Source organism: Brassica napus, chromosome C4 (genome assembly GCF_020379485.1).
Source record: "Brassica napus cultivar Da-Ae chromosome C4, Da-Ae, whole genome shotgun sequence".
Taxonomy (NCBI): Eukaryota; Viridiplantae; Streptophyta; class Magnoliopsida; order Brassicales; family Brassicaceae; genus Brassica; species Brassica napus.
Genome location: NC_063447.1, coordinates 1,596,042 through 1,726,889, shown reverse-complemented (window position 1 = coordinate 1,726,889; position 130,848 = coordinate 1,596,042). Strand labels below are relative to the sequence as shown.

General features: G+C 35.4%; 28 protein-coding genes, 2 long non-coding RNA genes, 2 other non-coding genes and 2 pseudogenes across 44 annotated transcripts; 25 read left to right on the top strand and 9 right to left on the bottom strand.

Annotated features, from left to right (window-relative positions):
* Positions 1-22,739: 22,739 nt before the first annotated feature.
* Positions 22,740-24,622, top strand: LOC106454447 (desiccation-related protein At2g46140). The gene is made up of 2 exons (XM_013896566.3): positions 22,740-23,111; positions 23,700-24,622. Exons 1-2 carry the CDS (start codon positions 22,861-22,863, stop codon positions 23,947-23,949), a joined length of 501 nt encoding a protein of 166 aa, XP_013752020.2. The 5' UTR covers positions 22,740-22,860; the 3' UTR covers positions 23,950-24,622.
* Positions 24,623-25,061: 439 nt separating this feature from the next.
* Positions 25,062-26,031, top strand: LOC106454536 (late embryogenesis abundant protein At1g64065-like). Its single transcript, XM_013896653.3, has one exon. It carries the CDS (start codon positions 25,159-25,161, stop codon positions 25,819-25,821), a length of 663 nt encoding a protein of 220 aa, XP_013752107.2. The 5' UTR covers positions 25,062-25,158; the 3' UTR covers positions 25,822-26,031.
* A 774-nt stretch (positions 26,032-26,805) lies between these two features.
* On the top strand, positions 26,806-27,725 carry LOC106454538 (RING-H2 finger protein ATL67). The gene has a single exon (XM_013896654.3). The coding sequence runs from the start codon at positions 26,938-26,940 to the stop codon at positions 27,562-27,564; it is 627 nt and encodes a 208-aa protein (XP_013752108.2). The 5' UTR covers positions 26,806-26,937; the 3' UTR covers positions 27,565-27,725.
* Positions 27,726-29,524: 1,799 nt separating this feature from the next.
* On the top strand, positions 29,525-31,053 carry LOC106450701 (reticulon-like protein B5). Its single transcript, XM_013892420.3, has 4 exons — positions 29,525-29,775; positions 30,117-30,297; positions 30,391-30,532; positions 30,634-31,053. Exons 1-4 carry the CDS (start codon positions 29,580-29,582, stop codon positions 30,868-30,870), a joined length of 756 nt encoding a protein of 251 aa, XP_013747874.1. The 5' UTR covers positions 29,525-29,579; the 3' UTR covers positions 30,871-31,053.
* Positions 31,054-31,764: 711 nt separating this feature from the next.
* Positions 31,765-31,911, top strand: LOC125586817. The gene has a single exon (XR_007323345.1). It is a non-coding gene; the product is annotated as a small nucleolar RNA snoR145 (small nucleolar RNA).
* Positions 31,912-31,955: 44 nt separating this feature from the next.
* On the top strand, positions 31,956-32,099 carry LOC125586815. Its single transcript, XR_007323343.1, has one exon. It is a non-coding gene; the product is annotated as a small nucleolar RNA snoR135 (small nucleolar RNA).
* A 1,017-nt stretch (positions 32,100-33,116) lies between these two features.
* Positions 33,117-35,170, bottom strand: LOC106450706 (U11/U12 small nuclear ribonucleoprotein 59 kDa protein). Of its 2 annotated transcripts, none has more exons than XM_048754426.1 (8): positions 34,875-35,170; positions 34,459-34,792; positions 34,308-34,391; positions 34,173-34,238; positions 34,003-34,075; positions 33,597-33,922; positions 33,475-33,515; positions 33,117-33,397 (listed from the first exon to the last, which is right to left on the bottom strand). In XM_048754426.1, exons 1-8 carry the CDS (start codon positions 35,018-35,020, stop codon positions 33,295-33,297), a joined length of 1,173 nt encoding a protein of 390 aa, XP_048610383.1. In that variant the 5' UTR covers positions 35,021-35,170; the 3' UTR covers positions 33,117-33,294. The 2 variants fall into 2 exon arrangements, with proteins under 2 accessions (XP_048610383.1, XP_013747879.2); XM_013892425.3 differs by having other exon boundaries at positions 33,117-33,379; positions 34,875-35,167.
* A 637-nt stretch (positions 35,171-35,807) lies between these two features.
* On the top strand, positions 35,808-37,586 carry LOC125585413 (delta(8)-fatty-acid desaturase 2-like). The gene has a single exon (XM_048754425.1). It carries the CDS (start codon positions 36,038-36,040, stop codon positions 37,385-37,387), a length of 1,350 nt encoding a protein of 449 aa, XP_048610382.1. The 5' UTR covers positions 35,808-36,037; the 3' UTR covers positions 37,388-37,586.
* A 5,104-nt stretch (positions 37,587-42,690) lies between these two features.
* On the top strand, positions 42,691-43,916 carry LOC125585412. 2 transcript variants are annotated; one of them, XM_048754424.1, is made up of 3 exons: positions 42,691-42,898; positions 43,025-43,156; positions 43,256-43,916. In XM_048754424.1, exons 1-3 carry the CDS (start codon positions 42,755-42,757, stop codon positions 43,427-43,429), a joined length of 450 nt encoding a protein of 149 aa, XP_048610381.1. In that variant the 5' UTR covers positions 42,691-42,754; the 3' UTR covers positions 43,430-43,916. The 2 variants fall into 2 exon arrangements, with proteins under 2 accessions (XP_048610381.1, XP_048610380.1); XM_048754423.1 differs by having other exon boundaries at positions 42,694-42,940.
* Positions 43,917-44,403: 487 nt separating this feature from the next.
* On the top strand, positions 44,404-46,098 carry LOC125585283 (annotated as a pseudogene).
* Positions 46,099-46,293: 195 nt separating this feature from the next.
* LOC125585410 (U11/U12 small nuclear ribonucleoprotein 59 kDa protein-like) lies at positions 46,294-48,827 on the bottom strand. Of its 2 annotated transcripts, XM_048754421.1 has the most exons (9): positions 48,319-48,432; positions 48,097-48,255; positions 47,684-48,020; positions 47,533-47,616; positions 47,398-47,463; positions 47,228-47,300; positions 46,821-47,146; positions 46,639-46,739; positions 46,294-46,506 (listed from the first exon to the last, which is right to left on the bottom strand). In XM_048754421.1, exons 2-8 carry the CDS (start codon positions 48,240-48,242, stop codon positions 46,644-46,646), a joined length of 1,128 nt encoding a protein of 375 aa, XP_048610378.1. In that variant the 5' UTR covers positions 48,243-48,255; positions 48,319-48,432; the 3' UTR covers positions 46,294-46,506; positions 46,639-46,643. The 2 variants fall into 2 exon arrangements, with proteins under 2 accessions (XP_048610378.1, XP_048610377.1); XM_048754420.1 differs by having other exon boundaries at positions 48,097-48,827.
* A 50-nt stretch (positions 48,828-48,877) lies between these two features.
* LOC125585411 (cullin-1-like) lies at positions 48,878-50,145 on the top strand. Its single transcript, XM_048754422.1, has 3 exons — positions 48,878-49,075; positions 49,327-49,567; positions 49,664-50,145. The coding sequence occupies exons 2-3, from the start codon at positions 49,343-49,345 to the stop codon at positions 49,994-49,996; spliced, it is 558 nt and encodes a 185-aa protein (XP_048610379.1). The 5' UTR covers positions 48,878-49,075; positions 49,327-49,342; the 3' UTR covers positions 49,997-50,145.
* Positions 50,146-51,128: 983 nt separating this feature from the next.
* LOC125585405 lies at positions 51,129-54,350 on the top strand. 2 transcript variants are annotated; one of them, XM_048754414.1, is made up of 8 exons: positions 51,129-51,265; positions 51,457-51,544; positions 51,649-51,723; positions 51,800-53,070; positions 53,181-53,451; positions 53,537-53,707; positions 53,788-53,911; positions 54,004-54,350. In XM_048754414.1, exons 4-8 carry the CDS (start codon positions 52,022-52,024, stop codon positions 54,114-54,116), a joined length of 1,728 nt encoding a protein of 575 aa, XP_048610371.1. In that variant the 5' UTR covers positions 51,129-51,265; positions 51,457-51,544; positions 51,649-51,723; positions 51,800-52,021; the 3' UTR covers positions 54,117-54,350. The 2 variants fall into 2 exon arrangements, with proteins under 2 accessions (XP_048610371.1, XP_048610370.1); XM_048754413.1 differs by having other exon boundaries at positions 51,129-51,375.
* Positions 54,351-54,692: 342 nt separating this feature from the next.
* On the bottom strand, positions 54,693-56,764 carry LOC125585406 (U11/U12 small nuclear ribonucleoprotein 59 kDa protein-like). Of its 2 annotated transcripts, none has more exons than XM_048754415.1 (8): positions 56,450-56,764; positions 56,036-56,372; positions 55,885-55,968; positions 55,750-55,815; positions 55,580-55,652; positions 55,173-55,498; positions 55,051-55,091; positions 54,693-54,973 (listed from the first exon to the last, which is right to left on the bottom strand). In XM_048754415.1, the coding sequence occupies exons 1-8, from the start codon at positions 56,593-56,595 to the stop codon at positions 54,871-54,873; spliced, it is 1,176 nt and encodes a 391-aa protein (XP_048610372.1). In that variant the 5' UTR covers positions 56,596-56,764; the 3' UTR covers positions 54,693-54,870. The 2 variants fall into 2 exon arrangements, with proteins under 2 accessions (XP_048610372.1, XP_048610373.1); XM_048754416.1 differs by having other exon boundaries at positions 54,693-54,955; positions 56,450-56,763.
* Positions 56,765-57,287: 523 nt separating this feature from the next.
* Positions 57,288-59,680, top strand: LOC125585282 (delta(8)-fatty-acid desaturase 2-like). The gene is made up of 6 exons (XM_048754054.1): positions 57,288-57,317; positions 57,619-57,996; positions 58,074-58,671; positions 58,719-58,817; positions 58,905-58,970; positions 59,559-59,680. Exons 1-6 carry the CDS (start codon positions 57,288-57,290, stop codon positions 59,678-59,680), a joined length of 1,293 nt encoding a protein of 430 aa, XP_048610011.1.
* Positions 59,681-61,040: 1,360 nt separating this feature from the next.
* Positions 61,041-61,610, bottom strand: LOC125585409. Its single transcript, XR_007322323.1, has 2 exons — positions 61,446-61,610; positions 61,041-61,255 (listed from the first exon to the last, which is right to left on the bottom strand). It is a non-coding gene; the product is annotated as an uncharacterized LOC125585409 (long non-coding RNA).
* An 857-nt stretch (positions 61,611-62,467) lies between these two features.
* Positions 62,468-63,714, top strand: LOC125585408. Its single transcript, XM_048754419.1, has 4 exons — positions 62,468-62,815; positions 62,903-63,073; positions 63,151-63,274; positions 63,368-63,714. Exons 1-4 carry the CDS (start codon positions 62,672-62,674, stop codon positions 63,478-63,480), a joined length of 552 nt encoding a protein of 183 aa, XP_048610376.1. The 5' UTR covers positions 62,468-62,671; the 3' UTR covers positions 63,481-63,714.
* Positions 63,715-64,055: 341 nt separating this feature from the next.
* On the bottom strand, positions 64,056-66,141 carry LOC125585407 (U11/U12 small nuclear ribonucleoprotein 59 kDa protein-like). 2 transcript variants are annotated; one of them, XM_048754417.1, is made up of 8 exons: positions 65,830-66,141; positions 65,400-65,733; positions 65,249-65,332; positions 65,114-65,179; positions 64,944-65,016; positions 64,537-64,862; positions 64,415-64,455; positions 64,056-64,337 (listed from the first exon to the last, which is right to left on the bottom strand). In XM_048754417.1, exons 1-8 carry the CDS (start codon positions 65,973-65,975, stop codon positions 64,235-64,237), a joined length of 1,173 nt encoding a protein of 390 aa, XP_048610374.1. In that variant the 5' UTR covers positions 65,976-66,141; the 3' UTR covers positions 64,056-64,234. The 2 variants fall into 2 exon arrangements, with proteins under 2 accessions (XP_048610374.1, XP_048610375.1); XM_048754418.1 differs by having other exon boundaries at positions 64,056-64,319; positions 65,830-66,139.
* A 1,479-nt stretch (positions 66,142-67,620) lies between these two features.
* Positions 67,621-69,329, top strand: LOC106394992 (delta(8)-fatty-acid desaturase 2-like). The gene has a single exon (XM_013835531.3). It carries the CDS (start codon positions 67,822-67,824, stop codon positions 69,181-69,183), a length of 1,362 nt encoding a protein of 453 aa, XP_013690985.1. The 5' UTR covers positions 67,621-67,821; the 3' UTR covers positions 69,184-69,329.
* Positions 69,330-70,159: 830 nt separating this feature from the next.
* LOC106454540 (protein EFFECTOR OF TRANSCRIPTION 2-like) lies at positions 70,160-73,124 on the top strand. Its single transcript, XM_013896656.3, has 3 exons — positions 70,160-70,882; positions 70,968-71,318; positions 71,513-73,124. Exons 1-3 carry the CDS (start codon positions 70,772-70,774, stop codon positions 72,431-72,433), a joined length of 1,383 nt encoding a protein of 460 aa, XP_013752110.3. The 5' UTR covers positions 70,160-70,771; the 3' UTR covers positions 72,434-73,124.
* Positions 73,125-73,336: 212 nt separating this feature from the next.
* On the top strand, positions 73,337-74,573 carry BNAC04G00970D. The gene is made up of 2 exons (XM_013837046.3): positions 73,337-73,888; positions 74,006-74,573. Exons 1-2 carry the CDS (start codon positions 73,584-73,586, stop codon positions 74,412-74,414), a joined length of 714 nt encoding a protein of 237 aa, XP_013692500.2. The 5' UTR covers positions 73,337-73,583; the 3' UTR covers positions 74,415-74,573.
* Positions 74,574-76,725: 2,152 nt separating this feature from the next.
* Positions 76,726-78,976, top strand: LOC106396584 (protein ABIL1). 2 transcript variants are annotated; one of them, XM_013837014.3, is made up of 9 exons: positions 76,726-77,060; positions 77,399-77,481; positions 77,564-77,714; positions 77,787-77,886; positions 77,962-78,054; positions 78,146-78,233; positions 78,314-78,366; positions 78,468-78,568; positions 78,645-78,976. In XM_013837014.3, the coding sequence occupies exons 1-9, from the start codon at positions 76,968-76,970 to the stop codon at positions 78,792-78,794; spliced, it is 912 nt and encodes a 303-aa protein (XP_013692468.2). In that variant the 5' UTR covers positions 76,726-76,967; the 3' UTR covers positions 78,795-78,976. The 2 variants fall into 2 exon arrangements, with proteins under 2 accessions (XP_013692468.2, XP_048610369.1); XM_048754412.1 differs by lacking the exon at positions 76,726-77,060 and adding an exon at positions 77,134-77,283.
* On the bottom strand, positions 78,902-80,619 carry LOC106396585 (rRNA-processing protein FCF1 homolog). The gene is made up of 9 exons (XM_013837015.3): positions 80,440-80,619; positions 80,307-80,366; positions 80,085-80,190; positions 79,940-79,982; positions 79,767-79,839; positions 79,590-79,677; positions 79,423-79,479; positions 79,266-79,344; positions 78,902-79,159 (listed from the first exon to the last, which is right to left on the bottom strand). The coding sequence occupies exons 1-9, from the start codon at positions 80,508-80,510 to the stop codon at positions 79,146-79,148; spliced, it is 591 nt and encodes a 196-aa protein (XP_013692469.1). The 5' UTR covers positions 80,511-80,619; the 3' UTR covers positions 78,902-79,145.
* Positions 80,620-80,749: 130 nt separating this feature from the next.
* LOC106396164 (BAG family molecular chaperone regulator 6) lies at positions 80,750-84,564 on the top strand. Of its 2 annotated transcripts, none has more exons than XM_048754411.1 (3): positions 80,750-80,999; positions 81,104-82,869; positions 83,008-84,564. In XM_048754411.1, exons 2-3 carry the CDS (start codon positions 81,157-81,159, stop codon positions 84,484-84,486), a joined length of 3,192 nt encoding a protein of 1,063 aa, XP_048610368.1. In that variant the 5' UTR covers positions 80,750-80,999; positions 81,104-81,156; the 3' UTR covers positions 84,487-84,564. The 2 variants fall into 2 exon arrangements, with proteins under 2 accessions (XP_048610368.1, XP_013691941.2); XM_013836487.3 differs by having other exon boundaries at positions 80,751-80,999; positions 81,114-82,869.
* A 1,399-nt stretch (positions 84,565-85,963) lies between these two features.
* Positions 85,964-87,929, top strand: BNAC04G01010D (uncharacterized protein At5g41620). Its single transcript, XM_013830645.3, has 3 exons — positions 85,964-86,502; positions 86,724-86,840; positions 86,928-87,929. Exons 1-3 carry the CDS (start codon positions 86,209-86,211, stop codon positions 87,771-87,773), a joined length of 1,257 nt encoding a protein of 418 aa, XP_013686099.2. The 5' UTR covers positions 85,964-86,208; the 3' UTR covers positions 87,774-87,929.
* A 3,298-nt stretch (positions 87,930-91,227) lies between these two features.
* On the top strand, positions 91,228-93,930 carry LOC106391986 (annotated as a pseudogene).
* On the bottom strand, positions 93,922-95,132 carry LOC111205901. The gene is made up of 2 exons (XR_002658304.2): positions 94,293-95,132; positions 93,922-94,216 (listed from the first exon to the last, which is right to left on the bottom strand). It is a non-coding gene; the product is annotated as an uncharacterized LOC111205901 (long non-coding RNA).
* A 95-nt stretch (positions 95,133-95,227) lies between these two features.
* On the top strand, positions 95,228-101,681 carry LOC106396119 (DNA-directed RNA polymerase II subunit 2). Its single transcript, XM_022702150.2, has 25 exons — positions 95,228-95,578; positions 96,045-96,266; positions 96,359-96,649; positions 96,751-96,948; positions 97,027-97,091; positions 97,195-97,281; positions 97,352-97,472; positions 97,552-97,596; positions 97,673-97,810; positions 97,889-97,961; positions 98,131-98,207; positions 98,296-98,403; positions 98,492-98,608; positions 98,688-98,843; positions 98,923-99,027; positions 99,119-99,244; positions 99,356-99,433; positions 99,521-99,616; positions 99,705-99,820; positions 99,896-99,965; positions 100,051-100,104; positions 100,215-100,358; positions 100,475-100,774; positions 100,853-101,275; positions 101,396-101,681. Exons 1-25 carry the CDS (start codon positions 95,321-95,323, stop codon positions 101,501-101,503), a joined length of 3,576 nt encoding a protein of 1,191 aa, XP_022557871.2. The 5' UTR covers positions 95,228-95,320; the 3' UTR covers positions 101,504-101,681.
* Positions 101,682-103,264: 1,583 nt separating this feature from the next.
* On the top strand, positions 103,265-105,516 carry LOC106411482. Its single transcript, XM_048754410.1, has 2 exons — positions 103,265-104,972; positions 105,052-105,516. Exons 1-2 carry the CDS (start codon positions 103,935-103,937, stop codon positions 105,514-105,516), a joined length of 1,503 nt encoding a protein of 500 aa, XP_048610367.1. The 5' UTR covers positions 103,265-103,934.
* Positions 105,517-106,429: 913 nt separating this feature from the next.
* Positions 106,430-107,914, bottom strand: LOC106395454 (uncharacterized protein At4g04775-like). The gene is made up of 2 exons (XM_013835906.3): positions 106,942-107,914; positions 106,430-106,859 (listed from the first exon to the last, which is right to left on the bottom strand). The coding sequence occupies exons 1-2, from the start codon at positions 107,113-107,115 to the stop codon at positions 106,569-106,571; spliced, it is 465 nt and encodes a 154-aa protein (XP_013691360.1). The 5' UTR covers positions 107,116-107,914; the 3' UTR covers positions 106,430-106,568.
* A 647-nt stretch (positions 107,915-108,561) lies between these two features.
* Positions 108,562-109,666, bottom strand: LOC106405446 (adenylate kinase isoenzyme 6 homolog). The gene is given in 3 exon segments (XM_013845989.3): positions 108,562-109,081; positions 109,271-109,455; positions 109,458-109,666. Coding segments are annotated over 3 exon segments (546 nt in total). The 5' UTR covers positions 109,477-109,666; the 3' UTR covers positions 108,562-108,739.
* Positions 109,667-112,339: 2,673 nt separating this feature from the next.
* LOC106396495 (BTB/POZ domain-containing protein At2g46260) lies at positions 112,340-114,776 on the top strand. Its single transcript, XM_013836898.3, has 6 exons — positions 112,340-112,791; positions 112,895-113,020; positions 113,113-113,231; positions 113,308-113,371; positions 113,448-113,727; positions 113,801-114,776. Exons 1-6 carry the CDS (start codon positions 112,548-112,550, stop codon positions 114,624-114,626), a joined length of 1,659 nt encoding a protein of 552 aa, XP_013692352.1. The 5' UTR covers positions 112,340-112,547; the 3' UTR covers positions 114,627-114,776.
* Positions 114,777-120,387: 5,611 nt separating this feature from the next.
* On the top strand, positions 120,388-123,417 carry LOC106390279 (G-box-binding factor 3-like). 4 transcript variants are annotated; one of them, XM_013830705.3, is made up of 13 exons: positions 120,516-120,684; positions 120,900-120,916; positions 121,044-121,145; positions 121,248-121,292; positions 121,394-121,492; positions 121,587-121,670; positions 121,744-121,776; positions 121,870-122,067; positions 122,153-122,201; positions 122,309-122,499; positions 122,581-122,658; positions 122,742-122,867; positions 122,941-123,311. In XM_013830705.3, the coding sequence occupies exons 3-13, from the start codon at positions 121,083-121,085 to the stop codon at positions 123,097-123,099; spliced, it is 1,125 nt and encodes a 374-aa protein (XP_013686159.1). In that variant the 5' UTR covers positions 120,516-120,684; positions 120,900-120,916; positions 121,044-121,082; the 3' UTR covers positions 123,100-123,311. The 4 variants fall into 4 exon arrangements, with proteins under 4 accessions (XP_048609230.1, XP_013686159.1, XP_022556030.1 ...); XM_022700309.2 differs by having other exon boundaries at positions 120,900-120,980; XM_048753273.1 differs by lacking the exon at positions 120,900-120,916 and having other exon boundaries at positions 120,388-120,684; positions 122,309-122,427.
* A 3,777-nt stretch (positions 123,418-127,194) lies between these two features.
* Positions 127,195-128,744, top strand: LOC111213958 (NDR1/HIN1-like protein 6). Of its 2 annotated transcripts, none has more exons than XM_048754408.1 (3): positions 127,195-127,404; positions 127,486-128,276; positions 128,383-128,744. In XM_048754408.1, exons 2-3 carry the CDS (start codon positions 127,513-127,515, stop codon positions 128,414-128,416), a joined length of 798 nt encoding a protein of 265 aa, XP_048610365.1. In that variant the 5' UTR covers positions 127,195-127,404; positions 127,486-127,512; the 3' UTR covers positions 128,417-128,744. The 2 variants fall into 2 exon arrangements, with proteins under 2 accessions (XP_048610365.1, XP_048610366.1); XM_048754409.1 differs by having other exon boundaries at positions 127,250-127,404; positions 128,370-128,744.
* Positions 128,745-130,848: the final 2,104 nt, after the last annotated feature.

Genomic DNA, 130,848 nt, shown 5'->3' with positions numbered 1-130,848 from the left:
TACTCTCTAATTGGTGATTAACAACTATAAAATCGTTATCCCAGAAAAAACGGGAGACAAAAAAACTCAAAAAAAAAAACAACAAAAGGGGGGTTCCAAACTTTAACCTTCATTCATATGTAGTGAAGGATGAAACTATGCATTAAAACAGTATTTCATATTTTTTTAAATTTTTCTCAAAATTATGTGTTAACCTTTACTAAAATATTGAATTTTCGGTAAATGCTCTATATATGAAGCCTATGATCTTTAGTGTTGTTTTAAAATTTCTAAACACATTCTACATTATATAATGATATTAAACTCTCTTTCATGGTACATGGGCATCGTTTTAATTTTTGTCAATTAATTTAGTAAACTCATAATACTCCCTAAATTGGTGGACTAACCACTATAAATCGCTATTCTCTAGAAAAACGGAGACAAAAAAAGTTCCAAACCTCTTGACCTTCATCATATGTTAGTGAAGGATGCAACTATGCATTAAAACAGTATTTTCATATTTTTGAATTTTTTTCTCAAAATCTATGTGTAAACCCCTACGAAAATATATTGAATTTTTCGGTAAATGCTCTATATACTGAAGCCTATGATCTTTAGTGTTGTTTTAAAATTTCTAAACACATTCTACATTTTTAATTAATGTATATTAACTCCTTTCATGGTTCAGGGGCATCGTTTAATTTTTTGTCAATTCATTTAGTAAAACTTCATAATACTCTCTAAATTGGTGGATTAACCACTATAAAATCGTTATTCTCTAGAAAAACGGAGACAAAAAAAGTTTCCAAACCTCTTTGACCTTCATCATATGTTAGTGAAGGAGAAGCAATGAACCATTAATTCAACATATTTCATATTTTTGAATTTTTCTCAAAATCTATGTGTTAACCTTTACGAAAATATTGAGTTTTGGGTAAATGTTCTATATACTGAAGGCTATGATCTTTAGTGTTGTTTTAAAATTTCTAAACACATTCTACATTTGTGTTAATGTATATTAAACTCTCTTTCTTGGTTCATGGGGATCATTTTAATTTTTTGTCAATTAATTTTTAAAACTTCATAATACTCCTTAATTGGTGGACTAACCACTATAAAATCGCTATTCTCTAGAAAAACGGAGACAAAAAAGTTCCAAACCTCTTTGACCTTAATCATATGTTAGTGAAGGATGCAACTATGCATTAAAACAGTATTTTCCTATTTTTGAATTTTTCTCAAAATCTATGTGTTAACCCCTACGAAAATATTGAATTTTCGGTAAATGCTTATATACTGAAGCCTATGATCTTTAGTGTTGTTTAAAATTTCTAACCCATTCTACATTTTAATTAATGTATATTAAACTCCTTTCATGGTTCATGGGCATCGTTTTAATTTTTTGTCAATTAATTTAGTAAAACTTCATAATACTCCTTAAATTGGTGGACTAACCACTATAAAATCGTTATTCTCTAGAAAAACGGAGACAACAAAAGGTTCCAAACCTCTTTGACCTTCATCATATGTTAGTGAAGGATGCAACTATGCATTAAAACAGTATTTCATATTTTTGAATTTTTCTCAAATCTATGTGTCCCCTACGAAAATATTGAACTTTTCGGTAAAGCTCTATATACTGAAGCCTATGATCTTTAGTGTTGTTTTAAAATTTCTAAACACATTCTACATTTTATTAATGTATATTAAACTCTCTTTCATGGTTCATGGGCATCGTTTTAATTTTTGTCAATTAATTTAGTAAAACTTCATAATACTCCCTAAATTGGTGGATTAACCACTAAAAAATCGTTATTCTCTAGAAACGGAGACAACAAAAGTTCCAAATCTTTGACCTTCATCATATGTTAGTGAAGGATGCAACTATGCATTAAAACAGTATTTTATATTTTTGAAATTTTTCTCAAAATCTATGTGTTAACTTACGAAAATATTGATTTTGGTAATGTTCTATATACTGAAGCCTATGATCTTTAGTGTTGTTTAAATTTCTAAACACATTCTACATTTGTATTAATGTATATTAAACTCTCTTTCTTGGTTCATGGGGATCATTTTAATTTTTTGTCGATTAATTTAGTAAAACTTCATAATACTCCTTAAATTGGTGTACTAACCACTATAAAATCGTATTTCTAGAAAAACGGAGACAAAAAATTTCCAACCTCTTTGACCTTAATCATATGTTAGTGAAGGATGCAACTATGCATTAAAAAGTATTTTTCTATTTTTGAATTTTTCTCAAAATCTTTGTGTTAACCCTACGAAAATATTGAACTTTTCGGTAATGCTCTATATACTGAAGCCTATGATCTTTAGTGTTGTTTAAAATTTCTAAACACATTCTACATTTTATTAATGTATATTAAACTCTCTTTCATGGTTCATGGGCATCGTTTTAATTTTTTGTCAATAATTTAGTAGTAAAACTTCATAATACTCTCTAAATTGGTGGACTAACCACTATAAAATCGTATTTTCTAGAAAAACGGAGACAACAAAGGTTCCAAACCTCTTTGACTTCATCATATGTTAGTGAAGGATGCAACTATGCATTAAACAGTATTTTCATATTTTTAAATTTTTCTCAAAATCTATGGTTAACCCTACTAAAATATTGAATTTTTCGGTAAATGCTCTATATATGAAGCCTATGATCTTTAGTGTTGTTTTAAAATTTCTAAACACATTCTACATTTATTATTAATGTATATTAAACTCTCTTCATGGTTCATGGGATCGTTTTAATTTTTGTCAATTAATTTAGTAAAACTTCATAATACTCCTTAAATTGGTGGACTAACCACTATAAAATCGCTATTCTCTAGAAAAAGGAGACAAAAAAAGTTCCAAACCTCTTTGACTTTATCATATGTTAGTGAAGGAGATGCAACTATGCATTAAAACAGTATTTTTCATATTTTTGAATTTTTCTCAAAATCTATGTGTTAACCCCTACGAAAATATTGAATTTTCGGTAAATGCTCTATATACTGAAGCCTATGATCTTTAGTGTTGTTTTAAAATTTCTAAACACATTCTACATTTGTATTAATGTATATTAAACTCCCTTTCATGGTTCATGGGCATCGTTTTTAATTTTGTCAATTAATTTAGTAAAACTTCATAATACTCTCTAAATTGGTGGATTAACCACTATAAAATCGTTATTCTCTAGAAAAACGGAGACAAAAAAGTTCCAAACCTCTTTGACCTTCATCATATGTTAGTGAAGGATGCAACTATGCATTAAAACAGTATTTTCATATTTTTGAATTTTTCTCAAAATCTATGTGTTAACCCCTACGAAAATATTGAGTTTTCGGTAAATGTTCTCTATATACTGAAGGCTATGATCTTTAGTGTTGTTTTAAAATTTCTAAACACATTCTACATTTGTATTAATGTATATTAAACTCTCTTTCATGGTTCATGGGCATCGTTTTAATTTTTTGTCAATTAATTTAGTAAAACTTCATAATACTCCTTAAATTGGTGTACTAACCACTATAAAATCGCTATTCTCTAGAAAAACGGAGACAAAAAAGTTCCAAACCTCTTTGACCTTAATCATATGTTAGTGAAGGATGCAACTATGCATTAAAACAGTATTTTCATATTTTTGAATTTTTCTCAAAATCTATGTGTTAAACCCTACGAAAATATTGAACTTTTCGGTAAATGCTCTATATACTGAAGCCTATGATTTTGTGTTGTTTAAAATTTCTAAACACATTCTACATTTTATTAATGTATATTAAACTCTCTTTCAGGACATGGGCATCGTTTTAATTTTTTGTCAATTAATTTAGTAAACTTCATAATACTCCTAAATTGGTGGACTAACCACTATAAAATCGTTATTTCTAGAAAAACGGAGACAACAAAGGTTCCAAAACTCTTTGACCTTCATCATATGTTAGTGAAGGATTAAACTATGCATTAAAACAGTATTTTCATATTTTTGAATTTTTCTCAAAATCTATGTGTTAACCTACAAAAATATTGAATTTTCGGTAAATGTAATTCTATATACTGAAGCCTATGATCTTTAGTGTTGTTTAAAATTCTAAACACATTCTACATTTGTATTAATGTATATTAAACTCTCTTTCATGGTACATGGGCATCTTTTAATTTTTTGTCAATTAATTTAGTAAACTTCATAATACTCCCTAAATTGGTGGACTAACCACTATAAAATCGTTTCTCTAGAAAAACGGAGACAAAAAAAGTTCCAAACCTCTTTGACCTTCATCATATGTTAGTGAAGGATGCAACTATGCATTAAAACAGTATTTTATATTTTTAATTTTTCTCAAAATCTATGTTAACCCTACGAAAATATTGAATTTTTCGGTAAATGCTCTATATACTGAAGCCTATGATCTTTAGTGTTGTTTTAAAATTTCTAAACACATTCTACATTTGTATTCATGTATATTAAACTCCCTTTCATGGTTCAGGGGCATCGTTTTAATTTTTTGTCAATTAATTTAGTAAAACTTCATAATACTCCTTAAATTGGTGGACTAACCACTATAAATCGCTATTTTCTAGAAAAACGGAGACAAAAAAAGTTCCAACCTCTTTGACCTTCATCATATGTTAGTGAAGATGCAACTATGCATTAAAAAGTATTCATATTTTTGAATTTTCTCAAAATCTATGTGTTAACCCTACGAAAATATTGAACTTTTCGGTAAGTGCTCTATATACTGAAGCCTATGATCTTTACTGTTGTTTCAAAATTTTTAAACACATTCTACATTTTATTCATGTATATTAAATACTCTTTCATGGTTCAGGGCATCTTTTAATTTTTGTCAATTAATTTAGTAAAACTTCATAATACTCTCTAAATTGGTGGATTAACCACTATAAAATCGTTATGCTCTAGAAAAATGGAGACAACAAAAGTTTCAAACCTCTTTGACCTTCATCATATGTTAGTGAAGGATTAAACTATGCATTAAAACAGTATTTTCATATTTTTGAAATTTTCTCAAAATTTATGTGTTAACCTTTACTAAAATATTGAGTTTTTGGGTAAATATTCTATATACTGAAGCCTATGATCTTTAGTGTTGTTTTAAAATTTCTAAATACATTCTACATTTGTATTAATTTATATTAAACTCTCTTTCATGGTATATGGGGATCATTTTAATTTTTTCTCAATTACTTTAGTAAAACTTCATAATACTCCCTAAATTGGTGGACTAACCACTATAAAATCGTTATTCTCTAGAAAAACGGAGACAAAAAAGTTCCAACCTCTTTGACCATCATCATATGTTAGTGAAGATGCAACTATGCATTAAAACAGTATTTTCCTATTTTTGAATTTTCTCAAAATCTATGTGTTAACCCCTACGAAAATATTGAATTTTTCGGTAAATGCTCTATATACTGAGGCCTATGATCTTTGTGTTGTTTTTAAATTTCTAAACACATTCTACATTTTAATTCATGTATATTAAGCTTCCTTTCATGGTTCAGGGGCATCGTTTTAATTTTTTGTCAATTAATTTAGTAAAACTTCATAATACTCTCTAAATTGGTGGATTAACCACTATAAAATCGTTATTCTCTAGAAAAACGGAGACAAAAAAGTTTCCAAACCTCTTTGACCTTCATCATATGTTAGTGAAGGACGAAACTATGCATTCAAACAGTATTTTCATATTTTTGATTTTTTCTCAAAATCTATGTGTTAACCTTTACGAAAATATTGAATTTTTGGTTAAATGTTCTATATACTGGAGGCTATGATCTTTAGTGTTGTTTTAAAATTTCTAAACACATTCTACATTTGTATTAATGTATATTAAACTCTCTTTCATGGTTCATGGTGATCATTTTAATTTTTTGTCAATTAATTTAGTAAAACTTCATAATACTCCCTAAATTGGTGGACTAACCACTATAAAATCGCTATTCTCTAGAAAAACGGAGACAAAAAAAGTTCCAAACCTCTTTGACCTTCATCATATGTTAGTGAAGATGCAACTATGCATTAAAACAGTATTTTCCTATTTTTAAATTTTTCTCAAAATCTATGTGTTAACCCCTACGAAAATATTGAACTTTTCGGTAAATGCTCTATATACTGAAGCCTATGATCTTTAGTGTTTTTTAAAATTTCTAAACACATTCTACATTTTATTCATGTATATTAAACTCCTTTCATGGGTCATGGGCATCGTTTTTATTTTTTGTCAATTATTTAGTAAAACTTCATAATACTCTCTAAATTGGTGGATTAACCACTATAAAATCGTTATTCTCTAGAAAAACGGAGACAACAAAGGTTCCAAACCTCTTTGACCTTCATCATATGTTAGTGAAGGATGTAACTATGCATTAAAACAGTATTTTCTTATTTTTGAATTTTTCTCAAAATCTATGTGTCCCCTACGAAAATATTGTATTTTGGTTGTAAATGCTCTATATACTGAAGCCTATGATCTTTAGTGTTGTTTTAAAATTTCTAAACACATTCTACATTTTATTCATGTATATTAAACTCTCTTTCATGGTTCAGGGGCATCGTTTTAATTTTTTGTCAATTAATTTAGTAAAACTTCATAATACTCTCTAAATTGGTGGATTAACCACTATAAAATCGTTATTCTCTAGAAAAACGGAGACAAAAAGGTTCCAAACCTCTTTGACCTTCATCATATGTTAGTGAAGGATGAAACTGATTAAATTAAAACAGTTATTTCATATTTTTGAATTTTTCTCAAATTTATGTGTTATTTACTAAAATATTGAGTTTTGTGTAAATGTTCTATATACTGAAGCCTATGATCTTTAGTGTTGTTTTAAAATTTTCTAAACACATTCTACATTTGTATTAATTTATATTAAACTCTCTTTCATGGTTCATGGGGATCATTTTAATTTTTTGTCAATTAATTTAGTAAAACTTCATAATACTCCCTAAATTGGTGGACTAACCACTATAAAATCGCTATTCTCTAGAAAAACGGAGACAAAAAAAGTTCCAAACCTCTTTGACCTTCATCATATGTTAGTGAAGGATGCAACTATGCATTAAAACAGTATTTTCCTATTTTTGAATTTTTCCAAAAATCTATGTGTTAACCCCTACGAAAATATTGAACTTTTCGGTAAATGCTCTATATACTGAAGCCTATGATCTTTACTGTTGTTTTAAAATTTCTAAACACATTCTACATTTTAATTCATGTATATTAAAATCCCTTTCATGTTTCAGGGGCATCGTTTTAATTTTTTGTCAATTAATTTAGTAAAACTTCATAATACTCTCTAAATTGGTGGATTAACCACTATAAAATCGTTATTCCCTAGAAAACGGAGACAACAAAGGGTCCAAACCTCTTTGACCTTCATCATATGTTAGTGAATGATGCAACTATACATAAAAACAGTATTTTCATATTTTTGAATTTTTCTCAAAATCTATGTGTCCCCTACGAAAATATTGAACTTTTCGGTAAATGCTCTATATACTGAAGCCTATGATCTTTAGTGTTGTTTTAAAATTTCTAAACACATTCTACATATTTATTCATGTATATTAAATTCTCTTTCATGGTTCAGGTGCATCGTTTTAATTTTTTGTCAATTAATTTAGTAAAACTTCATAATACTCTCTAAATTGGTGGATTAACCACTATAAAATCGTTATTCTCTAGAAAAACGGAGACAACGAAGGTTCCAAATCTCTTTAACCTTCATCATATGTTAGTGAAGGATGAAACTATGATTAAAACAGTATTTTCATATTTTTGAATTTTTCTCAAATTTTATGTGTTAACCTTTACTAAAATATTGAGTTTTTGAGTAAATGTTCTATATACTGAAGCCTATGATCTTTAGTGTTGTTTTAAAATTTCTAAACACATTCTACATTTGTATTAATGTATATTAAACTCTCTTTCATGGTTCATGGGGATCATTTTAATTTTTTGTCAATTAATTTAGTAAAACTTCATAATACTCCCTAAATTGGTGGACTAACCACTATAAAATCGCTATTCTCTAGAAAAACGGAGACAAAAAAGTTCCAAACCTCTTTGACCTTAATCATATGTTAGTGAAGATGCAACTATGCATTAAAACAGTATTTCTATTTTTGAATTTTTCTCAAAATCTATGTGTAACCCCTACGAAAATATTGAACTTTTCGGTAAATGCTCTATATACTGAAGCCTATGATCTTTAGTGTTGTTTTAAAATTTCTAAACACATTCTACATTTTAGTTCATGTATATTAACTCCCTTTCATGCTTCAGGGGCATCGTTTTAATTTTTTGTCAATTAATTTAGTAAAACTTCATAATACTCTCTAAATTGGTGGATTAACCACTATAAAATCGTTATTCCCTAGAAAAACAGAGACAACAAAGGTTCCAAACCTCTTTGACCTTCATTATATGTTAGTGAATGATGCAACTATGCATAAAAACAGTATTTTCATATTTTTGAATTTTTCTCAAAATCTATGTGTCCCCTACGAAAATATTGAACTTTTCGGTAAATGCTCTATATACTGAAGCCTATGATCTTTAGTGTTGTTTTAAAATTTCTAAACACATTCTACATATTTATTCATGTATATTAAATTCTCTTTCATGGTTCAGGTGCATCGTTTTAATTTTTTGTCAATTAATTTAGTAAAACTTCATAATACTCTCTAAATTGGTGGATTAACCACTATAAAATCGTTATTCTCTAGAAAAACGGCGACAACGAAGGTTTCAGACCTCTTTAACCTTCATCATATGTTAGTGAAGGATGAAACTATGATTAAAACAGTATTTTTATATTTTTGAATTTTTCTCAAATTTTATGTGTTAACCTTTACTAAAATATTGAGTTTTTGAGTAAATGTTCTATATACTGAAGCCTATGATCTTTAGTGTTATTTTAAAATTTCTAAACACATTCTACATTTGTATTAATTTATATTAAACTCTCTTTCATGGTTCATGGTGATCATTTTAATTTTTTGTCAATTAATTTAGTAAAACTTCATAATACTCCCTAAATTGGTGGACTAACCACTATAAAATCGCTATTCTCTAGAAAAACGGAGACAAAAAAAGTTCCAAACCTCTTTGACCTTAATCATATGTTAGTGAAGGATGCAACTATGCATTAAAACAGTATTTTCCTATTTTTGAATTTTTCTCAAAATCTATGTGTTAAACCCTACGAAAATATTGAACTTTTCGGTAAATGCTCTATATACTGAAGCCTATGATCTTTAGTGTTGTTTTAAAATTTCTAAACACATTCTACATTTTAATTCATGTATATTAAACTCCCTTTCATGATTCAGGGGCATCTTTTTAATTTTTTGTCAATTAATTTAGTAAAACTTCATAATACTCTCTAAATTGGTGGATTAACCACTATAAAATCGTTATTCTCTAGAAAAACAGAGACAACAAAGGTTTCAAACCTCTTTGACCTTCATCATATGTTAGTGAAGGATTAAACTATGCATTAAAACAGTATTTTCATATTTTTGAATTACTAAAATATTGAGTTTTTGGGTAAATGTTCTATATACTGAAGCCTATGATCTTTAGTGTTGTTTTAAATTTCTAAACACATTCTACATTTGTATTAATTTATATTAAACTCTCTTTCATGGTTCATGGGATCATTTTAATTTTTTGTCAATTAATTTAGTAAAACTTCATAATACTCCCTAAATTGGTGGACTAACCACTATAAAATCGCTATTCTCTAGAAAAACGGAGACAAAAAAAGTTCCAAACCTCTTTGACCTTCATCATATGTTAGTGAAGGATGCAACTATGCATAAAAATAGTATTTTCATATTTTTGAATTTTTCTCAAAATCTATGTGTCCCCTATGAAAATATTGAACTTTTCGGTAAATGCTCTATCTACTGAAGCCTATGATCTTTAGTGTTATTTTAAAATTTCTAAACACATTCTACATATTCACTCATGTATATTAAATTCTCTTTCATGGTTCAGGGTTATCGTTTTAATTTTTTGTCAATTAATTTAGTAAAACTTCATAATACTCTCTAAATTGGTGGATTAACCAATATAAAATTGTTATTCTCTAGAAAAATGGAGACAACGAAGGTTCCAAACCTCTTTAACCTTCATCATATGTTAGTGACGGATGAAACTATGATTAAAACAGTATTTTCATATTTTTGAATTTTTCTCAAAATTTATGTGTTAACCTTTACTAAAATATTGAGTTTTTGGGTAAATGTTCTATATGCTGAAGCCTATGATCTTTAGTGTTATTTTAAAATTTCTAAACACATTCTACATTTGTATTAATTTATATTAAACTCCCTTTCATGGTTCATGGGGATCATTTTAATTTTTTGCCAATTAATTTAGTAAAACTTCATAATACTCCCTAAATTGGTGGACTAACCACTATAAAATCACTATTCTCTAGAAAAACGGAGACAAAAAAAGTTCCAAACCTCTTTGACCTTAATCATATTTTAGTGAAGGATGCAACTATGCATTAAAACAGTATTTTCCAATTTTTGAATTTTTCTCAAAATCTATGTGTTAACCCCTACGAAAATATTGAACTTTTCGGTAAATGCTCTATATACTGAAGCCTATGATCTTTAGTGTTGTTTTAAAATTTCTAAACACATTCTACATTTCAATTCATGTATATTAAAATCCCCTTCATGGTTCAGAGGCATCGTTTTAATTTTTTGTCAATTAATTTAGTAAAACTTCTTAATACTCTCTAAATTGGTGGATTAATCACTATAAAATCGTTATTCTCTAGAAAAACGGAGACAACAAAGGTTCCAAACCTCTTTGACCTTCATCATATGTTAGTGAAGGATGAAACTATGATTAAAACAGTATTTTCATATTTTTTGAATTTTCCTCAGAATCTATGTGTTAACCTTTACTAAAATATTGAGTTTTTTGGTAAATGTTCTATATATTGAAGCCTATGATCTTTAGTGTTGTTTTAAAATTTCTAAACACATTCAACATTTGTATTAATTTATATTAAACTCTCGTTCATGGTTCATGGGGATCATTTTAATGTTTTGTTAATTAATTTAGTATACCTTCATAATACTCCCTAAATTGGTGGACTAACCACTATAAAATCCCTATTCTCTAAACAAACGGAGACAAAAAAATTTTCAAACCTCTTTGACCTTAATCATATGTTAGTGAGGGATGCAACTATGCATTAAAACAGTATTTTCCTATTTTTGAATTTTTCTCAAAATCTATGTGTTAACCCCTACGAAAATATTGAACTTTTCGGTAAATGCTCTATATACTGAAGCCTATGATCTTTAGTGTTGTTTTAAAATTTCTAAACACATTCTACATTTTTATTCATGTATATTAAAATCCCTTTCATGATTCAGGGGCATCGTTTAAATTTTTTGTCAATTAATTTAGTAAAACTTCATAATACTCTCTAAATTGGTGGATTAACCACTATAAAATCGTTATTCTCTAGAAAAACAGAGACAAAAAAGTTTCCAAACCTCTTTGATCTTCATCATATGTTAGTGAAGGACGAAACTATGCATTCAAACAGTATTTTCATATTTTTTGATTTTTTCTCAAAATCTATGTGTTATCTTTACGAAAATATTGAGTTTTTTTGATAAAAAGTTTTGAACTAACATTGATAAATTTTTTAAAATTATAAATTACTAAAATTATTAATCTCACAATGAAAATTTTGTTATCAGTAATTTAAAGTTTTTGCTATTAAAGATACACATGATAAGAAAAACATATGAGTAGAAAGCATCATTTAATAGACATTAATATTTAAAATACACTATGTATGTTAATATCATTTAAATTTAATTACATATCCTATCAAATTTTTAAAAAAATTGTTTCGATTAATAAAATTGATTTATACGTTCGCATCAAGTTAATTATATATGTAATAGTTACTGACTTTTAATTATTCAATATATATTTATTATTTCATAATATATAAGAACATATAATACATAAAATAATTTATATATATATAATGTTTATCCCGCGCAAGGCGCGGATCTTAATCTAGTTAGTTTAGTAAAACTTTATAATACTCCCTAAATTAGTGGACTAACCACTATAAAATCGATATTTTCTACAGAAACGGAGACAACAAAAGTTCTAAACATCTTTGACCTTCATCATATGTTAGTGAATGATGCAAGTATGCATTATCCCCTATATATTATTTGTAAAACATTACAACTTCTTTTTGTAGCCACGTGTCATCACTAGAATGATTCTTAGAATTATTAGAGAAATATGTTGGTCCATCTAATTATATTATAAGCTTTTTATTAAACTAACCATAAATTCATTATTAATATCATTTATTATTTCCTTAAATAAAGATTACGGAATTGCCTAATGTGGCTAAAGTATATATGACAATTAATGATTTTGAATAATAAAGATCTGATAAAAAATAATGTATCTTCTATCAAATTAGTTTAATTTTAAACTATTAAAATAATTTAAAAAAATAACAATAACCATATTATAAAATTTAGATTTTTCTGTATATATTATATTTTGAATTTTAAAAAACGACTATAAATTACTAAAACTGTTAAAAGTCTCACATTCAAATTTTGCAATCCATGGTTTAAAATTTTTGTTATGACAAAATACAAATGATTACAAAATCATATAAATAAAAGTCTAATTTAATTAATCATTAAGATTTAAAATATATATGTATATATATCATTCTAAATTAAACTATAAACCATATTGAATAAATAAATATTTTAATTTCAAAATTTACGTTGAATAATTTTTTTTTATAAAAGTTTTGAACTAACATTGATAAATTTTTTAAAATTATAAATTACTAAAATTATTAATCCCACAATGAAAATTTTGTTATTAGTAATTTAAAGTTTTTGCTATTAAAGATATACATGATAAGAAAAACATATGAGTAGAAAGCATCATTTAATAGATATTAATATTAAAAATATACTATGTATGTTAATATCATTTAAATTTAATTACATATCCTATCAAATTTTTAAAAAAATTGTTTGGATTAATAAAATTGATTTATACGTTTGCATCAATTTAATTATATATGTAATATTTACTGACTTTTAATTATTCAATATATATTTATTATTTAATAATATGTAAGAATATATAATACATAAAATAATTTATATATATAATGTTTATCTCGCGCAAGGCGCGGATCTTAATCTAGTTAGTTTAGTAAAACTTTATAATACTCACTAAATTAGTGGACTAACCACTATAAAATCGATATTTTCTACAGAAACGGAGACAACAAAAGTTCTAAACATCTTTGACCTTCATCATATGTTAGTGAATGATGCAAGTATGCATTAAAATATTATTCTCATATTTTTAAAATTTTCTCAAAATCTATGTGTTAACCTACCCCTACGAAAATATTGAATTTTTCGGTAAATGCTCAATATACTGAAGCCTATGATCTTTAATGTTGATTTAAAATTTCTAACCACATTTAACATTTGTATTAATGTATATTAAACTCACTTTCATGGTACAGGAGCATCTTTCAATTTTTTTTAATTAATTTAGTAAAACTTCATAATACTCCCTAAATTGGTAGACTAACCACTATAAAATCTTTATTCTCTAGAAAAACGGAAACAACAAAAGTTCCAAAACTCTTTGACCTTCATCATATCACATGTTAGTGAAAGATGCAACTATGCATTAACACAGTATTTTCATATTTTTTGAATTTTTCTCAAAATCTATGTGTTAACTCCCTACGAATATATTGAGTTTTTCGGTAAATGTTCCATATACTGAAGTCTATGATCTTTTATGTTGTTATAAAATTTCTAAACACATTCCACATTTGAATTAATGTATATTAAACTCTCTTTCATGGTACATGAGCATCGTCTTAACTTTTTGTCAATTAATTTAGTAAAACTTCATAATACTCACTAAATTGGTGACTAACCACTATAAAATCGATATTTTTTAGAGAAACTGAGACAACAAAAGTTCCAAACATCTTTCACCTTCATCATATGTTAGTGAAGTATGCAACTATGAATTAAAACAGTATTTTTCATTTTTTAGATTTTTTCTCAAAATCTATGTGTTTACGAAAAATATTGAGTTTTTCGGTAAATGTTCTATATACCGAAGTCTATGATCTTTTGTATTGTTATAAAATTTCTAAACACATTTTACATTTGTATTAATGTATATTAAACTCTCTTTCATGGTACATGGGCATCGTTTTAACTATTTGTCAATTAATTTAGTAAAACTTCTTAATACTCCCTAAATTGGTGGACTAACCACTATAAAAAAATTATTTTCTTAAGAAACGGAGACAACAAAAGTTTCAAACATTTTTGACCTTCATCATATGTTAGTGAAAGATGCAACTATGCATTCAAAACGATATTTTCATATTTTTTGAATTTTTCTCAAAATAAATGTGTTAACCCCTACGAAAATATTGATTTTTTTGTAAATGCTCTATATACTGAAGCCTATGATCTTTAGTGTTGTTTTAAAATTTCTAAACACATTCCACATTTGTATTAATTTATATTAAACTCTCTTTCATGGTACATAGGCATTTTTTTAATTTTTTGTTAATTTATTTAGTAAAACTTCATAATACTCCCTAAATTGGTGAACTACCACTACAAAATCGATATTTTCTAGAGAAACGGAGACAACAAAAGTTCTAAACATATTTTACCTTCATAATATGTTAGCGAAGGATGCAACTATGCATTAAAACAGTATTTTCATATTTTTAAATTTTTCTTAAAATCTATGTGTAACCGCCCTACAAAAATATTGAATTTTGCGGTAAATGCTTTATATACTGAAGCCTATTATCTTTAGTTTTTTTTTTAATTTCTAAACACATTCTACATTTGTATTAATGTATATTAAACTCTCTTTCATAATAAGTGGGCATCTTTTTAATTTTTTGTCAATTAATTTAGTAAAACTTCATAATATTCTCTAAATTGGTGGAATAACCACTATAAAATCGGTATTTTCTAGAGACACAGAGACAACAAAAGTTCCAAACATCTTTCACCTTCATCATATGTTAGCGAAGGATGCAACTATGCATTAAAACAGTATTTTCATTTTTTTGAATTTTTTTCAAAATCTATGTGTTAAGCCCAACGAAAATATTGAATTTTTCGGTAAATGCTCTATATACTGAAGTCTATGATCTTTAGTGTTGTTTTAAAATTTCTACACACATTCTACATTTATATTAATGTATATTAAACTCTCTTTCATGGTACTTGGGCTTCTTTTTAATTTTTTGTCAATTAATTTAGTGAAACTTCATAATCTATACTATTAAAGCAAAATCCCTACTAGGATTCTGCCATTGGTTTTTCATCATATGTACAAGGAACTGTCATTACCTTTTCTTGCAATTTCTTTTTTGAAAAACACCAACATTAATTACAACCCATCGTTAGTCATATATTTTGCAACCAATAAAATTACAGCAATATGTAATATACTTCCATTTTTGTTACTTGGTTTTCCAAACCAATTACATTTAAGAATTCTAAACAGTTACATTAAAGATATAACTAAATTACAAAATATTATTAGGACCCACAGCCCAATTATTCACGTTCTTAATCATTAATTATCATTTTTTAAAACTTTGATCCAACTTAATCATTTACTATCTAAAAATATTATTCAGAATTAATCCACTTCCCCCAATTCATCAATTTTTTAGTATCATCCCAGATTGAAACTGAGATGTAGCTTATCCCAATTGTTTTGGGTTTAGGTAATTAAAATCGTGTATAGTTTAAGACCCGCTATAGGAGATCCAATATCAATTCAAATGTTAATATAAAAGCAGCCCAGTTTTAACATAAATTGTCATTTTATATTAAATGTGTTTAAATAAAAACATAAAATAATAATATAAAATAGTTTAGTAATAGTTTTAGAAAAAACAAAGTTCCAGGTATTATAATAAATACTGTTTATTTGTATTGGCCAAAAATATGCAATAACAAAATAGTGAATACATAGATAATATTTCTACTCAACAATATATATTTACTTTTAAAACTAACTATCGGATAGCAAAAAAAATTAAGCTCATTTTTAAAAATGCATGTAAATGAGAATAAAAATTAATATGAGACGTCAAAAATTCAAAAACGCTTAGTTACATAGTTCAAACCTCAAATGTTTAAGGATCAATTTTATTATATTGGACATTTGATAAAAAAAAAATTTATTCAAAAGTTATCGCGCACTTTGTCTTTTTTTTTTTTATGGTAGCAATTTGTGGAAGTTGTTGAATTTTGTTTCTTTACAATTACAATTTGGGGGGAGGGGGGAGGACGGGAGGGGGGGTGTTTAAAATATGATTTGAACAAATATATCAACTCTCTACACTTACAAGTTAATAAAAAAAAAATTGAATTAACAAAACGGGTTAAAAATTAGTTAGGTTTCTCCAATATCAAATTTAAAAGTAAAAACCTATACATATTAGTGTAAATAAATTAATAATTTTTTTTGTTAATTGAAAATTTAATTCCGTGCTTCTAAAGCGCGGGTCAAAATCTAGTAACCACTATAAAATCGCTATTCTCTAGAAAAATGGAGACAACAAAAGTTACAAAACTTTTTGCAATTCACCATATGTTATTGAAGGATACAACTATGCATTAAAACAATATTTTCGTATTTTTTGAATTTTTATCAAAATCTATGTGTTAACCCCTACGGAAATATTGATTTTTTTCGGTAAATGCTCTATATAATGAAGTCTATGATCTTAGTGTTGTTTTAAATTTTCTAAACATGTTCTACATCTGTACTAATGTATATTAAACTCTCTTTCATGGTACACAGGGGCATCATTTTATTTTTTTCTCAATTAGTTTAGTAAACCTTTATAATACTCCCTAAATTAGTGGACTAACCACTATAAAATCGATATTTTCTACAGAAACGGAGACAACAAAAGTTACAAACATCTTTGACCTTCATCATATGTTAGTGAAGGATGCAACTATACATTAAAACAATATTTTCATATTTTTTATTTTTTCTCAAAATCTATGTATTAACTAACCCTTACGAAAATATTGAGCTTTTCGGTAAATGTTCTATATATTGAAGCATATTATGATCTTTAGTGTTGTTTTAAAATTTCTAAAACCATTCTACTTTTGTATTAATGTATATTAAACTTTCTTTCATGGTACATGAGCATCGTTTTTATTTTTTGTCAATTAATTTAGTACATCTTCATAATTCTTCCTAAATTGGTGGACTAACCAGTATAAAATCGATATTTACTAGAGAAACGGAGACAACAAAAGTTCCAAAAATCTACATTTGAATTAATGTATATTAAACTCTCTTTCATGGTACATTGGCATCGTTTTAACTTTTTGTCAATTAATTTAGTAAAACTTCATAATACTCACTAAATTGGTGGACTAACCACTATAAAATCGATATTTTTTAGAGAAACGGAGACAATAAAAGTTCCAAACATCTTTCACCTTCATCATATGTTAGTGAAGTATGCAACTATGAATTAAAACAGTATTTTTCATTTTTTAGACTTTTTCTCAAAATCTATGTGTTAACCCCTACAAAAATATTGAGTTTTTCGGTAAATGTTCTACATACCGAAGTCTATGATCTTTTGTATTGTTATAAAATTTCTAAACACATTTTACGTTTGTATTAATGTATATTAAACTCTCTTTCATGATACATGGGCATCGTTTTAGCTATTTGTCAATTAATTTAGTAAAACTTCTTAATACTCCCTAAATTGGTGGACTAACCACTATAAAAAATTTATTTTCTAAAGAAACGGAGACAACAAAAGTTCCAAAAAATTTTGACCTTCATCATATGTTAGTGAAAGATACAACTATGCATTAAAAAGGTATTTTCATATTTTTTGAATTTTTCTCAAAATAAATGTGTTAAACCCTACGAAAATATTGAATTTTTTGGTAAATGCTCTATATACTGAAGGCTATGATCTTTAGTGTTGTTTTAAAATTTCTAAACACATTCTACATTTGTATTAATGTATATTAAACTCTCTTTCATGGTACATAGGCATTTTTTTAATTTTTTGTTAATTTATTTAGTAAAACTTCATAATACTCCTTAAATTGGTGAACTACCACTACAAAATCGATATTTTCTAGAGAAACAGAGACAACAAAAGTTCTAAACATATTTTACCTTCATCATATATTAGCGAAGGATGCAACTATGCATTAAAACAGTATTTTCATATTTTTAAATTTTTCTTAAAATCTATGTGTAACCCCCCTACAAAAATATTGAATTTTTCGGTAAATTCTTTATATACTGAAGCCTATGATCTTTAGTGTTTTTTTTGTAATTTCTAAACACATTCTACATTTGTATTAATGTATATTAAACTCTCTTTCATGGTAAATGGGCATCTTTTTAATTTTTTGTCAATTAATTTAGTAAAACTTCATAATATTCTCTAAATTGGTGGACTGACCACTATAAATCAGTATTTTCTAGAGACACAGAGACAACAAAAGTTCCAAACATCTTTCACCTTTATGATATGTTAGAGAAGGATACAACTATGCATTAAAACAGTATTTTCATTTTTGTGAATTTTTCTCAAAATGACGAAAATATTGAATTTTTCGGTAAATGCTCTATATACTGAAGTCTATGATCTTTAGTGTTGTTTTAAAATTTCTACACACATTCCACATTTATATTAATGTATATTAAACAATCTTTCATGGTACTTGGGCTTCTTTTTAATTTTTTGTCGATTAATTTAGTAAAACTTCATAATACTCCTTAAATTGGTGGACTAACCACTATAAAATCGCTATTCTCTAGAAAAATGGAGACAACAAAAGTTCCAAAACTTTTTACAATTCACCATATGTTATTGAAGGATGCAACTATGCATTAAAACAGTATTTTCGTATTTTTTGAATTTTTCTTCAAATCTATGTGTTAACCCCCTACGGAAATATTGATTTTTTCGGTAAATGCTCTATATAATGAAGCCTATGATCTTTAGTGTTGTTTTAAATTTTCTAAACATGTTCTACATTTGTACTAATGTATATTAAACTCTCTTTCATGGTACAGGGGCATCATTTTATTTTTTGTCAATTAGTTTAATAAACCTTTATAATACTCCCTAAATTAGTGGACTAACCACTATAAAATCGATATTTTCTACAGAAACGGAGACAACAAAAGTTCCAAACATCTTTGACCTTCATCATATGTTAGTGAAGGATGCAACTATACATTAAAACAATATTTTCATATTTTTTATTTTTTCTCAAAATCTATGTGTTAACTAACCCTTACGAAAATATTGAGTTTTTCGGTAAATGTTCTATATATTGAAGCGTATTATGATCTTTAGTGTTGTTTTAAAATTTCTAAAACCATTCTACTTTTGTATTAATGTATATTAAACTTTCTTTCATGGTACATGAGCATCGTTTTCATTTTTTGTCAATTAATTTAGTACATCTTCATAATTCTTCCTAAATTGGTGGACTAACCAGTATAAAATCGATATTTACTTGAGAAACGGAGACAACAAAAGTTCCAAAAATCTTTGACCTTCATCATATGTTTGTGAAGGATGCAACTATGCATAAAACAGTATATTCATATTTTTGAATATTTCTCAAAATCTATGTGTTAACTAACCCTTACCAAAATATTGAATTTTTCGGTAAATGCTCAATATACTGAAGCCTATTATCTTTAGTGTTGATTTAACATTTCTAACCAGATTTAACATTTGTATTAATGTATGTTAAACTCACTTTCATGGTACATGAGAATCTTTCAAAATTTTATTTATTAATTTAGTAAAACTTCATAATACTCTCCAAATGAATGGACTAACGACTATAAAATCGCCACTCTCTAGAAAAACGGAGACAACAAATGTTCCAAACCTCTTTGACCTTCATCATATGTTAGTGAAGGATGCAACTATGCATTAAAATAATATTTTCATATTGTTGAAATCTAGGTGTTAACCCCTACGAAAATATTGAATTTTTCGGTAAATGCTCTATATACTGAAGCCTATAATCTTTAGTGTTGTTTTAAAATTTCTAAACACATTCTACATTTCTTTTAATGTATATTAAACTCTCTTTCATAGTACATGGGGATCGTTTTAATTTTTTATCAATTAATTTAGTAAAACTTCATAATACTACCTAAATTGGTGGACAAACCACTACAAAATCACTATTTTCTAAAAAAACGAAGGCAACAAAAGTTCAAAACCTCTTTAATCTTCATCATATGTCAGTGAAAGATGCAACTATGCATTAAAACAGTATTTTCATATTTTTAATTTTTTTTCTCAAAATCTATGTGTAAGTATGTGTTTAATAAATCAAGTAAATTTTTTTTTGAATGGAAAAAGATGTTTTCACCTCTTTGTCGAGAACTTTTGCATTTGTTAAATAACCCCTTCTAAGGCAGATCGAACCCGAACAGCGGAAGACTACTAGTACTCCTTTTATCCTGGGCCAACTCGACGTTGGTATGAATCAAATAAATTACACATCCAACTATGTGATGATCGATTTACTCTTTTAAAATTGTTGCAACTATAGGTCGTTATATAGAGCTCTTGACAAGAAACTGTATCTTCTCATCTTCGGCAAGCCATTTGGAGCTACCAGCGACAAAACTGTCTGGCATTTCTTTGAAAAAAATGTATGATTCGTAGCCAAATCTTCGATAGGTGTGACGGTTGTCACTTCTATTTCAATCTATAACATCATCATCATTTCCGTTCTTCTAGTGCTTATTGTCCCTTTAGTAATTTGCAGTGCGTGGAATCTGCTTTGAAGTTCTTAGGAGACCTAACTCACACATACTTTGTTGGAAGTGCTCCAATGGCTCACATTGTTATACAAGCTACAGAAGAAATGTTAGTGCATATGAGGCGATGAAAAACAAGTGCAGAAAGTAAAAAGGCACAAAATTTGTTAATGGGGTTCGTTTCCTACATCCCTGGGACCTCGTCCAGATTTCATTGACTTAGAAAAATGAGCAATCTACAATTGCTATATGATACAACACATACACTAGTATTTACCACTCTTTTCTAAGTAGCAATCTACAAAGATTAGGAATCAAGCACGCATGCATAGATCACCATCCGGCTCACCGGAGCACATTGTCTTCTACAGCTGCAATCTTCACAGATCTCTTCAATGAAACCGCCTTTGCTAAACTCCCCCTGAATCTAGGCTTCAATCTTCCACTTCTCGGAAGTACTTCACCAAGTACGTCAGCACCCAACGCACACCAGTGACACAAAACGCTTGATCCCCCAAGCACACACACAGATCACCACGAGCTACACACGATGGCTAACTCCACCACACAAAGCGCCAACTCCAACGCCACCAAACTAAGTCCACATCGGACTCCATCAGATAATTCTTCAGAATGTCCTTCGACACCAAGCAGTAACACACACCAAGGAAACCTCTCTCTCTCTCTCTCTCTCTTCTCTGAGGTCTGCTTTCTCATAAGGCACGTCTCTCCTTATATAGTAGACCAGATCTTGCCATCCACGTCTTCAACTTTCTCTCCAAGTCTTCCAAATACACATATGACAACTTCCATTTCCGTTTAAGCAACTTTCATTTTCTTGTAAAGGTAAACCTCCCCTCCAAGCAAAACATTTTTGCTTAATGGAAAACGTCGATATATCTTCAAACATATATCATCTTTCATTTTTCAAACTTAGCAAGTTCACGCACATCACAAAACTTGAACTCCTATTCAGCTCCATCTTCATGACACACGCCTGTAATATCTCCTGTAGTACTTCACGAACTAATACATATCACCTCAGCAGACTGCATCTTCAAGAAACACCTGATTTGCCATCTTACAAGGTAAACAACATAGCTCTAATTGAAAGAAAGAAAGAAAAATGCTCCAATTACTCACATGGCTATACAATCTTCTTTATTTTTTGTAGAGGTTCTTCTTCAGATGTACTGTAGTAGCAGCAACGAAGTACAAGATAAGTAACTGCGAGGATTTTATGTGGGTAACCAAAGATGAGCTTTTGGCGTTCTTTCCTGAGCATGCTGAATTCTTCAACAACACGATCATTAGCTGAGTTTTCCTGTTCTCTTTCCTTCTGGAATAAGATAGCAACACAAAACATGAACCGTAAGACATACAACACGTGGTGTATGAAGGTCACTGTAGTAACCAGACCAAACCCATGTCTCTTGTATACACAACGTGAAGGAATTTTTTGTTGACGTTAAAGTGGCAATTGATATCGGATTATTTGCCCAAAAATAAATGTTTGGTAACGTAGTACACTACTATCCAGCACGTAGTTTTTAAAGACAACTGCTAATTACTTTTGTTAGGAATTAGGATATTAGTTAATATTTTTTAGAGTGAGATTTTTTTTTCTTAAAAAGAAAATAAATTTCGGACATACAAATGAAGCAAGAACGCAGTACGTGTTGACCATGAACATGATCAAACCAAAACAGACGGATCTTTCCTTCGAATATGCATAATGGTGTTTGTATTCTATTCCTTTTTTAATTAATAAAAAGATTACTCTGATCATTTTTACAACAAATTATAGGAATATAAATGTCACGCTCCGGCAATTAAGGTATTTAATTATCCTTTAAAAGAAACACAAATCTTATATAATCAATAGAGGCATTAGAGACAAGAGAGAGAGATATAGATCTGATCACTTGGAAGATTATTAAAAATGGCATCATCGGAGCAAAAGTTGGTAGAAGAAAACGGGTCGGTGATCTCAAACTTGTTGGATAAAGCCAAAGGTTTCATTGCGGAGAAGCTAGCCAATATTCCGACGCCGGAAGCCACCGTGGAAGACGTTGATTTCAAAGGCGTGTCACGTCAAGGTGTTGATTATCACGCCAAGGTCTCCGTCAAGAATCCTTACTCTCAGTCGATCCCTATTTGCCAGATCTCTTACATCCTCAAGAGTGCCACAAGGTTCTCTTCTATTTTTTTCGATTATTTATGTAACGTTTGAAATACACTAACCCTTCATCGGACGAATGAAAATTGAGTTTGTTCACTTGTTAATACACAAATCAATAATATAACTATCCATACGTGCATGCTATAACATTTGTGTCACATGCATATATGTATTGTCTTTTTACTTTTAAAAGAATGTATTATGTATTGTCTAAATTTTGAGATCTGTAAAACAAGAAATAATGGTCCGTTACTAATGTATATGTGTTATAGTTCAATAATTCATGTGCAATCCCTAATGATCTCTTGCAAGACTAGCATCTCTGAGTCCTTAACGTTTATCTTTTAGACATAAACATTACACGGCACTAGTAGTAACACATGTCTGCATGGGAACGAGACGATATATTTGTCTCTGCATGTAGTCCGGTTTGCTTAGGAATATAATACATTAGATTATATAACATTGTCAGCTGCATCTGCATATACGGAGATATATATACCAGTGCGTTTTATGTAACGTTAGTACGTTACGCATGCTTCAAGTGTTATGCAGGTTCACTGACCATATGCTAATTATTAATGTTTGTGGTTGCGTAGGACTATCGCGTCTGGCACAATACCGGACCCGGGTTCGTTGGTTGGGAAGGGCACGACGGTTCTGGACGTACCTGTTAAGGTGGCTTATGGCATAGCGGTTAGTCTAATGAAGGACATTGGCTCGGACTGGGACATTGACTATCAACTTGACATTGGTCTAACCATCGACATTCCTGTTGTTGGTGACATTACCATTCCTGTCTCTACTAAGGGGGAGATCAAGCTCCCTTCCCTTCGCGACTTCTTTTAGTTTCAACTATTATTTTCTTAATTATAATCTAATGTTCAATAAAACATAGACGATCGCAGCTTTCAGTTCTGGATTTCTCTTTTGTTGGATTTGTTATTGGGTTTTGTTAAGTTCTTTTATTATGCATGTTTCCGTGGAATGTGATTTATAATTTTAATTAGCTGCATGCGTACAGGAGCCTGGTTATATTCCCTTGTATGAATTTGACTATACTCTAAAGTTTATATCTCAAAAGAATGCTTGGACACATAGCCGGTTCTTACCATAATATGATGAAACATTTGCATTGATTTCTAATTTATTTTTAAAAAATAATATAGGTAGATTTGATGGAACTTAAATTATGAAGAGAGATTATCAAAAGTCATGAAAGCTCTGCTCGGACGTTTGTGCAAAAGTCCAACTTGTAATGTGTTGGTAAATTCTCTTTGGTGCGAACCGCATCCCCACCTATACGCAGCTTCTACCTTTCTTTTCCACCAAAATGACCGTTAAATCAAAGCCAATTTAATACTACTATTCTCATTTTTCCACTTCAATAATTGATCCCAACTTTGTAAGTGGTTAGAGCATGATTAACTACGGGTTTTTAGGATGAAGTTTTTAAACTGTTTCTTAACTTTTAACTAAAAAAGTTAAAAACCGGTTATTAAATAAGGACTTTAAGAACCGATTCTTAAATAAGGACTTTAAAAACCGGTTTTTAGCCTTTTTAGTTAAAAATTTAAAAAATATTTTTTTAACTTCCGCTAAGAACTCCACTCTAACAGCATAGTTATCGCCCAAAACGTTGTTGGGTTCTTAAAATCTTTTTCTTTTTTCTGTTTTTTTTTTTAATTTTTTTTTTTTAAATGAACCAATCACGGACCAGTCGTGGGACCTGCAAACAGTGCAAATGACGCAGTGCAAACGTTCCTTATTTTGGGACATTTTGGCACGGTAATTGAGAAAAATTGGTGGGGCCCACGCGTATGAACCATCTCCCACCACCGATAATGTTGCTCTAAGAACCCAGATTAATCATGGTCTTAGGCCCATTACATCAATGTTCTTATTTTTTCTCAAGTATTAATGACACATGAAATACAGATGTACATATAAAGTCAACATTCCCCATCACTAAGCTAGTTTATATAATTCACATAACTAGAAGTAATTAATCTGACTCCCCCACCTCCCACCCCACCACACACACACACACAAACCACCATGACCGAACCAGAACATGTTCGTCCGTTAGCTCCGGCGACCGTACTTCCGTTGAGCGATTATCCAGCCACCAACAAACAAGCTCTCCATCGTCGCAGAAACCGAATAAAGTGCTTAATCTGCGTCACAGTAACATCTATAATTCTCATCACGATCGTGTTGTCTTTAGTCTTCACGGTGTTCCGAGTCAAAGACCCCATCATAAAAATGAACGGCGTAACAGTCAACGGTCTTGACTCGACCACCGGGACTCAGATCCAACTGTTGGGAACAAACATCTCGATGATCGTCGACGTGTCGGTCAAGAACCCGAACTCTGCGTCGTTTAGGTATTCGAACACAACGACCGATATATATTACAAAGGAACGGTGGTGGGTGAAGCACGTGGGCCACCGGGAAAGGCGAGAGCGCATCGGACGGTGAGGATGAACATGACGGTTGATATTATGATAGGTCGGTTTCTGATGGATCCGGGTTTGGCTCGAGAAGTAAGTGGGTCGGGTCTTTTGAACGTGTGGAGTTACACTAGGGTTAGTGGTAAGGTGAAGATACTGGGGATTGTGAAGAAACACGTAACGGTTAAAATGAACTGCACGATGGCTGTGAACATCACTCGACAGGCTATTCAAGATACTGAGTGCAAGAAAGATATCGATCTTTGAGTTTTTCGGTTTCCAAAGGTATAAGTTATGAACTTATGATATGTATTCACGTTTTTAATCGTTTTATTTCTTTGATTGGATCACCATGGTGATACATTTGTATAAAGTATATATGTTTTGAACTATTACAGTTCTAATTTTCTCAGAGTTACTATAGTTTTGAATGGAGGGAGCATGAGGTTTCTGTTATATATATGAAACATTTTATTAGATTTTTAGAAAAACTAACCGACTGTTCTAGTACGCTAGTTAGCAGTAAACCGATTGGATTAATTGTGTATATCCGTTTTAGAAACCGAATAACAAGTCCATTTTTTCGATCAGTTGGTCATGTTACTCATTAACCACATGATTTATTGACTAATCTATCTTTTAATCGATATAAACAGTCTTTAAGCTTGTGACAAAAAAAAAAACAGTCTTTAAGCAATCACATGCACACACATGTTTGCTAGTTCACGATGTACTTGTATCCAACTGTTGTTAGCTAAGCTTCTATTTTGTCTGTAGTAAAACGATTCGTTTTATATCAACGATCGTTACATTTTCTAATGTTTGTTAAAATACTTATGTGATAAGTTTATACTATATGCTCATTAATCGTTTTTCCACCAAAGAGGCAAACGTCGAGTTTAATACGGACGCCAAAGAGGCAAGAACGTTTGACAATTTTGCATTGAGAAGCCTAGAATCACACAAATCGAACCAAAACAAATTTCAACGACACAAGACAGCGATTGAGTATGATATACATTTTCTAATTGGACGCATGTCACCCATCAAATACGGAACTGACAAATATGGTTAAACAGTCAATGATACAAGGCTCGAACACATAAAAATATATAATGAATAAAATTTAAAATAATACAGCAAAAGTTAAAAATAATATTCCTTGGTTGGCCACTTAATTAATAACACCAACATTATTAATAAATGCAAAATTTGCAGTTTCCAAACAATATTAAATGCATCTGCAATTTCCACCCACCTCTTCTCTCTTCCCTAACTAATTAATTAAAATAATATTCCAAAATTTTTAAATTAATTTTTTTCATCACTCTCTCCTTTCTTCTCTTTCTCACATATGGACCCATTTTTCTTCTTGACCATCAAATGTCAACCGCCGCCTCCTCCTCCCCCGTCTTCCTCTTCCACCCTCCTCTTCCACCGTCGCCTCCACACGACTCCAACCACTCTTACCTCACAACTCTAGGCTTTGGATACTCCATAGCCATAGCTCTCGGTTTCCTTGTCCTCCTCTCCACCGTCCTTTTATCCTCCTACATCTGTTGCCGCGACTCTCGCCGCCGCACAACCGCCGTTGAATCCACCAGCGCAAGCGTTATACTCCCTCGCGTAATCTTCGTCGCGGAAGAAGATCTTGAAGCGGGTGACGTCAACGTGGGACTTGACCAAGCCGTCATAAACTCTTACCCTAAGTTCCACTTCTCAAAAGAAACCTCCGCCGCGTCTTCCGATGGTTATGGCAGCGGTGGAGATACGACTTGTTCGATCTGTTTGTGTGAGTATAGAGAAGCAGAGATGTTGAGGATGATGCCGGAGTGTAAACACTACTTCCATTTATGTTGTCTTGATGCGTGGCTTAAACTAAACGGATCTTGTCCTGTTTGTCGGAACTCGCCGCTTCCGACTCCGACTTCTACACCTCAGTCAACACCTTTGTCGGAAGTTGTGCCGCTCTCACAATATGCCGCTGACCGGAGGAGAGCAAGAAGATGAGATATTTTTACTTAGATCTATATTCGCCTAATTACTAGGGTGTATTATTATTATTATTGGCTCCGTTTCATTACAACTTCACTGATTTGTAATTAAAAATTCCGTCAAAAGAGGAGTTTGCCATTAATATCATCGAAATGAAATTCATTTTGAAGTCTGAATGATTTGCTTTCACGTGTTTTACCCGTTGTTGACGTAGCGATTTAAAATCTAACACACGGTCGTAAAATGTGACATGAGTTTGAACAGTGTAACGTTAGTTAAATATTAGTACTAGACTACTAGTAGATATTTTTTTGGTTGTCGGAAAAGATGTTTCTAAAGCTAAGAACAAAAAGTGTTAAGGTTAGTAGTAGCATGGGAACAAAAGTATGGTTTATTCATGTAGACCAACTTAGTTTTATAAATGAAATAAATATTTTTAAGATATATTTCCCTAGACTTATTTAAATTTTCTTTATAAACTGTATGATAGGTAACATAGTTACGACTGGTGCGTTACAAACGCAGATTGCAACATGCTTAAATTCCGAGTACGTGTTGACTTCAAGTGAATCTGATATCTCTTACGTGCCTCGGACGTCCTTGTTCCATGGACTATGGTGACCGATAGCCGGAGATGTTTTTCTTCACAAGGCGCACGTTAGTCATCGAATGTGAGGGTTTGAGTAGTGTGAACATGTGTATTTGAAAATATTTGTTTTGTCGTAAAGAATGTGAATGCGTTAATTGTTGTTAATTGACTTAGACTAGTCCACGAATTCGCTTCTATACCTCCCCGCACTATCTGGTTGAAGCTTAGTGGTAAAATGCCTTTGTTAATTAGTAATTAACCACGCTTTGATATTGATTACATGGGTCCACGTATACACTTTACATTTCCCATAACATTCGACCTACATATTACAACGAGCGTGAATATTCGACCTACATATCACACTAAACCCTCCCTCATATCAGGTTTTCCCCAAGCAAAACGGCGTCGTTCGGAACCTGATTATACATATAAAACGAGCGTGAAAAAATCACGATCTGGTACCGATTACGTCCAGAAAACACTCGTGGTGTCGGTTAAATAATGAAAAAGGTATGACACGCATGTCGCACCATCAGCGATTCCTCCTTTGCGTTGCCTACACGTTCGTCTCTACTTCTCCGTCAACGAAACGTTGACTTTCTCTAAGGGTGTTTTTAAAACCAAACCAAAAGCCGAACCGGATAATTTTTTTGATCACACTTCGATGTGGTTTAACCAAATCAATTCTAATTCAATAATCTGGTTTAATATATTTTATTTTAAGATTTTAAAACAATATTAATAAATATGATATATAATTGAAGTATAAATAAATTTAAGAGAAATTCCCTAGGATGGCATAGCTTTTTTTAAATTTTTTGTCACAAAAATAGTTCTCAATGAACCAAAATAAGTTTTATTAAAGGGTAAAAATATATTTGAGTTTTAACTAATCTAGACTTAGAGTTTAGAGTTAAGGAGTGAAGTTTTAGGGATAGCGTTTCAAATTAAAAAAAAAACTAAAAAATAAATATTAAAATTTCAAAATAAAAAGAGGCTATTATAATCATTTTATTTTTTGAAGACTATTTTCGTGATAAAAACTTAAAAATGGCTATTTGAGAGAATTGCCATAAATTTAAAACATAAACTAGTTTTATGTTTATATGAATGGTTTATAGATTTTTAATAATTTAAATAATTTTTATCAGTTTAATAACTTTGAAATCCAATCCGATTATATGACTGGTTCATGTTCTAACCAAATATTAGACCCAAATCCGGTTTATAATCAAATCCGGTTCAACGATTGGATCGGTAACGCTGGTTTCTCTTTCCATTTAAAAAATACTAACACCGTTAAACGACGACATTCTCTCCCCGAACCAACACGCTCGGGTCCCGAACCTCACGCTCGTGAGACTATAAAACCTATTATTCACCCTTCCTACCTCTCCTCCTCTCCTCTGTTGAAATTCGAAATCGAGAAAAAAAAAAAATGGCGGAAGAAATTGAGAGATCGATGCCGGCGGAACAATCTCTGATGGACAAGATCTCCGAGAAGATCCACCACCACGACTCGTCGTCCGACTCCGAGTACGAGAAGCCTGATTCGCCGTCGGCTGTGAAGGCGAAGATCTATCGCTTGTTCGGCAGGGAGAAGCCTGTTCACAAGGTCCTCGGTGGTGGAAAGCGTATGAGTCCTTACCTTTCTATTGATCGTTTTGGTTTCTTATGCATTGATCTGCAATATCAGAATCTATTTACTCGTTTTCCAGATCCGATTGGTGAAAGTAGGTTTCAGAATCGAATTGCGTTTGGTTATTGGGCGGTTAACCGGTTTAATTTTCTTAGATCGGTTATTAGGATTCGTTCCCGGTTCAATTGATGTGTTAATGTCTTTGTTGAATTGAGAACATGAGCTTGGTTTTGATTAGATTGAGATATTTATTTTGTATTTTGAAGAAAACTTGCTACATAGTTTTGGATTTGAAAGAATTAATATTATGTTTGTATGCTTAATGAATCTTTGCAGCTGCTGATGTGTTCTTGTGGAGGGATAAGAAACTGTCAGCTGCTGTTCTCGGCGTTGCGACTGCTATTTGGGTTCTCTTTGAGCTGGTTGAGTATCATCTGTTGAGTCTTTTGTGTCACGTTTCGATTCTTGCTCTTGGAGGCTTGTTTCTCTGGTCCAATGCTCACACTTTCATCAAAAAGTAATCTGATTTCTCAGAGCTTTGATTAATATATGCCTTTATTGATGTTTTGTTTCCGTTTCTCAAATCCTTGATTTTTTTTTTTTGTGACAGGAGTCCACCTCAAATTCCAGAGATCCATGTTCCGGAGGAGCCTTTCCTTTTGATTGCCTCTTCCCTGATAAACGAACTAAACCAAGGTTTTGTTATCCTGCGAAGCATTGCCTTAGGCAGGGACCTTAAAAAGTTCCTCATGGTATGTTTCCTTCCTTGTTACTGACATTTGCAGCCTCGTGAAACATTCTAGAAAATGGTTTTAAGTTCGTAGCACATTTACATTGTTAATGTTGTATTCAGGTTGTGGTTGGTCTATGGATCATCTCGGTGGTGGGGAACTGGTGCAACTTCCTGACTCTGGTGTACATCTGCTTCGTGTTGTTACACACAGTGCCAATGATGTACGAGAAACACGAGGACAAGGTTGATCCGTTTGCAGAGAAAGCGTTCAAGGAGCTGCACAAACATTACCTTGTGTTCGATGAAAAGGTTGTTTCCAAGATTCCCATTGCTTCCCTCAAGGCTAAGTTGGGTTGAACAGAGACTTATATGTCTGTTTCCTTTTGCTTTTTGGTTTTATACATTGATCAATGTGGAATTTGGTGGCCGTTTTCAGAGTTTTGCACGCTAACGGCCTAAATGTCATGCATCACATTTTGATTGCAACTCAATTTTTTTTTTTGTATTTTTCTATAAAAAAAAAACTATTTGCCTTTTTTTATTATGGCTTCTTATGGAGAGAGAACACTTGAAATAATCAAAGGTGTTTACGTTTTGCACTTGTGAAATTGACCAAGCTAAACTGAAGAAAAAGTAAATAACCAAAGGTGGGGTTTCCGCAAACATCTTCATGATTTGCCGGGTCATCAACCACGGGTCGGGACCATTCTGTGATTTATAATTCAGGCCCAATAAGTTGCGTAAAGATGGGCTTCAATAAAAAGTCAAGATCGCAAATATGGGCCTAATCCAACGGCTATGATACGTCGCAGTAGCCCTAATACACGCCTCTATATAAACAGATCTAACGATACGAAAAATATCATCAGCTCTTCCTCGCCGTCTCTGTGATAGTATTTGTCTAGCATTCGAATTAGATCTCTTTTCTTTTTCTTCTTTCAACTTTTGGTTTTTGTTTTGAGTTTTCTTTTCTGAACCGAGAGATGCGATGAAGAGTTAATATCGGAAAGAAATAGTTGATCGTTCGCGAGATGAGATCCGATTATATTATGGTTCGTATTCGCTGAGCATTTCGAATTTTTAAGTTAGTGTAAACGAGGGACCTATGGGTGAAACGCTGTAAATTCAATGCGTATTCAAGCCAAGTTTACCTTCGTATAATTCATTTATCGGAGATTAACGGAATCTGTGGTTTTAATTCCTGATTTCTATTTAATTTTTCGATTACAAATTTCCTTTTTTTTCATTGAGAAGCGAAGGACCCAGCAGGGAAGCGAGTAATGCTCATGAAATGAGGCTTCTCTAACAAAATTATTTAACCTTCGTAGATTAAGTCTCTCCAAGAGATCGTTGATTATCTGTTGTTATAGGATTGTCGTGAGTTCTTGGTGTAAAGTTAGATATGAATATTTGAGTTTTTAGCATGCTTTTTTTTTTTTGAGAAAGCAGGGATTGTGTGTATCGGCTTAGTGCTAACAATGCACTTTGTACGAAAGATTTCCCAATGCAAAATCAATTTGGGGCAGATGGGCAGTTGTGATTCACTTTCTCTATTGAATAGCTCAACAATCATCTTCCCCACATTTTGTTTTCTTTTTTATCCAAATACCTTTCATTATAACCTTCTTGTGTGGATGGGGTGGGAGAAAGACATTTGATTTGTACACTTGGAGGAAGGTTCTACTTCTGTGTTGCCTATTTCACGATTTTTAATTAAATCTGCCACTTCCGGCAAGACCGTCATGCCAATTAAACAAGACTATTGACCTACTCATATGCACTATTTCAACTCATTTTATGTTCTTACCTAACAACTGAGTATTTCATCGGAAACTTAAACTGGGTTAATTAATGAATTTAATAGTTTGAAGATTGAGTTAAACTGTTTATTAGCTGAATAATACGATCTTAAAAAAAATATTGGGTCCATTGATGAACTATTTAAAACCTTATTTGTATTTTGGATAACAGAAGATCGAAAATCCTAAAATTACTTGAATACAAATTCATAAAGGTTTTTAATTTTTTCGAAAATTCAATGTTTATTATCGAAACTCTTTCTCTTAGATCTACATTTTCTAAACCTACCTTCGTTGATTTTCTTCGATAACAGAAAGAAAAAATCCAAAAAATTACTTGAATCAAACAAAAAAAATACACAAAATAGAAACATATCAGTATTAATCGTGGAGAGGAGTCAACATCTTTGAGGTTTTAATTGTTATTCTTGTAATCTCTTATCGCCGGCTGCGTGAGAGAGAGTGACGATGGTTTTTGGCGGAGACGATGACGAATCTCGACGGGGACGATAACGACGACGGAGACGAGGATCACGACCGGAAATCATTTATTCTTAACCAATTTATAAAGACTTATAAATAATTATAAACTCTTATTGATTGGTATATTTTTATAAGAGTTTATAAATGATACACAATTCCTTTTAAATTCTTACAAAGGAAATACCAGTTTATATACACATAACATTTTATAAATTGATTTATAAGAGTTTATAAACTGATTTATTATTGATAAAGGTTTATAAATTATTTCTAAATCTTCATAAATGATGTATAAACATTATCTATGAGCTAAGATCGGCATTGTCCTGTCTCAGAGAATCCATTCATCAAACTAACAATCGTTATCAATGAGTTTGTATGTTTTAAAACAGGATCGACACTAACTCAAGATTTCTCAAGCAACAATATTTATGGAACTCGTGTTAGCTAAGATTAACATTGTCCTGTCTCCTAGAATACGACCGGCTACTAACTAAGATCACTCTTTGGAGTTTTTAACAAGACAAGAAGCCCAAATCTCATCGGCTGGTGGTGATGGCTGTACCCAATGTCCAGGAATCCGGCTGTATAAGAAACAAGACCTTTTTCTCAAGAGATAAACATTTAAAGCTTGTCTAAAATTGCGAGGAAAAAAAAGAAAAAGAAATGATGAACTTACCTTCCTCCGGGACTCAGATATGCATCCCATTCTCTTCTGATCTGTATTTTTAATACCATAACTCAGCTACTAAACCTTTGAAGTAAGAAAATAAAAGAGATGTAGAGTTGAAGAAAACCCACCTCAATAAGTCTACCCATGTCCAAATTGCTTCCATAGTAATAATGATAGCACTCGACCGGTAAATTTGACACATTGTCGACACCTTTGTCAGGAGGAGGAGCTTCTACTGTCTTTTCACAAGACGCTGCTGCGACAGTATTGCTTTCTTTATCCGTGCCTTTGTTGATGATTTCGTTACCGGTGGTTTGAGTAGTGCCTTCCTCGGAGGGAATGACATTCTCTTCGATCTCCATGTTGATTACAGACTGAGCTTGATTCTCCTCTTGCTCCACCGCAGCTCGAACGCTCTCGAAAAACTTGTCATCTTCTTCCGGGAGAAAATGCCCTGCATATGTGAACATATAACTCACTTGAGTCCTATTCTGGTATCAGAACGCATTGTACAACTTCAGATTATTGACATACCTTGCTTCTTCAGTTTTTCGATTCTTAGCGAACGCAACTCTTGCATTTCCTCAACGATTAGAGCTAGTTCAAGCTGAAACATTGAAACTAATGAGACTGTTTAAGCTAACTAAACATAAACCTATCTCGAATTACAACTATAATGTCTAAGATAGCATTATAAGTCTCACCTCCGGTTCTAATCTCCTTCGCTCTCGTTTCGCCTTGACCTTCTCAATAGCCTTCATCTCATCAACCTGAAAACAGACAGAACCCGTTCAGATACCAACACGAGGAAACCATTTGATTGCTTCATCACTTATTACCTTTTTGTTAGCCATGTCCTTGGCCATTTCCTTTTCCCTCCATCCATCAGCCTCTCGATCAGCTTGTTCAAATCTTTCAGGCTCCTGTAATACAATCAACAACTCAAATACTGCAATATAACCTAAACAGAGCTTTCAATCAAACCCATACCTTAGCTCGCATCTCTGCAAGGCAACGTCTCTTCTTCTTCTTCCAAAGTTTATTCCTTTTAGACTTCTTCATCCTACAACTCAATCTCACCGCCGCAGACTTCTCCTCCCATGGAGAATTCTCGTCAACAGCAAACCTAAAAGGCTCAAGCTGTGCTCTCAAGGTAAACATCAAGGAGTTAGCAGCTTCCACTGAAAGCTTCTCCTGCTCTTCCAAATCAATCTTCACACTTTCTACATATCTCCTCAAACACTCTACCCCTGACTCTCCCTCCACAGTTTCCATCGAATCTTTACCATCTTTGATCATCCTCAATGCATCTAGTTCCTTCTCCCTTATGAAATTGCATACAACTCATGAGATTCTCCTAATTGCAACAACACTCAATCGATTGATAGTGTGTGGCCTTTGCTTACATTGATTTTGCGAGGCGGATTGTATCTTGGAGCTGTTTGAGCTGATCGGTTATGTTCTTGGTGTTCCAGAACGCACCGCAGCGAGGTGGATCCGGAGGTGGCATCGGAGCCCAGTGGAACGGAGGCTGGTAACTCGCCGGATTCATGCTCAGGCAACGAGGGAGAGATTAGATTAATGACGTGAAAGGAGCTAATGATAGTGGTGGAGACTTACTGATGAAGAGTTACAAGGAGGAGGTTTCGGCGAGATCCGACGCCGGTAAGAGCAAACGAAGAGACAGACTCTACCGAGAGAGATGCTTTTGGGCTTTCAGTATGGATATAGCTAGGCCCATTTTGAAACCATATATGGCTTTTTTTTAAGAAATTCATTAAATGATTTTATATCACAAATTTGGATTTCAAGTTTCAGAAAGCAATTTATTGATAATTTTATGCATGGATTATAAGAAATGAAAATATGACATTTGGTGTTTCAAAAAAAAAAGAAAAAATATGAGATTTGTCATGGAATCAAACAAAATGTCATGTTATAGCTTTAAAAAAAACTAATGCAAACAGAAACATTATCTATGAAGTTTTATAAAGTAGATACAAGTATTAATAAGCAATGAAATAAATCAGTAATATAATTTTTTATATACTAATTTTATACTATTACAATAATAATTGAGTGTTTAAAATTTGGTCAAAGTTAATTAACTTTATTCGGTTAATAATTGACTTTAGTGGATTTTATTCAGTTGTTGACGACTTGTCACTTTTGTGGATAGTAGGATACTAAACTTGTCTTTTGAGTCAACTATAAATAGAAAGTGAAAGAGCAACACCAACTAATAATGACAGAGATGATCTGTCAATGGAGTTTTGTACTTAATCACCATTCAATTAATAGAGAGTAGCGTAACGGATTAAAAAGGGAGTTTTACACGCTTAACCATGCAAATAGATCCTAAAAACAAAACACAGAACATGTGTCAAAGATTCGAATTATAGATTCCTAAACAATAAACAAACCAGATATATAAGGAAGCAGAAGGATCCGTCAAGAACAACTCTATTCAGAATCTGTGAATCACAAATCCATAGAGAGAAAGGTTCTCTTACCTTTCTCAACTTGGGTTCTGTTCATTTCAAGATTCTGATTAAACCTTTCAAGAAAAATGGTAGAACAAACAAAGAAGAGATTCATTGCAAGCGATGATCTAAAAAAACACAACCAACCTGGAGATCTATGGATCTCCATCCAAGGCAAAGTCTACGACGTCTCCCACTGGGTTAAATCCCACCCCGGAGGCGAAGCAGCGATCCTAAACCTCGCCGGTCAAGACGTCACCGACGCCTTCATCGCTTACCATCCCGGAACCGCATGGCGCCACCTCGAAAACCTCCACAACGGTTACCACGTGAAAGACCACCACGTGTCCGACGTGTCGCGTGACTACCGTCGTTTAGCCGCGGAGTTTTCAAAACGCGGACTCTTCGATAAAAAAGGTCACGTGACTCTTTACACGCTCACGTGCGTCGCTTTGATGCTCGCGGCGGTTGTATACGGCGTCGTCGCATGCACGAGCCTCTGGGCCCATTTAATATCCGCCGTCTTGCTGGGCCTTCTCTGGATACAGAGCGCTTACGTGGGACATGACTCTGGTCATTACAACGTGACGTCGACGAAGCCGTGTAATAAACTCGTCCAGCTTCTGTCTGGTAACTGCATCACTGGGATATCGATCGCGTGGTGGAAATGGACGCACAACGCTCACCATATCTCTTGTAATAGTCTTGACCACGATCCTGACCTCCAGCACATCCCTGTCTTAGCCGTCTCCAACAAGTTCTTTAAGTCGATGACGTCACGTTTCTATGGGAGGAAGTTGACGTTCGATCCACTAGCTCGGCTCTTGATCAGTTACCAACACTGGTCGTTTTATCCAATCATGTGTGTGGGGAGAATCAATCTCTTTGTCCAAACGTTACTTTTGCTATTCTCGAGACGTCACGTTCCTGATCGAGCCTTGAACATAGCTGGGATTCTTGTTTTCTGGACGTGGTTTCCTCTTTTAGTATCCTTCCTACCAAACTGGCAAGAGAGGATCATCTTTGTATTCATAAGCATGGCTGTCACGGCGATTCAACACGTTCAGTTCTGTTTAAACCATTTTGCGGCAGATGTTTACACCGGTCCGCCTAATGGGAACGATTGGTTCGAGAAGCAGACCGCCGGTACGCTTGATATATCGTGTAGGTCGTACATGGACTGGTTCTTTGGTGGGTTGCAGTTTCAGCTAGAGCATCATTTGTTCCCTAGGCTGCCGCGTTGCCATCTCAGGGGAGTTTCTCCTGTGGTTCAGGAGCTTTGTAATAAGCATAATCTTCCGTACAGGAGTCTTTCGTGGTGGGAGGCTAATGTGTGGACGCTCAGGACGCTGAGAAAAGCAGCGGTTCAAGCTAGAGATGTGACTAATCCTGTGTTGGAGAATTTGCTATGGGAAGCTTTGAATACTCACGGCTAGAGAAAAACAGAAGACAGATCGGTTTGGTTCGGTTTTGTATGGTTTTTATTTCGTTTGTGAGATACTTTTCTAGTGGAAGAGATGTGTTAGTTTTGGTTTTTGATGTAACTCATCAACATTTCATTTCATAAAAATACTAAGGCAAATCCGCCTAGGGCGGGCTAACAAATAAATTAATAATACAAATTGATTTTGAATGTTTGATTTATTTTTAACTAAAAGTAGAATTGACATTTATAAATTTCTTACAACAGTTACACAATTTATTTTACTATAGACTTAAAAATATAATTATTTTCTTTTAATTTTTATTCTAATTTAACTATAACAGTAAGATACAAAAAAAATTCGTAAAATTATAGTTTATTGGATTAAGTACAATGAAATTATTTCTGCTCTCAATTATATATTTGTTTCATGAATTAAATTGTTTTTATACATTGTTTCTTAGAACTAATGATATACACGATATAAAAGAAGTAACTTATTCATTATAACTAAAATTATTTAAGGATATATAAATAAATAATATGAAAATATCGTTTATATAGTACATGTTTGTCAGAATCTTATAGGTATTATAATTATTATTATATATCAATCTATCAATGTAATTGATTAAAATTTTGAAATAAATATAACTGACCTTTTGTCACAAAAATAAATATTACTGACTTAACTTATAAAATATAATCCTTGGAATAAATTTATTATATACGGACTTGTATTGATAATCCTTGGAATAAATTTATTACTATTTTATGCAATAATAGATGTTGCAATGATAAACAGAACTTATAATGATGGTGGAGACAAACCTATTAATTGATTTGCAAATATTGAATCCATTATAAAATTCCTTATATAAAACAATCACACTTTTTGATAAAGAATACTAACCATAATCACCTCCTTAGTAATGAACCGAAATTAAGTCAATTAATCACCGCATTTTATTAGGCTTTTAAACAAGATTTGGTTACTAAAACCGTAACAGAAAAATTTAAAAAAAGTTATTAAAAATTATTGTTTTAACAATCACGATATCATTTGGCCTTGCTTGCTACGTTTTATTTAATGCCATACAGAGTAAACAAATAACTTTAATATTGATTGATTGAGATAAGTTTGAATTTGGTAGGCTATATTCATTCTGAATGTGTCCAATTAAACATTTTTGGTAGTAGTGTTTTTATTATTTTCAACTTGATATAGAGTTACATATCACAAAATTTGGACTCGTACAAATAAGAAAACATATAAATGTCGTATGGTTCAATAATTTAGCTTGTCATAGTCATACATATATCAAAAAGACAAATTGGTATATTTGCCTTACAAAGCTACGTTAATATGGTTTTCATAGTAATGCATCATATTTTTTTTTACACTTTCATAGTAACGCATTATATGGTTCTAGGAGCTCTCCAAGGATTTAAAAAAATAACCAGATCTTATTATATGATATGTAATTGTATGTGGAATATATTAAATTACCGGTATTCAAAGTTTTTATATAATTTTTTTTTTTTTTTGTCATCTCAAAGTTTTTATATAATATGATATATGTATGAATGCATTATATAATTTTTACACATTTTATATCACAACCCATGAATTTATTTTTGTTACACATTTTATATCACAACATGTTAATAATAACTCTCGAGATCATATTTTAATGCTATCACTATAACGTGAACTGTATCCAAAAGATTAATAACTATCGAGATCACATAATATTTGCTCTTCGATATAGGAATAAATAATGTATTAGCATTGCACGTGGCTGGTTTTATTTGTTTGGTTAGAAAATAACAAAGAAGCTTATAGTATATTAATGGATTTATAATGTAATGGTCAATGATAATTTTTGTAACTAATCTAGTTAACAATTGGTTTTAAATTTAAGACGTGAGAAAACTTGTAGTGCTGCCACGTAGGAAATGACATTCATGTAAATAACACATGACGTAAAGGTTATTTTTTTACAATGTTCCTCAAATAATAATAAAGGGATGATAAATATATTAACTTGATTTTTTGGGTCAATAAGGTAACAGCTAACGATTACTAATTGATAATATTTTCATTTACCCAATAAAAGTGGTCTTGACTTGTATCTCTTCAATGCCTTACAAGTCATTTTCTTTCCTCCTTATTTTATTCTTCCTCTGCTTAAAGGAAACGTCAAGACTCTCAAACTACGGCCAGCAAATCAAGAGCCAGCAGGGTTCTCCCTTACAAGACCAAGAACTTGAAAGACGATTACTTTCTTGGTCGTGTGCTCGGACAAGGACAGTTTGGAACCACTTTCCTCTGTTCGCATAACGAGAACAGCCTCGTCGTCCCTCACAGCCTCGTCGAACAAGGTTTTGTGTACATCCAATGTCATATATCAATTATTTTGAATGAACCTCTTTGCATATCCTTCTTCTTCTTCTCTGGTCTCGTCTATGATTGTGTACAGGACACTGTTTCGATGAACCCTTGCTTAAAGAACTTGTTGTGACTGAGTTTTTTTGTTTTTGTCAGGCACAACGTTTTCAAAAGTTGTTGGAAGTGCCTACTATGATGCACCTGAAGTATTACGTAACCATTACGGCCGTGACTGTGACGTATGGAGCACTGGAGTTATGTGGTTCTGCTCCTTTTGATGCTGGTTAGATTCTTTTTTTTCTCTCTTTAGAGATATGTATAATTGCAAGCGTTTCTTTCTCTCAGCTCACGTGTCCTATTTTGTATCCAGGAACTGATCGTGCTATCTTTAGAGAGATTTTACAGGGAGTGCCAAGGATCTTACAACGAAAATGCTTGTGAGCGATCCGAAAAAAAAGGCTAACTGCTCATCAAGTCTTGTGTAAGCTCTCTTGCCCTTTTGAGCTTAAGACTGCTGAAGTTGAAAACAAACGGAAGTGAAGAAACTATAAATTCATAAGATGTTGAAATGAGATCATCTGACCACGTTTTTGCCATTGTCATGTGTCCATTTTATAGCTTACAACTCACCAAGCTCATAACACATTTATACATAAGAATATTAACTTTATGTTTTTGGTCAATGAAATGTTCAGTTAATTCATATATATATATAGTAACAGCTAATAATTACTAGTTGACAACTTATTCAATTAAAACAACCAAGTTAGATTCTCAAAACTATGGCTACTGAATCAAGAACCAGATGGGTTCTCCCTTACAAGACCAAGATCCTGAGAGATTCTTGGTCGTGTGCTCGGACAAGGACAGTACGGAACCACTTTTCTCTGCACCCATAAGGAGACGGGTGGCACAACGTTTTCAGAACTTGTTGGAAGTGCATACTATGTGGCACGTGAAGTTTTACGTAAGCATTACGGCCGTGAATGTGACGTATGGAGTTATCCTCTACGTTCTGTTATGTGCAGGGCCGTGCTTGGATACATGTCCATCAAGCATCGGCTTGACGACCGATTACTATAAAAGAGGTTTTGGGGCCAATTTCCCAAATGATCAGTTAGCAGATATGGTTCAAGCAACTTATATTTGAATCAAAGACCAAGTCTCCCCAAGTTCGAATCCAGAGAAATGCTTTAATTTTATTACCATATTTTAAAATTTAAATAAAAGAAACTAAATTTATTTATAAAAAAAGCAAATATAGTAAAAAAGAAATAGAATAACGATCAGCATTATTTTAAATTATTTTTACACTAAGTTAACATGGCCGTCGCTCGTTCCACTCGCCTCACCGTCGTCCCTTCCGCTCGATTTGTCCTCGTCAATCCTTCCTTCATCGTCCTCGACGCCCTACGACTCCGTAACCCCTGCACTGCCGCTCCCCAGCCTGTCGACCATCACATCTCCGTCACCGGCGTTACGCCACCTCCAACACGAGCCATATCCCGCCGTCCCGACTCGTTTTTCCAGATCTGCTCACGTACATATGTGTTTGGGCTTTCAAAGTTTGGTCTCAAATGGTCCTTCTTCAACTCTTACACCAGGGCCCATTTTGATTGATGTTAATTTGAAAGAGCTAGATCAGTGTCCACACATCCCATGTCCTCTCTCGCCTACCTCAAACCCTGTAAGTTCAAAGTTTCCTTGGCAGCCGCACATCAAAATTATTGAATCTAGAACTGTCACAATGAGGCTCCATGTTGTCTTGGACTTGACATCCGCTGTCTCTCCGGACGAGCTCTCTATAGCTGAGGTTCTTGATTATATTTTTAGCTGCCACGGCTTTCACGGTTCTTCGCAGATCTATTCAACTTCAAAAGTTGTACCGTCAACGACTCTGCGTGTAGTCCTATTCCGGCAGTCCTTCCGTATCTCACTGCAACGTTATCTAAAATTAGCATTTGCCGACCTCTATCCTTCAGAGGATGTACCGTTGACGACTTTGTGTGTAGTCCTACTCCGGCAGCCTCTCCGCACCTCACTGCAATGTCGGGAGATCCAGACATCTTCAGAGACGGTTTTTAACTGCTCTCAAAACCCATCGGTTGGGTTATTCAACGTCGATTTCGACTTCTTTGCGTTTCTTCGAACGCGGGATCTAGGAATACAAGTGAAGCTTCTCTACGGGTTTCTTCTCTCCTTAGCCACATCTATCATTCGTCATGTTTTAGTTATTTTCGTTTATCACTTTACCGTCGAGAATTTTTCCGGTTCTAACCGACTTAGTCCTTGGGGTGTTTAATTTTAATATAACCATTTGGTGTAAAAAAAAAAAAAGTAAAAAAGAAATAGAATAACGATCAGCATTATTTTAAATTATTTTTACACTAAGTTAACGGACCAATTTTTTTTCTCTTGCTTCTAGTTTGGCAAATGCCAGGCAGGGCCCTGGTTATTTGGTCATTGAACTAGGATTTGACTGTAATCATTCATACTTGGTCAGTATTTAGAGTTCTTCTTCTTTGTCTGGGATAAATGTGTAGATGGCGCGAAAGAGTTCTTCTGATCCAATAGTGCCCCTACGCAGATACTCGGACTCGTTCAAGAAGTTGAACCTTCTGCAAGATAATTCGGTGCTAACCATCTGGACCAGTTCCTTTTTGATTTCGAGTCGACATATTGGACCACCATGTCTTGGAGTGGCTGAAGTTTCTCAGCTTTGGCCACCTATTGAAGAAAGAGAGAGAGAGAGAGAGTGAATCAGAGTATTACTAATTCCACAAATAATTAAATAGATAGAATACAAAGAAAATCATTCGCATAATGTTGTATTCATTTATTTTGGTTCCACCAGTTAAAGCCATAATCAGTATATATATATATATATAAACAATCAAAATATTCAAGTCAGGCTGACCTTGAAAATTTTGATGAGAGACTTGAGGTTACTGCGTGAGGATCAGTGATGGCACTTACTCGGAGAGGTGGATGTATGACGAGCTCCTACACAGCGAAAGCTTGATCGGTCTCTTCCACCTTGTCGGGACGGCTGATTTTCTGAATTTTGAGTCACTGGACGCTTTTATCCTCCACTATGTGGAAGACAAATCAGAAGAAGAGATATCTTATATGGTACGCAATGAAGAACTCAAGTCTCTCCTCAAAATTATCAAGGTATTTTTTTTTTTTTTTTTTTTTAATTCAGATTATGTGTGTTTGAGAACTCAATTACTATATGTTTTTTTTTTGTGTGTGTAGTTTGCTCGTTTTTATCTGAAAAATCCCGACAAGCTGTTCTCTGCGGTGCTCCCCCTTGTAAAGAAATCACAAGAAGAGTTCTCCCAGATGATTGTCAACAAAGATTTACCTAGTTTGATCAAGTTGATCAAGGTTCGTCCTCCTTGATCTTTAATCCTCAATAAATTGTACGTGTACTATCTAAGTCCTCTCTCTCTCTCTCTCTCTAATTTCATTCTTAATTACTTTAAGGTGGCTGAGTACATTGGTTATGAGAATGTGCGCAAAGCTGCACGCAACCATATCCTCTCTAAGTCAAGTAACCAACTTTCCCATGAAATCCATAGCCAAAACCTCAAGTCTCTCATCAAAATTTTCAAGCTTTCGCTGTGTAGGAGCTCGTCATACATCCACCTCTCCGAGTAAGTGCCATCACTGATCCTCACGCAGTATGTTAAAATCTTCTTGAAGGCTGTGCTTCTCACAAAGTACATCTCCACCGGCTCACGTATCCTATGGAATCCTTCCTTTGGAACCATCTTATTGAACAACTCCCATGTCTTGCGATCAACTTCTACAACCTTCTTATCACTGCAAATACACTTGACGACTGTATTACTGTTATTAGGATCATCATCCACCGCCATTGGACCTTGATAAGGTAGCAGAAACGTAGATTTTCTTTTTTAGGTTCTGCGGCTGACAAGTACACAAGAGAAAGAATTATATATATATATATATATACCAGAGCCCTAATTCCACACGACGTCGTTTCACCTGTCGGCAGGACATATTTTCCTCTTTTCAATCCCATTTTGAAGCCCCAACATTAGACTTTTAATATTACCAATTTTAATTGGTTCTATTTTTACTGTGATACTAAAACATAAAAAGGTGGTGGGCTCGTAACTCATAATCACATTGTTTATGGATTCCATTTGCAAGACTCGCTACGTGCAACTGTTTGAGAATGAAACGAGACCTACAATTCATTAATATATATGTTCCGGTGGATTTTAATTTGTCCGAATGATCAAACTTTGAAATTATTGTATGTCAAAAACAAATTTGACTGACTGAATGAGACAGTTAATGTTCAGGCCACGTGAGCGGCTGGGTATCGACTCACGTGCTGGGGCACTCTGGTTGTAAGCATCGCTCGTATGTCCCTTTCAAGATAGAACCATGCTAATAGTTCCAATTGTAATTGGTAATTATGCGTGTGTGTGTGTGTTGATGTCAAAATTTTACGGCCAATGCAGCCTCTTAATTATCAATACGAGATATCCGTCTAAATCCACTGTTGCCCCTCGAGGCAGCCAATCCGTGTGTCCGTGACGGTAGTGTTGGTTACACAACATAAGAAATTAAGAATAGCTCTAGATCTCGACAAACGAGCAATGGTATGGAGTATTAGTTCCAACGTGAGAAAAAAAAAAACTAATTGGAAAGAAGATATTAAGATGCTATTTTCCCTGACGCAAAGCTAGGCATCGTATTGCACAAATTCGAGCTAGATTTACAGGCGATGAAAATCTTCTAGAAGACCCATCAACACAAGATTCAAGCTTTTTGTTTGACAAATATTATTGCATAACAAAAAAGTTAGACCCAAATACCATTGTTAATGCCAAATTAGCTTAATCAATAATGTTGATATGAATCGGTACAAGACGGCGGTTCTTCTTAATCATCTCTTTATATATATATATATATATATTGGTCTTTGAAAATTATTATTTATCAAAATTCTTAGCCGAATTAGATCTTTTTACATTTTGGATAAATATATGGCTTTAAATTGGTTTAGTTTTCCTTAACGTAGTCGCAATCCTATAATATCCTAAAATTGTCGTACTCTATAAGACACTTAGCTTACTTTTTATTTATATTAACTAGTTCGGTGTGTCTTTGTTTTTGTCAGCAACTGCTTACTTGCCGGACTTATATACACAAAGAAGGTCTTAGACAGCAACAGTTATTCCACTGCATCACAAGCACTACATTCTACCTAGTAAGAGTTTCTTTCTTGGCCCTTGGTATGATTGTGATAATCAGCTACTGTTCAAAATCTGAGTCTTTTCTTTTTACTTGGTTGTTGTTAGATTCTGTTAACAAGCGGGTACACTTTAGTCCTCTCAGACGATCTGAATCAAGACAGAATCATCATCAAGCTATATCCCGTCTACAGCCTTCAGGTGTGCAATGTTCACATCTCCGATCTTGACATACTAGTTGTTGTGAAACATTGAAACGGTGGTTAAGTAATGTTAAACCATCTCCTTTTATAACTACTAATACCTTTCAAATGATTATTGTTCATGAATATATGCTTTGTTTCTGTTAGGGTCTTGGACAATTTAAAGGACTATACAGTAAAGGCTCTGGTGAATGCTGTTGATCACCTGGGTACTGTTGCTTCTAAGCTTACTGATCTCTTTGATCAGCAGAGTTCTGACATATCAACTATGGAGTTGAGAGCTTCTTGTGTTAGTCAGGTAACAGAACTGTCACACAATGATCTAATCCTTTTGTAGACGTTCTTTGTTAAAAGGTTTGTGAGTGTCTTGTTTTTTTTTGTCAGCAACTGCTTACGTGCCGGACGTATATAGACAAAGAAGGTCTTAGACAGCAACAGTTATTAGCAGTTATCCCACTTCATCACAAGCACTACATTCTACCTAGTAAGAAGTTTCTCCTGGCTGTTGGTAAGATTCTGATAAACAGTTAAGTGTTCAAAATCTGAGTCTTTTTTCTTGGGTGTTGTTAGATTCTGTCAACAAGCGGGTACACTTTAGTCCTCTCAGACGATCTGAATCAAAATAGAATCATTATCAAGCTAGCAGCCGTCTTCAGCCTTCAGGTGTGCAATGTTCGCAATCTTTGAGCTTTGTATGCTAGTTGTAGTGATATATTGAAACGGTTAAGTAATGTGTTTTGTTTTACTCACTTAGATGCCCCTGCATCGAAATCACTCTCCTGGCATTTAGGCTCAGAGACTAAGTCCACCGACTCCACCCTGAAAGGAACAACCACTATTGCATAGTATTAAAACTTACAATGTGGAATTTTTTTTTTTTAAAATTATGAAATCTATGAAATTAGTTGCACAATATTATAATGTTTCTGGCTCCTTTCTGATGTCTTAGATTTCTATATTTCTCAAGCAAAACGTTGAGCATGTGTAATTAAATTTAATGAAAGTACACTGCTAACTATTAACTAAATAACTTTTTTTCTCAGATGTCAGTTGTTCATTTTTGTGCATTCTGGTTCTCTAATATTATGAGTAAAAGAAACATGTTGGCTATTGTTCTTGACTATGTCAACTTAAGAAGAAATTCACATTTGATTTAACCAAGAAAATTATAACTGAAGCGCTTTATTAAAACTCGAGTATTATTAATTCTTTCCTCCATTAATGCTAATTACGTTCTCCCGCATTGACTGCTAGATAAGGGAAACCAAAAGCTTAGAGAAAAGCACACCGTTCCAACGGTAACCTGACACAAAAAAAGAAGAAAGGAGCATATAAATCAAACCATTATCTTTACGGAGGGAGACTTTTTTTTCTCAAACTCATCTTCTGGTATTATTATCAAAAATAAATAAAGCTCTGAGAAAAGTCCTTTAACTTGTATCATAGGAATGGATTTCGGTAAAGGCCTTTCCTTCTCCATTGTCCCCACTGTATACAAGAGAGAAGACTCAGATATGCATCCCATTCTCTTCTGATCTGTATTTTTAATACCATAACTCAGCTACTAAACCTTTGAAGTAAGAAAATAAAAGAGATGTAGAGTTGAAGAAAACCCACCTCAATAAGTCTACCCATGTCCAAATTGCTTCCATAGTAATAATGATAGCACTCGACCGGTAAATTTGACACATTGTCGACACCTTTGTCAGGAGGAGGAGCTTCTACTGTCTTTTCACAAGACGCTGCTGCGACATCATTGCTTTCTTTATCCGTGTCTTTGTTGATGATTTCGTTACCGGTGGTTTGAGTAGTGCCTTCCTCGGAGGGAATGACATTCTCTTCGGTCTCCATGTTGATTACAGACTGAGCTTGATTCTCCTCTTGCTCCACCGCAGCTCGAACACTCTCGAAGAACTTGTCATCTTCTTCCGGAAGAAAATGACCTGCATATGTGAACATATAACTCACTTGAGTCCTAATCTTGGTATCAGAACGCATTGTACTACTTCAGATTATTGACATACCTTGCTTCTTCAGTTTTTCGATTCTTAGCGAACGCAACTCTTGCATTTCCTCAACGATTAGAGCTAGTTCAAGCTGAAACATTGAAACTAATGAGACTGTTTAAGCTAACTAAACATAAACCTATCTCGAATTACCACTATAATGTCTAAGATAGCATTATAAGTCTCACCTCCGGTTCTAATCTCCTTCGCTCTCGTTTCGCCTTGACCTTCTCAATAGCCTTCATCTCATCAACCTGAAAACAGACAGAACCCGTTCAGATACCAACACGAGGAAACCATTTGATTGCTTCATCACTTATTACCTTTTTGTTAGCCATGTCCTTGGCCATTTCCTTTTCCCTCCATTCATCAGCCTCTCGATCAGCTTGTTCAAATCTTTCAGGCTCCTGTAATACAATCAACAACTCAAATACTGCAATATAACCTAAACAGAGCTTTCAATCAAACCCATACCTTAGCTCGCATCTCTGCAAGGCAACGTCTCTTCTTCTTCTTCCAAAGTTTATTCCTTTTAGACTTCTTCATCCTACAACTCAATCTCACCGCCGCAGACTTCTCCTCCCATGGAGAATTCTCGTCAACAGCAAACCTAAAAGGCTCAAGCTGTGCTCTTAACGTAGACATCAAGGAGTTAGCAGCTTCCACTGAAAGCTTCTCCTGCTCTTCCAAATCAACCTTCACAACTTCTAAACATCTCCTCAAACACTCAACTCCTCCTGAGCCTCCCTCCACAGTTTCCATTGATCCTTTACCTTCTTTGATCATCCTCAATGCATCTAGTTCCTTCTCCCTATGAAATTGCATACAAATTCTTTGTAACTTAAACCCTAAAATCAATACAGTATCACTCAATCGATTCACTATACATTGATTTTGCGAGGTGGATTGTATCTTCGAGCTGTTTGAGCTGATCGGATATGTTCTTGGTGTTCCAGAACGCACCGCAGCGAGGTGGATCGGGAGGTAGCATCGGAGCCCAGTGGAACGGAGGCTGGTAACTCGCCGGATTCATGCTCAGGTTTGAGCTGAAAACTTTATGTGAGAGCAACGAGGGAGAGATTAGATTAATGATGGTGGTGGAGACTTACAGATGGAGAGTTAGACGGAAGAGGTTTCGGCGAGATTCGACGCCGGCAAAAGCGAAGGAAGAGAGCTCTAGAGGGACTGAGGGATAGATGGTTTTGGGCTTTCAGTATGGATATAGCAAGGCCCATTTTGAAAAGATACATGTCCTATTTTTAGAAATTCATTATTTTATATATATAAAAAAGTTGGATTTCAAGTTCCGAAAGTAATTTTTTTTTTATGCATGAGTTAATAAGAAATTAAATAAATCAATTAATATAATTTTTATATACTAATTTTATACTATTACAATAATAAATGAATGTTAAAAAAATTGGTCAAAGTTAATTAACTTATTTACCAAAATATAGTTATTATATGCCTTTGGATTTTATTCAGGGCTGATATGGTTTTTAGGTTAATGAAAGTTTAACGCTCTAAAGCAATGTCGTTTGGAAAGAGAAAGCTTTAAACGGGTTAAATGAACTACCATTCTATTTTTAAGAAACCCCATTTTAGACCTCAGTATTTTATCCGGACACAAAGACCTAAACAGAACCGAGCCAAAAATATAGATTCTGATCCGAATCAATGCTAAAGTACTTATTGTGTCTTTTTTTATTGGACCCGTGGATTTCGATTTGGTTCCGGGTTCTACTTTTTTAATTAAAAGTTGGTTCTTCTTTTTCATATCGACGACGACTCCATTCCTTTCAACGTAACCGCCAAGAAATCGATTTTGCCGCTCACCCCTGGAATTCAGCATTTCGGTCGTTTCTGGTTCGTCCCCTCCCCCTTGCTCCGTAACTCTCTGTTCTGCGCTAGAGGTTTGTGTTGGTTCTAGCTTAGGGTTTAAGTTTTGTCGAATTTCGGGTCGATCCTTAACTCTAGTTGATTCTAGACTAGTGATTTCTTTCTGGTACTAGGCTAATCAACGCGGCGAAGATCCTTCGTTCGTTTCAGATGAGTGAAAAAAAGTTAGATTTTTTTTCTCTTATGGTCTGATTTGAAGTTACCTCTTTCTCACACAGTTTTACATAAACGAAGATGGATGATAGCGTGTCCCATGTCTTGCTGGAGCGCACATTGGCTTGGATTAACCGCGTGGTGGCTAAGTTCAAGCAGGGTTTGGAAGGAGGCGAGTGGAAGGATGAAGTTTCTGATGAGGAGGCTGTTAATCTCAGCAAGGATATCTCCAGTTTATGTCCCCTGTATGGTCCTAAGCTCTATCTGTTTTATGAACGGCTCTATGGAACATACTACAAGCATAGTGTGAGTACATGAATGACATATCTTTTTTTTTTATTATGTTTGATTGATTGTTTCTAATACACAACTTCTCTCTCTAATATGTGTGTGTGTGTGTAGGTGTTACCATGTGTAAAGAACAAGCAAGGGGAAGAAATGCTTCGTGAGCTTTGCCATAGGTGGAACAATCACCAGCATATGGTTTCATACCTCGCCAAGTTTTTTGGCGGTCTTCAAAAGTTTGTTCCGGAGCTTTCGTTTACATCAGATGAAGTTTGCTTGGCTTCTCAGGTTCTCTCCAAAAGGAAAAGAGCTGGAAAATATAAAGCTTCATTGGAAGAGGTTGCCATGGTGACTTTCCGAGATCAAGTTCTCATAGCTTCTGAAGCCACAACGGCCCTTATCAAGATGATAACTGATCAACGCGATGGAGTTCTAGTACATGAAAGTTGAAGGTTGCTATTGAATCTTGAAATATTTGACTTTGATTTTTTTTTTGCATTAGACACTGTTTTTCATATTATGATAATTTGGTTTCCGTTTTATGTTTTTATTTTATCAATAAATATTTTTCTCTTTCATTTTATTTTGAATGTTCTTTTCTTATTTTTGAATAAATTTTACTTATGTTTTGGTTACAAAAAGGTTCAAATCAGGTATTTTAAATCCGAAGAACCGATTTTATTTATGTTTCGGTTACAAAGTAGGTACAAATTAGGTATTTTAAAACCGAAGAACCGATTGGGACCCGAATCCGAAAGTTCATTGGGTTGTACCGGTTCTTTGAATATTTACTAACCCCGACCCGAACCCGATAGAATCTGAACCGATCTCGAACCAAACTTTCAAATAATCCGAATGAGACTGATTTTGATAAATCCGAAAAACCGAAATCCGATTGGATAAAACCGAATGCCCAGGCCTAGCTATGCCCGACTATAGTTCTTCACCTTTGACCCATGTTTGAGTAACGAACGTTAAGCTAATTCGGCCTATGTTGTCTGGTTATAGAAGGTCATGGTTTAGATGAAGCATGAGCAAGATGCAAACCTAGATTCACATCTATTTACATAAAAAATTGAAAACAAACTCATGCACAGAAGCGTGGATCAAAGCTATGCTTATCCTACCAATTGCAATTTTCTTTATAGTTATATATTGTTTTAAATTTCTAGTATTTTATTTGGACGTGAAAGTGTTTCTTATTTATAGGGATTTAAGTTTAACAGATCATTTGGTTACATTTAAATAACGAACTTATATCAATCAGAAGAACGTTATACAACATTATATATGTATAGTATATGTTTGCTTTTATTAATGAAAATTAATCATATATTATTTTAAATGATTTAACTGATGAAAATAACATCATTTTTTTTTTGTTAGTTTGAATGGATGTTACATAAATATAATTTTTCCCAGCATTCTAATTAATAAGAAAATTCAAATAGGCCAGTGGTTATTGTGGCAGGTGTATAAAGTCTCTGTTCTCGGGCTCTAATAAATAAATAATGTTATATTAATGGATAAGGTTAAGAGGGTGTCTCTTTGCTCGGGTTCGACTGCCGATCGTAACATTTTTGAGAAAAAAAAAACACACTTTTTTTTTCGTCTCCTCTTTATTAACAGTTCTCAGTTCTCACTTCTCAGAGCCCCAATCGCCGACTCCGAGCAGGCGACTCTCACTCTCCACAATTCGCAATCTCGCTGGCATCTCTGGTTAGAGATTGATTTCTTGTTGATTCTAGGGCTCGGTTACTGGTTCTTCCTTGTTGATGATTCTAGGGCTCGGTTACTCTATTTGACCTTGGGGTTTCGCTGTAGACTAAGTTAGCTCCCTCCCTTATGATTCTAGGCTTCGGTAGGATCCTTGGCTTACTTACGGATGTGACGATCCCTTTGTGACACAGGTTTACCTAAAAAGATGGATGATGGATGCTCTAATGACGGTCTTGTGGATAGGTTAAGAAGTGAACTTTTGGCCTTTGATGATTTACGGTATGTATAACTACTATACTCTCTCTCTCTCTCTCTCTCTCTCTCTCTCTCTCTCTCTCTCTTTTTGCGAGGTTTCTTTGACACTGGTTCATGTTTATTTTCAGTGTACTGTCTCATGTGGAGAAGTTTCTTGTGGAACACCAACCAGTATTGAATGAGCTTACCAACGATATACTAAGGCAAGAGAGATCAGTTACCTCTTTTGAAATTTTTCTTATTCCCCCCCCCAACAACTAACACTTGTTTGATTTGCAGTGCCATCTGTAACATCAACGAGGATTTGATTGGCAAGGGTCGTTTTACAGTGTACGTGTGGGCGACAGAACACCAGCCACTTCATGAGTTCTTGGAGGAGCAAATCAAGGACGCTCTAAAGGTTGTAGTAGGGAGAAGGGGTTTATCCAGTACTGAGGCGGAAAGATAAGACTGGCTGCTGTTTGGAGATTTTTGGATCGCTATCCTTATGTTACTTGGGGAATGGACTCAATAGTGGCTTCATTTGAAGAAGCTCTCCAACGGCACTTGCAACAGCTGCTTGGTTCTGGTCTTTTTCAAGGCTGTATGGATGCGCTCAAGGTCATAAAACCGCTCCCCGCAGGGAGAATGGAGCCACAGCTGTCGTGTGTACTCAACAAGATTGCTACTCTTACAAAGAAGGCCGATACACAAGTTCTGGAAGCTGCTAAATTAGCTCTACTCAGCTGTCTCAATGAGAAGGAGTTTGGGATTAAATGCCTTCAGACTGTCATCCAGAGCCTGCGTGATGTGTTGGAGCAAGAAACTCAAGGGGATGAGCTGGTCAACTTTGTCTTGTCCACGTGCATGACCGAGTGTGGTAGATGTTTGAAGGATCTGGTTGCTTGTGTGGAATCTGCTGAACAGAAGAATAAGGGAAGAAAGAAGTATTATACCTTTGATTCGCTGAAACTCATGGCTGAGAATGTGATCTTGCAAAGCCAGGCGTTGGAGTTAGTTTCTTTGGTCACTGCTCTGCGGAAGGAGAAGCTTTCAAACGAGGAGACAAGATCAATTCTGGAAGAGAGTCTGGAAAACATTTCAGATGGTTTGGCAAACAATTCTTCTTACCCACAAGAAGATCTCTTTGGTTTAATGTACGACCTTCTTGGCATCAGAATCGGAGATGAGTTAGCTGGCTTTGCTTTAGATCTGTTGATTAAGAGACTGAAGAAGAAAAATAAGATGGAAGAGCTTCTCAACCAACAGGAGTTGCTAGATCCCTTTGTTCCAGTCGTTATTGGTTTCTTGAGTAACACACAGTTTGTGTCTTCGGCTCTGAGTAGTTTGGATTTGCTGATGAGTAAAAAATTACCTTCCCTCACCCCTGAAGCTGAAGGAGATAGTTATGATGAAGGAGAAAGCAAGGTTTTAGATTTGGCAGTGAATAGTGAAAATGAGGAAATCAGATTGATAGGCAAAAAGATACTGTTGGATTTTTTGCACAAGGATTCCCTTCGTGATGAGCAAAGATTATTGAAGCATACGGGGTATCTTCTGGAGAAGCTAAGGTTTGACTTCTGTTTTTTTTTTTTGTTCTTTGGAAAGAATATACCCAATATAGTCTTGCTGTAATATAGGGACGAGATGTATAACGTGTTGCTGTATTTTTATTTTGCAGGTCTGATAATCAAAATGAAACAGCTGATCGAGCCATTGACATCCTTTATGCCATTTTCACGGTACTTGTAGAGACTGGCAGGAAGCAATTTCTTAACAAGCACGCCAAGGAATTGTTTGGCAGCCTTCTATCGCTTATGCCTCCGGAAGTTGACAATGGGCCGTCCCCGACTGGTGATTTGATAAAATGGCTGGTAAAGAACATTGATCGAGAACATGCTGGTCCCCTCCTCGTGGACAGCTTTGAGGAGTGTCCAGCTGCCGTATCCAAGGTCAAGTCAATTCACAGTGTTTTATTTTTAGTGTTGAATTTTTTTTTGTGTTATTTGCTTATTTTGAAATTTTAAGTCACTGCAGCTGATGGTGTTCTTTATGGAAACTTTTAAGAGAAATATCAACAAAAATTTCGAGTCTGTTTGGAAGAAAATGGAGATTGCTGACTCTGATTTTCATAAGTACTGCTCACTTGTTATGCTAGACAAGGTCCTCGAAGCATTTCCCCAGTTTTTATCAAGAGGTGATTCTGAGGTATGTAACTTTTCTTTTCTCTTCCTTTTGTTTTGCAATAGTTAAATACTAGGATACCTTTTTTTTTTTTCTCTTTCCAGGATATGTGGACACTGGTCTTCGGTTTTCTGGTGCAACCAGATGCCAGGTTAAAGAATATACGGGTTCGACTATTGGAGGGATTCTCTGACGCATTTGAAAAAAGGACGAGTAAAAACATCCAAAGTAAACTGGATTAGTTTGAGTCTTGTCCTTTTTTCCATATTCGTTTTCTGTCACAAATTCATTTCGTATGTAACTGTGGTTTTTTTTTTCAGAGGGGCTGGGAAAATTAAAACGTCAGGTGGAACGCATGACTCTGGGCAACAGTGTAAAGAGAAGGCTAGGAGATAAGCAGGAGATAGATGTCCAGAGAAAAAAGAGAAAGTAGAACGTGCCTATTGTTCTTCTATTCATGCTTGGGAGATAGATGTCCAAATACCTTTCATTATATCATTCTTGTGTGGATGGGGTGGGAGAAAGACATTTGATTTGTACACTTGGAGGAAAGTTCTACATCTGTGTTGCCTTTTCAAGATTTTTAATTAAATCTGCCACTTCCGGCAAGACCGTCATGCCAATTAAACAAGACTATTGACCTACTCATATGCATTATTTCAACTCATTTTATGTTCTTACCTAACAACTGAGTATTTCATCGGAAACTTAAACTGGGTAGCGAAATATGCAGACCATAATTTGAATACAAACCATAATTTAACCTTCTTGAAGTTAATTAATGAATTTATTAGTTTGAAGATTGAGTTAACTGTTTATTAGCTGAATAATACGATCTTAAAAAAAATATTGGGTCCATTGAGGCATATTAATTATAAGCTAGAAATACCGATAATTTGTTCGATCTACTGTTGCTGACAAGATCATTTAAACCAACAATAGTTTGTTTTCGGACAGAAGAACAATTATGTATGAGTCAGAATCCATTATCTATGAGCTAAGATCGGCATTGTCCTGTCTCAGATAATCCATTCATCAAACTAACAATCGTTATCAATGAGTTTGTATGTTTTAAAACAGGATCGACACTAACTCAAGATTTCTCAAGCAACAATATTTATGGAACTCGAGTTAGCTAAGATTAACATTGTCCTGTCTCCTAGAATACGACCGGCTACTAACTAAGATCACTCTTTGGAGTTTTTAACAAGACAAGAAGCCCAAATCTCATCGGCTGGTGGTGATGGCTGTACCCAATGTCCAGGAATCCGGCTGTATAAGAAACAAGACCTTTTTCTCAAGAGATAAACATTTAAAGCTTGTCTAAAATTGCGAGGAAAAAAAAGAAAAAGAAATGATGAACTTACCTTCCTCCGGGACTCAGATATGCATCCCATTCTCTTCTGATCTGTATTTTTAATACCATAACTCAGCTACTAAACCTTTGAAGTAAGAAAATAAAAGAGATGTAGAGTTGAAGAAAACCCACCTCAATAAGTCTACCCATGTCCAAATTGCTTCCGTAGTAATAATGATAACACTCGACCGGTAAATTAGACACATTGTCGACACCTTTGTCAGGAGGAGGAGCTTCTACTGTCTTTTCACAAGACGCTGCTGCGACATCATTGCTTTCTTTATCCATGTCTTTGTTGATGATTTCGTTACCGGTGGTTTGAGTAGTGCCTTCCTCGGAGGGAATGACATTCTCTTCGATCTCCATGTTGATTACAGACTGAGCTTGATTCTCCTCTTGCTCCACCGCAGCTCGAACACTCTCGAAGAACTTGTCATCTTCTTCCGGAAGAAAATGACCTGCATATGTGAACATATAACTCACTTGAGTCCTAATCTTGGTATCAGAACGCATTGTACTACTTCAGATTATTGACATACCTTGCTTCTTCAGTTTTTCGATTCTTAGCGAACGCAACTCTTGCATTTCCTCAACGATTAGAGCTAGTTCAAGCTGAAACATTGAAACTAATGAGACTGTTTAAGCTAACTAAACATAAACCTATCTCGAATTACCACTATAATGTCTAAGATAGCATTATAAGTCTCACCTCCGGTTCTAATCTCCTTCGCTCTCGTTTCGCCTTGACCTTCTCAATAGCCTTCATCTCATCAACCTGAAAACAGACAGAACCCGTTCAGATACCAACACGAGGAAACCATTTGATTGCTTCATCACTTATTACCTTTTTGTTAGCCATGTCCTTGGCCATTTCCTTTTCCCTCCATTCATCAGCCTCTCGATCAGCTTGTTCAAATCTTTCAGGCTCCTGTAATACAATCAACAACTCAAATACTGCAATATAACCTAAACAGAGCTTTCAATCAAACCCATACCTTAGCTCGCATCTCTGCAAGGCAACGTCTCTTCTTCTTCTTCCAAAGTTTATTCCTTTTAGACTTCTTCATCCTACAACTCAATCTCACCGCCGCAGACTTCTCCTCCCATGGAGAATTCTCGTCAACAACAAACCTAAAAGGCTCAAGCTGTGCTCTTAACGTAGACATCAAGGAGTTAGCAGCTTCCACTGAAAGCTTCTCCTGCTCTTCCAAATCAACCTTCACAACTTCTAAACATCTCCTCAAACACTCAACTCCTCCTGAGCCTCCCTCCACAGTTTCCATTGATCCTTTACCTTCTTTGATCATCCTCAATGCATCTAGTTCCTTCTCCCTATGAAATTGCATACAAATTCTTTGTAACTTAAAACCCTAAAATCAATACAGTATCACTCAATCGATTCACTATACATTGATTTTGCGAGGCGGATTGTATCTTGGAGCTGTTTGAGCTGATCGGTTATGTTCTTGGTGTTCCAGAACGCACCGCAGCGAGGTGGATCCGGAGGTAGCATCGGAGCCCAGTGGAACGGAGGCTGGTAACTCGCCGGATTCATGCTCAGGCAACGAGGGAGAGATTAGATTAATGACGTGAAAGGAGCTAATGATAGTGGTGGAGACTTACAGATGAAGAGTTACACGGAGGAGGTTTCGGCGAGATCCGACGCCGGTAAGAGCAAACGAAGAGACAGACTCTACCGAGAGAGATGATTTTGGGCTTTCAGTATGGATATAGCTAGGCCCATTTTGAAACCATATATGGCTTTTTTTTAGAAATTCATTAAATGATTTTATATCACAAATTTGGATTTCAAGTTTCAGAAAGTAATTTATTGATAATTTTATGCATGGATTATAAGAAATGAAAATATGACATTTGGTGTTTCAAAAAAAAAAAGAAAATATGAGATTTGTCATGGAATCAAACAAAATGTCATGTTATAGCTTTAAAAAAAAACTAATGCAAACAGAAACATTATCTATGAAGTTTTATAAAGTAGATACAAGTATTAATAAGCAATGAAATAAATCAGTAATATAATTTTTTATATACTAATTTTATACTATTACAATAATAATTGAGTGTTTAAAATTTGGTCAAAGTTAATTAACTTTATTCGGTTAATAATTGACTTTAGTGGATTTTATTCAGTTGTTGACGACTTGTCACTTTTGTGGATAGTAGGATACTAAACTTGTCTTTTGAGTCAACTATAAATAGAAAGTGAAAGAGCAACACCAACTAATAATGACAGAGATGATCTGTCAATGGAGTTTTGTACTTAATCACCATTCAATTAATAGAGAGTAGCGTAACGGATTAAAAAGGGAGTTTTACACGCTTAACCATGCAAATAGATCCTAAAAACAAAACACAGAACATGTGTCAAAGATTCGAATTATAGATTCCTAAACAATAAACAAACCAGATATATAAGGAAGCAGAAGGATCCGTCAAGAACAACTCTATTCAGAATCTGTGAATCACAAATCCATAGAGAGAAAGGTTCTCTTACCTTTCTCAACTTGGGTTCTGTTCATTTCAAGATTCTGATTAAACCTTTCAAGAAAAATGGTAGAACAAACACAAGAAGAGATTCATTGCAAGCGATGATCTAAAAAAACACAACCAACCTGGAGATCTATGGATCTCCATCCAAGGCAAAGTCTACGACGTCTCCCACTGGGTTAAATCCCACCCCGGAGGCGAAGCAGCGATCCTAAACCTCGCCGGTCAAGACGTCACCGACGCCTTCATCGCTTACCATCCCGGAACCGCATGGCGCCACCTCGAAAACCTCCACAACGGTTACCACGTGAAAGACCACCACGTGTCCGACGTGTCGCGTGACTACCGTCGTTTAGCCGCGGAGTTTTCAAAACGCGGACTCTTCGATAAAAAAGGTCACGTGACTCTTTACACGCTCACGTGCGTCGCTTTGATGCTCGCGGCGGTTGTATACGGCGTCGTCGCATGCACGAGCCTCTGGGCCCATTTAATATCCGCCGTCTTGCTGGGCTTCTCTGGATACAGAGCGCTTACGTGGGACATGACTCTGGTCATTACAACGTGACGTCGACGAAGCCGTGTAATAAACTCGTCCAGCTTCTGTCTGGTAACTGCATCACTGGGATATCGATCGCGTGGTGGAAATGGACGCACAACGCTCACCATATCTCTTGTAATAGTCTTGACCACGATCCTGACCTCCAGCACATCCCTGTCTTAGCCGTCTCCAACAAGTTCTTTAAGTCGATGACGTCACGTTTCTATGGGAGGAAGTTGACGTTCGATCCACTAGCTCGGCTCTTGATCAGTTACCAACACTGGTCGTTTTATCCAATCATGTGTGTGGGGAGAATCAATCTCTTTGTCCAAACGTTACTTTTGCTATTCTCGAGACGTCACGTTCCTGATCGAGCCTTGAACATAGCTGGGATTCTTGTTTTCTGGACGTGGTTTCCTCTTTTAGTATCCTTCCTACCAAACTGGCAAGAGAGGATCATCTTTGTATTCATAAGCATGGCTGTCACGGCGATTCAACACGTTCAGTTCTGTTTAAACCATTTTGCGGCAGATGTTTACACCGGTCCGCCTAATGGGAACGATTGGTTCGAGAAGCAGACCGCCGGTTTTTTGTTTTTTGTCAGGCACAACGTTTTCAAAAGTTGTTGGAAGTGCCTACTATGATGCACCTGAAGTATTACGTAACCATTACGGCCGTGACTTTGACGTATGGAGCACTGGAGTTATGTGGTTCTGCTCCTTTTGATGCTGGTTAGATTCTTTTTTTTCTCTCTTTAGAGATATGTATAATTGCAAGCGTTTCTTTCTCTCAGCTCACGTGTCCTATTTTGTATCCAGGAACTGATCGTGCTATCTTTAGAGAGATTTTCAGGGAGTGCCAAGGATCTTACAACGAAAATGCTTGTGAGCGATCCGAAAAAAAAGGCTAACTGCTCATCAAGTCTTGTGTAAGCTCTCTTGCCCTTTTGAGCTTAAGACTGCTGAAGTTGAAAACAAACGGAAGTGAAGAAACTATAAATTCATAAGATGTTGAAATGAGATCATCTGACCACGTTTTTGCCATTGTCATGTGTCCATTTTTATAGCTTACAACTCACCAAGCTCATAACACATTTATACATAAATATTAACTTTATGTTTTTGGTCAATGAAATGTTCAGTTAATTCATATATATATATATAACAGCTAATAATTACTAGTTGACAACTTATTCAATTAAAACAACCAAGTTAGATTCTCAAAACTATGGCTACTGAATCAAGAACCAGATGGTTCTCCCTTACAAGACCAAGATCCTGAGAGATTCTTGGTCGTGTGCTCGACAAGGACAGTACGGAACCACTTTTCTCTGCACCCATAAGGAGACGGGTGGCACAACGTTTTCAGAACTTGTTGGAAGTGCATACTATGTGGCACGTGAAGTTTTTACGTAAGCATTACGGCCGTGAATGTGACGTATGGAGTTATCCTCTACGTTCTGTTATGTGCAGGGCCGTGCTTGGATACATGTCCATCAAGCATCGGCTTGACGACCGATTACTATAAAAGAGGTTTTGGGGCCAATTTCCCAAATGATCAGTTAGCAGATATGGTTCAAGCAACTTATATTTGAATCAAAGACCAAGTCTCCCCAAGTTCGAATCCAGAGAAATGCTTTAATTTTATTACCATATTTTAAAATTTAAATAAAAGAAACTAAATTTATTTATAAAAAAAGCAAATATAGTAAAAAGAAATAGAATAACGATCAGCATTATTTTAAATTATTTTTACACTAAGTTAACATGGCCGTCGCTCGTTCCACTCGCCTCACCGTCGTCCCTTCCGCTCGATTTGTCCTCGTCAATCCTTCCTTCATCGTCCTCGACGCCCTACGACTCCGTAACCCCTGCACTGCCGCTCCCCAGCCTGTCGACCATCACATCTCCGTCACCGGCGTTACGCCACCTCCAACACGAGCCATATCCCGCCGTCCCGACTCGTTTTTCCAGATCTGCTCACGTACATATGTGTTTGGGCTTTCAAAGTTTGGTCTCAAATGGTCCTTCTTCAACTCTTACACCAGGGCCCATTTTGATTGATGTTAATTTGAAAGAGCTAGATCAGTGTCCACACATCCCATGTCCTCTCTCGCCTACCTCAAACCCTGTAAGTTCAAAGTTTCCTTGGCAGCCGCACATCAAAATTATTGAATCTAGAACTGTCACAATGAGGCTCCATGTTGTCTTGGACTTGACATCCGCTGTCTCTCCGGACGAGCTCTCTATAGCTGAGGTTCTTGATTATATTTTTAGCTGCCACGGCTTTCACGGTTCTTCGCAGATCTATTCAACTTCAAAAGTTGTACCGTCAACGACTCTGCGTGTAGTCCTATTCCGGCAGTCCTTCCGTATCTCACTGCAACGTTATCTAAAATTAGCATTTGCCGACCTCTATCCTTCAGAGGATGTACCGTTGACGACTTTGTGTGTAGTCCTACTCCGGCAGCCTCTCCGCACCTCACTGCAATGTCGGGAGATCCAGACATCTTCAGAGACGGTTTTTAACTGCTCTCAAAACCCATCGGTTGGGTTATTCAACGTCGATTTCGACTTCTTTGCGTTTCTTCGAACGCGGGATCTAGGAATACAAGTGAAGCTTCTCTACGGGTTTCTTCTCTCCTTAGCCACATCTATCATTCGTCATGTTTTAGTTATTTTCGTTTATCACTTTACCGTCGAGAATTTTTCCGGTTCTAACCGACTTAGTCCTTGGGGTGTTTAATTTAATATAACCATTTGGTGTAAAAAAAAAAAAAGTAAAAAGAAATAGAATAACGATCAGCATTATTTTAAATTATTTTTACACTAAGTTAACGGACCAATTTTTTTTCTCTTGCTTCTAGTTTGGCAAATGCCAGGCAGGGCCCTGGTTATTTGGTCATTGAACTAGGATTTGACTGTAATCATTCATACTTGGTCAGTATTTAGAGTTCTTCTTCTTTGTCTGGGATAAATGTGTAGATGGCGCGAAAGAGTTCTTCTGATCCAATAGTGCCCCTACGCAGATACTCGGACTCGTTCAAGAAGTTGAACCTTCTGCAAGATAATTCGGTGCTAACCATCTGGACCAGTTCCTTTTTTGATTTCGAGTCGACATATTGGACCACCATGTCTTGGAGTGGCTGAAGTTTCTCAGCTTTGGCCACCTATTGAAGAAAGAGAGAGAGAGAGAGAGTGAATCAGAGTATTACTAATTCCACAAATAATTAAATAGATAGAATACAAAGAAAATCATTCGCATAATGTTGTATTCATTTATTTTGGTTCCACCAGTTAAAGCCATAATCAGTATATATATATATATATAAACAATCAAAATATTCAAGTCAGGCTGACCTTGAAAATTTTGATGAGAGACTTGAGGTTACTGCGTGAGGATCAGTGATGGCACTTACTCGGAGAGGTGGATGTATGACGAGCTCCTACACAGCGAAAGCTTGATCGGTCTCTTCCACCTTGTCGGGACGGCTGATTTTCTGAATTTTGAGTCACTGGACGCTTTTATCCTCCACTATGTGGAAGACAAATCAGAAGAAGAGATATCTTATATGGTACGCAATGAAGAACTCAAGTCTCTCCTCAAAATTATCAAGGTATTTTTTTTTTTTTTTTTTTTTAATTCAGATTATGTGTGTTTGAGAACTCAATTACTATATGTTTTTTTTTTGTGTGTGTAGTTTGCTCGTTTTTATCTGAAAAATCCCGACAAGCTGTTCTCTGCGGTGCTCCCCCTTGTAAAGAAATCACAAGAAGAGTTCTCCCAGATGATTGTCAACAAAGATTTACCTAGTTTGATCAAGTTGATCAAGGTTCGTCCTCCTTGATCTTTAATCCTCAATAAATTGTACGTGTACTATCTAAGTCCTCTCTCTCTCTCTCTCTCTAATTTCATTCTTAATTACTTTAAGGTGGCTGAGTACATTGGTTATGAGAATGTGCGCAAAGCTGCACGCAACCATATCCTCTCTAAGTCAAGTAACCAACTTTCCCATGAAATCCATAGCCAAAACCTCAAGTCTCTCATCAAAATTTTCAAGCTTTCGCTGTGTAGGAGCTCGTCATACATCCACCTCTCCGAGTAAGTGCCATCACTGATCCTCACGCAGTATGTTAAAATCTTCTTGAAGGCTGTGCTTCTCACAAAGTACATCTCCACCGGCTCACGTATCCTATGGAATCCTTCCTTTGGAACCATCTTATTGAACAACTCCCATGTCTTGCGATCAACTTCTACAACCTTCTTATCACTGCAAATACACTTGACGACTGTATTACTGTTATTAGGATCATCATCCACCGCCATTGGACCTTGATAAGGTAGCAGAAACGTAGATTTTCTTTTTAGGTTCTGCGGCTGACAAGTACACAAAGAGAAAGAATTATATATATATATATACCAGAGCCCTAATTCCACACGACGTCGTTTCACCTGTCGGCAGGACATATTTTCCTCTTTTCAAGCCCATTTTGAAGCCCCAACATTAGACTTTTTATATTACCAATTTTAATTGGTTCTATTTTTACTGTGATACTAAAACATAAAAAAGGTGGTGGGCTCGCTTATGCCTCCGGAAGTTGACAATGGGCCGTCCCCGACTGGTGATTTGATAAAATGGCTGGTAAAGAACATTGATCGAGAACATGCTGGTCCCCTCCTCGTGAAATGCCTGGACAGCTTTGAGGAGTGTCCAGCTGCCGTATCCAAGGTCAAGTCAATTCACAGTGTTTTATTTTTAGTGTTGAATTTTTTTTTTTGTGTTATTTGCTTATTTTGAAATTTTAAGTCACTGCAGCTGATGGTGTTCTTTATGGAAACTTTTAAGAGAAATATCAACAAAAATTTCGAGTCTGTTTGGAAGAAAATGGAGATTGCTGACTCTGATTTTCATAAGTACTGCTCACTTGTTATGCTAGACAAGGTCCTCGAAGCATTTCCCCAGTTTTTATCAAGAGGTGATTCTGAGGTATGTAACTTTTCTTTTCTCTTCCTTTTGTTTTGCAATAGTTAAATACTAGGATACCTTTTTTTTTCTCTTTCCAGGATATGTGGACACTGGTCTTCGGTTTTCTGGTGCAACCAGATGCCAGGTTAAAGAATATACGGGTTCGACTATTGGAGGGATTCTCTGACGCATTTGAAAAAAGGACGAGTAAAAACATCCAAAGTAAACTGGATTAGTTTGAGTCTTGTCCTTTTTTCCATATTCGTTTTCTGTCACAAATTCATTTCGTATGTAACTGTGGTTTTTTTTTTTCAGAGGGGCTGGGAAAATTAAAACGTCAGGTGGAACGCATGACTCTGGGCAACAGTGTAAAGAGAAGGCTAGGAGATAAGCAGGAGATAGATGTCCAGAGAAAAAAGAGAAAGTAGAACGTGCCTATTGTTCTTCTATTCATGCTTGGGAGATAGATGTCCAAATACCTTTCATTATATCATTCTTGTGTGGATGGGGTGGGAGAAAGACATTTGATTTGTACACTTGGAGGAAAGTTCTACATCTGTGTTGCCTTTTCAAGATTTTTAATTAAATCTGCCACTTCCGGCAAGACCGTCATGCCAATTAAACAAGACTATTGACCTACTCATATGCATTATTTCAACTCATTTTATGTTCTTACCTACAACTGAGAATTTCATCGGAAACTTAAACTGGGTAGCGAAATATGCAGACCATAATTTGAATACAAACCATAATTTAACCTTCTTGAAGTTAATTAATGAATTTATTAGTTTGAAGATTGAATTAACTGTTTATTAGCTGAATAATACGATCTTAAAAAAAATATTGGGTCCATTGAGGCATATTAATTATAAGCTAGAAATACCGATAATTTGTTCGATCTACTGTTGCTGACAAGATCATTTAAACCAACAATAGTTTGTTTTCGGACAGAAGAACAATTATGTATGAGTCAGAATCCATTATCTATGAGCTAAGATCGGCATTGTCCTGTCTCAGATAATCCATTCATCAAACTAACAATCGTTATCAATGAGTTTGTATGTTTTAAAACAGGATCGACACTAACTCAAGATTTCTCAAGCAACAATATTTATGGAACTCGAGTTTAGCTAAGATTAACATTGTCCTGTCTCCTAGAATACGACCGGCTACTAACTAAGATCACTCTTTGGAGTTTTTAACAAGACAAGAAGCCCAAATCTCATCGGCTGGTGGTGATGGCTGTACCCAATGTCCAGGAATCCGGCTGTATAAGAAACAAGACCTTTTTCTCAAGAGATAAACATTTAAAGCTTGTCTAAAATTGCGAGGAAAAAAAAGAAAAAGAAATGATGAACTTACCTTCCTCCGGGACTCAGATATGCATCCCATTCTCTTCTGATCTGTATTTTTAATACCATAACTCAGCTACTAAACCTTTGAAGTAAGAAAATAAAAGAGATGTAGAGTTGAAGAAAACCCACCTCAATAAGTCTACCCATGTCCAAATTGCTTCCATAGTAATAATGATAGCACTCGACCGGTAAATTTGACACATTGTCGACACCTTTGTCAGGAGGAGGAGCTTCTACTGTCTTTTCACAAGACGCTGCTGCGACAGTATTGCTTTCTTTATCCGTGTCTTTGTTGATGATTTCGTTACCGGTGGTTTGAGTAGTGCCTTCCTCGGAGGGAATGACATTCTCTTCGATCTCCATGTTGATTACAGACTGAGCTTGATTCTCCTCTTGCTCCACCGCAGCTCGAACGCTCTCGAAGAACTTGTCATCTTCTTCCGGAAGAAAATGACCTGCATATGTGAACATATAACTCACTTGAGTCCTAATCTTGGTATCAGAACGCATTGTACTACTTCAGATTATTGACATACCTTGCTTCTTCAGTTTTTCGATTCTTAGCGAATGCAACTCTTGCATTTCCTCAACGATTAGAGCTAGTTCAAGCTGAAACATTGAAACTAATGAGACTGTTTAAGCTAACTAAACATAAACCTATCTCGAATTACCACTATAATGTCTAAGATAGCATTATAAGTCTCACCTCCGGTTCTAATCTCCTTCGCTCTCGTTTCGCCTTGACCTTCTCAATAGCCTTCATCTCATCAACCTGAAAACAGACAGAACCCGTTCAGATACCAACACGAGGAAACCATTTGATTGCTTCATCACTTATTACCTTTTTGTTAGCCATGTCCTTGGCCATTTCCTTTTCCCTCCATTCATCAGCCTCTCGATCAGCTTGTTCAAATCTTTCAGGCTCCTGTAATACAATCAACAACTCAAATACTGCAATATAACCTAAACAGAGCTTTCAATCAAACCCATACCTTAGCTCGCATCTCTGCAAGGCAACGTCTCTTCTTCTTCTTCCAAAGTTTATTCCTTTTAGACTTCTTCATCCTACAACTCAATCTCACCGCCGCAGACTTCTCCTCCCATGGAGAATTCTCGTCAACAGCAAACCTAAAAGGCTCAAGCTGTGCTCTTAACGTAGACATCAAGGAGTTAGCAGCTTCCACTGAAAGCTTCTCCTGCTCTTCCAAATCAACCTTCACAACTTCTAAACATCTCCTCAAACACTCTACCCCTGACTCTCCCTCCACAGTTTCCATCGAATCTTTACCATCTTTGAGCATCCTCAATGCATCTAGTTCCTTCTCCCTTATGAAATTGCATACAACTCATGAGATTCTCCTAACTTAAACCCTAAAATTGCAACAACACTCAATCGATTGATAGTGTGTGGCCTTTGCTTACATTGATTTTGCGAGGCGGATTGTATCTTGGAGCTGTTTGAGCTGATCGGTTATGTTCTTGGTGTTCCAGAACGCACCGCAGCGAGGTGGATCCGGAGGTAGCATCGGAGCCCAGTGGAACGGAGGCTGGTAACTCGCCGGATTCATGCTCAGGCAACGAGGGAGAGATTAGATTAATGACGTGAAAGGAGCTAATGATAGTGGTGGAGACTTACAGATGAAGAGTTACACGGAGGAGGTTTCGGCGAGATCCGACGCCGGTAAGAGCAAACGAAGAGACAGACTCTACCGAGAGAGATGATTTTGGGCTTTCAGTATGGATATAGCTAGGCCCATTTTGAAACCATATATGGCTTTTTTTTAGAAATTCATTAAATGATTTTATATCACAAATTTGGATTTCAAGTTTCAGAAAGTAATTTATTGATAATTTTATGCATGGATTATAAGAAATGAAAATATGACATTTGGTGTTTCAAAAAAAAAAGAAAATATGAGATTTGTCATGGAATCAAACAAAATGTCATGTTATAGCTTTAAAAAAAACTAATGCAAACAGAAACATTATCTATGAAGTTTTATAAAGTAGATACAAGTATTAATAAGCAATGAAATAAATCAGTAATATAATTTTTTATATACTAATTTTATACTATTACAATAATAATTGAGTGTTTAAAATTTGGTCAAAGTTAATTAACTTTATTCGGTTAATAATTGACTTTAGTGGATTTTATTCAGTTGTTGACGACTTGTCACTTTTGTGGATAGTAGGATACTAAACTTGTCTTTTGAGTCAACTATAAGTAGAAAGTGAAAGAGCAACACCAACTAATAATGACAGAGATGATCTGTCAATGGAGTTTTGTACTTAATCACCATTCAATTAAGACTATGTACAATGGTCAGAATTTTTCAACATCCTAAACTACACTTTTTGCATTCCATATCATCTTCTCTTTATTCCACGTCATAATTCAACAACCATCTAATTTTTTCTACCTACAGTGGTTTTGTTTAATAAAATTCAACACCCTACCCCACTATTTTTATTTCATATTTTCATCTTCTTTTATTGTTAATAATATATTATAATATTAAACTTGAAAATTTTTAAATTTTTTTAATATTTATATTTTAAAATAATAAATAACATTTTAAATAATATCATTGATTATAATTAATTTTATAACAAAAGTTACATAGTTTTAAATACTTTTAATTTATTTCATATTTATATTCATATTCTTAACTATTTTTATACAATACAAAATTAAAATTGTTAAAAAAATTGTTATTGGAATTTATTTAACAAAAAAAGTTTTAAAACACCAAATGAATGAGATTAATCTCTATTTATAAATATATGTCCAAATAAAATGAAACAAATTTCTATTAATAGAGTATGAAAAATGATGAAATTTTATGATTAAAATATAAATATAAAAATTAATTTACTATGAAATAAATGACATCAAATAATGGAGGTGGAAAAAACAAAATAAGTTATTTCATTTTCTTTCTTCCTCAAATTTCAATTTTTAACTCTAATAATAATATGACATGTGGACTCTCTCTCTCCACCCATGTTCGATTCAACTAGTTGAAAAGATTCAACTATGATTAATCCACCTATGATTCAACTCTCCTTTCAACACATGCATTGTAAGTATTAAACTGTTGAATTAAAAGTTTCAACACCTCCATTGCTTGTAGTCTAATAGAGAGTAGCGTAACGGATTAAAAAGGGAGTTTTACACGCTTAACCATGCAAATAGATCCTAAAAACAAAACACAAAACATGTGTCAAAGATTCGAATTATAGATTCCTAGAACAATAAACAAACCAGATATATAAGGAAGCAGAAGGATCCGTCAAGAACAACTCTATTCAGAATCTGTGAATTACAAATCCATAGAGAGAAAGGTTCTCTTACCTTTCTCAACTTGGGTTCTGTTCATTTCAAGATTCTGATTAAACCTTTCAAGAAAAATGGTAGAACAAACAAAGAAGAGATTCATTACAAGCGATGATCTAAAAAAACACAACCAACCTGGAGATCTATGGATCTCCATCCAAGGCAAAGTCTACGACGTCTCCCACTGGGTTAAATCCCACCCCGGAGGCGAAGCAGCGATCCTAAACCTCGCCGGTCAAGACGTCACCGACGCGTTCATCGCTTACCATCCCGGAACCGCATGGCGCCACCTCGAAAACCTCCACAACGGTTACCACGTGAAAGACCACCACGTGTCCGACGTGTCACGTGACTACCGTCGTTTAGCCGCGGAGTTTTCAAAACGCGGACTCTTCGACAAAAAAGGTCACGTGACTCTTTACACGCTCACGTGCGTCGCGGTGATGCTCGCGGCGGTTGTATACGGCGTCGTCGCGTGCACGAGCATATGGGCCCATTTAATATCCGCCGTCTTGCTGGGCCTCCTTTGGATACAGAGCGCTTACGTGGGACATGACTCTGGTCATTACAACGTGACTTCGACCAAACCGTGTAATAAACTCGTCCAGCTTCTCTCCGGTAACTGCATCACCGGGATATCGATCGCGTGGTGGAAATGGACGCACAACGCTCACCATATCTCTTGTAATAGTCTTGACCACGATCCTGACCTCCAGCACATCCCTGTCTTAGCCGTCTCCAACAAGTTCTTTAAGTCGATGACGTCACGTTTCTATGGGAGGAAGTTGACGTTCGATCCACTAGCTCGGTTCTTGATCAGCTACCAACACTGGTCGTTTTATCCAATCATGTGTGTGGGGAGAATCAATCTCTTTGTCCAAACGTTACTTTTGCTATTCTCGAGACGTCACGTTCCTGATAGGGCATTGAACATAGCTGGGATTCTTGTTTTCTGGACGTGGTTCCCTCTTTTAGTATCCTTCCTACCAAACTGGCAAGAGAGAATCATCTTTGTCTTTTTAAGCATGGCCGTCACGGCGATTCAGCACGTTCAGTTCTGTTTAAACCATTTTGCGGCAGATGTTTACACCGGTCCGCCTAATGGGAATGATTGGTTTGAGAAGCAAACAGCTGGTACGCTTGATATATCGTGTAGGTCGTATATGGATTGGTTCTTTGGTGGGTTGCAGTTTCAGCTAGAGCATCATCTGTTCCCTCGGCTACCGCGTTGCCATCTCAGGGGAGTTTCGCCTGTGGTTCAGGAGCTTTGTAAGAAGCATAATCTTCCGTACAGGAGTCTTTCGTGGTGGGAGGCTAATGTGTGGACGATCAGGACTCTGAGGAAAGCGGCGGTTCAAGCTAGAGATGTGACTAATCCTGTGTTGGAGAGTTTGCTATGGGAAGCTCTGAAATACTCATGGCTAGAAAAAAACTGAACCGTACAGATCGGTTTTGGTTCGGTTTTGCATGGTGGTTAATTTCGTTTGTTATCTACTTTTCTAGTGGAAGAGATGTGTTAAGTTTTGGTTTTTTGATGTAACTCATCATCACTTGATCTCATAAAAATTATGTACTTAAATTTCATTTTGTGCTCAGTTATTATTATAATGTTTTTGACTCCTTTCTGATGTCTTAGATTTATATATTTCTCAAGCAAAACGTTGACACAATGCGTAATTAAATAAATACTAGATCTTGTCGTGCGGGTTTTCTTTATAAAATATTTTAGATTATGAAATAAAATATATCAATAAATTAATATAATTTAGTGTTATATATTATCTAATTTTATAATAATATTTTGTGGCGTATAATATTACTACTATAAATTTGATAAATTTTGTATTTTTGTAACAAAATTTATTTTGAAAATATTATTATGTAACAATATTGATTTACATAATTTTTTTTATTTCTAAATTTGAAATATATGTGGAAAAAAAAATTAAGTTAAACCTACATAATAGAGAATTTGGTATATAATGATTAATTCAACCAATTAAATATAATTATTTAAATAATAAATCGAATTGGTTTTCAATTCAGGGGAATACACAAAAGTTAAGAATAGTATACTAAAGTTTTATATATACGATATGAATAACGATCAAATGTTTCATCTATGAAGGAAAATATAAATTAATTGTATTACATGGTAAAATCATTTAAAAGTATGACTAAGTGATCTAAACTAAAAAAAAAAAATCACATATAAAATAAGTAATAATTTATGTGCTAAATAGATAGAATATGTTTATTTTTACATTACAAATACAAATGGATGTTTCCTTTTTAAAACATCTTTTAAAATATTTTTTAAATTTAATTTTGAAATAAATTCAATTTGAAATTATTATTATCATTAAAATATTATTAAAAGTATTTTTATAATTATAAATTTTTGTTTACAATCAAGACTAAACTAAAAATTTAGTTTCTAATTATACTTTGTGATAGTTTAATTTTTAAATAACTAGTTTCGAAAATATATTTAAAAACGAATCTAAAAGATATTTGGAAGATTTTGTTAGACATTTTTTTAAAAATTTATTAGTATTTCAAATAAAAATAAAAATATTAAAAGATATTATAATTAAGTTATGTAAAATTTAATAAATTTTCTAGGAATGGTCCAAATAAAAAATCACACATGAAAAAAATCATGATTTCTATTTTAATAATATAAATATACCGTTACCAAAGCGAAGAAAATCTCAAACATGGAAGACAATTTAACCAATAAAAATTTTAGTTGTTCAATTGGAAAAATAATACTACTACATTTATGCTAATTATTACGTTCTCAGCATTGACTGCTGGATAATAAGGGAAACCAACCGCCGTACAGAGAAAGCTTCACCGTTCCAACGGTAACATGACACAGCTTCATCCTTCATAATATAATCAAACCATTCTCTTCACGGAGGGAGAGACTTTCTTAATTATCTAAAAATCTCATCTTCTGATATTTATCAAAAAATAAAATATAAAGCTCTGAGAAAAAAAAGGCCTTTAACTTGAATCATGGGAATGGATTTTGGCGACGGCCTTTCCTTCGCCGCCGTTGTCCCCACAGTATACAAGCGAGAAGACTATAAGCAAACCAAACACGACTCCGTTTTCTCCAACTGGAAGGTTCTTTGCTCTCTCTCTCTCGCCCCTCTGTTTTTGATCTTAGTCTTGTCTGTTTATGAAAGTAGCCGAGACTCTCTAAACACAGGTTCTGATAGGTTCGGAGGATTGGGAGGATTTCAAGAAAGGGAAAGACGGTGTAGGTAGATACAGAGTCCAGAACTTACCTCGTAAATCTTGTCCTGGTCTGTATGAGCTAGGTGTAGCAGTCATTGACCAAGCCCGAAAGCTTGACTCGGATGATGTTCTGGCTGCGTATCTAGGACAAGCTGAAAGTGTTAGATCTAGGCTTCAGTCTTATGGACGATCCGGTGCTCATTTGCGCACTGTTAACAACAACAACCTTGATGGTTGTTGTGAGTCTCCTCCAGATAAGAAGGCGGGTTTGTTTGAGGACATATTCATGAAACATGGCTCGGTTGTCTATCGATGGGCTCCGGTAATTTATTATGCCTTCTTATCTTATTTTATCTATTTACTTCTGCTTAATAACTTTGATGTCATGTTAACGGACTTCTAATGTAAAATCAACTGATGATTAAGTGTATTGGCATATCTACCTTATATATTAGTTAGGATCCTTTTCAACTACCGATGTAGAGTCTCAAATAACTCGTGTGATTGTTTTGTCAGATGGGGTCTAAGAGGGAAGCTGAGGCAACGGAAGGGATGCTATTGAGCACGTTTGACTATGCGTGGAACAAAGGAAGCAACGGGGAGCGACGCCAGCTTGATTTGCTTAAGAAGCTTGGTGATCTCGAGTTTATTAGCAACAGAGAGTCACGGGTATCAGAACGGGTGCTCTTTCCTTTTCTTCAGAACCAAGTTTCATCAGAAGAGAGGAAGCTAAGCTGTGATGTTGTTGGTGAAGAGAAGAGTAGCAATTTACTCACTTCCATAATCAAACTCTCCCGATCTAGACCTCAGCCAGTTTCAGACAAACTTGATGAGGTTAATAGTTCTTGTTCTGATTCTGTTTGTGGAGTCATACTCGAAAATGGGGCTTGTTGCAGTAAAAGTCCGGTTAAAGGAAGAAAGAGATGCGTAGAGCATAAAGGTCAAAGAATCTGCCGTGTCTCACCGGTTAAACAACAGCCCGAGACTTTGGTCTACAGACAAGATTACAAACAAGAAGACACTGATGTTGTTACCTGTGGAGTGATCTTACCAAACATGGAGCCTTGCAGTAAGAGACCTGTTCCAGGAAGAAAACGGTGTGAGGATCATAAAGGCATGAGGATCAACGCTTTCCTCTTTCTCCTTAACCGGACAGACCGTGAGAAAACCGTCAAAGAAGAAGAAGAAGTAGCTTCGCCTCGCTTCTGTGAAGCTACGACAAAGAGTGGTGCGCCTTGTACGAGAAGCTCTCCTAGAGGAAGCAAAAGGTGTTGGCAACACAAGGAGAAAGAGAATATTCATCCGGTGGTGGCCGAAACACAAGTAAGATGCGGTGTTAAAGTGTGTGATGGATTGGTCTGTGAGAGATCTCCGGTGAAGGGACGTAAAAGATGTGAAGAGCATAAGGGAATGAGAGTCATCATCATCCCATCTTGACTTTTGGTTAAGCTCGCTGTCCCACCTAACTGCCAATTGTTTGTACTAATTAAACCGGTTTGTTTGTTTAATTGAACCATTTTCTGTACCGAATTAATTATTTTTTAAAATTAGTTAAACGTAAAATCAGTGATTATGAAATCACTAGACATTGATTGGTAAACATGCTTAAGAATTGATTTGGCTAGTTAAGGTTATTAATCAGAAATGTTACCAAATTTTTTGAGTTTGTGATTCAATTACAATATGGTAAGGCTGAGTTATTATCTTCTTTACAAAATCAATAAATCAAATGTTAAATCAACATCAAAGAAAATTGCATGTGTTAGAGTTTGAGTTGACTTGAGTTAGTATTTTTTCAGCCGTCTACGGTTTTTAAGAATAATTAAAGAAATTTATCAACTTTTGAAACATAATTGTCCAACATTTACTTTTAGTTAATTAAATAAAATCAGAAATTGTATACAACTATTTATTTGTTATTCAATATTTAAATAAAATTTACTATTTCTATTTAAATTATTATTTTTTGTATTTATAATTTTGTATATTTTAAATAATATTTTACTACAATTTGTACTAGTAAAAAGGTTAGCAATCAATTATATCATTAGTATTTATAATTTTTAGAAAATAGATATTGCAACTTATTTTTATCATCTTTATTTTTTATACATATCAAAATAAATATTTTTTTTATATTAATGAAATCTTTGAAAATAGTTGCATAATATTAAAACTACGATGTGGAATTTTTCCCTTTTAAAAATCTTTAATGTTACAACTTACAACTCTATATAGGTAGTCAACAATTTATAATTGGTGCATTTCCATAATGGGCTATACTAGGAACGTGAAGGCCTAACCATTAATGGACCGTCGAATAGTTTTCAATCGTATGTGTGTTAATTTTCAAAAAAATTCGACGGTCTCTATCGTTGAAGTTGATAAGTCTGATCAAAGTTATCCTTAGAGAATTTTCCTGGCCTATCCTCGCGTCGCCCCTTCTCGTCTTCTTCTCAATCTATGTATCAGCATATTCTTTGCAAATCCCTTTCTGGCTCCTTTTTTTTATTGGCTTCTCTCCAGGAAAATATGATTACTGAAACCATGTTTACTCTAGTTTAATCTTCAATCTCCATTTCCCTCGATGGCATTCCTTGTCCGTTCGCCGGAGATAACCACCGTCTCAACAAGAAGCTTCCCCGGTTCGAGTTTAAGACATGTGTTTATGAGAAAGAAGGTTACGGTTTCAGCTAGAGATTTGTCTGGTGTGAAGAATCAAAAATCAAGATTGTACGTGAAGTTCTCAGCTCCGGTGAAAGAAGACTGCCATATTATCAGAGAGGAAGACGATAAGCAGAGTTACTACGTGAATATGGGTCACGCCGTTCGTTGTCTGAGAGAGGAGCTTCCTTCCTTGTTCTACAAGGAGCCCAACTTTGACATCTACAGGTTTTAGAGATTCTCGTTTATTTTTCTTACATGTTCATGCTGGTCTCCTCTTCATTAGCTTTATTGCTGCTTGTTTGATGTGTTCTTGATTTAGCTCTCATTGTATAATTTTCGTAGGGATGATATTGTGTTGAGAGACCCTTTAAACACGTTCATGGGAATCGATAACTACAAATCCATATTATGGGCGTTACGTTTCCACGGAAGGATCTTCTTCAAAGCACTCTGCGTCGACATAGTTAGTATTTGGCAACCCACTGAGAACACTTTGATGATTAGATGGACTGTTCACGGGATTCCTCGTGGTCCTTGGCAGACTCGTGGACGGTTTGATGGCACTTCAGAGTATAAGTTCGATAAGAACGGGAAGATTTATGAACATAAAGTCGATAACATGGCCGTTAACTCGCCTCCAAAGTTTCAAATGCTCAATGTTCAAGAGCTTGTTGAATCCATTAGCTGCACACCAAAGCCAACGTATTTCGTGTTCAGAGATTCATCATCATCATGGTCGGAAACATATTAGTCTGTTGTGTATATAGCTCTTTTGTGTGGTTATAGATAGAGTTGAAATGTGTTTGAGACTAGAGTTTGGCGTGTGTAATAATGGAATAAACTCAATATATAAAATGATGTATACATGAATAATTAAATAAAACTAAGTAATGATAGATAATCTTAACTATCTACTGTTTTAATTATGACATGACTGCTACTCTCAGTTTTGGTTGCTTTTTTTTTGCATGTATCTTGAACTTTGATGGTCTCTCTTTTCTCTGTTCCCTATTTAAATCTTTCACGGAGAAAGATAAGAGATGAAACTCTTTTGGTCGCCGATTCTTTTCCGGCTTTTCTTCCCTGCTTGTGGGGCTTTTGATTCCGGGAAACAGTGGTTTTCATGGCGTTTGCTTCGCCGGCTCTCGACTCTGGGATACAGTGGCTATTTTAGCACCGTTATCGCCGGCTTAATCTCGGTTTTTTCGGTTGAAATTGATCGATGCTTTCTCGTTGTTCCTTGCTCATCATCCTTTCTTCTTCTCCGTTTGAGCTATTTCACCTTCAAGCTTATTCTAATCATTGACCATTGTTCATTCAGGAATCTCGAAGTAGTTGGATCGATTGTGTAGGCGTTTGAATATCCTGAAGCGAAGCTTCGATCTGTCAGTCTAGGCCTTCGTCTTCGATCCAGGTGAGAGTTTCTCGATTGAGCGGATTCTCCTCGGTTCGCCTCTGCTGTTGGTGGAGTTCCGTCGTCGTGCTTCCTCGCTGACTCCGGTGGAAGACTGTGGTTGGATATCTTGACGCGTGTTTCATGCATCGTTTGTCGACCGAACACGTGGTGGATAACTAACCATCTCTTCTTCAACGGGTTTCTGCTTGTTGGGCTTACGGCCGCTGGCTGTTTCTTTTTTCGGCCTCTTGGACTTTTATGCTAGTTGGGCTTTGTGTTGGATCCTTAGTTTTTAATGTTTGCCTTTTCTCGGGCCTCTTTTGTATATACTTTGATCTTGTTTAATATACTATCAGTTGACGCACAAAAAAAAACTTTGATGGTTTGCTGCAATTTGAAGATAGTTTTAAAAAAAAAATTATTGTGACTACTATTAACAATTCGTACATTTTTATATAGATATACTCTAGCTATCACATAACCACCAACATTTAGATGGCAATGATGTAGTACACACCTGAATCATTGAAATTTAGATGGCAAAAATGATTTGGAAAAGAGAAAAAAAGTTTGGGGCCAATGATTCTAAAATGGGCCAAAGCACGTGCACATCGGGGCAGGTCCGTTTAGGACAGCTAATACACAGGTGTGGGATCTCAGGATGCGAAGCTGGCCAATGCTGACCCCCAGCGTTACTTTATGCGCAACTTGACGACGGTTTCATTCAATTCAAGTCCCGTTGACTAGTCTTTTTTTTACAAGGTTGTTTCCGTCATATTCAGTCCCTAGATCCACCTCCAATTTAAGTTGTGGTTAATTAAATGCTTTGCATAGAAACCTCACCATAAATAAATACTCCCTCCGTTTTTTATTATAAGTCGTTTTAGAGAAATTTTTTTGTTCCAAATTATATGTCGTTTCGGTTTTCTATGTAAAATTTATTAATAATTAATGTTGTATGACCAATGATAATATATCTTATATTTTTCTATTGGTTGAATTGTGGTTAGGTAAATAATTAATGATGTTTTTGTTTAGAAAATATAAAAAATTAAAGATTTTCTTAATCTACGTGCATACCTGTAAAACGACTTATATTAAAAAACGGAGGGAGTACATATAATCATTTAATGTGTTCATATAAACAACTACCGCATTAAAAGCCTATACCAAGACATGTGAAACTCTTCTTCTTTTTAACATATCTCTAGTACTATCTTCTAGCATTACAAAATTAAAATGTTTAATGTACATTTGACAAAAGAATTAATTTCAAAGTACTTTCAATTTATGATGTTTTTGTTTGTTTTAATTGATTGTATTGAACTAATCCGTTGATCAGGACAAATATTAGCCGAGAAACCAAACTAAGAAAATAGATAAATTAGATTAAAAAGCTTATATTAAAATAAATTAATAAATAACCGACAAAAATAATAAATAAAAAAGTAGTAGATAAAATAATCATCAAACTAATCCGTTAATCAGCACAAATATTAGCCAAGAAACCAAACTAAAATTAAATTAATAGGATTAAAAATCCAATCACTAGGAATATTATAGTATTAGTCTGAACTCGGAAGTTTATAGTATTAAAATAAATTAATAAATAACCGACAAAAATAATAAATAAATAAAAATAGTAGTAGTAAAAGCATAGTGCGTCTTTCCCGAAGTCGTTTTCTATATTCGTTTTGAGAAAAGAAAATGGCATAGGGAGTCCTTGGAATCGCTTCTACTTCACTCACCTTCTCCTCTCTCTCTCTCTCTCAAGAGTTAGCTGAGCAGTCTCTCACCCGAAAAGCTCTAACCTCACATCACAATCTCCGAACTAACATTTTGATACGTAACCGTAATTTCTACTCAAAAATCTTTTTATTCCATCTGATCGTAGAGAAGAATCTCGAAATGGAGACGGAAGCTTCGGTGACGGAGAATCCAGCGATGACCTTCGACGAGGTTTCCATGGAACGCAGCAAGAGCTTCGTCAAGGCCTTGCAGGTTTCCTTTTCTTCAATCTATAAATCGTTGCTCTCTGCGTATTCTCTGCTTCTGTTTGATTAGATTCTTCAGAAATTGATCACAATAACATGATTTAGCTGAGCCAGATCCTTGATCTCCTTGTATGCTCTATGCTTTGAGGTCCATGAACACTACTAGATTATACCATTTGATGTTAGCTTGTGATGTAGAGTGTCACCTGGAGACTCGACTGAATAATCTTGTAATAAGCTAGATCCATGATCTTGATCTCCTTGTAGCTTGTGATGCAGAGTTTCATCTGGAGACGACTCAATAATCTTGTTATTTGATTCATCCTTTACGTTTTGATGTAACAGGAGCTCAAGAACTTGAGGCCTCAGCTTTACTCTGCTGCTGATTACTGTGAGAAGTCTTATCTCCACAGCGAACAAAAGCAAATGTATGTTAAACCATCTCCTTTTAACTAATGATACCTATGAATGAATGGTTATTTGTTAATGCATCTACTTTGTTTCTGTTAGGGTCTTGGACAATTTAAAGGACTACACTGTTAAGGCTCTTGTTAACGCTGTTGATCACTTGGGAACTGTAGCTTCCAAGCTTACTGATCTCTTTGATCAGCAGAGTTCTGATGTATCGACTATGGAGATGAGAGCTTCTTGTGTTAGTCAGGTAAGCGAGACTGTGACACACACTTATCTAAACGTTCTTAAGGTTTCTGATGGTCAGTTTGTTTTTTGTCAGCAACTGCTTACGTGCCGGACTTATATAGACAAAGAAGGTCTTAGACAGCAGCAGCTATTAGCAGTTATCCCACTGCATCACAAGCATTACATTCTACCAAGTAAGAGTTTTTTTCTTGGCCCTTGTAATCAGTTACTATTCAAAATCTGAGTCTTTTTTATTTGGATGATTTTAGATTCTGTTAACAAGCGGGTACACTTTAGTCCTCTCAGACGATCCGAGTCAAGACAGAATCATTCTCAAGCTATCAGCCGCCTTCAACCTTCAGGTGTGCAGTGTCTGCATCTTTGAGCTTGTTATACTAGTTTGTAGTGAGATCTTGGAACAGTTACGTAATGTTTTTTGTTTGACTCATTTAGATGCCCCTGCATCGAAATCACTCTCCTGGCATTTAGGCGGCTCAGAGACAAAGTCGACCCTGAAAGGAACAACCACTGTTGCACCAAGGTAGAGCCCACAAACAGCAGTCTTGGTTCTGTCACCCACTTTCTTGATAACTAATCAGCTAACATATACCTATTGTGCAGTTCTAAAGATTCAAAGGCGTTTGCAAAGACATCTGGAGTGTTCCATCTTTTAGGTAGGAGAAACAAGATGAATCAAACATCGAATCTTTTCTAATACAGCTGCTCATAACGAATAGATCTGGGTCATTTGAATGATACATTGAAACATATGCAGGTGATGAAGAGAACATTAAGCCTTTAGTCGGAGGTTCTCAGGCCTCAGGTGTTCCTGGAACATCCACTATCACAAGGCAGACTTATGGTGTTGCCCAGAAGGTAAAGTCTACATGAAACATATATCGCGGACTAGTAAGCTGTGCTAAATGATGTATGTTGGTTTGTTGTTCCTCAGGATATGGAAGCTCCAAAACTCATGACGGGACACAAGTCACTTGACAACCCACGACGAGAGATCATTCAAGCACCAGTGAGGACCAAGAGCGTTCTATCTGCCTTCTTCGTGAAACAGAAAACTTCAAAGCTCAAAGCTGGTTACGTCTAGTGAAAACAACCCTCGAATGAAATTTCAATATCATCCAACCTTTCTTTGATTTTTACAGAACGTTCTCTTTTCATGTATAAATTTTCTTAGTTCCAACATCAATGAACTAAGTCAAATAAACATTGTCTCGTGATTAACAAAACTGTGTAGCTCAACAATAATGATATGTTTTAAACAAGGCTTTTGAAGTGTAAAGACTTCTATTAAAGTTATTAGTTAACCTTTTGTATCAAACAGACAGCAGAGAACAAGATCCCTCGAGACATCACAAACATCTGACTCAAAGCTTAAACCGACACTAACTCAAGTCTTCAGAGCTTCTCGGAATCCATACAGGTCTTGGATCAGATATCAGTATCTTGGAGCTGGACCATAAACAAACCAGCCAAAGGTTACCAAAAGCGAATTCGAATAGGCTAACACCAAGGTAGCTTTAGGTTTAGATGTGACAGTCCAAAGATGCATACGTACCTCTACCAAGTGTTGCCTCAGGCAGCCTCTCTACTGAGTACTTGCGACCCGCCAAGTACATGATAGGCACGCCAGGAACCTGTAAACCAACAGAAGATAACATACAAAGATTTCAGAAAAGGACATGTTTTTAAGAAAGTATCAAACTATCTTTTACCTTTCGAATCCTTCGCTTCAAGTCTCTATCACAAGTAGCCACCATGAAGCATTTATGCTGTGTATAACAAGAACAAGTATCTCAAAGAAACATACAAAAGATAAAATATATACACCAAAAAAAGTCTGGATACAAAATTCAAAAAAAGGCAAAGACGGAAGCATTACCTGAGTAACTCTGTCAACGAGGCAGTCATCAGCATATGTCCCTTTGTGTACACAAGGTAGTCTTTCGAAGCGCGGATCTTTAGCAATCCTACCAAACTTACACCAATTAAGAATCCACTAAACGCAGAAGAGAAACAATTGCACTAAAAAACACCTTGAGATCTTAAAAGCAAATACCTAAGAGCGACACGATACTTCTGGCCTAACTTCTCAAGCTCAGCCATGACGCAGTCCGTGATACAAGGAGTGCCTTCACACCCCCAAAATGATCAAAGGAGAGTGAGAATTAAGCATATATCTATCTATCTATCCATATCTAAAGACAACTACCAAAAGAATAAGTAACTCACATTTTGCGTTCAAGCAGAACATCATCCCCTGCTCTATATCAATCTATGAGTGCATCAAAAAAGGACAAAAAATTAGAACGAAAACGAGAGAGATTCCAATGAAGACAATAACACTGTAAAGATTCGAGCATAGCTCTGTGTGCACCTTGTTCTGGATAGAGAAGTTGATGAAGTTAGTATCCACCAGAACTCGGTAAGGAGGAACCATATTAGTGTTGTGAGAAAAGAACATCCCTGACGGAACATTCGGACTGATCCGATCCCAAAACAAAATCAATTCAAAATCTAAGTTCTAAGCAAAGACAAAAAAAAAAAAAAAAAAAAATTACAAATTGGCACAAAAGGAGTGAGCTTTATTTAAGCTTACACGTTTCTGGGAAGTTCAGTGAGGTCCTTCTTGTTTGGATTCAGAACCTCTTCCTTGTAACTTAATTAAGAAAAACAATTAAATAACGGTAAAAACATAAACTTTCGATGTAAGAAGAGTCGCTTTGACTTACTGCTTCAAAGCTTTGTGGCTTATCGTCTTCTTCATGACAGCAAACTTCTGAGGTTTCTTCGCCTTTCCCATCGTTGAAAGCAAAGAGTAACAAAAGCCCTAGAACGAAGCAGAGAGAGAGAGAGAGAGAGAGGTTTTGGGGTTTGGTTCAAGAGGTATTAGAGACGGGGACCGACATTCAAGACGGTATTTAACACTAATCAAAGTATAAGCCCAATAATGAAAACCCGCAACATCATAATGGGCTTAATTTACAAGGCCCATATTAAATCTGAGATATTTTGTTGGGGGGAAGAGAAGAGGAGAAACATCGAGATGCTTCAGAGTTGAGTAGGTAGTTATGGCGAGAATGATCTGGAGAGCTGAAGAAGAAAGATTTTTCTCCCTCCAAAAATCTTCTTCTTCTTCTTCGTCTCTCTATAAATTACGAAATGTCTTCAGATATTTCACCACTCACAGCAAAAAAAAAAAAAAAAAAAAAAACAATCTAAGAAGAAATTTGTGGATCGCTTTGGTGGATTTTCGTCGTGATTCTGCTACGAAGACTCGAATCGGTTCTCTGTAAGCTCCTTTCTCGTTTCAACGTTTTTAGCTCAACAGTTAGTGTACTGTGGATCTAATTGATTTCATTGGAAGTTGTTAGCTGATGTTAATTCATTTTGTAGTTTGCTGCAGCTGTTGTTATTGGGAATTTTGGTTTAATTGAGGTTGATCAAAGATGATGCCTATGTACGTGAACTCATCACAGCCAGGCCAAATGAGACCACAAGGAGGATGCTGTTACGAAGGCTTTGGGAACTATCCTCATCACGTGACAATGGATGCTTCATCTCCCGCCTCGTGTGAACATTGGCCTACTCAGTCACCTTGTTATGGAAGCTGCGTTCACGGCAACTTTCCTGCCTACAGTCCGTACTGGCCTCCTACTCCTTGTTATCCCCCACAAGCGCCTTATCATACATGTTGGATGAACCATCATCCTCAGACTCCTCCTTGCTACGTTCATCAGCCGTTTCCTGTTGGTTATCAACATGGGTTTGAGCCTGAGAAGAATCGATGTACAAAGTGTTCTTCCCAGATATCTTCCCCGAAGAATGGCACTGGTGTTGTTATTGAAGAGCATGAGCCCGAGACTGAGAAACGAAGAGACAATGGAGAGGCTGTTAATGATGTCCGTTCCACCAACTATCCTTATCCCATTGTATGGATACCTCATGAGAACGCTAGGAAACAAGAGCATGGAAGCCAGAAGCAACCTCCTGCTCAGATTAAAGCTCCGGAGAGTGAGAGTACGAAGGTGCAGAAAGCTGATCCTAAGTCTTGGAATGGTTGTTTCCCATTAGACGAGAACACCATCAAGTCGTTGATTCAAAATCAAGACAGGAATAAGCTGCAGAACGGGGAACTACCTTTTGATATCAACAAGCTGAAATCCTTACTGCAGGGTCAGGGTCAGGGACAGGGACAGGGACAGACCCAGAGGAGCAAAGATCCGGGACAGCTTCAGTATCCTATCTTTTGGATACCATCTCAGGGGAAACAGGAAGATGTTGAAGCGTCTGAGAAAAAAGAGCGTGGCAACGAAGGGTCTGACTTGAAGTCTGTCTCCCCTGATCATCTAAACAACGGTCAATGCGACAACAGGAACGTTGTGGGCAATGCAGTCTCGGATGCGGAGGAGAAAAGTCTCGTGAGAAACATCCCGGTGGAGAGCTATAAAGAACCAACAAGTATTCCTGTCAAGCTGTTAGAAAACCATCCTCCAGAACCAGCCAGGAGTATTGTGAAGACAGAGCCAGCTGAAGACGCAAGAAAAGGGCAGCGTTCGTCTCCACCAAAAGCATCTAGGTTGCCTCCGGTTTGTCTGCGTGTTGACCCGTTGCCGAAGAGGAGAAGTGGTGGTTCCAAGTCTCTTAGCCCTCCTAGACGGAAGGAACAAACCTTAACGTCAGAACAGACCAAGGTTGCTTCTCCGCTGAACTCTAAGATGGTTGAAACAAGGACCATTCCTGAATCATGTAATGTAGAATATGAAGAGGCAAACAAGGAAAATAATACGTCTGAGGGATACCCGAAGCCAGCAGGAACAGAAAAAGAACCAGTTGAAACCAAATCTGATCTGCAAGGTGTGAACTGTGAGATCGTTAAACCTTGTGAAGCTAAGGAGAATGAAGAGAAGCCTGCAAAGAAGACCTTCTCAGAAGAGGAAGCTACTAAAATCATCCAATCTAGATACCGCGGATATGATGTAAGAAGATGGGAGCCAATTAAGAAACTGAAGGAGATAGCCACTGTTCGGAAGCAGATGAGTGATGTTAAAAAGCGTGTTCAGGCGCTAGAACTATCCGCTGATCAGCACACTGACGGAAAGGAGATCGTAGTTCTGGGTGAAATGGTGATGAGCCTTCTATTAAAACTTGATTCTGTCCAGGTATGCATGAAAGACTAATTAATCGTTTGTGTTTATCATTTACACACTTCCATTGACAGATGTCAATATTAGTTAATCCTACATGTTGTACTCGAAATTGTTGGTGATAGTTTTGTGAACTTATCATTTTTCTTGCAGGGCTTGCATCCTAGTATTAGAGATTATAGAAAATCTTTGGCTAGAGAGCTCTCGGACATGCAGGAGAACATTGACTCCTTGAAAACGATTAGTGTGGAAAAAGAACAAGTAGATACTACCTCACAGACCAGTGATCCTCTTGTGAACTTGGAGGAACGTCAGCTTGCAGAAGAGAACAAAATGGTATCTGATTCGAATACGGAGAAGGATTGTCCTGCTTCTTCCGAGGAACATCTTACGAGTCTCAAGAACACCACAGATGGACAGCTGGTGGCTGAAGCAGAAGAAGTAACTGGGTTGTCTGAAACCTTAGCGACGGATCCTGAGCCAGCGTCTGAAACAGGCGTGTGTGAAGCGGACTCGACAACCATTCCAGAGAAAATTGAAGCGCCTGAGGCTATGACAGTGACGAATGAGGAAGACAAAGTCATGGTCAAGAAGTTGGAGGAGCCGTTTCCTGAATTGCAACAAGAGGTGGAAACGACCCTTGGCTCGGAAAATTCTTCCGAGGTTTCTGAAACTGTGGCCAACGGTTCTGAGAATGGCGACATAAAGAGAGACGATGATTCCGTATTGTCTTCAGAGAAAATTGAAGCGGTCGAGACTGTTCAACCAGTCAATTCATCGTCAGCTGATGAAAATGAAATGACAGTAACCACGGTGGAGAAACTGGAGGATCCCCTGCACGAATTGCCGCAAGTGGTGGAAGCAACTGGTGGATCGTATTTTGAAGGCGTGGACGAAGTCTCTGAAACTGTGGTCAGCGCATCTGAGATTGAAGACGGAAAGGGAGAAGACGATTACGTCTTGCCTTCAGAGGAAAATGAAGCGGCTGAGACTATTGGACAAGTCAATTCATTGTCAGCTGATGCCGATGAAATGACAGTAACCAATGTTGACAGAGACCAAGTCATGGTGGAGAAGCTGGAGGAGCCGCGAGTGGTGGAAACGACAGATGAACAAGCTTTTGAAGGCCTGGAAAATGATACCGAAGTCTCTGAAGCTGTGGCCAATGCGTCTGAGACTGAAGACAGAAAGGGAGACGATGATTCCGTATGGCCTTCAGAGAAAGATGTGGAACTGTCTGACCTACCTGTTGGAGTGATTCATGAGGAAGTGCAGCTTCTTACACAAGATTCATTATCATCCCCTGGAGAGGAGAAGACTGTAGTGGACCCGAGCAAGGAGGGGACCAACGTTGACCACTCATCCACTGGCATAGGCCAGGGGTCTGAACTTGGGATGTCAGAAGAAACAAAAAGGCTGATGGAGGAGAACCAACGATTCAAGGAAACAGTGGAGACGCTAGTAAAGGCAGGCAGAGAACAACTCGAAGTCATATCGAAATTAACAGGTCGAGTCAAAAGCCTAGAAAAGAAACTGTCACAGAAGAAGAGGACTCATGTTGGACGCCGTAAACCCAACCGTGGAAAGCAAACAACCAAACCAATGGCTGCAGGTTGTATTGATGTCATATAATGTAAAACAATTAATTTTGTGTGCCCTTGTCTCCACGTATCTTGTATCCATCTCTATATAAAAGTGTGTTTTTGAAAATTGCACTTCTGTTCTTCATCTACTTGTAAATGGAAAGTTCTCTCTGTCCCATTTCATTCTATTTACCAGAAGCATTTCCTCATATGGTCTGAATTCAGAACTAAGATTCCAGTTCAGCGCGTGTATCTCTAGGCCCAAATACCGGCCCGTTAGTATTTTGGTCGAGGCCCCGTAAGTGGTACAGTTAAAAGAAGTACTATGAAGTTTATTATATTCACCCATGGCCATCATTATGAGTTATTTGTGACTAATGGTACTTTATACTACTTAGGGAGTGTAGGGAGGGGACCATAACACGTAGTAAATTGCATGTATACTTTTATTACATTTACTTATGACAATCTCATTTTGGAGAAAAGCAATGAGTGTGTGTGTGGCTCATGCGGACATAGCCATCCTTTTCATGTTCATTTTTTTCTTCTTTCTCATTTCACGTTTCATTGTCTACTAGCCGTCAAAAACATTCAATCTATTGTGGTCCCCTTTCACGTCCCAAAGTCTTCTTTTTTTTTTTGTTTGTTAACAAGGCCATTTACACTCATCTCCATGATCTCTTATGTTGTATGTTTTCTCATTACAACAACAACAACGTTGGAATCAAAGTTAATTAACATGTGCAAGAGAAAAGAGTAAGTAATGATCTACTCTCACTCTCACCTAATCTAAGGTTAAAAGTGCTGGTCATAATAACATTGGAGCTGTAGTCTAGCATTAAAAGGACCAGGAATCTTGAAGCATGGTCATTTTTCTGATACGAATGATCTTTTTATTTATTTTAATCTTTCCTTAAAAACTCCCATTTGACCTCATAATGGCTCTATTAACCTACTCTCAATCCCTAAGCTTACTAGCACAAGGTTGTTAACTCCATGTTTATCAATATTTGAGTTTGTTATTCCATTTCCATCTTGCCTTGTAAAAGCTTCCGTTTGATTCATTATTCATGTCTAAACAGTAAAAACACATCAAACACCGTTGTATTTTGTGAATAGTAAATGCTGTCAAATATAAAAATAGTATTCAAATTTATAAATATTTATTAATGTTAACGGTGAATTAAATTTTGTTATAGCAGTGAAAAACTATCTGAAACCAAATATAAATTCAAATTCGGAAATAGTTTTTTTCTAAGAAACGAAATAATTTTCCGGTAAAAATAATAGGAGTAAAAAAAAGGGTGACAAGATTTCACATGTAATAGTATTTATACCAATCACACGCATCCTCTCTGTCTCTGACTCTGACTCAAGAAGAAGTACCATTGAGATATATTACCCCTTGCAGTAAATAAAAATCTATGAGCTTTGTTGGGAAAAAGAAAAGTCAGAGTTAACTCGTAACCTTTGTCGGGAGAGAGAGAGTAATCATAAGCTTTTGGACATTTAAAACCAAATGACTTAATCATTCGATTAAACATTCGTACCCCTCGAAGAAAGATCCAACATTTTTAAGGATAAGCCCACTGTAATCTGAAAGAAGATAGGAACAAACAAAGATAGACGACGACGACGACTTTAGAGTGTCGAGACAAGAAACTGTAGGCTCCAAACAAGAGACAACACAAACATCCTCATTAATCCGACATTCCCCGTCTGAAGAAGAAGAAGAAGAAGGGAGACAATTCTCCATTTTAAAGCAGGAGAGATGGAGAGAGAGTGTGAAGAAGGAGGAGACACTGAGAGAAAGCTGAGACGAAGTTTCTTGGTGGGTAATCACAGTAAAAGAGCCGGTCCTTCTACTCCTCCACCCACGTGGCGGCTCGGTCTTTCACCGCCGCGACTCGGAGCTTCCTCCTCCAAGGAGTTCTTGGTGTCTGCTGATGTTTCCGTCAGGAAACTGTGCGCAGAGCTGTGGGAAACAGAGCATTTCCGGCCTCCGGCTGGTCTGCCACGGTGTCGACGACGTGATTCCGATGTTGAATCACCTTGTGATCATCAGGTAAACCATTTCAATTGAATCTGTTTGGCGGGTTTATAAAAGGGTTTTAATCTTATTAGTGGGTTGCTCGTAAAGTTTTGATCTTTGCCGGAAGAAACTCCACCGGAAAAATCTTGTGCTCTGTAAAGTTCTGATCTTTGTGGTGGAATCTACTTAAAGACTATAGAATTCATGTGTTGTGTTGTGTTGTGTTGTGTTGTGTGTGTGTTTTTGATTTGCAGCCACCAAGTAGAGGTACTAGCTTGAGGAGACAGATTGATGATCATAGACTTGTTCAGAGACATGGCGACTTGTTGCAACCAATCACTCCTTCAAGTTCCAGCAACCATTCTTTGGAGGTTAGAAAAGAAAAAAAAGATTCTTTTTTTTTAATCTTTTAAAACTTGTCTTTTTAAGGCTGTGTTTTGATTAATTTTATTTTGTAGGTTGTGAAACGTAAACCAGCGTTTAGTCAGACCGGTTCGTCGATGGCTGCTAAGTCTGCTAGCTACGGTTTAGGTTCGTCTACGAAGCTTCTCAAGGTGCTAAACCGGATATGGAGTCTTGAAGAACAGAACACTGCGAACACCTCTTTGGTCAAAGCTCTAAAGATGGAGTTGGATGAATGTAGAGCTGAGATCAAGGAGGTGCAGCATCGGGAGAAGCAGAGTTATAGGAGAGTATGCAAGAAAAAAGAGGAGGAAGAAGAAGAGATAAAGGATGTGTTGAGATCCATGAAGAAGGAGTTGGATGAAGAGAGGGAAGTTAGAAAGAAGTCAGAGAGTATGCACCGGAAGCTAACAAGAGAGCTTTGCGAAGCTAAGCATTGTTTAACACAAGCTTTGAAAGATCTTGAGAACGAGAGAAAAGAACGTGTTGTGGTGGAAGATCTCTGCGATGAGTTTGCTAAAACGGTTAAAGATTATGAAGATAAGGAGAGGAGGAGAAGGTCACATTCGAGTCAAAGTGATTCAGGTTATATTCATCAAAGGGTTTGCTTGAAAGAACTCGAGGAAGGACTCAAAAGGCGATCAAGAAGAGATAACAAGCTGCAGCTTAAGAGGTCTGATCAAGTTAGTAAGCTATCTCTGTCTTCTGAAGGAGACAAGATTCATCCAGAGACTAGTACTCCAAGGAATGTTGATGATTTAGAAAAGTATAGAACTTTCTCGAAGAATGTGATGGTGAGAGAGGAAAGTCGTAGTCTGAAGGATAAGCTGATGGAAGCTCGTGTAGAGAGTAGACGTTTACGTTCTTTGAAGTCTACTCCAAGTCATCCGGTTCAAGCTTGAGGAGCCATTTGATAGAAAATCTTGTCTTGTCATATTATGCTTTGCTAAATTTGTATTTGATAATTAAACATAGGGTTAACCCGTGTGCTAATTGTTATGGATTCTCTTAATTTTCGTTCTAAATGGTAAATAGACAAGTCAACGATGTGTCGGTAATTGCGTTTGCAAATAAGATTATGTTAAAAGAGAATCTAACCAAGAAGATTATGTTAAGTTTCTAATTAATGACAATATCTACTGTCATTTTCTTTCCTACTATGTTTTTCCATTTTTATAACATTGTTTCCATAATCGTCCTTTCAAGTAGAACTAGGGTTTTTGCTACTTCATCTATATAAACCACTTCAAATAATCTTCTTCTTCAAACCACTAGCTACTTAGCTTATGAGCTCTTTTTATTTAGTCTTTTCGTTTTTGTTTCACTATCTTTTTGTACTATTGTTTTTTAGAATGTAACCGAAGGAGCTCCCTTCGTCCAAAACGAAGAGGACAAGATTTAAGGAAATAGAAATTGAAAATCTAATTGTTCATGGATTCCCCTATTAAGTGCTTGAATAATGAGCACTTTATAAAGGGTTTGCATGGCCTCTTAGATCTTCTCTCTTTCTATACCTATATATATCCTTCTCTTCTCTTCGTTTGGATTGAAGGGAGCTCCTTTTATTTTTCTCTTGTTTCTACACACCTTTTGTATATAGCATATATGCATAATGTGCTTTTGAAAAGTTTTATATACACATAATTAATACTTTGACAACTATAAAGAATATTTTCTAGGAGAGTTTTTTAAACTATATTCAAGGTTGGAGCTTGGACTCAACCAACCTTCTTCTTGTGGGGCTTTCTAATAATTCCTTTTTAATTTGATGTGTTTAATTTGTAGGTCTTTGTGGTTGATGCTTGCATTGAAGCGTCATTAGTGCGTCTTAATATGGGAAGACTTCGTGGGCCGATTATAAATCTCCTATATATTAACTGAGAAGCATTTGAAAAATTAGAACCTTAATTTTGTATTAATTAAAAAAAACCTCAAATCCTAGGTGGCACTCTAAATGCCTTCTAAACTTCATTTCAAAGAATTCTAGAGCATCTAATATAAAGTATAGTTTAATCTAATGGTGTCACATTATTTCATAATTATATAACACTAGAGAAATTATATTAACTTAAAATATAGGAAGTGTGTATTCTTTCCTTAAATAAAAGCTACGGAATTACCTAATATGATTTACATATATATGACAATTAATGATTATGAATAATAAAGATTTGATAACAATTTATGCATCCTTCTTCATTTTTGTTTAAATTTATATTATTAAAAAAATTAAACAATCACATTAACCATATAATAAAAAAATTAGATTTTTTCTTATATGTTATATTTTGAATTTCTTAAAATAACTTTAAATTACAAAAATGAGGAAACCTTATATGTTATATATATTTTTTTTAAAAGACTTTAAAATACAAAAATGAGGACACCTTATATGTTATATTTTTCTTATATGTTAGAATTTTCTTATATGTTATATTTTGAATTTTTTTAAAACGACTTTAAACTACAAAAATGTAAGTTTTCCTTAAATATACGACTAAAAACATTAAAATGACATGTATCAATTCGATGGTTGATTTGAAAGCTTTCAAAACCATATGAAAGATAAAAGTCAAAATAATTTAAGTGTGGAAACAATACTGTTCACCTTTTTCAAGAATGTGTTCGAGGAAAAAATAAGGTTTTTATGTCATAATTTGTTTAATGTCCACTAGAGAACATTATATTAACCTAAAATATAAGAAGTGTGTATTCTTTCCCTAAATAAAAGCTACGAAATTACCTAATATGATTTACATATATATGACAATTAATGATTATGAATAATAAAGATTTGATAACAATTTTTGCATCCTTCTTCATTTTTTTAATTTTATATTATTAAAAAAATAAACAATCACATTAACCATATAATAAAAAACTAGATTTTTTCTTATATGTTATATTTTGAATTTTTTAAAATGACTTTAAATTACAAAAAATGAGAAAACCTTATATGTTATATTTTTTTAAATGACTTTAAAATACAAAAATGAGGACACCTTATATGTTATATTTTTCTTATATGTTAGATTTTTTCTTATATGTTATATTTTTAATTTTTTAAAACGACTTTAAAATACAAAAATGTAAGTTTTCCTTAAGTATACGACTAAAAACATTAAAATGACATGTATCAATTCGATGGTTGATTTGAAAGCTTTCAAAACCATATGGAAGATAAAAGTCAAAATAATTCAACTGTGAAAACAATAATGTTCATTTTTTTAAAGAATGTGTTCGATAGAAAAAAATAAGGTTTTTAAGTCATAATTTGTTTAATGTCCAATCCGATCAACCCATGAAGTATTAATTATAGTTTTGTTCCATTATTTTTAATAAAAATTGATCAGATCCATCGGAAAGAAATTATATAATAACAACAACAAATATTTTATATATATAAATAAATTGATCAAATATATAAAAGAAACTATCGATAATATATACAAATAAACTCACTCTGCGCAAGGCGCAGGTCTTATCCTAGTGCTGTTTATTGGAATCTCAATCAAATTAAATATAACTAGCAATGTCTTAATGTAGGGTATGTATATATATATATATATATTTTTTTTTTTTTATTTATTGTCGTTTCTAAAACGTTTCCACAACAAAAAAAATCAAAAATCACGTTTCCACGTTTCGAAACGTTTCGTTTCCGCCAGTGTTTTTAAAACTGGAGCGACTCGATGGTTGGACCGGGTTCAACCATGAACCGGTTATATAGCCGGATTGGTCTAGTAATTGGTTCGAGCATAAACCGACCACATAGTCGGATTATATTTCAAAGTTATTAAACCAATAAAAACCACTAAAACTATCAAAAATCTATAAATCATCCATATAAACAAGAAACTAATTTATATTTATAATATTTTATGTTCAAAACTGATTTATATTTTAACTATGCATCATGTTTACTAATATTACTTTTATATTTACATACTAAAAAAATATTAAACCATATTATTGAACCAGGTTTGACCGTCAAACCATATTGAACCCTGACCCAAAATATTTCCGGTTCATCTTCCGGTCCGGTTTAAAAAACATTGGTTTCCGCGTATCCGTTTCCGTTTCTATGCAACCTAGGTAGACATAATCAACATCATACATACAATGCCTAATATATTTTAATTAATAGAATAACTAGAATGTAAAACTATGACACTGAAGTGATCAAATTGGCATGACATCACCAGTCCTTACGTCACTGGGAACCAAGATTAATAAATCGAACCGGATCGATAACGCGGTAGGACTACGATGACCCTTTGAAGATGATTGTTTTTTGGTTTACACGGCTGAAATTTTATAGCCACCAAATAAAAACAAAATAATTGAAATAATAATACAATTAGATAAAACTGATTGAGTGAGACTTCATCAAACATGGGTTCTATTGTGATTAAGGAGAGATAGTTGACGCTTTATAAATTATCATAGATATTTAACTCGTACGAACAATAGTTGATACTCTAAAAAGATTATAAATCTAAAACTTATATCTTGTGATTACTATCTTGTTAAGATTATAAATCTAAAAACTATATAAGTTTTGTAACTTTAGTAACCACAAGCTCATGGATTCCTTTTTCCTTTAGCATTTGGAGAATAATAGTACTTACTTTTTCTTTTGTCAATTTCTCTACAAGATCCTTGTCTTTTCCACACATCCTCTTCTTGACTATAAGCTAAAAAACAAAAAGAAAATAAAATAATAAAAAGAAAATAAAACTTATTGGGCAAGCACAAGGACATAAACCACATCATAATAGGTTCTTACAATCATTCATTTATATAAATACACACGAAATCACGTATCATCAAACTCACTCAAAAAGAAATACAGAGAATTCAAAAAAAAAAAAATTGTTAGTGAAAGCAGAGATGGTGATGGAAGAGAAACTCGTGATCAAAGAACTAGAACAAGGGAGAGAGCTAGCGAAACGTTTGATGAGCAATCTCAAAGACACTTCTTCAGCTGAATCCAGTAAAAACATTGATCTCTTCAATCCTCAGTATCTACCGGAATCCTCACACCACTCGTTCTTTTTTTTGTCGGTAGATCCATATTGAATTCAACAACCAAAAATTACACACGGAGCCGGTAAAGGTTTGGTAATAATGGGCTTTGATAATAATAAAGTTAATGGGCTTTGATAATAATAATAACATGATGGGCCTTCGAATAAAACTAGTGGTAAAATAACTTTCGTTAGCGAGAGAGATCTGAAACCTCCTCGTCAGATGAAAACGATATCGGATCTCCCAAACGATTTGGAATCGGAGATACTTTCTAGAGTTCCGGCAAAGTCTCTATGGGAACTCAAAACCACTTGCAAACGATGGTACGCTTTGTTCAAGGATCAAAAGTTCGCGGAGAAGAACAAGAAGAGGTTAGGTGAATCAGTGAGAGAATCGATGTTACTGAGCGATCTTAAGGTTTATGCAATCACCGGAGATCTCCTCCAAACCAACGGATCTATCGAGTTGACAGGTAAACTCACAAGCCTAAAGGGCTCAAAAGATTTGAACATCTCTGAGATATCTCAGTGCGACGGTTTAATGTTGTGCCCAATGAAGAGTGAACTTGTGGTTTGGAACCCATGTACTGGTCAAATTAGGAAGATCGAACCCACGACTTGTTACTGTTATGACGATGCATATGCTTTAGGATACACCACTTCTTCTAGTGGTGATCATCGTAGCTACAGAATCCTGAGGCGTTATTATAGTCAAAACGACAAGAAAGTAGTGCTGGGTGAGATCTATGATCTTAGCTCTGATTCCTTTGGAGGGTTCTTGATGATTCCTTTCCTCCTCTTGGCTACTCCGTGAACCGCAACGGCGTGTGTTTGAAAGGAGACGCTTACTTTGTTGCTCCTCGAGATAAAGTAAATGATGCTTTTCTTGATCACAAAGTTCGATTTCACTACCGAGACGCTCGTGCGTCTCCCTCTTCCGTTTCAGAATCTTCATCCTTGGGATAAAGCGTTTCTTTCGGTCGTTAGAGATGAAAAAATCGCCTTGTTACATGTTCTTGAAACGGAAAGGGTCGATGAGGATATTGGTGACCAATAAGATTGACGACGATGATGAAGCCAAAGACCTGTCGTGGAGGAGCGACCCGGTCCTGGGAAGCGATTTAAATGAACATAACATGTATTTCGAAAGCTTCTTGTTCGACGAAGAGAATAAAGTGGCGGTACTGTCTTGTGTAGCAGAGTTGCGTCATAAATTTGTGACCAGAATCTACGTTTCTGACGAGTATATGGAGAAACAAGTTTATGAAGCTAAGATATCTACTTTTGATTGGCCACGTATCATCAGTTATGCTCCAAGCTTGGTTCGCATTCAGAAAAGCACACCTAAGAAGAGGCAAAAGAGACAGAGGTTAGATTAGGTTAGCCTTATTCATGGACTGAGAGTAAACAAGGCAATAGTGCAATACCAAACTAGATTCTGTTGCTTTCTCGTAGTTTTGTCTGGCAGTTTCAGAATCTTGGAGCACTTTTCACAGTTTATAAACGGTGCACCATCTCCATCTCTTTGTTTGCATCGTTTTTTTTAAATTATAACAGAGATCCGTAACAAGTCGTTCGATCTATATCTTCATTGGGGCTGATTGGATTCTCCTTTGATGTTATTCTGATCGCAAACACATTTGACTAGTTATTAATTAGCGTTTTGAGTGTCCAAGACATGAAAGGAACGTCCTTTAATTGAAAGTTTGTGTTCTGTTTAGGCTATTGACTTTATTAGTGTTGAATCTAGAAGCCGTAAAGTTTCCGTTTTTATGTCTTTTTGTTGTTGATCCGTTGCTAAGAGATTCATACGTGATGTCAAGCCTCTCTCTGTATTTTTCTAGAGATTATGTTTATTACATAGAATATATAAATAAGCTGAATGTCTTTTGATGTCTTATGATCAGGTTAATAGAGGGGAGCAAAAGAAGAATGTCTCACCAAACAAGTGAAATGGATACTTGGAAGATGCTACAATAATGTGGTGTTAATCGTGTGAGTTGAAATCATTTATTTCATGGTGTGTTGTAAGCTTTTTTTTTTTTTTTTTTTTTTTTTTTTGGCAACCCATTTCTTTTTTGTCTGTTTTAGCTTCTTCTTGCTAATAATGATAATTTTATTTTGCACATTTCTCTTCATTCCTTACATTTCACAAGGCTCTGTACATTAAGAACAACGTTTTTAACTTAGAATGCTAGGATAATCTAACACGGATGCTCTGTGAACTAACAACATAGTAGTGAGGCTCGTGAACATTTCTTCGTGCATATATTCTCGGAACTCTCATCCCGAACCCACGTTTTAGCTTATCAACCCTGAGACCATGTACCATCAAACTCAGATACATGAAAGTTAAGGCACAAGAGAGAGAGAGAGAGAGAGAGAGCTTACGTTGGGGCAAGTTTGCCAAGACTATTTAGCTCTTCAGTGAAAGGCTTTAAGAAATGAGTCACGGCTACTACACGTTAAATTTTTTTTAGAGAAACTAAAGAATATGATGTTTACAGGTAATAATCCAAGACATTGACCACCCATGATCCCCCAGAATCCAGCTCTGTAGTCGTACCTGATACCAAGGAACAGAAGAGAGTAACTAGAGCTTAGTAAATGAGAAGAGTTTTGAAGGACCTGGTGTACCACTAGTTTCTTAGCCGGATTAGTCCAGCTTGCTCCTCTGCCATTTTCACCAGGCGTTCAGCTACAAGATGCCCATTCACCAAAACATCACTTCCCCCTTCGTTCTGCATCGATTTCTTTAGATCCTTGAAGCTACTTTTCACCATACTCGCAAATCCACTCTTCCTGGTTCTTGTATCCTCTTGTGAATCTTGAGACACGTCATTGTTAATTTTTTTAAATCCAGATTTTACATTTTTTTCCTTACACTATTTTATCTATATATAACACTGACTAATCCCATAAACCTCAACTTTTGAACAATAAAACGCTAATATATAAGATAAGATATGAAAATATCAACCCATAATGAATTCAACGAAAGTTATACTATTAGTCTAAGTCGTGCGAAAGTTATACTATTAGTTTATTAACTTGTACGCCTGTAGTTTGTTGGTTGGTTTCATAAATAAAATATTTTTTATTTGAATCGTAAAGAACACTTAAAATAAATAGATATAAGAATATATATATAAAATCTAAAATATTTATGTTTATCGTGTACTTGTTCTAATTAAAATATAACTAACGTTCTGGTTTTAAAATTGTAAGCGCCTTTAAAATCAAAACTGGTCGGTTTGTATCCCAAAACCTGAAACTGGTTATCTAATTGAACCGGCTCCAAAAATAAGGAAGGCGACAGAGTCTCCGTTTTTTTTTTATAAATAGAGAAACACCGAGGCCTAGTCATATCTCATCCATTGCGTCTCGTCGCTGGAGCAGTGTTGTTGGATAAAAAAAAAATGGAGTATAATAACGAGTACGAAAAGGATCGGAATTACATGGAAGAAGAAGAAGATGAGGAGGAGGAGATCACCCAGGAAGACGCTTGGGCGGTTATCTCTGCGTATTTCGAAGAGAAAGGTCTCGTCCGTCAGCAGCTCGATTCGTTCGATGAGTTTATTCAGAATAGTATGCAAGAAATCGTCGATGAGTCCGCTGATATCGAGATCCGACCTGAATCCCAGCACAATCCTGGCCACCAATCTGATTTCACCGAGGTTCTTTTTTTTTTTTTTTTAATTTTATTGCGGTTGTGTTGCAATTAGACCATCTCCAATGTATTCACTTATTTTTACCTCTAAATATAGAGCAAAATATCAAGCAATGCTATTTCTTCCTCGATAGATAGAGGAGAAAATAGCAATGTCTTCTATTTTAGAGGTAGAAATAGAGGTGAATTGGAGTGATTTTGTCTTTAAATGCTATTATAGAGGTAAAAATAGGGGAGGGTTGGAGATGCTCTTAGGGCTTGCCGGTTGATGTTCAATTATCTTAGTATTCAATGCTTTTGAGCTTTTCATTTTGAGTATTGCTTGATCAGTTTTAGCACTGAGTAAATGTGTTTGGTGATGCACCTCTTGCTATGATTATTTTACTTCTTTTTGTTTGCCCTGTTTTCTCAAGGTGGTTTTGAATCTTTCTTTTGCTGTAGCTCTGATTAAACTTTATTTATTTTTCCTGCAGACAATCTACAAGATTAGTTTTGGACAGATTTATCTGAGTAAACCAATGATGACCGAATCTGATGGTGAGACTGCCACCTTGTTCCCTAAGGCTGCAAGGTTGAGAAACCTCACCTACTCGGCTCCTTTGTATGTTGACGTAAGTAAGAGAGTTATAAAGAAAGGGCATGATGGTGAGGAAGTCACGGAGACACAGGATTTTACCAAAGTTTTCATTGGAAAGGTTCGTGTTTTTCTTCTTCCTGCATCTATTATATATATGTGGTTCTGACAATATACATGTTTTCTTCTTATTTGATTTTTTTTCTCTCCTAGGTTCCCATCATGCTCCGGTCTAGTTACTGTACCTTGTTTCAGAACTCGGAGAAAGATTTGACAGAGCTGGGAGAATGCCCTTATGATCAGGGCGGATACTTTATTATTAATGGGAGTGAAAAGGTTCTCATTGCTCAGGAGAAGATGAGTACGAACCAAGTTTATGTTTTCAAGAAGCGACAGCCAAATAAGTATGCATATGTTGGCGAAGTCCGTTCCATGGCTGAGAACCAAAATAGACCTCCAAGCACCATGTTTGTGCGCATGCTTGCTCGTGCTAATGCCAAAGGGGTAAGAAGCTTATTCTTTTGAATCCTTCTTTTTTTTTTTCCTTCAACAAATCCTAGATTATGGTAAAAATTAGTTACATTATATGTGGCACATGGTTGCAGGGTTCATCTGGGCAGTATATTCGGTGTACTCTACCATACATCAAAAAAGAAATTCCTATTATCATTGTCTTTCGTGCCTTGGGATTTGTTGCCGATAAGGACATCTTGGAACATATTTGCTATGACTTTGCCGACACTCAGATGATGGAGTTGCTCAGGCCTTCCTTGGAAGAGGCTTTCGTTATTCAAAATCAGCTGGTATCCACTGCTCCTCCATTTTGTCTTTTTTCATCTCTGGTGCTTAAGAATTAGTTGATAACCTTCATATTGCTTCAGGTTGCACTTGACTATATCGGGACACGCGGTGCACCCCCTGGTGCACCCAAGGAAAAGAGGATAAAGTATCTCATCATTTGAACCTTTTGGCTTGGGTGCTATGATCTAAGTTATCAACTATTCTGATGTTGATTCCGGATGTTTGCTATTGCAATATTATCATTGCAGGTATGCAAGAGATATCCTTCAGAAAGAACTGCTTCCTCATGTAGGAGTTGGGGAGTTTTGTGAGACGAAGAAAGCTTACTATTTTGGGTAAGTATTCGGCTCATTCGTGTTGGTTGAGATTTCATACGTTGCTCATACTTTGCAATAACCTCCTCAGGTATATCATACACCGGCTGCTACTTTGTGCACTTGGCCGAAGGCCAGAAGATGATAGGGATCATTATGGTAACAAAAGGCTGGATCTTGCTGGTCCTTTACTCGGAGGGCTGTTTAGAATGGTTTGTTGTCGGCTCTGAATCATGCATTATTGACAAATTTTTAAGTTTATCATTTTAGTAACGTCTTCTTTTAATGCAGCTTTTCAGAAAGCTAACGAGGGATGTGAGATCTTATGTTCAGAAGGTCTCATACATAGTTACTCTTCCTTAATTCTGTTTTTATCCCCTGTTTAGAAGTCTGATTCATGTCGTTCTAACAGTGCGTTGACAATGGCAAAGAAGTCAATCTTCAATTTGCCATCAAGGCTAAAACAATTACCTCTGGCCTGAAATATTCTCTTGCTACTGGGAATTGGGGCCAGGCAAATGCTGCTGGCACTAGAGCTGGAGTCTCTCAGGTTAGGATATTTATTTCTTCCCTTTTCATCTCAGATTACTCCCTTAACACCACATGGTTGCGGTTCTAAAAAGTCCAGGTTTTAAATCGGTTAACATATGCTTCCACTTTGTCACATTTGAGGCGTCTCAATTCTCCTATTGGGCGTGAAGGTAAGGGGCCTCGCTCTTTTCCTCCACTTATATGCTGTGTCACTTTATCTGTTAGTTCAGTTCCTGTACTTTCGCCATGGTTCAGTTTATTTATTCACATCCTTGCAAGTTAGATTGGCTTGTAGCTCTGGTTTTCCAATTGAATGCTAAATCGGGTATTATACGGCAGGAAAATTGGCGAAACCAAGACAACTGCACAACTCACAGTGGGGTATGATGTGCCCTGCTGAAACACCTGAAGGACAGGTATAATTGTTGCATTTTTAATAGATATAAGAATGTATGTTTAGGGTTTCAGTTACTTCCATTGCTTATTGTGGCTTTGATTTTCCAGGCTTGTGGTCTAGTGAAAAACCTGGCGCTCATGGTCTACATAACAGTTGGGTCAGCTGCTTATCCCATCTTGGAATTTTTGGAAGAATGGGGAACTGAGAATTTTGAGGTCTGTAGCATTTCATAGTTAGTTTCTTACTCAATCTCTGTCATTCTGTTCCGGGTGGTTTGCTCAAGGTCTTGACTTTTGATTGCAGGAAATCTCTCCATCAGTTATTCCCAAAGCCACAAAAATATTTGTCAATGGAATGTGGGTTGGAGTTCATCGAGATCCTGACATGTTGGTGAAAACCTTGAGACGTTTGAGAAGAAGGGTAAGCATGCAACTTCTTTGACGTTTGCCAATATTTTAGTCGTTTTTGTAGAGGTGGCATATTACGTTTCCTCTTGCAGGTTGATGTGAACACTGAAGTTAGCGTTGTTAGAGATATTCGTCTGAAAGAGCTCCGGATATATACTGATTATGGTCGTTGTAGTCGTCCCTTGTTTATTGTGGATAACCAGAGGCTGTTAATAAAGAAGAAAGATATCTATGCGCTGCAAGAAAGAGTAAACTTCTGGGCTAATCTGTTCTCGAGTAGCTTTTTGTTATAACGTCATTGTACCAATATTTGTTTTCATAACCCAGGAAAGTGCAGAAGAAGATGGTTGGCATCATCTAGTTGCAAAAGGTTTTATAGAATACATAGACACACAGGAAGAGGAGACGACTATGATATCCATGACTATCAATGTGAGTAATAGAACGCCTTAAGGTTGAGTTGAAGATTCACTTTTTGAGCCACTATTTTTGCACAGAAAACTCATTCCTAATTTTGTTTCAGGATCTTGTTCAAGCTAGACTCCGTCCTGATGAGGCATATTCTGACACTTACACACATTGTGAGGTTCACCCTTCTTTGATATTGGGCGTCTGTGCTTCCATTATACCATTCCCCGACCATAATCAGGTTTTTTTTCTCTCTCTCTCTCTCTTTAATCTACTTGTTTATGGTTATGTAAATTCAAACTTATGCTAACTGCTGCCTCTTGTGGACTTCTTTCTGTTTGATGATTTTTAGTCACCCCGTAATACATATCAATCTGCTATGGGAAAACAAGCTATGGGGATATATGTCACCAACTACCAGTTTCGCATGGTATGTTCTAAGCTCTTAATTTGTAGCACCTACATATGCTATAATGATACTCTTTTATCATATTTTTTTTTTTTCTGTGTCAATCAGGATACCTTAGCCTATGTTCTCTATTACCCTCAAAAGCCTCTGGTCACCACAAGAGCTATGGAGCATCTTCACTTTAGGCAACTTCCAGCAGGAATTGTGAGTCATTTTGCCTGAAGTCTTTCAGAATCCAGCTTGTTTCTTCTATCAGTTCTCTCTCAAATGTTGTTTTTCTCGTCTTGTGTAGAATGCTATTGTTGCCATTTCTTGCTATTCTGGATATAATCAGGAAGATTCTGTCATCATGAACCAGTCTTCAATAGACCGTGGTTTCTTTAGATCCTTGTTCTTCCGGTCTTACAGGTGAGTATGCCAATACATGTGGCCATTTTCCTTCGGTCTGACCAATTATTTATACTGCAACCTTTCTGCGGGCAGAGATGAGGAGAAAAAAATGGGGACGCTTGTCAAAGAACACTTTGGACGACCAGATAGAGCAGTTACAATGGTAAGACATGATTTGGCACCTGCTGTTCATATTTCTGTGGTGCTTATGGTTAGTGGAGTATAATACTTCAGTGTTTCTGGTGCAGGGTATGCGTCACGGTTCTTATGAGAAGCTGGACGATGATGGTCTTGCACCTCCTGTAAGGATAAAATTTGTTGTTACTTTAGTTAGTTATATCTTGATCTGATTAGGCGATTAATTTTAGAATGTATATATCATACAATTTTTTTATCTTTCTTTCGGGTATAGGGTACTAGAGTGTCAGGTGAAGATGTAATCATTGGGAAAACCACTCCAATATCTCAAGATGAGGCTCAAGGACAATCATCACGATACAGTAGACGCGATCACAGTATAAGCTTGCGGCATAGTGAAACTGGAATGGTGGATCAGGTAACTTTGATATTTCCTTGCAGTTACTGAACTATGGATACTAAAACATATATCTTGTTTGAACATAAAGCTGGGAGGGGTTCTAAAAAGTTCCCTGTTCGTATAACTTTTTGTAGGTTTTATTGACCACAAATGCGGATGGTTTGAGGTTTGTGAAAGTGAGGGTTAGATCGGTTCGTATACCTCAGATTGGAGACAAATTTAGTAGTAGACATGGTCAGAAGGGAACTGTTGGCATGACCTACACGCAGGAGGACATGCCTTGGACGATTGAAGGCGTTACTCCTGATATTATTGTGAATCCGCATGCTATTCCGTCTCGGATGACAATTGGACAGCTAATTGAGTGCATCATGGGAAAAGTGGCAGCTCACATGGGAAAAGAAGGAGATGCGACTCCTTTCACAGATGTCACGGTAGCTTTACATTTATCCTTGGCTGCTTGGTTACTCGTGGCTTAGTATTAGTATATGACCGTTGTTTTGTGTATGTAGGTGGATAACATAAGCAAAGCTCTACATAAATGTGGGTACCAAATGCGTGGATTTGAGAGAATGTACAATGGACACACGGGCAGACCACTCACAGCTATGATATTCCTTGGGCCAACGTACTACCAAAGGTTGAAGCATATGGTTGATGACAAGATTCACTCTCGTGGACGAGGTCCTGTACAAATCTTAACAAGGCAACCAGCTGAAGGGCGATCCCGTGATGGTGGTCTGCGTTTTGGAGAAATGGAACGTGATTGCATGATTGCACATGGTGCTGCCAACTTTTTGAAAGAGAGGCTGTTTGATCAGAGCGATGCGTATAGGGTACATGTGTGTGAATCCTGTGGTCTCATCGCCATTGCAAATCTGAAGAAGAATTCTTTTGAATGCAGAGGTTGCAAGAACAAAACAGATATTGTTCAGGTAAGTTTCCATATTGTGTGTGTGTGGAATATTTTGGCTTCTTCTTATTATTATTGTTATTTTTTTAATCTCGCCCATGCTCATTTGTTTGATGCCATGTCATCTAAATACTTTTCACAGGTTCACATTCCATACGCGTGCAAACTGCTCTTTCAAGAGCTTATGTCAATGGCGATTGCGCCAAGGATGCTTACCAAAGACCTTAAGTCAGCTAAAGGCAGAAAGTGAGCTTGCTCTCTAGTTTTTTAGCTTTTCGTCTTCTCTTTTGCTCCTATCCTTATAACAAAACTAAATTACGAATTTGTGTATCGTTTATTCTTACTTCTGAAATTAGACACTAGAGAGGTACTCATGCTGAAGCACAACTTTTGTCTTTTGGATATTTATTTGTTCCTGCTTTGTCTTAGTCTTGGCCTAAAACATGATGACATCAACAAGAAAAGATGACAAGAAAGTCTTGCAGTAGAGAAGATGTTGTCACTTCTCAATGAATCTATGACTACGCAAAACATGTTCCTGCAACCACAATTCTTCCTTAAAGCATGAGCTCAGCCACTGGTTCTAAGCCTCGAGTCATTGACCGCTCTGAAACCACATGCTCAATCTCTTATATGTTGCCTCCTTTTGAAATTTCATCCACATCAACTACGTTTAAAGAAGATATATTCGTTGGTTATAAAGAATAAGATATACTATTGTGTCTATATTAGAATGGCTAATCTTGTTGATATAAATTGCCATTTTAAATATCAACCAGTAATAACATCGTCTTTAGTAGCCAACAACATTATGACATTCTCAAAGCAACTTTTCCGTTTATTTTTCCTCCTCTTACCTCTCCGACACGCTTCAAAACCTAAAAAAAATGTCCTTCGTTGCGGGCCCTTGGAAGAACCCCTTCGTTTTCCTTTCTGTAACCACAAGGGATTCAATCTCCGTTGCAGCAATCTCAATAAAACAGTCCTACAACTTCCTATGTCCGGAACCTTTCTTTGACATTCAACGTTTCAGGATCTCCTTTCTATATCCAATACACGTTCATTACCTGTCCTAATCACGTCGTCTTACCCTCCTCGTATTGGTCCATCCCTTGCCTAAGCAATTCTACTTCCTCTTTCTACGCCACAACTAGTTATAAACGGGGAAGCTCTATGTTTCCTTCTTGTCAGATTGTGAAGAGATTACGTGTTCCGGCTATCGACAGAGAAAGGCTCTTGCTGGAAATGGCACTCGCCCGATTGCAAAAGTTGTGAGATGGATAATTTGAGATGTGGATTCAAGAACAAGGCCTCTATCAAAGTCAAATGCTTCGGTGATGAGCCGGTGTGATGCACCTCACCATCACACCTGCCTGATCTTCCGCACAAGACCTATGTCGTTTTTCTTATGTTTCTTAGCACTACGTTTATGTTTCAAAGACCTCGTTTCAAGACGCTTACATAGCGTTTTAATAATAATTTAGGACCCTAATATCTATCTACAAATGTTTTTCTTTTTAAAGTAATAATTTTGTTCAAACTTCAAAGTCTAAATGCTATTTTTTTTGACAAAATTAATGCCACTTTTTATCAAATTATTATCAAATGAAGAAGCACTAGCAGTAAGTTTGGATACGAAGTGTGAATTAAAGATATATATGTACCATGTTGAAATCGAAAATCGAAAAAAAGCATATGTATGTTGTAATTTATAATAGAGACACGACATAGTTGAATCAGTAACAATATATAGTATCCTATTATATTATTACAATTGATAGGCAGAGTTGGTAGATGAAGATTAAAATTTCAACCATTTTCACTAAATATATTAATCCTCAAAATAATATCTATTTTCACTCTAAATTATGTAAAAACTCAAAACAACATTAGTTTTGGAGTATTAGTTCTTGAAATTATATGGCCTTTAGACCCCATAAAACGTAAACTATGTTTTCAGCTATATTAGTTACGTCGAAACGGTAATGTGTTCTTTTAGATATTACTAAAACCTAAATATATGAATTAATCAGTCCTAAACTAGATCCAACATTTTTTTAAGATAAGCCACTGTGTGTGATCTTAAGGAAAAAGAAGAAGATATGAACTTTGAGAGTGTCTAGACAAGAAACTGTAGGCTCCTACAAGAAGACACACAAACATCCTCGGGACATTAAAATCCGGCATTCCCCGTCTGAAGAAGAAGAAGTCAATTCTCCATTTTAGGCAGCTTCTCTCTGAAGTCGGTTAAAATTTTGAGGAGAGATGGAGAGAGAGTGTGAAGGAGGAGACATTGAGAAAACGGGGTTGGCGATCTATTTCCCCACCGGAACTATGGTGTCGCACTATTTCTCCATCAAACTATTGCCTCGTTTCATTTCCCCACCAAACGAAAGTTAAATATCTATATACCCACCATATCAAAGTTAAATATCTCTTTCCCCACCCGACAAAAATTAAACACTCAAATCCACATAAAACCATGTTTAGTTGGTTTATTAGTTTGGTTAAGACGGGTTACTAATACCGAATCTTGACTTAACCGACTTAAACATCCTAATCTATCTAAACCCAAAAAATCCCCAAATCAAAAACCCAAGAACCCTAGAACGTGAAATAGAGAGAGTGGGAGAGAATTCCTGAGAGAAAACAACAGGAAATCGATTGAATTCGTGTTTACCATGTCTCTAGTACCTATAATCGGCGAAGGAGAGTTCGAAATTGATGATGAAGAAGTTGAGCGAGAAGAGTTTGAACTCGACGAATTGTTGAGAAATTTCGTGAGTGAGCCGCCAATTCAGCATGACGTCTTGCCTGAGAGTGATGAAGATAATGAGGAAGAAGAAGATCCTGAAGCCCCACAGAGAATGAGGACGCATATACGCCGTGGTGATGGGCATTTGTACCGAGACCAGACATTCTTCAATGGTGTGGCTTTCAAAGACAGAGTCCTCGATTATGCTCTTAGGACTCGCTGCAATATCAGACAATACAGGTATGATAAGGATAAGCTTGGTTTCGAATGTGCTGGTCATGGTGAGAATGATGAAGCTTGTGGCTGGAAAATTTATGCTTCGATCCTTCCGAAGGATAAAATTTGGAGAGTTAGGTTGTTTGTAGATAACCACACATGTGAGGTTAATGGAGAGTGTGAGATGGTGAAGGTCCCTGTGATAGCTAGGTTGTTTGTGAACAAGATCCGTGAAGAGCCGACATACTATATGCCTATGAAGATCGAGGAATTGATCATGGCAAATTGGTCTATTAGTGTGTCTAGGCCTCAGTGTCAAGCTGGTAGGAATAAAGCTTTGAAGTGGATTAAGAGTGAACATGATCAACAGTTTGCACGCCTTAAAGATTATGCTGCCGAGATAGTAGAATCAAATCCTGGTTCTTCTGTTGAAGTAGACACGTTCCAGAATGATGAAGGTCAAGATGTCTTCAATCGAATCTATATTTGCTTTGACGCCCTCAGGAATACTTGGAAGGCGAGTTGTAGGCCAATGATAGGACTTGATGGTTGCTTTCTCAAAGAAAGAATCAAGGGACAGTTATTGGTTGCTTTAGGTAGAGATGCAAACAATGCAATTTATCCAATAGCTTGGGCTGTTGTAAAGGTGGAAAATAACGAGAATTGGCAATGGTTTATGCAAAAACTGAAGGTTGATTTGGATCTAAAGGATGGTGACAATTACATTGCTGTCTCAGACCGTAGCCCGGTAAGTTTTTTGTTTTTTTTGGGTTGAAATCACTGTTTCTTTATGTTGTTGTTTGATTAAGTTTGTAGTTCTGTATCAGGGATTGATCAGAGCTATTAAGATAGAGTTGCCTAAGATGGAGCATCGGAAGTGTGTAAGACACATCTACGGGAATTTGAAGAAGAAACATGGCAACAAAAAACAGATGAAGTCTTACATATGGAGTGTAGCATGGAGCTACAATGAAGCAACATATCAGCAAAACTTGGACAGGTTAAGTTGCTACGATACAGGTGTGTATACAGATGTTATGGTTACAAATCCGAGGAGTTGGTGCCGAGCTTTCTTCAAGCTGGGAAATTACTGCGAAGATGTGGAGAACAACTCGACAGAGTCCTTTAACAGCTCCATCAACAAGGCAAGAGAGAAGCCATTTGTGCATATGCTCGAAACAATAGCAAGACTTGCTATGGTGCGTATAGCCACAAGATCCAGAGAATCTCATGAACACCAAGGTAAGTTTTTTTCAATACTTCTAATATCTAAAAAATATAAATTCAGTTAACTTAATTGGCTCTCTCTTTGTCAGGAAAATGTACACCATATGTGCAGAGAGTTCTCGCTAAGGCTCTTGTTGATAAGCCCTTTAAAGACGGAGCCAACAAATGTGTTGTTAGAAGAAGCGTTAAAGGCTACTTTGACTCAAGATTGAATGGCCAAACTCATCGTGTCCATTTGGAGAAAAGAACTTGTTCGTGCAGAAAGTTCGACATCACTGGAATTCCATGTAAGCATGCATATGGTGTGATGCTGAAGTTAAAGGTTGATCCGTCAGACTATGTTTGTGAGTGGTTTCGCACGGCTAAGTGGAGAAGAAACTACACAGATGGAATTGTTCCAGTCCGGGGTTCTATGTTTTGGCCCAAAACAGATGCTCCTGATGTACATGCTCCACCTGTAGAGGATGAACAAGGGGAAGAAACAGAGGGAGAACGAGGGAAAGAAACAGGGAAGAAGAAGAAGAAGCTCACCAAAGCGGATAAGACAAGGAAAAGAGGTGTGAATGAGTCACCAACCAAGAAGCTACCAAAAGCCAAGAAAAGGACTATGCATTGTGGCATTTGTGGTAAGGCTAATCACAACTCGAGGTGGCATACAAAGCAGGGCAAGCATGATGATTCGGTACCGGTAAGCACATCTCAAACTGCAGGTGAATCCTCACAAGGAACTCTCACTCAAGCTAGTGTTTCTCAAGCTTGAATGATTTGATATGTAATGGCATCTATTATCTTTTGTTTTGAACCTAATTTTCGACAGCTATGTAATGACATATATCTTTGGTTTTGAACTTAATGGTCTTGGATCCATGTAATGTAATGACATTTATCTATCTTTGTTTTGCACTTCATATTATCTTTGTTACTGCAACTAAAAGCTTGTATATTTTCTTTAAAATCATTGCATTCTACTGAATAAAATAGGCTTAACAACCATCTTAAAATAGACAAAGTCATTGCATTAATAAAATTGAAACCATGTCAAAGTACACAAACCACAATGATCAAACACACAAAACATAAGATTACTAAAACAAAGGTCATTCCTATATAAACCTTTTCAACCAAAGAGCTTACTAAACCCAACCATGACCATACACAAAACAACTACAACAACCATCATTTTCTTCATCGTAGAAGATGATTCAACCAAAGCCTCTTCAACTCTCTCGAAAATATCCTTCTCAAGCTTCATTTGCACATTCTCAAACACTATTCTCTCAAACTCATTCCTCTCCATTGTAACTGTCTCCAGTTTTGCCGCAAGTGAAGCATTTTTCATTTTTAATGCCTCTATCTCATCTAAATAAGCCTCATCGACCCACTTGAAAGTGTGGTTGTCATTTGAGAGCTGTGCATTATTTAGACAAAAAATTATGAAAAGAAAACATTAACTAATACAATGAAGAAGAAGCAAGGATTAATCAAATTACCTTCTTAGATACAGCATATCCGCAACGATAGTAACGCCGGTACGGATTGTTGCTGGATTTAGAAACCAATTCCATTATTTGAACCCCACAATGACAAATTCTCGGCACACCAAACACTCTGCCTCCAGAATGTCCACTTGACGAACCACTAGAAGCTCCAGACACGTTACTCATGGCTTTAGATCAGAAAATTAACACAAAGTGAGAAGAGATTAAGAACAAAAAGCAAAAAGCACTCGACAATAAGAAAAGAAGAAGAAGAACTCTGAGATTCACATTCTACAGTTTTTTCTAGGGTTCTTATCAATTTGGGATTTTTTAGATTTGGAATTTTTGACCGTTGTCTCGGGTTATCACCCAGATATAGGTCCGGTTTACCAATATTTGGGTTTTCCTTCGGTTTACTAACGGAGGTTTGATGGTTTGGTACTGGGGTTTCGACATTTAACCATCGAAATTGGTCGGGTGGGGAAAGAGATATTTAACTTTGATATGGTGGGTATATAGATATTTAACTTTCGTTTGGTGGGGAAATGAAACGAGGCAATAGTTTGATGGAGAAATAGTGCGACACCATAGTTCCGGTGGGGAAATAGATCGCCAACCCGAGAAAACGCTTAGGCGAAGTTTCTTGGTGGGTAGTTACAGTAAAAGAGCTGGTCCTTCTACTCCTCCATCCACGTGGCGCCTCGGTCTTTCACCACCGCGACTCGGAGCTTCCTCCATGGTCCAGTTTCCCAGTTTAGGATGTGCCGGTAATTGCATTTAACCAAACTCCACAACTCCACATCTTTAGTAAACACTCTAGCAAAGATATTGCAAGTAAGGGCCCCTACTCTCTCTTTCTCTCGATTCTGTTCCGTATATTAAAAGAGAATCTAATACGTAGCAAGATTATGTTAAGTTTCTAATTAGTGACAATATCTACTTCCATTTTCTTCCTACTTGATTTTCCATTTTTATTACATTATTTCCATTTCTTCCTACTATGATTTTCCATTTTTATAACAATGTTTCCATAATCGTCCTTTGAAGTAGAACTAGGGTTTTTGCTACTTCATCTATATAAACCACTATATAATCTTCATCATACCATTAGCTACTTAGAGCACCATTAACCCTAACACTCCTTTCTAATAGGGTGCTTAATCATTTTTTAGTAATAATTATGTCTTAAGAACCCAAATTAAGAAACCTCTAAATTTTGATCCTCCAATGCAAGTTGGTTATTTTGGGGTGCTTAAAAAAAAAACCTTTATGAAAGAACCTTAACTCAATGTCACAGTGGCTTCTCTAAGAATCAAGAAGTCAAACCATCCTCTCTAGTCAAGATCCATCAATCTTACTGAAATGAAACCTTCTCGGATCAAAAACTGTTCTTCGGATTCTCTGCAGCAACATGGTCATTGGTTAGTTACCAATATATCTTAACGTGGAGTTTTAGCAGAGGCAGAGTGCTGTTGTAGAGAATGGACTTGTCAAAACTTCCTCAACCATCTCCTCAGCTTGTTGTTTTGTTTGTGTTACCATCACTCATAGTGTTGGTTGTTCTTGGAGGAGCTGAGTTATATTGGAGGAAGAAGTATTCACATGTGTAACTTCGCACATTACAACACCTTATGAAAGATGAAAACTTTTTTTTTATCTTATTAAGTATCAAAAGGAATATACATAAGCTGGTCTGGCAACAGCTGATTTGTGCTTATAAATGGCCAAACTAACAAAGATCAATGCAGAATTCATAAAAAAAAAAAGAAACTACCAAAAACCAAAGTTCATAGCTATTAAACATGCATCGTCATATGATGATTACCCAGGGACTCCATGATTCAATCCATTCCGTCAAACTCACCACATTGTCAGAGATATCTTCGATGGTGTCACTCTGCATCGCGGTGACAATCTCTTCCTTGTAACTATCACTTGCTTCTTCAAGCATGACTTGGAAGATCTCGCATTCAATGTTGTTACTTAGCTTGGTACCCGAATAACCCCTCCTGGTTAAACGGTCATACAAGACGGAGTTCTCAGTTTGAAACACCACAACACGATCAAACCACCGCTCAGGGAAGAAGTCGCAGCCATGGTAGTCCACAATGTTACCTCCTCCTTCCATTATATCTTCAAGCTCATCACACACCTGAATCCAAAAGTCAAAACACAATAAATTGGCTAATAAAGACTCTTCTTCTCACGCAAGCTAATGATTTGAGTGTTCATATGAATTCCAAAGTTTAAGTCAAGATTCGAATTTGAATTGAAATTAGTTTAAAGAGTAAAGCTTTATGATGGCCCAAGTAGAAACAAACAGTTTCGATGGAAAACTCACCAAGTCCTTGTTGATGACGTGACACTCAAACTGATCGTCCCAGCCGTCGTGCAAGTTCTTCTCTTTGACGAGATCTCCGACGCAGATGTGCTTGAAGTTCGTGGCTTCGGCTAGAGCAGAAGCCGTCGTCGATTTGCCGGTACCGGGAGTTCCCGTGATCAGTATGTTCGGCTTTTGTCGCCTTTTCCACTGTTAGCTCCCGCCATTGTTAGTCTTGAAGAAAAATTCAGATTCGCTGGGCTTAAGATACGAAGTTGAAGATTAGGGAGAGAAAGAGAGAAGATGACTCCTGGTTTCTGAGATAGACGCGTCTAATGACACGGGTCCACCAAGCACCGTTTCTTCTTCTGCTTAATTAAGCACCGTGGCTTAGATTAATACATTATTTTCTTTTTCTTTTAATCCAAAAATCACCTAAGCACCTCACTAAGCATCCGCGTTAATGGTTAAATCTTCTCTCTTTCTCTACGTGTGTATATATATATATATATATATATTTCACTCTCTTCTCTTCGTTTGGATTGAAGGGAGCTCCTTTTATTTTTCTCTTGTTCTATACACCTTTGTATACAACATATATGCATAATGTGCTTTTGAAAAGTTTTATATACACATAATTGATATATGTTTGACAAGTATAAGAATATTTTTAGGAGAGTTTCTATAACTACATTCAAGGTTGGACTCAACCAACCTTCTTCTTGATTCAAACAGCGTGGGGTTTTCTAATGATACCTTGTTTCAATTTGATGTGTTTAATTTGTAGGTCTTTGTGCTTGATGCTTGCATTGAAGCGTTATTAATGCTGCTTAATATGGGAAGATGTCGTGGGCCGATTTCAATATATGATATGAATGCTGTTTATTGGGATCTCAATCAAATTAAATATAACTAGCGTCTAGCAATGTCTTAATGTAACTCGATGTATGTATTTATTAATTTATCATGCAACCTTGACCTATATTCAGTCGTAATTTGCAAGTGTTATCTTTTTTATTTATCAATTAACATAAAACGTCTTTTCTACCAGCGTCACATTATTTCATATGTTATTAAAATGAACTCATCTTAGTTAGAATGGGACATCTAACCGAATTTACAAGAATAATATTTTTAAAATTAACTTAATAAATTATTTATTACATGAACATAAGAAAATTGAGTTTGTGTTATATTAAATTAGTTAATATATTTGTTATAAAATATATATTGTCAAGTGTTTTATAAATTATAGTTGGTTTGATTGTAATACATACATTAGTTGAAATGGTTACCTCTAGTTGTCATGTGGCCTATACCACCAAGTGTATAACTGATAGATTAGTCAAAATTTGTGTTCATGACATCCAGTTAACCTATGATAGTTGCATGGCCAAGCTTTCAATGTTCAATCGGTCAAAATCTAATAAACAAAGTCTGTCAATGGTTGAACTAGTTAAATAAAGAAACTCCAGAATAGACTTTTGATTCCAAAATATTAAACGAGTGGTATTAGGCATTGCCGTTTGTTGAACGAGTTGTCTTCTTACCAAAGTCGACGCTTTCCAACCAATTACACTCCTAATTTTGCCTGTTACCAAAGCAACACAGCAACACAAAATACAACTAAACTTTTATTCTTCTTATACACAAACACAAGTAAATACTAACTCCCATCCCAAAATAAAACTTAATTGATGTCTAAATTTTTTTCTGGAAAATTTGTTTAAGTGTTTCTATGAAATTTATTTTGTATAAACTTTTATTTATAATTTTAATATATTGATATACAAAACCAAAATTGTTCGAACAAAATAAGAAAATAAATTGAAAATTCAATCCCTATTAACTTTTGAATACTGTTTCAGAAATTGTAATGTCTAAACTAAATTCTTTAATTAATATACACATTACACTAGAACCGTAAACTGGGCGAGCCCATGTCCATTAGCCCATATCCATTTGTCCATTTATTGTTTGCGGACAGATAGTGATCATGTCCATTAAGGACCATACCCACTAACACCCATATTTTCATGGGCTGCCATGGGGTCCATAATGACCATATAAGAAATTTTAAATTTTAGTTTATAAGTCTACAATTATATATACAAGGTCATAAAATTAAAATTCATCCATAAATTCAAAAGTACAACAATACATAAGTTCATAAGTACAACAATTCCGGTCTTGGCGGGAAAAATCGATTTTGCGGTTTTGGCGGGAAAACTTAATTTTGCAGTTTTGACGGAAAAACTCAATTTTGCAGTTTTGGCGGAAAAACTCATTTTTGCGGTTTTGGCGGAAAACTAGATTTTCTGATTTTGACAGAGAAACTCGATTTTTCGGTTTTGCCATGGGGTCCATAATGACCATATAAGAAAATTTTAATTTATAAGCCTACAATTACATATATAAGTTCATAAAATTAAAATTCATCCATAAATTCATAAGTACAATAATACATAAGTTCATAAGTACAACACTTTCGGTTTTGGCGAGAAAAATCGATTTTGCGGTTTTGGCAGGAAAACTCGATTTTCCGGTTTTGGCGGGAAAATTGAATTTTACGTTTTGAAGAAAAACTCAATTTTGCGGTTCTGACGAAAAAACTCGATATTCTGATTTTGGCGGGAAAATTTGGTATCAAAATTTAAGCGATAAATCGATTTTACGATTTTAGCGGAAAAACTTAAATTTTAGAAACCCTAGGTTTTGTGACCATTGGACAGTCCACATCCATAAAGTCCAAAACCAACAAAGACCATTTTTTTAATGATCTTCCACATTTTGTCCAATAAAAACTAATGGAAAAAATGGGTTTGTCCATATTAAACCCGTTTGTTTATGGACATGGACAACCATTGGACCGGCCCACCCATTTGACACCTCTACATTACACACCATATAACTATTAAACTAAAACATACTAATCTATTCTATTAAAATACCAGTGTGACCCATTGATAAAAATATGGTCCAACTATTATTTCTTTTATCTTTATCATTATTTAGAATATTATTTATTATATTTTATGCTATTAGACTTATATTTAAATTACTAATTGAAAAGACCTAAAAATAAAAATGTATAACAAAAAATATAACCAGAATCTAATTTACATTAAAGAGACCGAATCTGTTTTGCCGCGCTAGCTAACTAACAAAACCTTTAATTAGACATCATCCATTTAATCTATACGCTACCTTTAACCGTAACCGTAACCGTAGCCGTTCTTTTTTCCTGATTCAAATCCGTTCGAATTTTCGCCGGAGAGAAGACGGAGAAGAGGGAAAGATGAGAGGCTCCTCAAACGACGCCGATCTATTCGACCCCAAGACGGAGATGGACTCCAATTTCTCTCGCCACGGCTCTTCCTCCTCCGAAGGCGATTTCGGATTCGCCTTCAACGACAGCAACTTCTCCGACCGTTTGCTCCGGATCGAGATCACCGGCGGTCCGTCGTCGGACTCCACGAGTATTGCAGATTGGGCTCGTCATCGCAAGAGGAGAAGAGAGGACAACAATAAGAAGGATAATGGTAATCTCGATTTTGATTGGTTTAGGGCTTTTGATCAATTGAACCGATTGAAATCTCGAATTTTTTTAATTAGTTTAGGGCTTTTGATGTTTTGGATTTGCAGTTACGGTTTCGGACATTGTGGCATGTCCTGAAGAGCAGATTATAACGGATAACAACCAACCGGATTTGGATGATAATCTTGATGAAGAAGGAGGAGAGGCTATGGTTGAAGAGGAGACTCTCTCAGGTTCTTTCTTGAGATTGAGATTGCATTTTTAATTTAATTTTGTTTTCTAAGGTAGCTTGGTGTAAAAGTTTATAGTAAAATGGTTTTTTTAGGTGATGATGATGCATCTAGTGAGCCGAACTGGGGGATGGATAAATCTACTGTTGTTAATGTTAAGGAATTGCATATTAGCTCTCCTATCTTGGCTGCTAAAAGCCCTTTCTTCTACAAGGTTTCTTTCTTCTTATTTAGAGTCTTATTGGTTTGTTTATGTTACATGTAACACTGTCCTTTGCTTGTTGTTGTAGCTGTTCTCTAATGGAATGAGGGAATCAGAACAGAGACATGTAACCCTTAGAATTACTGCACAAGGTATGGCTTTTGACTCTTTATTCCTTTTTTATTAACTCTGTTTACTGATTTTTGATGCTCTGTGTTTTTATGGCAGAGGAAGGTGCTTTGATGGAGCTTTTGAACTTTGTGTACAGCAACTCTCTAACTGTCACAACAGCACCTGCTTTATTGGATGTGCTTATGGCTGCTGACAAGTTCGAGGTTGCTTCCTGCATGAGGTACTGCAGTAGACTTCTCCGCAACATGCCTATGACTCCCGATTCCGCTTTGCTCTATCTCGACCTCCCCTCCAGCGTTTTAATGGCCGAAGCTGTCCAGCCCTTAACCGACGCAGCTAAACAGTTCCTTGCCTCTCGCTTCAAGGATATCACCAAGTAAGTAAAAGACTACTCCAAAAAATGCATTCACTCTCGAGTGTTGTGGAAGTTAAACCATTTTTGCTTACAGGTTTCAGGAGGAGGTTATGGCCTTACCGTTGGCTGGAATCGAGGCGATACTATCGAGCGATGATCTCCAAATTGCTTCCGAGGATGCTGTTTACGACTTTGTGTTGAAATGGGCGAGGGGACAGTACAGCTCGTTGGAAGACCGTAGAGAGATTCTAGGCTCACGCCTTGCGCTCTACATCCGCTTCCCATACATGACGTGCAGAAAACTCAAAAAGGTACTAACCTGCAGCGACTTTGACCACGAAGTAGCGTCAAAGCAAGTCCTAGAAGCGCTCTTCTTCAAAGCAGAAGCTCCACACAGGCAACGCATCCTAGCAGCTGAAGGATCAGACTCAACGAACCGCCGGTTCATTGAGAGGGCTTACAAATACAGACCCGTGAAAGTAGTCGAGTTCGAGCTTCCTCGCCCGCAGTGCGTAGTGTACCTGGACTTGAAGCGAGAGGAGTGCACAGGATTATTCCCTTCGGGGAGAGTTTATTCTCAGGCTTTCCACTTAGGAGGTCAAGGCTTCTTCCTCTCAGCGCACTGCAACATGGACCAGCAAAGCTCGTTCCACTGCTTTGGGCTGTTCCTTGGGATGCAAGAGAAAGGAGCTGTGAGCTTTGGTGTGGACTACGAGTTCGCGGCTAGAGAGAAGCCTTCGCAGGATTACGCTTGCAAGTACAAAGGGAACTACACGTTCACTGGCGGCAAAGCTGTTGGTTACAGGAACCTCTTTGGGATCCCTTGGACTTCGTTTATCGCGGAGGATAGTCAGTACTTCATCGATGGCATTCTCCATCTCCGTGCTGAGCTCACTATTAAACGAACAGACCTTCACTGATCAATATCTCTCTCTGTCAGTCTCTCTCTATCCTCTCCATGTAGTAGCTCAAACCAAGAGTGTCTTTTGTAATTTACTTACGGAGCAGTAAAAGAGTATCCACGCTGTAAATTTAATTGGAATTTATCTATTTGCACTAGTTTCTCTTCACCTTAACCCCAAGACGGCAAATAAAATTGGGCCTAATATATGAGATGGGCCTATAATATTATTGGAATTTAATTGGAATTTTATCTATTTGCACTAGGTTCTCATAGGCCTGGGCGCGAGTTCGGGCGGTTTTTTTGGTTCCGGGTCATTCGAATCCTAAATACGTGGACCCAATAAATATTTGTAAAATTATGGTTCAGATTCGGGTTGGTTCTTCTCAGATCCGGATCGGTTCGGATCTACAACTATAAAATCTATAAAATATCTAAAATTTTCGGGTCCACATCAAATCCGGGTTCGGATATTTAGAATCTAAAAAAACAGAATTTCATACTCGATTTCATAGATACATAGAATTCTGTTGTGACATGCCCAAACTCCTTCAAATTTTGTCAGTATTTATCATATATATCTAAAATTTTATAAAACAATTTAAATTTAATTTTTAATAATTAAAACAAACATCTTTAAACTCTAAATTTTACATTTAAAGCTTCATTTTACTTTAAATATCATAAAATAATAATAAATATTGTTAACAAAAGATATTTGAACTAAATAATAAAATAATATATATAAAGAAAACATAAAAAATCAGAGGTTTGGATATACATGTTTTGAGTCGGGTGCAAATCGGTTCTTTTCGAGTCGGATTTATTTGGATCGGTTCTTTTCGGGTCTGAATTTATTTGGATCGGTTTCTTTCGGTTCCAATTTTTTCGGATAAAAAAAATCTGAATCCAAAAAGTACTTCTAAATTTTCGATTCGGTTCCGGTTTGGAATTTCGGATCCGGGTTAAATTGTCCAGGTCTGCTTTTCGGCCTTTGACACGGAAAATAAATTAGGGCCTAACATATGAGATGGGCCTAACATATGAGATGGGCCTATAATATGGGTTCTACGAGGGTCACTCTGTAAGACCATCATGTTCTGGTGTGAACATGAAGTATTTGAGACGTTCAAACAATGCGGCAAGAGTGAGTGGTACGTCAAGGAATTAGTGAAAGGCGTTAAGGGTAATACCGGAAAGTTGAAAGATTATTCGAGTCCTCGTCACATGAGGGCCCCATATAAATGCGTAAGACTATCTTGCTTACCAGACAGACACGTCATTTTGTCGGGAAGACATTTGGACCGTCGATTTATATCTCTTTTTTCTGACTTCGACCCCACACGTAGCAATAATAAATCCATTTTTTCTCCATTACATTATTGATCGCCACGTCAGATGATTCGAGTTATATATACACACGTTTTATTCTTACTCGAGGCGGCGTTAAAGCTGCATCACCGTCAGATTTTTCAGAACCAAACGGCCTAGATTCGAAATTGACGTGGTCTTTGCCTTCGCTTACGTCATCGGGAAGTATGAGTTCCAGACAATATTTTCTACATTGTCGAATCATTAAGCGACAGGTAGATACATCCATGTGAGTCGCATTTCGTAACGTAGGGACCACTTCGTGGACAGAAACTCGTTTACGCCAACGCAAAAGCCTCGCTGGCCCATTTAAACCTCTCTCTAGATGCCAATATTCAACTGGCGTGGCTTGTTTCTCATCCGTTGGATCGTTAGTAATATCCCAGCCGTTGGATTAGAAGCAGTTGTCGGAATCGTGGGTCCTAGTGTCTTCTTTTGTTTAATAATTAAAGAATGGCTTAAAAAAAAAAATGCAACTTCCATGATGGCAAAAACGTGGCCATACACGTTGGTCGTATTGTGGCACCTTTGGAAGATTTGAATCGGTGGGGTGTAAGATGGACGGTCAAGATGCTGAGTAGGGTGGACAGAAGTGCTCTCCGCGTCGGAGATGCTTAATAGTCAAAGGTCTTTTCTTGCGTGTATTTACCACCATGTCCTTTCCGGATCTAAAAGAAAATTAGTTGGCGGATTTGAAGAGGATTTATAAACTATGGTAAATATTAGGCATGGCGTTTGGAACCCGTGGGCTTCGGTTCGGTGATTCAGATTTTTGGATTTTTGGTATTGTACTCGTAAATCACACTCGGATTTTACTAATTACTAGAGATTGACCTGCGTACCCGTGCGGATGTTAATTTTTATTTTTATAAATTAATATTCTTTTTTATGATAAGTATTACATATTTTATATGTGTTATAATATAATTAATTGTATAAGTATTTAAATATTTTAAGTTTTTATACATCCGAATCGAACTCGAATCAAATAGGGTAATATGGTTACTTTTGGTTATTTGGTTATTTTAGGTTAATATTGTTACTTTTGGTAAAAATATCCGAACCGATCTTACATACATTAGATTTTGGATATTTGTAGGTTTCTATATATCAAAACTAAATTCATCTTGACTTGGGAAGACCCGATTCGAAGCCCACATGAAAATTTATAATACCGGAATGAAGCATAGTTTCAAAACTCAAAAAATCTGATACCCAAAAGAGATAAGTCGTAGCTGAATAGGTATCCGAATGTCTATGTCTAATTGATTATATAAACATAAAAAAACCAAATTTGTTAACCATTTTGAATTCTTGTCACAAATAAAGTATTTTCATTCAAATATGTCAAACTATTATAGTTAATATGTAAAATAAATGTTGTCAAAATATTATACTAAATATAATTAATGAAGTATAGCTAAAAAGTAAGAAAATAAATGTAAGATAAAATAAAAAAATGAAAAAAATAAGTTTTGTTTTGTACTTCTGTAGTAAATGATTTCAATTTATTTAGTAAATATAATAAATGAAGTGGTTAGAATTGATTAAAATATAATGAAAATCTATTAAAAAATCACTTAAAAATAGGCAAATATTATTTTGTAGTATGATATCACTTTGATTGATTTCATACCTAAAAAATAGGAATTGCATTTTGAGTATCCTTGATTGTAGGCATAAGAAAATCGGTTGAACACAACATTCAAAATGTTTTAGCTATATTTTGTTAAGGTTATTAATATAATATTTGTGATTAATGGCAAACCATGTTTTAGTATGTAATTTATTCTGGAAATATTAAACAGAAAACATGTTTAATATTCCACATTTGTAATCTATACAAACGGACATGACATTTGATTGTATGTACACATATAAAAATTATATATATGATCAACAGTTCCATGTTAGTATATAATCTATTGTTGTTGGTTGAAAAAAAAAATCTATTGTTGTTAGTACCTAAACTATAAAATATTTTTTTTCAAATTCAACGTAATTTTAACTCGAGTACAATAATTTAATTCAATTTGTGATGAATTAGAGTTGTCTAGTTTTCTGATAAGTTATAATTTAGGTTTGCATATGTTGTTTCTTTGGTAAAATAAATTCAGTTGACTAGACAATTGATTGTCGTTGGTTAAAGTTGTCAAAGATGGTTTAATCGTAATATATGGTTCAATAATTAAATAGAATTGAAATGGTTTATTTTAAGTATTAATCATGGTTTAGGCCAGTGGCATTAAAATGTAAATATTGAGGAAAAATCAGGGATAAGATTTATTTGTACTACTGTTTTAATAGTTTAGATTAGATCGAAATTTGGTACGATTCCCACCGAGTTCGGTTTGAATCGGATTGTAATGTCTGAAATCGTCCAAAAATATTATTTTTAACTTAAAATTTTGACAAATGTTTTTCAAAATATATAAATTACTCATAAATCTAATTAAAATTTAGTTTAATTATCTAATCTAATTAAAAATATTTTAAATAACAAATAAATTAAACTACAAAAATCTTTTGTAAACTATGAAATATCTAAATTAACTTAACACTAGATCCTGATCCGCGCGCCAGCGCGAATATAAATTTTTGATTTTTGGTTATTTATTTAACTAAATGATGTATTTGTAATATTTGATGTATTATATTCACCAAGTAAATAATTTTTTGGCATCTTAAACTATTTATTTATGATGAATATTCGATATCATATACAAAATTGAACAAATAGACGTAATTAGAGAATTGTACACGATATATAAAAACAATGGTTATTAATGTAAAATATGAAGAAATATTATATCATGACTTAGTATGGCATAAAAGATTATAAATTAGTTATACATGTTTAAAGAAAATAAAATGATTTTTAAACTTCTATGAAAAATTTAACATATAAAAAAAGGCGATGAATTAGTCATCAAATTGTAAATAATTTCATAATTTTATTAATAATAAATTATTTATAGTCTTTATTTTTCGTCAAGATAATTATTAAATGTCCATGACATTAATACGTTAAAAGACCATATTATGAAAGCCCATGTTGTAACCATTTTTTCCGGAAAGTGTAACAAAAAAAAATTACATTTATCTCTTCGTTTTGTTTAAGTTTGTGTCGGTAAAAGATTAAAAAAAATCTCTCCATCTTTTTAAATGTTCAATTTGAAGCTTATTATGCGAAAATCATAAGCAAATATAGACAATTGGTTGGAATCTCTATATCTTTGTATTCTTATAAATTTTAAATTTATTGTTTCCTCTTCTACAAGCAAATCAATTACCGAAGTAGTAGATCAATTGGTTGGAATCAAATATATTCTTATAATTAGTGTAATTATGGTTACAGTTTCTATATTTAATAGGTACATTAAAGATACGACATTGAAGATATTCTGTTTTGATTAATAGAAGATATTGGATTTTGAGTTTGTATTTATTGATTTGTTTTTTTATAAAGCTTAAAAAATCAGCGGGATGATTGGTTGGTTGATATATCCTATAAAGAAAACGAAAAATATAGGTGGTTTGACTATTGTACATCGATCGAAGCATGAAATAAGTTGACTATATAAAACTTGAGCATGATCATTTCAAACTAAAGTATAAGTAGGTTATATGCATTTGTTATATTGTAGTTAATATATTTTAAATGTTACATAAGTAAAGTGATTCACGTTTTCGTAAAAATAAAATTCATGTTCATTATTGGGCCGTACTCGTCCGTAATAAGGTACGTTAAATATGATGTATTTTTAAGTTCATTTAATGACATTAAGTTTAAATTTCATTAAGGAAAACTCATTAATTTAACTGGAAAAGACAAACATTAAAATATGTAGGTTCTTTTAATGACATTAAGTTTAAATTTGATTAAGAAAAACTCTTTAATTTAACTGGAAAAGACAAGCATTAAAATAGGTAGTTTAATTTAATTTTTAGTGGTATGTAAGTGTAAATAAGTTAGAAAACTTAGGAGTATTTTTTAATGGGTACTTTTCTTTTAATAATATCGATATTAAAACATTAACATACTTAATTATGTTCAGATATTTTCGGATCTTAATTCGAATTTTGGTTCGGTTCGGGTTATAACTGTACCCAAAGTACTAAGTTCATAAACTTCGTTGGGTTATCTTTATATAACTGTTCGGATCCGGTTTAGATTTTTTTATTCGAATTTAGGTAGGTATTTTGGTTTGGGGTAAAAACACAAGCCTAGTAAATATCGAATAATAAAATCCTTTTTAAAGTCACAATGAATTAAAAATGGTAATTAAATAAAAAAGTTGATCAAAAAAAAAAAAATTAAAACAGACGGACCACGTAAGTCACATGAATTGATGGCGTAGAGCGACTAATAATCGAACACGTGTACGGTAAAAGATGAGAAGGGAAGAGAAGAGAAACACAAATGGGTGGCACGAAAGTCGATGAGCCAACTCATCAAACACCACCGTAGTTTACGCTGTATTATATTCTCGTGACACGTGTTTGATGACGTGGTCATCGTCTTCGCGCTCAGTTTTTTCTCTCTCTCCCTCTCTCTCGTCTTCCTCCTTCAAAAAAAACTGAACTCTTTTTTTCTCTCTGTTTTTTCTAGAGAGAGAGAGAGAGATTGGAATGCGTTAAAATTTCTCTTTAGTTTTCAAGTTTTCTCGATTTGGATCTCTGAGCTAGCTTACAGATTTTTGGAGGTAAATTTGCATTAAATTTAAAACTTGTTAGAGGATCATCATCATTCATTGTTCTTCTTTAGTTTTCGTATATATGATTCTTGTGATAGTTTTTTTCTTTTATGTTTTGTTCTTACGTTTTGCATCGTCTCTTTGTATTAGTTGAATTCAGTTCTTTGAATTTAAATATGAACAGCAAAAGCGATGAAAATAAGAACAGTCTTTTTTTTTTTTAGGTGCATGTGTTTCAAGGGTAGAGTTGTACATTAGTATCGACTTTGTTGATTCTCTCTATCTTCCTGAACAAATAACGGAAGGTAGAAAGACGTTTCTGCCCCTATGTCTCTGGCTTTCTCACACAACAACTTTGTTTTTTGCAGAAAGAGACAATTGTTGTTAAGTGTGGAAACGTTAAGACCATGGGAAAAAGCGAGGAACCAAAGGTTACCAAATCAGACAACAAACCATCTTCACCACCTGCGGTATTTTTTTTTTTTTTTTTTATTAATTTCAGACCATAACTCTCAAGTCAATAGTGTTCTTGTAATAGAGTCAAAACCAGTGTTATCTTGATGTGTTGACAGGATCAAACAAATGTTCATGTCTACCCTGATTGGGCCGCTATGCAGGTTAGTATTGTTATTACTTTTACTCTCTCTCTCTCTCTCTCTCTCTCTTTCCGGTTTATGTAACGATGATGATGATCCATGGGGTTATGTTACTTTGATAGGCTTATTATGGGCCAAGAGTAGCAATACCTCCTTATTACAACTCAGCTATGGCTGCTGCATCTGGTCATCCTCCTCCTCCTTACATGTGGAATCCTCAGGTATTATTATTAGTCAACCCAAAGACTCCCTTTTTTTTTTTGCTTATACATGGAAGACTATTGATTAATGTTTTTGGTCTTGAATCTTTTTTAGCATATGATGTCACCATATGGAACACCGTATGCAGCGGTTTACCCTCATGGAGGAGGAGTCTACGCTCATCCTGGATTCCCCATGGTAAATAAACAACCATCGCTGACCTTTTAAATCCAAAAATTCAAGTGATTGACTTCATATTTTTGTTAACCAGCCTCAAAGTCAAAAGGGTGCTGCTTTATCAACTGTAAGTAGTGTTAGCTAGTAGTTTCATTTCATTATGTATAGTGTAATGTTTTTATTTTTTTTGCTCACTGGTTTCATTTGTAAAAATGGGCAGCCGGGGACGCCATTGAACATAGACACTCCTAGTAAATCAACAGGAAACACAGAGAATGGGCTGATGAAGAAGCTGAAAGAGTTTGATGGACTTGCTATGTCTCTAGGAAATGGTAATAATGGTGATGAAGGTAAACGCTCACGGAACAGCTCAGAAACGGATGGTTCTAGTGATGGAAGTGACGGGAATACCACTGGGGTAATAATGTCTCTTGTAGTCTCATCTATTCCTTTGTTAGACACTAAATGGTCTAAAGCTTAAACCATTTTATGCATGTGTTTAGGCTGATGAACCGAAACTTAAGAGAAGCCGAGAAGGAACTCCAACCAAAGGTATTAGTCTTTTTTGCATCTCCCACAGAGAGAGAGAGAGAGAGAGAGAGAGAGAGAGAGAGAGAGAGATTTGGTGTGAATGATGATTTTTTTGTGTGTGTGTGTAGATGAGAAGAAACATTTGGTTCAGTCAAGCTCATTTCGGTCTGTTTCTCAGTCAAGTGGTGATAACGTTGTAAAGCATAGTGTTCAAGGAGGAGGTGGAGCTATAGTCTCTGCTGCTGGTGTAAGTGCAAATTCAAACCCAACCTTCATGTCACAATCTTTAGCCATGGTTCCTCCTGAAACTTGGCTTCAGGTACCCTTAGTGACTTAGTCTTCCATCTAGCTAGTTTTTTTACATCTTCCCTCACAAGTTTATCCATTTTTTGTTGTTCAGAACGAGAGAGAGCTGAAACGGGAGAGAAGGAAACAGTCTAATAGAGAATCTGCAAGAAGGTCAAGATTAAGGAAACAGGTTTGTTTCTAAAACGTTCTCTCTTTTTTTTTTTGGTATGTTCTTAGTATGAATCTCATTAACACATCATTTGTGTTTTAAAGGCTGAGACTGAAGAACTGGCTAGGAAAGTTGAAGCCTTGACAGCAGAAAACATGGCGTTAAGATCTGAGCTAAACCAACTTAATGAGAAATCTAATAATCTAAGAGGAGCTAATGCAACCTTACTGGTAAGTAAAGCATTGACTAATGAATAAGTATTAGTTTCTTGAAGGTGACGCTTTTGTTGGGGGGTTGTTGCAGGACAAGCTGAAAAGTTCAGAACCTGAAAAGAGAGTTAAGAGCTCAGGAAATGGAGACGACAAGAACAAGAAGCAAGGAGACAATGAGACTAACTCTACCAGCAAACTGCATCAACTGCTTGATACCAAGCCTCGAGCTGACGGTGTAGCTGCTCGCTAATCATAACACTCTTGTGTGTCGACTTCTACTTAATTTGTCGACAGAAACAAAGAAAAACAAGTGTATGCTAATTCCAGAAAACTTGTTAGATAGTATAGAAGAGATGGAGATGGAGATGGAGATGATTTGATCTTATATATATAGATTTTCCAGAGAGGGGTGATTGTTAATATGGAGAGGCTCTATTTTTATATATGGCTTCCTTTGTTGCATTCAGTATTGACCTCATGAGTGTAGTGTATGTATGAGAGACATCTCTCAGATCGGTGTTTGTTGCTTTGCTTGGATAAGAAAATCAATAACAAACATTTCTATAAATCTCCACTCAAAATCTGGAGTGGTACATGAAAATCAGCTTATATATATTAGGTCCAGAATTAGCAAAACTCATCATGATACATACACAATCAATGAATGGATCAAGATGTTGCCTATCACGATTATCAGTATTTACAGCTGATGCCTACATCTTGACCACCTCCAAGCAAAAGATGATATCATCATGACTTGTTGAGTGCTGAATTTAATGAAGCATAGTATTAGCCATGGTCGAGACGTGGAGACATGGGAACATCATTTTAGAGGGAGTCCCTGTAGTGCAAGTCCTTTTACAAGAGTCAGCGTCCTCATGTCCCCACAGCTGAAAAAACAACACTCTTTCCGCAAGATTTCTTTTTCTTCTATATCCATTTTAATAATAGCAATCCCAAATAATTCAAAATGTTGTAAATTCCAATTAAATTGATAAGTTGTATTCTATTTCAAAGATTGTCAATTTACATATGTGCGTTTCCAACATGCAATTCTAAGAAGTATCAACTTTGAGTTGTGTCTTTTCATCTAAAATGATATATTAGTTTTTAAATGTTGTTAAATATTTCAAAAGTGTCTTTGTGTAATTATTTATACCAAGAATTAGTTAGTGTAAAAAGTCATATGAAGTTATTTTTTAAATGATGTGTCTATATACATTTTTTTCCGAAAATTGTTATAAGGTGTCTTTTTTATAATTAAACTGTTTTGAAATGATATACATATTCAAAATATAAACGTGTATTATACATTTCGCTCGTAATTATTTGTTACACGTTTTTGTTTATAATTAATTTTGTTTTCAGTAATTGCTTTTGCTTTTTAACATTTTTTTACTTTCATAAATAATGCTTTGTTAAAAACTTAAGTGAATCATTGCAATTGTTTAAAGGAACCTTTACAATTTTCGTGATCAACCATTATAATTTTTGGTGGTTAACCATTGCAATTTTTGATCTTTATTATATATAGTAGTTGTGAGCAATGAAAAATCCAATCTCAAGTAACATTAAATAGAAAGAGATTTACTACCCCAAAGGATCATAAACAATCTTCGGAGAAACATATATAAACCCGAAAGTTTACCACCGATGTTGCTTTCACAACAGATTACAAAGTTGTCAGTTATTTGTATATATTTATGATAGGAGAAACACTATTTTTGTTTGAATGCAGGAGAAACACTACAACATATCGTATATCATCGCCGGGATTTGCTCTTTCCACGTTCATGTATTGAAGTGTGTTATCCTTTCCTCACCTTTCTCATGGTCAAAGATATATATTTTGCTGATATACATCTTTAGTAATGGAAATATATACATTTTTGTATTTTAGGTGAGAACTTACATATAAGCAAGTGTATATATTCTATATTAATAATATGTGTTTTGTGAAGATACAAAGAAATGTATCTTAAATTGGTAGTTCTATTGGTAAATTTTTCTTCTTTAAAAGTAGAAGTGTTAGATTCGAATCTTAAATAACTATAAAGAGAAGATTTAATAACCGGTTCTTATCCATAGTCAAAAAAAAATTATAAATTTTGACTCAAAGCTGATTGAATTCCAAAAAAAAGGAAAACAAGTGAGAAAAATATGACTACAAAAGTTTCTGACCAAAAGATAATCATTATTTAATTTGATATTATCTATGAACACATTTTTATTTGACTACTAATGTAGATAGGAATGAACAAAGTTACTCACTCAGCTACCTTCCACGTAAGCTAAGATCCACTCCAGACTTTAGCCTTTATATATAAATCCATTTTATTTAGAAGATGGAGTACCGTACTTTCTCCCTTCACACAATACTATCAATTTCAACAATAATCCAATCTTTTCAAAGTGAAGACTGAAAATTAAACTTGAATATAATAAAAATGATAGAGGGGGGAAAATGCTTTAGTGTTATATTTGTTTTAAGTATATTTTTTATGGTGGGATTAGATGTCTTCGCTGGTTTCGTGGCAAAGCTAGCCGAAGTCGCCCAACAAGAGGCACATACAGTGGCGGAGGTACGTTGATAGCATGTTGACCCATATGAATGTATGAACAAAATTTCTTTACATGTAATTTTTTTTAGAAAACTGAAAAAAATTAGTGTAAATTTTAGGTAATTGACTCCTATGATATATGTTAATTATGAATTGATATACATATATATGTATCTTATACATACCATTAGTAAACAAATAATGATAATGATGACGATGATTGTTTCACTTATGTTATGCCCATGATGCAGGTGGAAACGGGGGTGTGGTTACTCGAGTGTAAATCTCCAAGCAAAAAAGCTTTCGTGTTAGGGTTAACAGCATTAGGATGTTTGTTAGCAGCTCATTTCATCGCCGTTGCGATAGGATGCATTATCTCCGACTCCCATACTATAGTCACAGTATTCCCCATAGTCACAGTATTCTCCGCACCTAAGATCACGCAACGCGTCACCATGGCCTGTATTTATCTCACTTGGTAACTAAAAATATTAATACTCTAAAAGTAAAAATAGATGTCATAATCATCACATAAATTGTTTTAAGATTCAAATTTTGCGAGCATATATAACACATTAACATTTGCTATATATAATACATATACAATATATATATATATATATATATATATATATATTTTAACATATACAGTATTACTTGAACTTTTGTTACGAAATTGACACTTGTTGGTGGTGTTTGTGGATTGGATGATGGTGGAGAACAGGATCGTAGCAACTGCGGGAGCGGGGATACTTACGATGGGCATATGGATGAACAGAGAGTCAAGATCAGAATGTGGATACACAAACAAACATTTTCTGTCTTTAGGAGGCAAAGTGTGCTTTCTTCATGCCATTGTCTCTGTCCTTATGTATTTAGCAAATTTCATCTGTAGATTTTGCATTTCTTAAAAAGATATTTTATTAATTTTTTTTACACCTTTTTACATTTTTACTTAATTTATTTTATTCAATTTTTTAAAATATAAATTAATCATTTGTGATCGATATTCTTTCTAGTATATATAACGCAAAACTCTGAAGCAAAAGAAAGGAACACGTAAACATGCCTCTTTGCAGTTGTTGTCAAGTGAGCCTGTAAGGAAATGAGAATCATCAGCTACTTTAGAGAGCCATGTTATGGTATTCTTGTGACCCACTTACTCATATGATTGCTTGAGCAAGTTCCCAGTCTAGCAACAATGGCAGTAGCACCAGGCATATGTTTAAAGCCAATAATAATAATGACTTTATAAACAAAGAAACAGTTTTCCTTTTTAACAAACATTTTTAAGAAATATGCCAAAGGCTTTGATTTTGAGCTACCAACTTATGGTTTTTGGTATCTTCTGTGACATGAATAGCATAGGTAAGTCCATAAAGGGAACAGTGGTAATCAATGGCAAGCTTATCTCCAACAGAAAAAAAGGTCAACAGAACTGGCAGGAGAACCGAAACTGAATATGAAAAAATTGTTTTTAAATCTTCACATCCCACAGCCTTGCAGTCTGATCAGCACCGCCAGTTATGAATCTCTACGAGTCACCTAAAGAAAACAACTAGCCATTCAGCTTTGAAAGACTAAAACAAAAAAAAAAGGTTTCTTCTATAACACAATCAACAACACTTACTGGAGACATTGCAAGACCAAAGCACCACCTCTGTGGCCACGGTATAGTAAGTATATCTATAGAAAAAGATCTAAATATATATATATATATATCTTCTTCTTCTTCTTTTTCTTATTTGGCTTCAAATGCAAGCAAGCCTTGATGGTAGGTAAAGAGCAAAAAGAGGGACCACGTCAGCATTTATGAAAAACGGCGCGCGTGCGTGAGTATCGGTTTCAAAACGAATTCTCATCCTCACGTCTCAACCCTTTCCGACAAACACACAACACACAACACACAAAACTCGAAATCTCTTAGAAACCAAGTTTCCCAATCTCTGCAATCATCACCATCGTCTCTATCTCTCTAGTTTTTTTTTTCTCAGGTTATATCAACATTTGATCTCTCTGTTTCTTGATCAATCGCTTCAAAAATATACATATTTTTTTTTTTTTTTTTAAAACAGATCGTGAAGAGAGGTGAATCAAATAAAATGGCAGATTATCAAATGAAACCAGTTCTTCAAAAACCACCAGGCTACAGAGATCCAAACACGCCCTCTCCTCAACCTCCTCCTCCTCCACCTCCCGTGGCAGCCAGACCCCAACCACCACCCATGAGAAAACCCGCCGCCGGGATGCCTTCCTCCTTCCGACCAAAGCGCAAACGCGGAAACTGCTTCAAATCCTGCTGCTGCTGCGTCTGCATCACCATCGTCCTCCTCGTCTTCCTCTTCCTAATCGCCACCGCCATCTTCTACCTCTGGTTCGACCCCAAGCTCCCCACCTTCAGCCTCTCCTCCTTCCGCCTCGACGGCTTCAAACTCTCCGACGACCCCGACGGCTCCTCCCTCTCCGCCGCCGCCGTGGCCCGCGTCGAGATGAGGAACCCCAACGCCAAGCTCGTTTTCTACTACGGCGACACCGCCGTGGACATGAGCATCGGTAATGGAAACGACGAGACTCAAATGGGTGACACGACGATTAATGGATTCAGACAAGGCCCCAAGAACTCGACTAGCGTGAAGGTGGAGACGGCGGTGAAGAACATGCTCGTGGACAGAGGGCTGGCTATGAGACTAGCGTCCAAGTTTCAGAGTAAAGATTTGGTGATTAATGTTGTTGCCAAGACAAAAGTTGGATTAGGTGTCGGAGGGATGAAGATCGGGATGCTCGCTGTTAATTTGAGATGCGGTGGTGTTAGTTTGAACAAGCTTGATACTGATTCGCCTAAATGCATCCTTAATACACTCAAATGGTAAGATTAAGATCAGTTTTTAATGTTAGTTTACATAAGAAGATATTAATATTTGTGTGTGGTTTAGTGAATGATGATATTCATATATTGCAGGGTGAATCTAAAGTAAGGAGGAAAGGAAGACTCCAGGGGTGATTTGAAAATGGCAGCAACATTCGTATGAATATATGTTGTGACTATAACACTGTAGATACGTATATATATATATACACTTTTCCTTTTGTTTTATATTCTAATCTTCGTGTTTTATATATTTAATTACTATTAGCAGATGTTACTAAAACAATTATTTTTTGGGAACATGTAGAGAGTGTTGTGTTGTTATTTCTTTGTGTGACATAATTTTTTGAGTGTAATATATTGTGTGATTTGAGAGGAAATCCCAATGTAATGTGTTGAGTGTGCTCGAATTTTGTGTATTTTTGGAATTTTGTATAAGTAAATGGTGGAGATTTGTTTGTTGGTTTAGTATTTGAATACAAACTCACGTATTTGAATACATGGTAGTCTAATGGTTAAGTGCAAGTGTTATGTTGTTGTACTTTTAATCCAAATTCATAGAGATAAATGTTTACGTCAATAATATTAGCACATGCTAGTTTGGGACATAGTAAAGATTGGAGTCTAATGCCCAAATTCTTCTGAGTAAATTTAAAATAAAAACTATATAGATAGTTGAAAATGTTATCAATTTTTCACTAGTTCAAAGGATTAAGGTTCTCAGTTTCCATAGTTTTCATGTTAAAATAAATATTGGAGAACAGTAATGCTGTAATGGGCTCGTGGAATTTGAGCTGACATGCTTCTTAATACAGAGATATATTTTGACCGAATGGTGTTTGTTAATTGCTGGTTTGTGGACTAACCAGATTACAGATATATAGGTTTGTAATATTGGTTCGTGGACTAACCAATATATCAATATATAAACACCAGTTTACATATTGATATATGTAAAATTCAATATTTGAACCATACGAAAATATTGAATTTTCGGTAAATATTCTATATACCTAAGTCTATGATCTTTAGTTTTGTTTTAAAATTTCTAAACACATTCTACGTTTGTATTAATGTATATTAAACAGTCTTTCATGGTACATGGGCATCGTTTTAATTTTTTATCAATTAATTTAGTAAAACTTCATAATACTTCCTAAATTGGTAGACTAACCACTATAAAATCCTTATTTTCTAGAGAAACGGAGACAACAAAAGTTCCAAACCTCTTTGAACTTCATCATATGTTAGTGAAGGATGTAACTACGCATTAAAACAGTATTTTCATATTTTTGATTTTTTTTCAAAATCGACGTGCTAACCCCTACGAAAATATTGATTTTTTCAGTCAATGCTCCATATACTTAAGCCTATGATCTTTAGTGTTGTTTTAAAACTTCTAAACACATTCTACATTTGTATTAATGTATATTAAACTCTCTGTCATGGTACATGTGCATCATTTTAATTTTTTGTTAATTAATTTAGTAAAACTTCTTAATACTCCCTAAATTGGTGGACTAACCACTATAAAATCGCTATTTTCTAGAGAAACGGCGACAAAAAAAGTTTCAGACCTCTTTGACATTCATCATATGTTAGTGAAGGATGCAACTATGCATTCAAACAATATTTTCACATTTTTGAATTTTTCTCAAAATCTATGTGTTAACCCCTACGAAAATATTGAATTTTCTGCTAAATGCTCTATTCTGAGGCCTATGATCTTTAGTGTTGTTTTAAAAATTCTAAACATATTCTACATTTGTATTAATGTATATTAAACTCTCTTTCAAAGTACATGGACATCGTTTTAAATTTTTGTCAATTAATTTAGTAAAATTCATAATACTCCCAAAGTTGGTGGACTAACCACTATAAAATAGTTATTCTCTAGAAAAATGGAGACAACAAAGGTTTCAAACTTCTTTTTCCTTCATCATATGTTAGTGAAGGATGCAACTATGCATTAAAACAGTATTTTCATATTTTGAATTTTTCTCAAAATCTACGTGTTAACCCCTACGAAAATATTGAATTTTTCGGTAAATGCTCTATATACTGAAGCCTATGATATTTAGTATTTTTTAAAATTTCTAAACACATTAATATTTGTATTAATGTATATTAAACAATCTTTCATGGTACATGGACATCGTTTTAATATTTTATCAATTAATTTAGTAAAAATTCATAATACTCCCTAAATTGGTGGACTAACCACTATAAAATCGCTATTCTCTAGAAAAACTGAGACAACAAAGGTTTCAAACCTCTTTCTCCTTCATAATATGTTAGTGAAGTATGAACTATGCATTAAAACAGTATTTTCATATTTTTGAATTTTTCTCAAAACCCCGTACGAAAATATTGAATTTTTCGGTGAATACTCTATATACTGAAGAATATGATCTTTAGTGTTGTTTTAAAAATTAAAAACACATTCTACATTTGTATTAAAGTATATTAAACTCTATTTCATGGTATATGGACATCGTTTTAATTTTTTGTCAATTAATTTAGTAAAACTTCATAATATTCCTTAAATTGGTGGACTAACCACTATAAAATC

Bases quoted from the DNA above. Each gene is read 5' to 3' on its own strand.
- LOC106454447 (XM_013896566.3), top strand. From the start codon at position 22,861: ATGGCATCATCGGAGCAAAAGTTGGTAGAAGAAAACGGGTCGGTGATC. The intron at 23,112-23,699 runs GTTCTCTTCTAT...GTGGTTGCGTAG, and splicing joins ATCCTCAAGAGTGCCACAAG to GACTATCGCGTCTGGCACAA.
- LOC106454536 (XM_013896653.3), top strand. From the start codon at position 25,159: ATGACCGAACCAGAACATGTTCGTCCGTTAGCTCCGGCGACCGTACTT.
- LOC106454538 (XM_013896654.3), top strand. From the start codon at position 26,938: ATGTCAACCGCCGCCTCCTCCTCCCCCGTCTTCCTCTTCCACCCTCCT.
- LOC106450701 (XM_013892420.3), top strand. From the start codon at position 29,580: ATGGCGGAAGAAATTGAGAGATCGATGCCGGCGGAACAATCTCTGATG. The intron at 29,776-30,116 runs GTATGAGTCCTT...GAATCTTTGCAG, and splicing joins GGTCCTCGGTGGTGGAAAGC to CTGCTGATGTGTTCTTGTGG. The intron at 30,298-30,390 runs GTAATCTGATTT...TTTTTGTGACAG, and splicing joins GCTCACACTTTCATCAAAAA to GAGTCCACCTCAAATTCCAG.
- LOC106450706 (XM_048754426.1), bottom strand. From the start codon at position 35,020: ATGAATCCGGCGAGTTACCAGCCTCCGTTCCACTGGGCTCCGATGCCA. The intron at 34,239-34,307 runs GTAATAAGTGAT...GTCTGTTTTCAG, and splicing joins AGGACATGGCTAACAAAAAG to GTTGATGAGATGAAGGCTAT. The intron at 33,398-33,474 runs GTAAGTTCATCA...CTTGAGAAAAAG, and splicing joins TATCTGAGTCCCGGAGGAAG to GTCTTGTTTCTTATACAGCC.
- LOC125585413 (XM_048754425.1), top strand. From the start codon at position 36,038: ATGGTAGAACAAACAAAGAAGAGATTCATTGCAAGCGATGATCTAAAA.
- LOC125585412 (XM_048754423.1), top strand. From the start codon at position 42,755: ATGTATGACGAGCTCCTACACAGCGAAAGCTTGATCGGTCTCTTCCAC. The intron at 42,941-43,024 runs GTATTTTTTTTT...TTGTGTGTGTAG, and splicing joins CTCTCCTCAAAATTATCAAG to TTTGCTCGTTTTTATCTGAA. The intron at 43,157-43,255 runs GTTCGTCCTCCT...AATTACTTTAAG, and splicing joins GTTTGATCAAGTTGATCAAG to GTGGCTGAGTACATTGGTTA.
- LOC125585410 (XM_048754420.1), bottom strand. From the start codon at position 48,242: ATGAATCCGGCGAGTTACCAGCCTCCGTTCCACTGGGCTCCGATGCTA. The intron at 47,617-47,683 runs GTATGGGTTTGA...ATTGTATTACAG, and splicing joins TTGCAGAGATGCGAGCTAAG to GAGCCTGAAAGATTTGAACA. The intron at 47,301-47,397 runs GTGAGACTTATA...TCAATGTTTCAG, and splicing joins GAAGGAGATTAGAACCGGAG to CTTGAACTAGCTCTAATCGT.
- LOC125585411 (XM_048754422.1), top strand. From the start codon at position 49,343: ATGGATGATAGCGTGTCCCATGTCTTGCTGGAGCGCACATTGGCTTGG. The intron at 49,568-49,663 runs GTGAGTACATGA...GTGTGTGTGTAG, and splicing joins GAACATACTACAAGCATAGT to GTGTTACCATGTGTAAAGAA.
- LOC125585405 (XM_048754414.1), top strand. From the start codon at position 52,022: ATGGACTCAATAGTGGCTTCATTTGAAGAAGCTCTCCAACGGCACTTG. The intron at 53,452-53,536 runs GTCAAGTCAATT...AAGTCACTGCAG, and splicing joins GTCCAGCTGCCGTATCCAAG to CTGATGGTGTTCTTTATGGA. The intron at 53,912-54,003 runs GTAAACTGGATT...TTTTTTTTTCAG, and splicing joins GACGAGTAAAAACATCCAAA to AGGGGCTGGGAAAATTAAAA.
- LOC125585406 (XM_048754415.1), bottom strand. From the start codon at position 56,595: ATGAATCCGGCGAGTTACCAGCCTCCGTTCCACTGGGCTCCGATGCTA. The intron at 55,816-55,884 runs GTAATAAGTGAT...GTCTGTTTTCAG, and splicing joins AGGACATGGCTAACAAAAAG to GTTGATGAGATGAAGGCTAT. The intron at 55,092-55,172 runs GTGGGTTTTCTT...TTAAAAATACAG, and splicing joins ACATGGGTAGACTTATTGAG to ATCAGAAGAGAATGGGATGC.
- LOC125585282 (XM_048754054.1), top strand. From the start codon at position 57,288: ATGACAGAGATGATCTGTCAATGGAGTTTT. The intron at 57,318-57,618 runs GTACTTAATCAC...GAAAAATGGTAG, and splicing joins TGATCTGTCAATGGAGTTTT to AACAAACACAAGAAGAGATT. The intron at 57,997-58,073 runs GTATACGGCGTC...CTCTGGATACAG, and splicing joins CTTTGATGCTCGCGGCGGTT to AGCGCTTACGTGGGACATGA.
- LOC125585408 (XM_048754419.1), top strand. From the start codon at position 62,672: ATGCCTCCGGAAGTTGACAATGGGCCGTCCCCGACTGGTGATTTGATA. The intron at 62,816-62,902 runs GTCAAGTCAATT...AAGTCACTGCAG, and splicing joins GTCCAGCTGCCGTATCCAAG to CTGATGGTGTTCTTTATGGA. The intron at 63,275-63,367 runs GTAAACTGGATT...TTTTTTTTTCAG, and splicing joins GACGAGTAAAAACATCCAAA to AGGGGCTGGGAAAATTAAAA.
- LOC125585407 (XM_048754417.1), bottom strand. From the start codon at position 65,975: ATGAATCCGGCGAGTTACCAGCCTCCGTTCCACTGGGCTCCGATGCTA. The intron at 65,180-65,248 runs GTAATAAGTGAT...GTCTGTTTTCAG, and splicing joins AGGACATGGCTAACAAAAAG to GTTGATGAGATGAAGGCTAT. The intron at 64,863-64,943 runs GTATGTCAATAA...TCACATATGCAG, and splicing joins CGAAAAACTGAAGAAGCAAG to GTCATTTTCTTCCGGAAGAA.
- LOC106394992 (XM_013835531.3), top strand. From the start codon at position 67,822: ATGGTAGAACAAACAAAGAAGAGATTCATTACAAGCGATGATCTAAAA.
- LOC106454540 (XM_013896656.3), top strand. From the start codon at position 70,772: ATGGGAATGGATTTTGGCGACGGCCTTTCCTTCGCCGCCGTTGTCCCC. The intron at 70,883-70,967 runs GTTCTTTGCTCT...CTCTAAACACAG, and splicing joins CCGTTTTCTCCAACTGGAAG to GTTCTGATAGGTTCGGAGGA. The intron at 71,319-71,512 runs GTAATTTATTAT...TTGTTTTGTCAG, and splicing joins TTGTCTATCGATGGGCTCCG to ATGGGGTCTAAGAGGGAAGC.
- BNAC04G00970D (XM_013837046.3), top strand. From the start codon at position 73,584: ATGGCATTCCTTGTCCGTTCGCCGGAGATAACCACCGTCTCAACAAGA. The intron at 73,889-74,005 runs GTTTTAGAGATT...TAATTTTCGTAG, and splicing joins CCCAACTTTGACATCTACAG to GGATGATATTGTGTTGAGAG.
- LOC106396584 (XM_048754412.1), top strand. From the start codon at position 77,185: ATGCTCTATGCTTTGAGGTCCATGAACACTACTAGATTATACCATTTG. The intron at 77,887-77,961 runs GTAAGAGTTTTT...GGATGATTTTAG, and splicing joins CAAGCATTACATTCTACCAA to ATTCTGTTAACAAGCGGGTA. The intron at 78,569-78,644 runs GTAAAGTCTACA...GTTGTTCCTCAG, and splicing joins CTTATGGTGTTGCCCAGAAG to GATATGGAAGCTCCAAAACT.
- LOC106396585 (XM_013837015.3), bottom strand. From the start codon at position 80,510: ATGGGAAAGGCGAAGAAACCTCAGAAGTTTGCTGTCATGAAGAAGACG. The intron at 79,983-80,084 runs GTGCACACAGAG...ATGCACTCATAG, and splicing joins ACTTCTCTATCCAGAACAAG to ATTGATATAGAGCAGGGGAT. The intron at 79,480-79,589 runs GTAATGCTTCCG...TGTTATACACAG, and splicing joins TCGTTGACAGAGTTACTCAG to CATAAATGCTTCATGGTGGC.
- LOC106396164 (XM_048754411.1), top strand. From the start codon at position 81,157: ATGATGCCTATGTACGTGAACTCATCACAGCCAGGCCAAATGAGACCA. The intron at 82,870-83,007 runs GTATGCATGAAA...TTTTTCTTGCAG, and splicing joins TAAAACTTGATTCTGTCCAG to GGCTTGCATCCTAGTATTAG.
- BNAC04G01010D (XM_013830645.3), top strand. From the start codon at position 86,209: ATGGAGAGAGAGTGTGAAGAAGGAGGAGACACTGAGAGAAAGCTGAGA. The intron at 86,503-86,723 runs GTAAACCATTTC...TTTGATTTGCAG, and splicing joins AATCACCTTGTGATCATCAG to CCACCAAGTAGAGGTACTAG. The intron at 86,841-86,927 runs GTTAGAAAAGAA...TTTATTTTGTAG, and splicing joins CCAGCAACCATTCTTTGGAG to GTTGTGAAACGTAAACCAGC.
- LOC106396119 (XM_022702150.2), top strand. From the start codon at position 95,321: ATGGAGTATAATAACGAGTACGAAAAGGATCGGAATTACATGGAAGAA. The intron at 99,821-99,895 runs GTGAGTATGCCA...TTCTGCGGGCAG, and splicing joins TTGTTCTTCCGGTCTTACAG to AGATGAGGAGAAAAAAATGG. The intron at 99,966-100,050 runs GTAAGACATGAT...TTTCTGGTGCAG, and splicing joins CAGATAGAGCAGTTACAATG to GGTATGCGTCACGGTTCTTA.
- LOC106411482 (XM_048754410.1), top strand. From the start codon at position 103,935: ATGTCTCTAGTACCTATAATCGGCGAAGGAGAGTTCGAAATTGATGAT. The intron at 104,973-105,051 runs GTAAGTTTTTTG...GTTCTGTATCAG, and splicing joins CTGTCTCAGACCGTAGCCCG to GGATTGATCAGAGCTATTAA.
- LOC106395454 (XM_013835906.3), bottom strand. From the start codon at position 107,115: ATGAGTAACGTGTCTGGAGCTTCTAGTGGTTCGTCAAGTGGACATTCT. The intron at 106,860-106,941 runs GTAATTTGATTA...AATAATGCACAG, and splicing joins GATATGCTGTATCTAAGAAG to CTCTCAAATGACAACCACAC.
- LOC106396495 (XM_013836898.3), top strand. From the start codon at position 112,548: ATGAGAGGCTCCTCAAACGACGCCGATCTATTCGACCCCAAGACGGAG. The intron at 113,232-113,307 runs GTTTCTTTCTTC...TTGTTGTTGTAG, and splicing joins AAAGCCCTTTCTTCTACAAG to CTGTTCTCTAATGGAATGAG. The intron at 113,728-113,800 runs GTAAGTAAAAGA...TTTTGCTTACAG, and splicing joins CGCTTCAAGGATATCACCAA to GTTTCAGGAGGAGGTTATGG.
- LOC106390279 (NM_001315562.1), top strand. From the start codon at position 121,083: ATGGGAAAAAGCGAGGAACCAAAGGTTACCAAATCAGACAACAAACCA. The intron at 121,493-121,586 runs GTATTATTATTA...AATCTTTTTTAG, and splicing joins CTTACATGTGGAATCCTCAG to CATATGATGTCACCATATGG. The intron at 122,068-122,152 runs GTAATAATGTCT...GCATGTGTTTAG, and splicing joins GTGACGGGAATACCACTGGG to GCTGATGAACCGAAACTTAA.
- LOC111213958 (XM_048754408.1), top strand. From the start codon at position 127,513: ATGGCAGATTATCAAATGAAACCAGTTCTTCAAAAACCACCAGGCTAC. The intron at 128,277-128,382 runs GTAAGATTAAGA...GTGAATCTAAAG, and splicing joins ATCCTTAATACACTCAAATG to TAAGGAGGAAAGGAAGACTC.